Source organism: Capra hircus, chromosome 7 (genome assembly GCF_001704415.2).
Source record: "Capra hircus breed San Clemente chromosome 7, ASM170441v1, whole genome shotgun sequence".
NCBI lineage: Eukaryota > Metazoa > Chordata > Mammalia > Artiodactyla > Bovidae > Capra > Capra hircus.
The window spans coordinates 92286527-92418178 of NC_030814.1; the positions used below are offsets into that span (position 1 = coordinate 92286527).

The window sequence follows — 131652 nt, forward strand, 5'->3', positions numbered from 1 at the left end:
GCTGGATGGTACTGGCCAATGCTGACCATTCTGGAATGAATCTTCTATCCCTCTGGTAGGACTGGAGCCCACAGGGTGGACAAGACTGCTTAGAGAGAGCCTGGGAGAGTTGTCTCCTTGGGATTCACTCAGCCTTTCCCCATAAGTCCAAAGCAAACCCCACCATGGACAAACTGGCTGACAAGCACCCTGGGACCTCACAAAGGATGTTTTTGCCCACATTTTCTGTCTGGTTTTCATCCATCCATCCATCAACTCACCCATTCCCATGATCTATCCACTCACTCATCCACTCACCCACCCATTCATCTATATTGTGAGGTCAGGCTTGCCCTTCAACCCAAAATTTGCTCCCTGCTTTCAAGGAAAGAACACACCATCAACATCCGGATGGTGGAGTTCATTCTCTGCCGTCTCGCACCTCGCCGGTTTCTGGTAGTGCCATCTGTATCCGCTGGGATGCCAGCCTTGCTCACACTCCCTGCACCCGCTCCTGGTGCCCACCTAGCTTGGCTCCAACCCCCTCTTCTCTTCCTGGTCATCCATCTGGAAACACTGAGACGGGGAGAGGAGAAAAGGGGCCCCATGGTACTTTGTGCCTCTACTCACCAACTCCACGACAGAGGGAACCAAGCAGACGCACAAAGCCCTACACGTGACTCTGCTTTCCCATCTGACTTTATTTCACTTTTTTTTTTTTCTATAAAACTCCTCCATAATTTCACAATTTAACAAAAAGAAAGTTTAAAATCCAGGACAGAAACAATCCTGTGACTTATTACAAACACAATTCTCCTTTATTCCTTTTATCCAGGAGTTGGTCTCAGGTTGATGAGTGTCCTAGTTTCTAGTGAGACACATTCTTTGTAAAAAAAAAAAAAAACAAACAAACAAAAACAAAAAACCCTTGTGGGTAAGAAAGGTATTCGATACCTTTTGCTTTCAGGCGTCGGTTTACATTTTGTTCAGGAGAGAGCAAAACACGGGGATTTGCACTGGGGGCAAGAGGGTTAACACTAAACACGCAGCCATCACAAAGTGCCGGCCCTTCCTATGGAAGTGTTCCCCAGAGCCCTGGTGGGCCCAGCTGCCAGGCAGCCGGGGCTGGGGTGGGGGAGCAGCTGGGAATGCCGTGGCCGGGGCCCTGGCTGCCTGGCACGTCCATCAGGTGGTTGCAGGGCCAGCACTGAGCCCAGAGTAGGTCCAGAGGACAGCACAGGGGCCTTCTGGCCAGAGGAGGTAACAGAAATGGGTTGGTGCTTCTGAAGGCCCTGGAAATCAGAGGCAGGGCCAGCTTCTGCTGCTGCTGCTGCTAAGGGTAGACCCACGAGCCCAGCCTTCCTCTAGCTGCCTCCGGCGCAGAGCCCAGCTCCTGAGCAGAGAGCTGCCCGAGTCACCGAGTCAGGAGCTCCTCGAGAAGGAAAAAGACTAGCGCCCTTGGACTGAGGCTCCCACCCGTGACCCCAGCGGCCTCTGTGCAGAGGGCCCGGCAGCTGCTGCCCTCAGGCCAGTCCCTTCTGGCCAATGTCTTAGTTTCCAGAGGAGAGGTGCCCCACTTCGGAGTATTGTTGGCCTGCCTGGGGAAACGGGTGGCGGCACGGAGCCTGCCACACAGGCCTGCCCTTTTCCTGATACCTCGAGGCAGTGGGGCTGGGAGAGATTCAGAGCAGATGGCGAGGAGTCACGGCGTTTTCCTCAGAAAGTTCTTGGGCCTCCCCAGGTCCTGGGGTCTCACCAGCAAGGCTGGCTTTTGGGGAAGCCTTGGAGGCGGGGCTCCTGAGGGAGTGTTGGGGGTCTGCCTGACAGACCAAACTGGAGCACTGACAACACTTGGGGGCCACAGGGAAGGGGGGCTTGGTGCACCCGACGTGAGTACTCACAAACTGGGAAGAGAAGGGGCCATCCAACGGTGGTGGGAGAGGAGGTGAGCCCAGCTCTGGTCCAGGCCTCCTCTCCTGGAGCCAGTGGGGGCCAGAGGAGCCTGGAGTCAAGGTCTGGGAGAGCAGAGGCTGCACAAACAGGCCCCCAGGCCCAGGAGTTTCCCCACAAGGACGTTCCGGCTGAGGGTGGGGAGGAGGAGCTGGCTTGGCCCTTGGAGAGTTTCAGGCGTGCGAGGCGTTGGGTCTCTGGCCCTGGACTGGTATGACTCGCAGGGGTGGGAGGGCCTGCTGCCCACCAGGGCCCAGGCATGAGGGGTTGGCTCTGAGTCCTGACGCTCCGCAAAATACTCCACAAACTATCCCGTCTTATTTGGCAAAAGCTCTTTTTTTTTTTTTTCAAAGTTTGAAGACTCGGTCAACAGAAGGAAGAGGATCCTATGGAAGGAGGAAGAGGACGAGCCCCGGGCCGGGGGCTGCTTCCGGAGATGGCGGCGCGTAGTGTTCACCAGCCGGGGAAGGGAGAGGCATCCTCCCTACCCCTGGAGGGGCCGGCTGGCATCCGGCTCGGCCTCCAGCCCGACGACAACACGACCAGTGGAGACATCTTAACCTACAAGTCCCGCCTTACACACCCCCCACCCCCCCAACGTGCACTGCTGCCACGGAAACACACATCTGGAACCCGCTCTGGTACCTACAGTGCAGACATATATATATAATAGGGAGAGAACTATACAGCACGAGTCCCAGCACAGTGAGAGCCGACACGGAGCCGTGCCAGCTCACGGAGGGTGAGTGGGGCCCGTCCAGGCGCAGCGGGGGCCCTCTGAGGTCCTGGAGCACAGCGTGCGTTCTGAACCGTTTGGAGAGGCTGGAGGCAGGGCCCCCGCTGCTCAGAGGGCCCGGGCAGTGAAGCTGTGCCACATGCCCCTCCGTGGAGCCAGGCCCCCAACACAGGACACGCTTCCTCCCCTTCAGGAGTGAGGCCTGGTGCCGCCTCCAATACAAGCCGCTTTCCCAGGGAGGCCCAGGTGACAGCCCTGGGTGTCGGGGAGCAGCAGCGCCAGCCTGGCCCCCCTCTGCCCCAGGGCTCCCAATGAGGAAAGTGCAGCTGGCCATGTGGGCCAAGGACAGGGCGGTCACTAAGGCAGTGCTGCGGGCGGGTGAGTCGAGAGAAGGGGGAAGGCGGGGCCCGGACGTGGCCTCCCAGGACCCCAGGGATGCGGCCCGGCACCCGGCCCAGGGTCATGTGGCCACAGCCTCCAGGTAGCTCTGCAGCTTGCGCACGGTGGTCTCATCCAGGGAGAAGAGGTCAAAGTCGAAGGTGGTGTTGGTGACGTTGAAGTGACCGGTCTCCTCGATCAGGTTCACGATCTGAAAGGAGCGGGGGGCAGGGAGGCTTCATGGGCAGGATGCTGGGCTGGGGTAGCCTCCGCCCCCCCACCAGGCCCTCAAAGAAAAGCAGGCGGCTCCTGAGGGCTGCCTAAGGGGGTCCGCAGCCCGTGGGCCTGAAGGGCATCCCACCCAGGACTCCTCTGAGACCCATGCCTTACCTGCTGCAGCACGTTGCGCTCCCGCAGGGCCATCAGCCGCCGGTGCAGCTCCACCAGCTCATCAGTGTAGGCCTGGGGGCAGAGGGGCACTCAGGGGTGACCTGCCCCTCCCACCCTGAGCCACACCCAGGCAGCTCCAGGCTGGCGCCCTCCACCACGACAGCCCCATCTTGTCGTAACCCCATCCCACCCTGGGTGCTGTGTCATAGGTGCCCAACGACCCCAGCCCCACCTGGTTGTAGGCCCCCCAGCGCCCCAGCCCCACCTGGTCACAGGCCCCCCACCGCCCCAGGCCCACCTGGTTGTAGGCCCCCCACCGCCCCAGCCCCACCTTGTCGTAGGTGCCCCTCTTGAGAATCTTCTCTGGCTTGCCGCAGGGCTCCGGGCTCCGGCGGCCTGAGGCCTGTGGGGTGAACCCCAGTCGGTGTGAGTGCCAGCCTGTGCCCCCTTCCCCAGCCCCCACTGGGCCCACCTGTTGTCCCTCCTCTGGCCCTGGACCCGGCTGTAAGAGCAGCCCATCCCACTGGGACCTAAGAGGTGAGCTGACCTTCTACTGTGCCCCCACCCTCACCCTCAGCCTCAGAGACTTGGCAAATGCCAGGCCCAACCCTCAGCTGGCCTCCAGGAGGTTACCTTGCTGTTGGGTGGAGGTGGCTTTTTGGGTGGAGGCGGCTCCCGGCTAGGCAGGCAGGAGTCTCCGCTATTGTCGCTCTCGCTGTCACTGAAGCTCAACCTGAATGTGGAAACGACCCCATTAGGCCTCGGCCACCCAGAGGCAGTCCTGCCCAGCAGACCCCCAGTGAAGCTCTGGGACAGACTCAGCCCCTCCCTGAGGCCAGGCCAGCACCCAGCGTTCCCCCTACAGGTCCGAAGACCCCCTCACCCAGCTCTAGGCAGCCACTGCCAACTTAACAGTAAAAAAAAAAAGAAAGTCTCTGAGCTGCCATCAAAGAGCAAGGAACCCAGAGATGAGCATTTGCTCAGAATTGGCCCTGTCAGGCTCTGAGGTCCCCTGGGTCTCCGGAGTCCCTGTGTGTCTCTGAGGTCAGAACCCCAAGTGGATGGGCTCTACGTTCACTGCTGTGTGGGTGGAGGAGCCTGCAGGAGAGACATGGCCAGCGGCGGATGGTTCCACCTCAGCCTGACACCCCAGGAGAAAAGCACACAGTGCCCTTTGTGCCCAAGTGGTGACCTCAGGTGCCCATCCCCTTCTGGGGGGCTCCAGTCTACACCTCCTGGGGGGGCACCCCCTCACGGAGGAAAGGGTGTGGCTGCCTGATGCCCCCAGCCAGCCCGCACCTGACAGCCGCTTCTCTCTGCTCACACCGTCCTCAGTCTGGAAAGAAAGGCCTCGCCCATTACGCCAGCTTCCCCAGAAGCCCCTCCCCCTCAGCTCAGCAAGGGGTGCAGATGGAGCCCCTCTCCAGCCCCTCTCCTCCCACTGCTCCTGGGTGGCCACGCACAGCACCCTTGGGCAGAATCCACTGGGTACATGGTCACTCCTGCCGGCCGCCTCTCTCCTGCTAAGCCGGGCTTTGGCATAAAGGCAGGGCCAGAACGCTGGCCACAGCCACAGCGCTTAGGGGCTCCTGCCTCGTGCACCTCTAGGCCAGGCCTGCCCGTTCCCCTGGCTCTGGTCCTCTGCTCTCCTCACTACCTCCCCGGAGGCAGAGCACCAGGGTGAAGCAGACAGTCCATCTCCTCGTTGCCTGAGAGCAACTGCTGGTGAGCGTGCCCAGGAGTGGCCTGACTGCCTTGTCTCTACCAGGCAGCAGCTGGGCACCAGTGTTAGGGTCCATGGGGCCCCTCTCCTGATGGATGCAGCGCCCCAAGCAGCCCCATCCCGGTTTCCACCTGCACCCCTTCAACCCAGCAGTGAGAGGTCTTCTGACGCTCGCTCAGCCCTGGCACTGCCACCTGAGCAGGCACACGTTCACCAGCCCCTGAGCCCCCTACACCCAGTTCCAGCAGGATCCACACTTGGGATCCACACTCAGAGTCACCAGCACCACACAGGCGGGGACCACTGCCACCAGTGCCATCTTGGGCGGGTCCCCACCCCCACTCCTCTGCCCAGCTGAGCGCCATCCCCTACCGTCCTGCCCAGTGAGCCCGGGCTCCTATAGCAGCCACTCCCACAGCCCCAGCCCCCAGGATGGCGGCTCTCGTGAGCAACACCAGCACAGAACAACAAGCACCTGCTGCTCACTGCCCTGCCCGCTGGGGGAGACCCGGTGACCAGCCCACCTTAGTAAGAGCCGCAGAGGCTGGAAGGGCTCGGCCTCACGGGAAGAAAGGGCTGGGCCCAGGCTGAGCTGCTGACCCTGAGTCTGCCGACCCCCAAGGCCTGGGGCCAAGGCTGGCATGGACTGCAATCCTTGAGGTGGGCACACTCCCAGGCCGAGGGGTGTCCAGAGGAGGTGTCTTGGCTCACTCCACTTGGGTGGAAGGCCACATGGCCCTTCCTTAGGTTGGCAGGTGGCCACAGCTGCTCCCACCCGGGGTGTCTTTGGGTCCAAGGACAGTCCTCACTGTGTCCCAGCCCAGTGCCACACACTTGGGGAAGGACCCCTGCCTGGCCCAAGAGCAGAGAAACCAGGCCCCGCTGGCATACGCCTGGACCCAGGTCAGGCTGCTAGGCACCATCTTGGCCCCCTTCTCAGATGATGACGGGACTTCTCCCGGAGTGTCTGGCCCCACCTCCACTCTGTAGCACTCTCCAGCATTGGGATGAAGGAGGCCACCAGAGGCCCCATGGCGCCCCTCAACGCCCAGGCAGGGCTCCCCAGTGGGCTCTCTCTTCCTCACCCGGGTGCCCCCACGCCCACTCCTCCCCACTGGCCGGGCACCTGGAGTCCCTCCCCGCGTTTGTCTTGCCGGCGGCTTCCTCGCCTGATGAAGAGTCATCCTCATCAGATTCCTCAGACTGCAGGTCCTCCACCATGGAGCGCAGGGGTCCTAGGGAGAGCCACGAGGCGAAAAGGGAGGAAGAGGGGAAGGGAGGGAAGGTGAGAGAAGGGGGTTTTGGGCCCCACCTGTGCCCAAGAGCCGCCTCCACCCCCAGGCCCACACAGTTTCTTGATGCCAGGACCCCTAGATGCACCCACACAAACCCACCTTGGAGGTTCCTCTGGCCAGGTGGGGACTGCCGTCCATCTCCAAGCACTGCCCCTATGGCCACCTCCTCCTTAAGGGACCCCTGCCTCCCCCTACCCCTACCTTCCTGGCCTTGCTCACAGGCCTCCAGCCCCTGGCCTGAGACAGGCATGTGGGGCTCCTCCATTGCCAAGGGAAGGACAGACCCCTCTGCTCCGGACGCTGGGATCAGAGCTCTGCCTGGAGGCAGCACAAACCAGCCCCAGCCAAGGAGGGCAAGATGGCCCGAGGTGTGGACCACACAATACCACCCCTGCCCACCCACTGTGCCCCTACTCAAGCCTGCCCAGCCCCCTGGCAGCCCCCGCAGCGGCTGGCAGCCCACTCAAAGGCTCCCAGCCCACCGTCCTCCCCTTTCTCCAGAGACACTCAGTTTCAGTCCCCTACAGACGGCATCTTGGTTTGTATTCCTGTTACCAAGGCGACAGAGGGACACAAAGCCCTCAATTACCTTGGTCACATGACCCCGCGTGGCAGGTTCCCCCTCCCTTCTTCATAGATAAGAACCCTTGGAGAGAGTGTGGGCTTGGAGCACCCCAGCCCCCAGCCCCCTCGGGACTGTGTCTTTATGTCAGCCCCCCACCCCAATACGCTTACCTCCCCCAGCACTCCCCCACCCTCAGAAAGGGCTCTAGGCCGTGGAGGAAATCAGTGTGATCCACCAGAAGTGCTTCCGGTGTGAGGGTGGGCAGGGGTTGGCTGGGCCACCTCCCCACAAGCACCCCAGGAGGCCTGCAGGGACCAGGCTGCCAAGGGGGCCTGGGCTGGAGCCCTTGGCTGGCTGGGGCAGCAGAGGCAAGGACCCTGAATCTGGTAGGACTGGAGAGGAGAGGCCTGGTAAGGGCAGGGCTCAGGTCAGAACAGAGCCCTTCACCACAGACCCAAAGCCCAGTTCAAAGCCCTGCTGTGCAGATGGACAAAGCTGAGGGCCCCGGAGAGGGACAGTCAGCGGGCGGGTGACCCAGGCCAGTTTGGGAGGCCCCGTGTGACACACTGCATCCTAAAAGGAAGCCCTGGGGGCAAGTTGAGCGCAGGCTGGAGCCACCCTACCCGAAGGTTCCTCCAGTTCCAGAGGCAGCTTTCAGACTGGGTGTGCATGAGCAAGGCCCAGCGAGTCAACAGCTTTGGGAAATTCCTTGTGAACCTCTTGCCTCCATAACAGGTCCAGTGCTCTGCTGGCCCCTGGGGAGGTCAGGGAACCTGTCACCCCCACTGACTCCTTGCCCAGCACGCACCTTGGCTGTGGTTCTGAGACGGCTCAAAATCCGAATCTGAACTGGAGTCAGAGCTGGAGCTGGAATTGGATGGACTCGACTGGGCGGACTTCACCACATGGCAGGGCAGGGTGGGGCAGACAGGAAGAGAGAGAGGACAATAGTCAGCTTTCAGACTGAGGAGAAGAGAAGGAATGGATGGCCAAGCCCTTGGGTGGCAGAGACAGCCAGGCAGAATGCTCTGATGTGCACTCAACAGGTTGCCAAGGTGCCAGCACCCTCCAGACGTGGCCCCACCTGCCTCCTCTTCAGCTGCAGGACACAGCTGTCTCCATTCAAAACACAACCAAAGGCTTTTTTTATCTCCCGGAAGGACATTAAGTCTCCAGCCCTTGCCTGGTCTTCCTGTCTGCCTGGGCAGGAGGTCAGGGCCGAGGCAGGGGCTGGGCAGCTTGTGTGGCTGCTCACTTGTGGGCCCTACCCACTCCGGTGGGAGCACAGCTGGAAGGCTGAATAGGAAAGGGGGGTAACTCCTCATCTCACAGCCCTGAGGCTGAGTAGTGACAAAAAGCTGTCTCCTTGCCAACTGAGTGCCCTTGAGGTGACAATGACCTACCATGTGAGTAGTGACATGGTGGACACGGTGAACTTGGGCGGCCCCACTGCACCCAGAGCCAGTCACAGCCTCTCCTCCACCTCCTGCAGCGGGCCACTCAGACTCAGCCACCAGGGGGCAGTAAAAGCCCACACGGGGACTACAGGCCCTGGAGACCAGGCAGTGAGACACCTGGGGCTGCGGCATCTCCCACTCCAGAGGCCCGCATGGGGAAGGGACCTCTGAGCATGAGCCAGGACGGGGCAGGGTCTGCTCTGGGCCCTCAGGAGAGAGAAACCGACAGGCTATAGGGCAGCAGAGTACAAGTTGGGCCTGGGGTGGGGCCAGTCTGGGCTCTGCTGGGCAGAAGGGCAGAGTCCACTGCTCAGAAAGTCCGCCGGCATGGAGTGCCCACATGCCATTGGGAGCTGTCTGGGGGAGCTGAGCAGCCTGGCACCTGGGAGGGGCTGGGAGGCAGGCAGAGGTGCCAGCAGCGTCTCCTTAATCCTGGCTGAACCCTGGGAGACAAGACCCCCAGAGGGGAGTCCCAGCTCCAGGAGACCCAGGAAGGCACAGGCTTCTCCTCTCAGCAGACCCAGAGGAGTCGCTGCCCAGGGACGGACACTTACCGACTTAAGAGTGAAGGGTCCCCTCCCCTGGGGTCTGCCCCAGCTAGCCTCCCAGAGCCATCGCCAACATTCCCCCCGGGAACCTTCACGCTAGTTCCTGGTGACCCTCTCCGGGAAACCAGCCTGGATGGCCAGTGTCTGCTGCGGGGAGGCACCACAGGCCAGCGTGAGCTCCAGCCCCAACCACGGACCTAAAGCCACACAGGCCTCCTGTACACAGACTCCTGAGTTCTTATTCTGGCTCAGGATCCCCATATTTGAGCCTGGCTTTTCACCAACTGATCAAGGCCCCACCTTTAAGCCTCAGCTTCCCCATCTACCGAAGAGCTGCCCTGCTGGCCCTGCTAAGCATATGGAAGTTGAGGCAGGCTGGGGAGGGTGCAGGCTGGGGCAGGCCAGGCGGGCCCTTCAGCCACACACAGCCCTTTTCCTTCCACATGAATACAAGGGGTGGGATGCGGAAAGGGGACCCTGGAAATGGCTTCCGGCCCAAGAGCCTAATGGTTCCCAAGGGTCAGAGAGCCCTCAAGAGGCTGCTGTGAGCACTGCCAAGGCTCCGGGGCTCAGGACACATGGGGTGTCCAGAAGGAGAGCAGAGGGCCTACTGTGCTCCCCATACTCTGGGGCCTGTGACTGAAGGGACCCCATGGCCAAGGAGACCACAGAGGAGCAGCCAGAGGAGCTGGGGTCCTGGCCCAACATATAGATGAGGAGCTGTGGCCCCTCTGTAGGCCAAGGGGGAGACTTGCGTTCCATGCAGGGTCAGAGTTTTCCGGCAGTGACGCCATCAGCCTCCAGAGTGGGATGGCCTGAGATAGGCAAAGGAGGCTGGGGGGTGGGCTGGATCTGAAGATCATCTTGCCTCCTTCACCGTGGACATTTGTGTCTCCCCAGGTCCCAGGTTAGAACGTGAGTCACCATCAAGCAGCCTCTGAGACCCCTGGGATCCTGCTGGAAGCCCAGGCCTCAGCTGCAGGATCTCAAACAGCCTGGACTTGTGGTTCACAAGTCTCTCAGCACAGCAGACCTCTCTCTTCAGCCAGGAGAAAACCTCAGGCTTCCCAAGCAATGCCAGCCTCAAGGCCCAGGCAGCCAAGGCTAGAGACGCAGGTCTTCCACCCAGCCCACCTAAGCAGGTGGAAGGAACAGCCCACAGTGGCACAGGTGCTCAGGGCCACCACAGCAGGATGTCAGGGTGGACACCTGGGGCCAGGGAGCCAACCTTCAGCTTGGGGACAGGAGAAGGAAGGCCTTCAGCTCTTCCCAGCGAAAGTGCACCAGCCCTGGGAACAGAAGGCCTCAGTGGAAGCATTCGAGGTGGACAGGAAGGAAGGACACCCTGCCCAGAGCTCCAGTCTGTGCAGACGGAGGAGAAAGATGCCAGATGGGGCAACTGAAGAACCTCCAGCAGCCAGTGGGTGAACAGCCATGGGCATCAGAGACACATTCGGGGGTCTCGTGCCCTGGAGTTCACTGGCGGACAGTCTCCTGGGTGCAAGAAGCACTGGGTGTACATCATCATCAGCCCCGTGTGTGTCCTCATCAAGCAGGACGCACTGTTACCCCCGGGCCAAACTGCTACCCTCAGACACTTCCAACGAGGTGCCCCTGGAAGCCACACATGCATAACATCAGTGCTACTGACACAAACCACCTCTGCCTTCACCTCTGGGAACCACTTTCGAAGTCTCAGTGGGGCTCCGAGCAGCAATGCTGGAGGCAAAGCTTCTGCCTTTGAGAGTGAATGAGATGCCGCGAACCGTAAAAGGTCACTAAGGGGTGGGGTTGGTGATATAGCTGAGGGGCTCAATCACTCATTCATCCACCCATTCAACCATCCATCCAACCAGCCAATCATCTACCCACTCCCACACACCCACACACCCACCCACCCATCCATCCATCCAACCAACCAGCCAACCATTATCCATCCAATTATACATTCAACCATGCAACCAACCATGCATCCAACCAACCAACCATATATCCATGCAACCAACCCTCCATCCATCCAACCAACCAACCAACCAACCATCCAACCATCATCCATCCATCCATTCATTCACCCAACTATACATCCAACTATCATCCATCCAACCAAGTTCTTCTCTAACTACCAGAAGCCAAATAGCACACAGAGATGACATGGCCCACCAAGGCCAAAGAGGTCCGCCTAACCAATCAACCAGAGAAGGCAATGGCACCCCACTCCAGTACTCTTGCCCGGAAAATCCCATGGACAGAGGAGCCTGGTGGGCTGCAGTTCATGGGGTCGCTAAGAGTCGGGACGACTGAGTGACTTCACTTTTGCTTTTCACTTTCATGCACTGGAGAAGGAAATGGCAACCCACTCCAGTATTCTCGCCTGGAGAATCCCAGAGACAGAGGAGCCTAGTGGGCTGCCGTCTATGGGGTCACACAGAGTCGGACACGAGTGAAGCGTCTTAGCAGCAGCAGCAGCAACCAATCAACACCTGTCTCCCATCTCCTTTGTGACTCAAGCTGTGTCTGATGGTGACCTTCAGAGCTGTATGAAAATGCTGCCACAGGAGGAACCCAGGACTTCTGGTTCCCAGATCAGAAAGTGGGATGAAAACACACACGGATACCATACCATTAGTGACGGAAGGGGGTGCCCTGACCAACTGAGCCTGTGGCACCCTGGGAAGGAGTTGATGGTGGGACACAGTCACTCACTGGTCAGTCAGCCCCACTCATGCAGGGGTCTGCCCAAAGGAGAGCCGTGAACCCAGGCACCAGGTGCCATGCTCCACCTAGACCCTGCGTCCCCAGAGAGTCCTCACGAGCCGGTTGCATCGCCCCCAACAGAAAAGGAAACTGAGGCTTGGCGCAACACGAAGGCTTGCCCAAAGCTCCATGGAGCAGGTGGGAGCCCAGGGCCCTGCATCCCAGCCCCTTTGTCCCCTTCGAGCAGCTCAGAGCCAGCAGAGAGGACAAGAATGGGCTGGGTGACAGCAGAGGACAAGGGCAGGGCGGGTGAGGGGAGAAGGGCAGGGAAGGAGCTGCCTCACCTCAGTCTTGAAGGAGGCCTCGTCCTCCGAGTTGGACTCCTCCACTTCCGGGGGCTTTTTGATTTCCCTGGACTCGTTCTCGGCCTTGACCTTCTCCCCTTTGGCGCTGCCCTTGTCCTTGGCTGGCTTTTTGTCCGAGAAGGAGGAAGACGAGGTGCGGGGCGAGGTGCTGGGGGCGCTCCTCGACCCCTTGGAGCTGCTCTTCTTTTGCTTTTTGGCGCTGGGCTTGGGTGAGTCGGCAGTGGCCGGCCTCTTGCTGGAAGACTTGGGCGGGGGTGGTGGTGGGGGCCCGCCCTTGGGGGACATGCCCTCCAGTTTGGTCTCCTTCAGGGCCATCTTGGGCTCCTTGAACGCAGCCTTGGGTGGCGGGGCCTTCTCCTCCTTGGGTGGCCGGCCCTCACCCAGCTTCCGCGCCGCGTCCTTGGCACCCCGGGCCTGCTCGCGCTCCGGCTCCTTGGAGGTGCCGCGGCTCTCTGAGTCCTTGCGCGGCCGCTCCCGGTGCTCCTTGGTTGCCTTGTGGGCCTTGCAGGCTTTGCTGCTCTCCTTGCTGGCGTCCTGCAAGGCCGGGCAGGAGGGGGACACAGTCACGCAGCATCTCAGGGCTGCCCTGCTCCGCCTCCCCCGACTGCTACAAGGTATAATCCACCTGATTCAGGCTCAGCTAGAGAAAATCTTCCACAAAGCTTTGAAAAAGTAAGGCAGCAGGTGAGAGTTCTAAATGGAGCTGTCCCTTAAAGCTACTAGGAAGCGTCAGCAGGTCATGGGCGGCTACAGGCTAAGACTCCCCTGAGGGATTCAAGAAGCGTGCAGGTGGGTCAGATTCACACAGGCCAGCCACACTGACCACGCCCTTCAGGCGCCTTGGGGAGTCAGAGGCTGCCAGGCACGGGGCTGGGGGCACCAGCAGGTGGGCCCCTTTCCTGTCCCCACCAGAGCCAGGTGCCTCCCCAGGTGGCCCGCCTGGACAGCCTGGTCCCAATGCACACCAGCACAGGGGCTCTCTGATCTCCCCTTGATCTCTACAGTCGCATTTACTGAGTGCCTACTGGGTTCCTGGGCGCTGTGCATGAAAACTGGCTTCTAGAACCCAAGCTGCCTGGGCAGCTCTTCTAAACCACGTGTAACTCCAGGATCCCCACCTCAGAAATCCAAGAGGGTTGAGGGTGGAGCCTGAACTCTGGCGTTGATAAGCCAGGTCGGGGGGCTCCCACTGGAAACAGAGGCGGCGAGCAGCCCTGAGTTGGGCCTCTAGGAAGGTCAGGTTGGGGGGCTCCAAGCATGTGCACCTGTGCTTCCTCTGAACAGGAGCATGACCACCGACCTCACCAGGTGACGGTGCAAGACAGGCAGGGCAGTCAGAAAGCGTCCAGTCCCCCCACCCCCATGGAACCGGGAGCCCCATCTGACACCAGCTGTGCCCACGCCCTGTCCACACCGCATCAGCACCTGCTGCACAGCCAGGGTTGCAGGACAGGCACCTGGACTCGGCCCCGACCCCGCGAACAGGCGCACGGCTGGACCAAGGTTCTCAGAACCCAAGCTCACCAGAAACCAAGAGCTACCAGAGCGGAGAAGCAGCCTCACTCTAGGAGCTCACCCCACGTGCTGAGGGATATAGGTGAGCCAGGGGAAGGCCCAGCAGCTGGGCCTCTGCTTCCTGTGCTAACAGCCCCGGGAGCAGCCACAGAACCCTTTCCACAGAGAGCCCAGAGATGGCACAGCCTGGCCACCTACAATCTACTTGAGTCCCACACCAGCACTAGCGGCTCAGGGGCAGGCCCACGGGGCTATGGGGCCCCCGTGCCTCCTAGAGAGAAGTTGGTCCCTGTGCCCCTCACGTCACCATGGTAGTAGGAAGAGGTACTCATATCACAAGCCTCCCTTTAGAAGCCTGTCTGAAGGGGTACCCCTGGGGGGCTGGCTGTGGAATGGGGCCTGTCTCAGGGTTCCACTCCCAGCAAGCGGCTCCCCCAAGGAGCGAGGCAAGAAATAGAGAGCTCTGCACAACTCTGGCCTATTCCTGCAGCGTCCACATGCCTGCCTGGGCCCCCAGACCCCAGCCCCGAGACATGGAGTGGAGTCCCTCAAAGGGCAGGTCCACCAAAAGCCCCCCAGCCCCAGCCAGCAGAGCCTCCCCACCATCCAGGGTCTGCCCACCTAGCAAGGGCCTCAGAGCGTCGCCTCCTCGGCTGGAGCTCCATACAGGCTCCTGAAAGGACAAGCTCTCTGAAGTCACACACTAAGTCTGGAGAGTGACGCAGAAGTTCCTGGGGTAAAACCCACCACAGTCGTCTCCTCAAAGCCAGCAAGGACCCCAAATGGCTAAAAGGCTAGTGCTAGAGAAACAAAGGCCCACTGGACTGACTGGCCGACATTGGGCAAGGAGAAGCGGGGTGCCTGAAGCTACAGGTACCCTGCAGTGGGCCCTGTTCCTCTCCCAGGAGGCTCTAGGCTCCCCTTTGGGGGCTATAGGCAGGAACAGGACCACCAGGGACCAATCTACCTGGGGCCACAACAGCCAGACTCCCCACCAGCCCCAGGGCGCTACAAGGGCCCACGCCATGCCTCCCCACCCCAGCCTTTCGGCCAGTCAGCCCACAGGTCCGGACAGCAGACAGCCTGTCTGAGGGAAGTGCCAGGGCCTCCTTAGCTGCAGGAAGAGGATGATGACTCTGAGGGTAGGACTGAGGGTGTCTGTTGGGGAGCTATATGCAGCAACCTTCGCAGGGACCCCCTGAGCTGCAGCACCTGGGGCTGCAGGAAGACGCTGGACCAGGAGGGGTGCAGACACAGACCCCAGCCTGCAGGCCCCCCGAGCACGGCAGGTGCGACTACCGGTATAAGGGCCCCAGGGGTCTCAAAGACCTCGGCAAGAGATGCTGCCAGCAGCCCCTGCTTGGTAGGCCACTGTGGTGTCCTCAGTACCCAGAGGGCACTTCCTAGGGGACTTGCAAGTGACATGCCAGAAAGAGATGGCGATTCCTGCACTTCCCACTCTGCGCGGATCTCTGGACAACTGCAGGTGACTGAAACAGAAGCTGCCAAGATCATGAGTAAGAATTTTTTTTCCATATAAGTCCCACGAGGTTCAGGGGAGGACCACAGATGCCAGTATGGGGAAGACCCCAGACCCACACTCCATACTTGGAGATTCTGGCCTGACGTGTTCAGGGGGCTTAAGTCAGACAGATCTGAAGATTCAGAGACGTAGTGGCCTTGTGGAAAGTGCCAAGAAGACCTCGCCCAGCTGACAGGCCCTCCTCCAAGGCTGCTGATGAGCATCAGGCTGTAAGCTGGCCTGAGAGCTCGACCTGTCCCGCCTTGGGTGACCCAGGCCCCCGATACCCAAGCGTGAGTGGAGCAAGAAACCTGCCAAGATGAGAAGCGGATAAACTTTTGGGGTGGGTGGTAGTGAATGATCGGCAGCTGCCCTAAGAGCCAGGCAGAGTTCAGGCTTGGGAACACAGCTGTGCTAGGCGGCTGTGGGACAAGACGCACACTTGGGAACTTCTGCGTCCACTGCAATACCAGCCCGAGGGCTCAAGGCCATGCTGTTAGTTCAGAGAGGGAGGTGCTAGGAGGACACAGCACCCCCTGCCTGACTGGCTGAAAGAAGATGATGAAACATTTCTTTTTGGGGCAAATAGCGTGCTTGCCCACGTGGTTCCACCTGGCCCTTCCCCCAAGTAAGCTCTCTGTAGAGAGCTGCTGCCAAAGCAGAAAGCGTAGCCTAGAGCAGCTGAGGGAGGGGCGCCCAGCCCCACGGACAGGGTGTCCGAGCTGCACTAGGGAGCAGCAATGGACGCACTTGGTCCATGGCCCCCAGCACACAAGCCTCACAGGGTCTGTCCCAGTGGTCCTAGGCCCTCTGACTCAGTGGCAGGAAGAATAGGGCAGGCTCTTTGGCCTCAAGAGGAACAGAGAGAAGCCTGCGATCACTTGGCTGTCCATGAGGTCAAGAGGGCCAGCCTCCTGACCAAGGGGCAGAGCAGCCAGGCAGGCAGAGATGAGCTCCGAGAGGAGGCCAAGGAAGCGAGTCCGGGGATGGAAGGTCCAGCTCTGACACGGGGTGCCCTGAGCCGGGACTTGCCGCCGGGCCCCAGCACGCCCCCAGGACTGGGCCTGCCGCCTCACTAACCTTGGAGCCGTGGGACGGTTTGGTCTTCTTGGGGTCAGAGAAGGCAGAGAGTGGAATTGTGGGTAACATGGGGTAGTCGGGGCTGGGCCTGGACACCGTTTCTGCTCCTTCAGGAATTACCATCACCTAGTGATAAAGAAGAGACAGATGTTATCAATGGGCAAGGAGGCAGACTGGAAATCCCATCGGCAAGAGGAAGCCTGCTGTGGGAGCTTCCCTCTGGGAGGGGCCGGGTGCTGAGCACTGGAGCCAAGCGGGCTGGGCGGAGAGCGAAGAAGCTGGGTCCCAGGAAGGCTGAGTGTGGCAGGCCTGAGGGCCGGCTGGAAGACGCGGAGCGTGCAAAGGAGCACGAGGAGGAATCGAAGCCAAGCTGCCCTGCACAAGGCAGGGAAGACAAACCAGAAGCACGGCCGGGACAGGTGGAAAGCCAGCCAGACACCCAGAGCAGGCAGCGTGGTGGAGGCAGCACCCAGGTCCTGGGTGCCAACTCCCTCTCCAGTCTCAGGCGGGTGAGCTGGACAGACAGGGGGCACACGGCCGGGCTGGAGGAGGGAGGGCCGGAGTGCTGCCAGGAGGGGCTCCAGCCAGGTTCCTGTGGCCCCAGCCGAAGTGGGAGAAGGCTGCGGGCAAGTTCTCAAGATACTGACAAGAGCGAGCTGATACTACCAGCAGCCAGCACTCAGAGGGAGCCTTCCAGACAGCAATGAGCCAGAACAGAATAAAGTGCACAAGACGATGAAAAAGAAAGCATTCAGCTTGGTAGAACAGGCACCGTGATCAACTCTGAGAACCTGGGGTTCCCCAACGAACCCCAGCTTTCATCTGAGGAGGCTGAGGTCACACCCAGCCACAGCCGTAGGGACGCCGGGTTGAAAGGAGGGCGGTGGGGCCCGAGGTGGCGCTGCTCGTCGGAGCCTGTCTGACCACCGCACTCTGAAGCAGGCTCCCAGAACACGTTGGCCCCGCCAGGCGCCCAGGGATCATGCCCTCAGGGGCCCACACACACGAAGGCCACTTGGACATGACTGAGTGGGCAGCCCAGGAGGATGGTAGGGCCATGGGGGCCCTCAGTTTGTCCGCTCACAGCCCTTCTCCTCCTTTCGTTACAACATCTCCTATCCCTTCAGAGGAAGGTCCTAGGCTGACCCGGTCCCAGGACATGCGTGACTGCCTCCCGTGTCCTTGCCTTGCAGTGAAAACCTGGGAGCACGTGGCTCCCAAGGAACCCATCTCACCGCCTCCTGCTGAAGGAGCCTCTACTTCTGTGCAGCTCAACTGCTGACAGGGCCAAGGATGAGACACACCGCTGGAGGCCAGGCGACCACCCAGCCCGGCAGGAAGTGGCTCAGGTCACTGACAGGCCGACTGAGCGTCAGGCGAGGAGCGACAGGGCTCACGGGACCCCGGGGAAGGAGCTGCCCAGAGAGCAGTCCTCGTGGCTCACAGACAACTCACTCCTCCAATTCTTCCAGCGCCAATGTGGACATCCACACAGGCAGCCTCCGGGGCTACCTGCCACCAGAGGGGAAAGGTGGCCCACCTGGGACGCGGTGCCCCAACACAGAGAACAGGGACTGGGACTCAGGACTCGGGAGCCACAGTCCCCTGGAGGTCTCGGGTAGCTCCTAAGAACAGACAGCAGTGCTCTGCCATCAGCCTGGAGCCTGAAGCCCACAGCCCCAAAGGGCGAGAAATTCCTGGGCAGCCGGCTAGCTCTCCGGGCAGCACCCCCAGGGCGAGGACAGCACTGGGCGGTGCAGCGTGGCAGCCGTGGCCGCCGTCCCTGCTGGCACCTCCTCCCCCGCCTCCCGCCCTCTGGTTTTATGTGTTTGGATGCTGCTCACTGAGCCTTCATCTCCTCAGAGCAAACACCCCCCATGGGCAGCCAGGGGCTCAGTGCCGCGTCCTGGGCCCTGAGAGACCCGTGGACACTCTGTGCGGCTGCTTCCCAGAGAGCGGTGACCACGCAACCTTGGGGGGAGCACCCAGGAGCCGCTGGGGAAATACTCTGAAAGCATCTGGCAGCGACGCCAAAGTAGAGAGGCAGAGCTGGGGGAGGACTGCTGCGCCTGCCAGCTTCAGAGCCGACATCTGTGTAAGGCAACCCCCCATCCCTGCTCCGTGACTGGACTCCGTCAGCCGTCACGTGCAAGATTAGGGTCACACACTCATCTTTTAAGGACACAGCAGACCTTAATCACACATCCTGGAATGAAAAAGTGATTCTTTAATATTGTATAAAAAGTTTATAAAAAGACCCAACTGAATTAAGTGAACGGGAAAGAAGGACTGTTCCCAAGAGCCAAAGAAAGCCAAGCTAAAGGCACACACTGGGGAGGTGGGCCTGCCCTCACCACACACACACCCCCAGCCCAACTCCTCCATCCCAGGCACAGCATGTCTGGTGTGCTCAGCCCACATCCCCCGCCTGGCACAGTCCAGCCCCCAACCCCCACAAGTGGGCACCCCACGCTGCTCTCCAAGAGCCCTGACACGTGCTCCAGCCCCACCAGCATACCGGGACTGCTTGCACACAACTCCCTACAGAGAACTCCCCCTGCCACCACACTGGGATCGCTGGCACACAACTCCCTACAGAGACCTAAGTTCTGAGAGCCGACACTCTGACCAGGCCCGAGTCACAAGGACAAACCCCCAGAAGCCTGCATCAGCAGGGAACCCCCTAGATGACGCAGCCTCTGAGTGGCCTTGCCAATCCGGTTAAAAACTGGCTCCAGCTCCACGCCAGGCTGGGAGGCTGGCCTCACACCCACTCCTGCCTCCACCCACCTCTGTGGAGGAAGATGCTAATTATCCACAGAAACAAAAAGCTTCGGGATAAGTAAAGACTAGTCAGTCATTTACAACAGACAACGCCCTGGTACAGGCTAGGGATGCCTGGGTCCTCTCCAAAGCTGCCGGGTGCCGCCTGTACCACCTGCCCCTCAGGGTCTTGGGTGCCCGACTACATGGTGGGAAACCCCAGGTGCCCCCAGCACTATCAGGGGCCATGCCAGGACCACAGGGAGTGGCACACTCACCCCGCCGGCCATCAGGAGCTTGTACCGGAACTCCACAGTGGGGTTGTTGAAGGTGAGCTTCTCGCAGCGCAGGTGGTTGACGGGCGGGTTGCCCTCCAGGTTCAGGAATAGATCGTAGGTGAAGCAAACCTTCCTCGGCTCCTCCTTGAACAGAGAAAACAAGGAAGTCCGTTTGGTGGGCCAGGAGGTGGGGACAGCCTGGGGCAGGTGGACACGCTCCCTGCCTTCTCTCCCCTCAGACCCTTGTCCGCTCGTCTGTATGTGTCTGCCTATCAACCTGCTTACCCAAAATAAATTAACAGAGTGTTTGCAGAAGACCCGGCAAAGCAGGCTCCATGACAGAAGTAAAGATCTGGGTGATGGTCTCAGCTGGTTAGTGAAGCAGTCGATCCTGCCGACGGTGGCCACAGCCCCACACACACACCCCTCAACCCTCACAGTGCTCGGCCCACAGACGGGGAAGGCGCTCCGAGACGCACAGGCAGTAAGCAGTGATGCCCAGCCTGGCCAGGATCCTATAGCCTCACCCACAACCCCCTTTCCTGGAAGGGAAATTTCTCCAAAGACATAAAAGTGCCCAACAAGCACATGGGAGGCCACTTTACACCATTAGCCACCAGGGAAATACAAATCAAAACCACAGAATTCTGCTTCACCCCTACTAGGATGGCAATCATTTTAAAAAAGGAAAATAGGGACTTCCCTGGCGGTCCAGTGGTTGAGACTGTGTGCTTCCAATGCAGGGGATGCAGGTCTGATCCCTGAGTGGGGAACTAAGATCCCACAGGCCACACCAAGATTTAAAAAATAATAATACATTTTTTTAATTAAGAAAAAAAAGAAAAATAACAAGTGTTGGCAAGGAAGTGGAGAGGCCAGCATCCTAGGGAACCGCCAGCAGGAATGTAACACAGTGGTTCTTTTGGAAAAGTGGACGAGAGTCCCTCAAAATGTTAAATAGAGAGTAACTACATGACCCACCGGTCTCCTCTGGATGTTTACCCCACAGAAATGAAAACACACATTCACACAAAACCTCGTAAGGTGATGTCCACGGCAGCATCACTTGCTATTGTCACGATGTGGACACAACCCCAGGGTTCACCAGCAGGTGGCTGGATGGACATACTGGGGTCCAGCCGCACAATGGGACAGCATCTGGCCACAGAAAGGAACCAAGCACTTACACATGTCGAGACAACACCGTGCTCCAGGGGGAAGGCCACGCCGGATACGGTTCCACATGCATGAAGCGTCCAGAACAGACAAGTAAGCCCAGAGACCAGAGTGGCAGCGGGGTGGGGGGATGTGGAAGCTGCCAGCCACTAGGAAAGAGGTTTCTTTCTGGTATGATGAGACTGCTCTAGAACTAGAAAACTGTTATGGCCACATAACATGGTGAATATACTCAAAACTACCAACTTTGTGTGCTTTAAAAGGTGAATTTTCTGGCATGTGAATCACACCCTGAATGTTTAAAGTACTGTCTGCGGGAGGGAAGCAAGCAGGAGTCTGAGGAACCAGTGGAGGCTTCTCAGCAGTTGAGAGGAGGTGAGCAAGGAGAGCAGGTGAGCAAGGAGGGCAGGTGGGTGAGGGTTGAGAGAGGAGGGCAGGGCAGCCAAGCCACCACACCAGCATCCCTGGGCCCGCCTCCTTTCACCCCTTCCTGCCGCCACAGCACACCAGGACTCCAGCCACCCTGCCATCCCTGGGCTGGCAGCGTGAGGTGAGCCTGCTGACCAGGTGATGCTGGGGTGGGGAGAGGCATGGCTGGCTATGTGGGGGCAGGCTTCTCAGCAAAGGGGGCTAGAATGAGGTCCCGCAATTGCACGTGGATGACTCTGCCCCCCAGTCCAGGCCACGAAGGTAGAAGGTGCACCTGCCACATGACAGAGCTGCAGGCCCTGCCCTCTGGGAGCTGCCAGTCTGGTGAGGAGACCAGCAAACAGGCCCTCTCAAGCCAACACCAGGGGACTGAGGTGACCCCGACCTGGCCTCTCCCTTGGCAGCCCTTCTCCCCTGACCTGGCCAGCTCCCCTGCAGAAAGGTGGGTTCTTACCCCAACCACCTACACTAGACTTAGAAATCAGCCCCCTGCCCAAAGTGGACACGTGACCTAATCTGGGATGATGAGATACGGGAGGTCCACCGAGGAGGGCTTCCCCCGAGGTGAGAAATGACACGGTGAAGAGAATGTCTCAGCGTGTCTCGACATCTCTCCTCTTCCTGAACACCTGAGATGGCACACCTGAAGGCCAGCACCAGCCACGGGATGGGCATGGAGGGAAGTGAGAGCGTCGCAGACAGGCGGCCCGGCCCCACGGAGCCGCTTGCCCCTTCCTGGGTGAGGCTGTACTCCTGAGCCTTGACTTCCTCCCCAGCAACATTGGGAGGATGAGCTACAGCCACAGCGCTCACCCAGAAATGGAACCACGGTCTTCCCAGGAAAAGGCTTGCTGAGGGCACATGGAGACACGGGACCTATAGCCACAGGATCCCCCGGGTGACGTAAGGCTTCCAGGGGTGCTCCCCATCTCCACCCACTGCCAAACTTGGCTCCTGAGGCTCAGCCCAGGCCTTCCCCTTGCCTCTGCCCTCTTTGGTGACCCCTACCACACACACACGGAGTTGCAGCCTGGTGGTATAGCTACAAGGCTAGTCCAGCTGCTCCCACACACACTCTGCCCCCTCAGTCGGCCCCTCCTCATCCTGTCGCCCCCTCCCACTCAGCAGCTTCTACTGCAGCCCCCCCCCCAACTCCATCCAGCCCTGGCCATCTCCAACCCCCTCCTTTAACACCCGCCAAGGGCTGCCCTCCAACAGCCTCCAAACACTATCCTCGATCGTAGTGTTCATCACAGTCTGCAGGACGCACATCTTGTCTTCTGTCCCCAAGGGGCAGCACTGAGCAAGCACTGGTGTCTGCTGGACATGCTCACATGCTCATCAGTCCTGCAGAAATGTGTTGGGGGCCTGCCATGTGCCCACAGCACCAGCGGGGCTGAGGAGGGTCTCCTCCCTCCTCCCCCGGGACATGGACACTACTCTGCAACATGACCCTGTGCAGCATCCCCCCAGCTGGGAGCTCTTACTGTCCCCATTTCACAGGTGAAGACGCTGAACCAGGGCCAGAGGACGTGCCTGGTACCCCAGGGTTGGTCGGCAGTGTGCCAGCATGCACTCCAGGCAGGCAGTGTTCTCTGAAACCCCTGGCTCCCAGAGCGGTTCCCACACCCACACAAACCCAGCAGGGCGACGATACACTGGCCCAAGCAGCACCCAGAGGTAGTTCCCTGGGATGCCCGAAGGTGAGTGGTGAGGAGTAGAGCTAGGGGTGGCGTCTGGGCTGGGCAGAGGCCTCCCCCAGCACCCAGCGTGTGCCCTGCAGTGGACACGGGCCCCAATGCACCCTGATAACTGGAGCTCCCTAGGGACAGGACCTGGGGCCGGAGAAGCTTAGGAATTTCCAAGTGGATGGTGGACCACTTTCAGCCCAGTCACCAGGAAACCAGTCTCCTGAGAAGGCGGAGAGACAGGTAAGACCATGGCGCCTGGGAGCCGGCAGCATGTGAGGTGAGGAGAGGCCAAGCTCAAGTTGCGCCGGGAGGCAATCCCAGGAGTAACTCCCTTAGTCATTCCCCTGGGAACCCCAGGGCTGGCCCCAAGTGTTCTCAGGCCAGGCCCTGCACTCCCTTAGGTCAGTATCTCTCTCTGGCCTTAGCAAACTAAGACGTGAAGGCACTGGCCCGACTGGGGCCACCGCCCAAAGCCAGGAGCACGCGCACCTGTCCACAGCACTGTCCAGGCAAACAGCCCCCAGCCCTGGGCCAGCTGACCGGAGCTCTGGAGCGGCCCCTGTCTACCACCTCGGACCCCCAGGGCCCACTCCAAGGCCACCTCCCTGCAGCTGGCAGGGCTGACCTGGAGGACACCCCACCACCCCCCTGCCCACCGCTGCCCTAGGTCGTACAGAAGACTCGTGCAGTGCAGCCTCACCAGCCGAGGAGGACACTTGGTTCCTAAGAACCCCGAGGCTATTTCCTCTGCCCATGGTGGCCCCAGGGGCCTATTTGACATTCTCATAAGAGGCCCCAGGGTTCCCACACCGCTGAGCTTAAAGGAAAACCAGGTAAACCCAGATTTGATCAGGGCCCAGCCTACTTGCTAGGCTGTAGTCAGAAATATCCCTACGGGTCTACAGCTTTTGAAAACACTTCACAAAGGAGAGAAAGGGAGAGAGAGATGGAGAAAAAGAAGATTTAAAGAAGCATTAAACAGCAATCAACAGCAATGAACTGGCTTTATCTGAATCCTGATTTGAACAAATTACTTCAAAACATGTATGTGAGATGATTCGGACAACTTTGACATTATTGAGTATTTGACATTAAAGATTTATTGATTTACTGATTTCCAGATTTGATGATATCTGTTAGGGTTTTCTGGTTAAGAGTCTTATCTTTTCCAGACACAGACTGCAATCAGAACCTGACTGAGATTCCGCACCCGGGTGTGGAGATGAACCCCGCGCCGCCTGCAGGTGAGCCCTGCTGCCGCTGGGGGCGGTGCTGCTTCAGTACGTGTTTGTTGGTTCTCTATATTTAAACGTATACCTGTCCACGGCTTGTCCCACCCCAAGCTTCCTTGCAGCTCTGCATCTGAGAATCTACCATCTAACCACCACCTGTGTGAGCCGACTCCATACTGCTACAGGGCACAAGGGCGAAGGCAGGCCCAGGGCCACCCTTCATGCCCCACACCTCCCTCAGCCCAGGATCTTCTGTGGCAGGTGCATGTCTAACGCTCAGCCTTGTTGTTGGCACTCCTGCCAGCCCTCCCCTACCCCAGAATCCTCTGTGGTCACAGGTGCACATTTAACACTCAGCCCCGTCGTCAGCACTCTGCCAGCCCTCGCCAGAAACGGGCAGTTGGTGGGAGGCTTTACATGGCACCTTCTTTCATCCTCCAAAAGCTCTGAGAGTTCGTTGCTTTCTTCACAGCCCCTCAGGAGAGGAAACTGAGGGTTGGTGGCATTTGATCATTTGCCAAGGTCACATGGAACCAATGAAGGTGGGCATACCGCAGCCTTGGGTGTGTGCAAAGCCCCCTCTTCTGTGCTCCTCTGGGTCGGCCCACGGGTCTCCAAGCCCAGGCTGACCAGGATGGAGGCTTCCAGGCAGTGGGAGAGAACTGCTGATCACCGAGGAAAGAGAGGGAGGAAAGCAGTCCCTGAAATCCCACTGCCAGGTAGGCAAGTGTTTGGGGAGGTCCACGAAGGCAGCTTACAGGATGATGGCGGCCCGGGGCGCCGAGGCCGAGGCCAGGTCCATGACAGCTGCTGTGAGCAAAGGGCTGGCCGCGCCGGTGCACCAGAACCAGCAGGGCCGAGGGCACCAACACAGGAGGGTCCACAGCCTCCAAGGTTGAAACTGCCTCTCCCTCCTCCCTGCACCCCCACACTCACACTCACACCAAAGCTGTTTCTGGAAGGTTGGTTACAGTAGTTGATTCAAGCAAGCAGGCTGGAGAGAAGACTTCAAACCCTTGCAACCCACATCTATTACCTTTGCGGTCATAATAAGAGGAAAACTTTTCAAGTGTTAAGGAAAGCAATGCATTGTAGGCTCCAAACCATGGACTTTGGGGTCTGAGGCTGCTCAGATGTCGAAACAGCTCTGCGGCTGCCTTGCTGTGTGACACTGGACCTGCCTCTCCACCTCTCTGAGCCTCAGTGAGAGGAGGGAAAAAACTCCCAGGGTTCTGGGTGCCCAAGGGCAGGTGGGAAGAGAGGCTGTGATGCTGGCCAGCACCGTGGTGTGGTGTGGTGTGGTATGGCAGCCATCGGATTGCCCAGGAGACCAGGAGGTCACCCAACAAGTGAACGCGGGGACCACCAGGGCTGGGCGCAGGGGACACGATCACCTGCTGGAAACAAGTGCCCTCGTGCTGGAAGTTCGCTTCGGTTATCGGGAGTCCTAACAATCTAACACCAGCAGGAGTGGGAGAGGAGCCAGCAGCATGAGCACACGTGTAAAATGGTAACCTGATGAAGAAACCTGGACAAAAACAGATCAAAAAGAGGAAAGGATGAAGCATGGGGTAAGCCCAAGGGCGCTTGGAGCTCAAGAGGACCCAGTCAGGTGTCCTTGGTCTCCTCCCCACCCCCATCTAAGACGCCTCCACCCTCGGTGGTGTTACTACAAAGAGACCCAAGAGTCAGATATGCAAAGATGCGAACAACCTCTCAACCTGGAACTGAGCCAGTCTGACCCCAGGAGAGCACCCGGGCTGATACGGACAAACCCCTCACCACTGCCTGCACTTTGGGGGGTGACCAGGCAGATGACTCAGTGACACCTCTTCTCTGGCTCATTCGTTCTTTGGAGGCATTTCTCTCCCGGCTCCACACCTGCCCTCAAGGAAACACAGATGCTTCTGGGGTCCCAAACAGAGGATGCTACAGGGAAAAACTGAGCACACAGCTGGCTAGCAGCCCCCTGATCTTCCTTGGCCTCCTCACACAACATGCCCTCTGTCCTAGCTCCTCGGTGATCCACCAGCTAGGCCAGGCCTCCTGGATCAACCAGCAAGGTCCTCAATGCAGAGCACAGGCTGCCCACCTCCTGAGCCCTACATGGCCACAGAGAGCCAGGGAGTCAAGGGGCTGTGTGAGGCAGGCGGTCTCCCCACCAGCCCCTGGGGTCGAGGGCCTAATCACTCAAGACTCACTCTCATCTGCCGTCTCAGTTCAAACTGAAGGCAGGTGGGGAATGCCAGACCAGTCACCACCAGCAGCCTGGACACCCAGAGCCACATCCCCTCTGGGGGATGTGAAGGAGGACCTAGGGGCTCAGTACTGCCCACAACAGGCACTGGTCCCCCAGCACAAACCAGCAGGAATGTCAAAAACATGCCTCTGAGGGCTTCCGGCTCAGAAGCTGGCCTTGCTGTTTCATCTTACTTAAAAAACAGAAACAAAAACAAAAACCTCTTTCTGAAGAAAACCACGCAAGCTGCCTAATAAAATGTACCAAGACACCCTTTTCTGTGACTTCAGTTAACGGCACTGGAGAGAAGTCATGGAAAGTTAGTGATGGTTAGGGCTCAGTGTCCAAGAATAGCCTGTCATGGGGGCGGGCTGGAGGGCAGGGAGGATGTCTAATATTAGCAGAAAACAACTGGAATAAATGTCTTCATGTTTTAAGTCTCTGAAAATTGGGCTGTCTCCTGAAGTCAGCATGCACTTTAAACAATGTTTTCCTGCGGTCTATTTTTTGGCTGCACTGGGCCCTTACTGCTTTGTGTGGGCTCTTCTCAAGTCGCAGTGCCCGGGGGCGGCTCTCCAGTCGTGGTGCATGGGCTTACCTTGCTGCGGAGCACGGGCTATAGGTGTGTAGGCCTCAGCAGTCCTGGTGCGCGGGCTCAGCTGCTCTGAGGCATGTGGGAATCTGCTTCCCTGACCAGGGATCGAGCCCGTGTCCCCTGCACTGGGAGATGGACTCCTAACCGCTGGACTGCCAGGGAAGCCCCCAGCACACACTCTGGATGTGTTTCTCTTCCTCCCCACCAAGTATGCTGTTGCGTTGACAGTGCATCTCACAGTGAAGGGAGGCAGAGACCAGAGGAAATGGGGTCAAAGTCAGCTTTGGGGAAGATTTCACAGCCCAAACTAGCCTGGCTAAGGGTTCAACACCCACATGTGCCAAGGTCAGCGTTCATTCCCTGACAGACATCACAGGACACAGGCAGGGGCCGCGGGGCATAGGCAGGGGCCACCGGCCAATGTGAGGTGCAGGAAATGACAGAGCAGGCGTCTCTGAACTTAACCCCTTGTCCCCACCCTATCGCTGACTCTCTTCTCCACCCCCTGGTTTCACCAATCACTCAGGACTAAGGGACAACCAGCTTTAATTTGAAAAAGAAAAAAAAATAAGATCAGCTCCCCAACACCTGCTCACACCCGAGACCAAGCCCCCAGGAACCCCTCTCACGTGACCCCCAGAAACTGACTCTGCTTCCCCAGGACACAGACAGGTACTTCCAGTCTGGCAGCCGCTGAGTTCCTCCCAGGAGGCGCCTCCCAGGAGGAGCCGGGTCTGCCCTGTCACGTGACTGTGCTACCGCAGGACAACCTGGGACAGGAACATGAGAGGCACCTGGGCAAGGCCACAAGATCTCACGTCCAGAGAGGGAGATGGACCCAGAGGTCACAGGGATTAATGCCTCGGTGAGGGTCTAGAGCACACCCACCTACCACACACAGACCTCAGTGGCCATTTTTCAAGATTCATTTATTTTAAGCTGTGCTGGGGCTCCGATGCTGCTCATGGGCTTTTCTCTTGTGGTGCAAGGGCTTCGCAACGCAGTGGCTTAACATGTTGCAGCTCTCAGGCTCTACAGCGCAGGCGCGGTAGCTGTGATGCACCGCCTTAGTTGCTCCGCGGCATGCAGTATCTTCCCAGACCAGAGACCAAACCCCTGTCCCCTCAATAGCAGGCGGACTCTTTACTACTGGACCACCAGGGAAGCCCCCTTGAAAGGCCTCTTACACGGCAAGTGTGATGACTTCAACACAGCCTGGGTGATGTCTCCGAAGCTCCCCAACATGTTCACCCCTCCCTTCTGAAACTGTGTCCCCCACCTTCACCAGGAAGGGCGTCTTCCCATTGGCTCTGCCCCACTGACTCCACCACCCACAAGGCTCTCAGCGAGCCTGGCTTCCTAAGGGGAACTTTCCCGCATCCCCCCTTCTCAGCAGGTTCCTGTGAAGAGTAGACCTCGCCGCCCTCAGCCCTGCTCATCCAGCGCCTCTTGCCCTGTCGGTCCGGGAGCCCACCACACGTGGGTCTGGATCCACTTTGGTCCTTTCTGTGTCCCAGACTTGTAAATATCTGCCACATGGGTAAATCAAAGAAAATAAATCAGGGGGCAAAAAAAGAAGAGAAGCAATTTCCCCTCCTCCCAGTAAATAAACTTTTCTAAAACCTCCCAACTGCCAAGAATAAATGACCATGGCGCCCCCTGCCTCTCTGAACAGATGTTTCAGAGCAGGCTGCCAGTGGGTGGGCTGCAAAGACAAGCTCGTGCGTTTTTAGATGCCCTGTGCCAGACCCAGAGCATGACCATAAAAGAGAAAACAACGAGAAACTGGACTATTAAAACATAAAGCTTTTGTTGGGCAAGATATACTGTTCAGAGAATGAAAAGACAAACCACAGACTTGAAGAAAATACGTATAAATCACATATCGGATGAAGAATTTGTATCCAGAGTACTGTATATAAAGAACTACTCAAACTCAACAATAAGGAAAAAAACTAACCCAATTTTTTAAAGAAGGCAAAAATTCTGAACAGCTCACTTCATTTGTCCAAAGAAAATATATGAGTTTAGAATAAATACATGAAAAGATGCTCACAGTCATCAGCCATCAGGGAAATGCAAATCAGAACCTAATGAGGCACCAATTATTATACTTCATGTCCACCAGGATGACGACAATCAGAGATATGGAAGGTGTGGGCCAGGATGTGGAGAAACTGGAAACTTGGACGTGGCTCGTAGCAATGTAAAGTGGTTCGGTCCCCATGGAACACGATCTGGCAGCTACTCAAGTTATGGCTTCCCTAGTGGAGCAGACAATAAAGAATCCACCTGCCATGCAGGATACCTGGGTTGAGAGAAGGGAATTCCTGCCTACAGAATCCCATGGACAGAGGAGCCTGGAGGGCTACAGTCCGTGGGGTCGCAAAGAGTCAGACATGACTGAGCGACTTACACACACACACACAGTTAAAGACACACACACACAGTTAAACACACACACACACACACACACAGAGTTAAAAACAGGATTAACCGAAAGACCCAGCAATCCCATTCTTAGGTACATGCCCAAGAAAAATGAAAGCACACGTGCACAGGAAAACTTGCATACAAAACAGCCATCAGGTGGTGACAACCTGAATGCCATCAACTGACAAACGGCTACACAATATATGGTCCACGCTGAGTGGACTAAATTCAGCTGTGAGAAGGAACGAAGCGCCGACACGTGCCACAGCGTGGATGAACCTTGAAAACATTACAGTGAGTAAAAGAAGCCAGTCACAAAAGGCCGTAAAGTGTAGGATTCCATTGATATGGAATGTCCAGAAGAGGCAAATCCAGAGACAGAGAGTGATCGTGGCTGCCAGCGGCTGGGGGAGGAGTGAATGGCAAGTGACTGCTCATGAGGATGGGGTTTCTCTTGGGAGAGATGGAAATGTTCTGGAACTAGTGGTGATGGCTATGCAGTTCCGACTATGCTAAAAACCAATGAGGGGCTGCTCTGACAGTCCAGTGGTTAAGACTGCACTTCCACTGCAGGGGGAATGGGTCTGATCCCTTGCCAGAGAACTAAGATCCCACGCGTCACACGGCATGACCAGAAACAAACAAAAACATCAGAGAAAAAAAAGAAATGTACACATTAAATGGAAGAATTACACTGCACATAAATCAGACCTCAATAAAGCTATTAATGGCTTCCCTGGTGGCTCAGCTGGTAAAGAATCCTCCTGCAATGCAGGAGACCCAGGTTCAATCCCTGGGTTGAGAAGATCCCCTGGAGAAGGGAAGGGCTACCCACTCCAGTATTCTGGCCTGAAGAATTCCATGGAGTGAATAGATAGGCTCACAAAGACTCGGACACAATTAAGCGACTTTCACTTTACTTTTAAAAAAAGCCATAAGGAGAGAGACTACTACACTCTCGTTGGAAAGGCAAAGAGACAACTGACGTTACCAAGGGCTGAGCAGCAAGACCGCTCCTCCACTGCTGGTGAGGGTGCCAAGTGGCAACCACAAAGCCGAACACACCTGTGCTGTGTCAGCCCGCAACTGCCCTCCTGGGAATTTCCCAAAGGGGGCTCAAAATTTATGTTCACACAAAAACCTGTCTGCAAATGTTTAGGGCAACTTTGCTCTTAATCATCAAGACCTGGAAACAACCCACATGTCCCTCAACCAGCAAATGGATAAACAAATGCAGTATTATCCACACAATAAAGAGGAACGGACTATTCATTCATGTGACGCCATGGATGGATCTTAAGTGCATCTCGTTAAGTGAAAGAAACCAGACACAAAGGGCTACATATTGCATGTGTCTATTTATGTGACATTCTGGAAAAGGCAAAACGCAAGGATGGAAAACAGATGAGTGGTTTTGAGGGACCGAGGGTGGGGGGAGGAGCTGACTTCAAAGGGACAACAGGAGGGGGTCTGGGGAGGGGGGTCGGTTCTGTGCGGTGATGTCGTGGTGGATACATGACTACCATGTCAAAACCCAGAATGAACTTCACTGAAGACAAACTCAAATGATAATAATCATAACCAGATGGGTGGGGGAAGGGAACCCAAGACGGACACAGACGATGACTAATGAACCTAAGTGTACACAAGTGTGTGACACAACCACACCAACAGCACTGGAGGAAAAAAGAGATGTCACAGAGAACTCTCAACGGATACTGCGGGTGGAAGACAGAACGGCACGCAGACCCCACACTCTTAACTTCTCACAGGAATCTACTTCCAGATTCTCAAACAGCTTTCTAGACATACTAAGGTTAAACAAGCAAGCAACGACACTGCATGGAGTGAGAGCCAGGCGTCTCCCTTCAGAGAAACAAGTTAAAATAAGTTAACAGGGTGGGGCGAGGGGGATGCTAGAGTGAACTCGGGGTGCTGGACTGGAGTGGAGGCATTGGTGTGAACTGACGTTGATTGTGCAGACAGAGAGATGAGCATAGGTGGGGCAGCTAGTGCAGACATACACTTCCCAGATCTGCCAGCTGAAGGACCTAAAAGCGCTGATGCCCCAGGAGCAATGAACACATTCTGCTCCCACATCTTCGTTTTGAGATACCTCCTCCAATAATAGGGACCAAGTCCTAGTGCTTAGTCGCTCAGTCATGTCCACCTCTTTACAACCCCATGGAATGCAGCCTGCCAGGCTCCTCTGTCCATGAGATTTCCCAGACAAGAATACTGGAGTGGGTTTCCCAGATGGCTCCATGGGTTAAGAATGGACCTGCAATGTAGGAAACACAGGAGATGCAGATTCAATCACTGGGTTGGGAAGATGCCCTGGAGGAGGAAAAGGGACCAAGGCTCCTTGGAGAAAGGGCTGATTCTAGGGCTGGGGCAGGGAAAAACCAAGATGAGCCAGGAGCATCTTTGTGGTGCCAGAAAGTGAGGAAGCACCCCCAAGACATGGGAAGGTGATGAAAAGGCACAGACAGGGGTCAGCTGGAGGGAGCTTCCACCTGCAGGGGGGCAAGAGTCTGAACCACAAACCGAGTAATAACAGACCCAGATTATAACCCATCTCCCACACCCCACAAGCACTCAGGAATCCATACTGACATAAATAAATGGCTGAATAAATCAGTGCACGTACAAGGCCCAACTACCTTACATAATAATTCCAGCTGATAAATGCAGAAGGAATGAGTGAGATGGGAATCACCACGGAACCCCATTAATGGAGGCTAAAGCTAGTGAACGGGACTTGAATAAGAAACAAGGGCGGTTTCCCTGGTGGCTCAGTTGTAAAGAGTCTGCCTGCCAGTGTAGGAGACACAGTTCCATTCCTGGTCTGGGAAGACCCCACACACTGCAGGGGAACTAAGCTCATGCACCACAACTATTAAGGCCTGCGCTCCAGAGCCTGGGACCTGCAACCACGGAGTCCACGTGCCGCAACTACTGAAATCCACACGCCCTAAAGCCTGTGCTCCACAACAAGAGAAGCCACCGCAATGAGAAGCTCATGCACCACAACTAGAGAGTAGGCTCAACTCGCCGCAACTAGAGAAAAAGCCTGGGCAGCAACAAAAACCCAGCACAACCAAAAATAAATAAATATTTTTTTTTTTTAAAGAAGCAAGTAACCTACACAGTTTTAAATGCAGGAAGTACCAACGTTCATTTTCTTTGTTCTGACCCTGTGCGGTGGTCTTGTAAGATGTTAACACAAGGGGGAGCTGGGTGTGGGTACACAGGAGCTCTCTGTATGATCTCTGCAACCCTTCTGTGTTCCTAAAGTTTCTAACATTATTTCAGAATTAAAAGTTGAACACAACAGTCATGACTATGAGCCCGTCCATCCTGGTTGGGTTCTCAAAGATCTTTACGTATACTTGGAGCAACCTGAATCTGCAAATCTACCTCTTACTCTGACTGTGAATTTTATGGAACCAAAAGACTTACAAAGTCTTTCCGATAAAATCTATTATCCAAACTGAGATGTGGAGTAAGTATAATACCAAACTTCAAAGACATAGTATTTTTAAAAGGGAGGTAAAGTAGCTTGCTGATTTTAAAACACTGATTACACATGCTGAACTGGTAATAGTTTGGATATATGATACAGGGCTAAATCAGTTACAGTATTAAAATTAATGTCACTGATTCTCCACCTTTCTTAACGTGCCTACTAAAAAGCTTCTACCACACACACGGCTTCCATGTTTCACCAGACAGCCAGGACACAAGAAGAATTCACTTGTTGGAACAAGAAGGGCTTCAAGGACCTCAGGCCACTTCAGGGACAAGGAACAGATAATTGGAGGAGCACTCCAGCAAGACTGTTCCTTTTACTGGTCTTCGGACACTTTACTCGTCCTGGACACGCTGCCTCGTCCAGGCATGTTCTCCCAGGCCACAAGCAACACCCCCGATCATTTTTCAAAGGAACAACTCAGCCACAGCCACGAGCTGTGGGTCGTAGGCTACCAGCTACAAGCCCCTGGACTGTAGCCCACCAGCTACGACTTTTCTGGGTCAACATGTGACCAGAGGGCAACCGTCTGGAACCCCCTGGATGAGCTCAAGCTCCCAACACAAAGAAGTTCACATCACACATTCATCCTGTCATAGCAAATTCTGTCAGCATTTAAAAACGGGCACCTGCAACTTCTCTGGTGGTTCAGCAGCTAAGACTCCACACTCCCAATGCAGGGGACCTGGATTCCATCCCTACTCAGGGATCTAGATCCCACATGCCGCAACTAAGAAAGAACTCACACACTACAACGGAAAGATCCTGTATGCTACGATGAAGACTGATGATCTTTGTGCTGCAGCTAAGAGCCAGCACAGTGAAACAAATAAAGAAATTAAAAATAAATAAAAAATAAAAACAGCACCTATCCAGGATTCACAAAGAACTCTTACATCTCAACAACAAAAATAAAATGGGCAAAGGACGTGAATAGACACACCTTCAAAGAAGACATACAAATGATCGACAGGCACATGAAAAGATGCTTTGCATCATTAGTCACCAGGGAAATGCAAATCAAAACCACAATGACATGCCACTCGATACACACAAGGACGGAGGTAATTCTAGAAGTTATTAACAGGGAATTCCCCGGTCCAGTGGTTCAGAGAACGCCACTGCAAGGGACATGGGTTCTATCCCTGGTCAGGGAACGAATCAAAGTTATTAAATAAAAACAGGATATAAGGGTTGGTGAGGATGTAGATAAACTGGAACCCTCAAACACTGCTGGCAGGAATGTAAAATGGTTCAGCCATTGTGGAGAACACTTTGGTGGTGTTTCAAAAAGTTAAATACAGAACACCATGACCCAGCAACTCCACTCCCAGGTATAAACCTAAATAAACTGAACACTGGTTTTCAAACAAGTACCTATACACGTGTTCACAGCAATGCTATATCAGAGCAGCAGGTGATTCTCAACAGCCAGCTTGATTCAGAAATAGCCCAAACATCCTCCAACAGACGAAAGGAGACAAACTGTGGTACAGCCACAATTACTCAGCCATGTATGTACATGTGCTCACTCGTGTCCAACTCTCTGTGACCTCCGGGACTGTATTCCACCAGGCTCCTCTCCATGGGATTTCCCAGGCAAGAATACTAGAGTGGGTAACCATTTCCTCCTTCAGGGAAACTTTATGACCCAGGGATGGAACCCACATCTCCTATATTGGCAGGCAGATTCTTTACCACTGAGCCATCAGGGAAACCCATTCAGCCATGAAATGAATGAAATTTTGATGCAGGACAATGTGGGTGAACTCACAGTTATACAGCCAGACATGGAAGGTCACATGGAGAAAACTGTTTAGTTGATATGGGTGAAGTCTTGGAACCAGACGCAGACGGCCGCTGCTCAACACTGTGAATGCCATTGACTTGCGCACTTAAAAACGGTTAATTTTATGTTACGTGAATTTCACCTCAATTAAAAAAAAAAAAAAGGTGTGTGAGAGTGGGTGAACTGACACACAGGCTGTACCACCAGGTTTCTTTGACAGACAACAGCTGCCCCTCCAGAATCAATCTGGCTCATTCTTTTAGGCACCTGCTCAACAAATATTTATCAAGTACAAGTGTTGTCTCTTTGCCAAAGGCTGGTAGACACACTGAACAAAACTGGCAGGGCCACGCCCCAGAGAACTGATCTTCCAGTAGTGGAGTCAGGCACTGGACAAGTAGACCTGTGTTCATTCCGGTACTGCTGCAGGGGGAGGGCGAGCACGCCAGGAGAAAAACCAAGGTCAGATCCGAAGGCCAGAGCAGACCCCTGGATTCTCCCACCTCATAACAATGTGACCCTGGGCAGGCTCATCATTCAAGCCTTCCATTCCCCCCCCCATGAAATGGGACCATGGAACCGATCCTTCTATGGGACTATGTGAGGGCTGGAGGAGATTTCAGGGAAAATGCCTAACATAGCCATCGGCCTATTATCATCCATACTTTTCCCCAAAGTGTAAAATTATCTGAGGTGCTGCAACATTATAAGTAATTCTGCTCACCATTTATAACATCTCAGTAAGTGCAGAAGAACCATATGACAAAATTCAACATCCGTCTGTTATTAAAAAAAAAAAAAATCAACAAACTAGAAATAGAAGACATAAATGAAAAGCCCATAGTAAACATCATACTCAACAGCAAAAGACTGAAAACATTCCTGATCTTAGAGGATGCCCTTAAAGAAAGGATGCTCACTTTCACCACTTTTCTACGACACTTAGGAAGTCACAGCCAGAGCATAAGGCAAGAAGAACAGAGAAAGGGAAGGATGAAGGAAAACAAAACGAGAAGGGAGGGAGAGGACAGAGGAGGAAGGAAGGAAGAAAAATTGGAAACAAAGAAGTAAAACTATCTCTGATCACAGATGATATAATATTATATGTAAAATTCCTAGATTACACACACACCCACAAAACTGTTAGAACCAACAAACAAATCAGCCAAGTTATAAGATACAAAATCAACACACAAGAAATCAGCCACAGTTCTATATGCTAGCAATGAACAGTGTGAAAAGGAAATTAAGAAAACAATCCCACTTAAAATAGCATCAAAAAGAATAAAATACTTAGAGATTAACCAAGGAAGATTTGTACAATGAAAACTATAAAACACTGCTTAAAGAAATTAAAGACAAATGCAAAGATATCCCATGATCACGAATTCAGAAAAATTCATATTGTTAAAATGTCAATACTGCCTAAAGTGATCGAGGGAGTTAATGCAATCCCTAACAAAATCCCACAACTTTTTTGGTTTTTTTGCAGAAATAGAAAACTCTATCCCCCAAATCACATGAAATCTCAAGGGACTTCAGTGAGTCAAAACAATCTTGAAAAATACTGGGAAAACTTACACTTACTGATTTCAAAACTTACTACAGAATGGAGAACCCAGAAATAAGCCCACACATTTACAGTAAATAAATCTACCACAAAGGAGGCAAGAATATACAATGGAGAGAAATCAGTCTCTTCAATGAAGTGATGCTGGGAAAACTGGACAGCTACATGTCAAAGAATGAAATTAGAACACTCTCTAATACCACATACAAAAATAAATTCAAAATGGATTAAAGACCTAAATGTCAGACCATTAGCCATAAAAGTCCTAGAGGAAAACACAAGCAGAACACTCTTCGACATAAATTGCAGCAATGTTTTTTTGATTTGACTCCTAAAACAAAGGAAATAAGGGCAAAAATAAACAAATGGAACCTAATTAAACTTAAAAGCTTTGCACAGCAAAGGAAACCATGAACAAAATGGAAAGACAACCTACTGAATGAGAGAAAATATCTGTAAATGATATGTGTGAGGAGTTAATATCCAAAACATATAAACAACTCTCACAACTCAACATCAGAAAAACAAGTAACTCAACTATAAAATGGACAGAAGACCTGAACAGACATTTTTCCAAAGGGGACCTGCAGATAGCCAACAGGCACAAGCAAAGATGCTCAGCACATTAATCATTAGAGAAATGCAAATTAAAACCACAATGAGGGGCTTTCCTGGTGGTCCAATGGTTAAGACTCCACCTTCCAATGCAGGGACACAGGTTAGATCTCTGGTTGGGAAACTAAGATCCCACCTGCCATGGAGCACCTAGGCTCACATGTCACAAGTAGAGAAACCCTCACGCTGCAACTAGAGAAGCCTGCATACCAAAACTAGAGAAAGCCTGCGTGCCACAACAGAGACCCAGCCCAGCCAAAAACACACAGCCCAGCAATGAGATAGCACCTCACACCTGTCAGGATGGATATCATCCAAAAGAACACAAATAATGAACGCTGGTGACTAGGTGGATAAAAGGGATGCCTTGTACACTGTTGCTGGGACTGTAAATTGGCACAATCACTGTGGAAAAGAGTATGGCGGTTTCTCAAAAAACTAAAAACATAACTACCATATGACCCAGCAATTCCACTCCTGGATATATATTTAAAAAAAAAAAAAAAAAACTAATTCAAAAAGATAGATGCTGCCCAATGTTCACAGCAGCACTATTTTCAATTGCCAAGATGTGGAAGTAACCATCAACAAATGGATGGGTCAAGAAGACGTGGCATATACAGATGCATACTCAGACGCACATACTTACGCACACATACAAACAGCTACACACCAGGGCTGCTACTCAATCATTCAAATGAACAAAACTTTGCCATTTGCAACAGTACAGGTGGACTTGGGGGACATTATGCTAAGTGAAATAAGTCAGAGAGAGAAAGACAAACACTGTATGATATCACTCATATGTGGAATCTGAAAAATAAACCTGTGAACACAACAAAAAGGCAACAGACTCAGAGATACAGAGAACAAACTAGTGGCTACCAGTGGGGAGAGTAAAGAGAGGCAGGGCAAGATAGGGATGGGAGCTAAAGAGGTATACACCACTGCTACGAAGAGAGATGACACAAAACAGGGAATACAGCCAACATTTTATAATAGCTGCAAATGCAGTGTAACCTGTAAAAACTGTGAGTCATTATGCTGTACACTTGTAACTTATATAACATTGTCCTTTAGCTACACTTCAATTAAAATTTTTTTTAGAAAAATATTACAAAGCTATGGTAATTGAAACAGTGTAGCGCTGGGCATAAAGACAGATATACAGACCAATGGAATAGACCAGAAAGCCCAGAAATAAACTCTCATATATGTGGTCAAATGATTTTCAACAAGGGCATCAAGACTATTCAATAGGAAAAGGACGAGTCTTCTCAATGAATGGTGCTGGGAAAACTGGATATCCACATTCAAAAGAATGAAGTTCAGTGGGGTGGGATGGAGACTCGAGAGGGAGGGGGTATGGGTATCTTTATGGCTAATTCCCACTGGTATATGGCAGAAATGAACACAACATTGTAAAGTAATTATCCTCCCATTAAAAAAAAAAAAATGAAGTTCAACCTTTACCTAAAACCATATCCAAAAATTAACTCAAAATGGACCAAATATCTAAATGTAACAGGCAAAGCTATAGAATTCTTAGACGAAAACTCAGGGCAAAAGTTTCACAATATTGGATTTGATATGATTTCCTTCCATATGGTTCGAAAGAAATGACTATGGTTTTTCCAGTAGTCACATATGGACGTGAAAGTTGGACCATAAAGAAGGCTGAGCACTAAAGAATTGATGCTTTTGAACTGTGGTGTTAGAGAAGACTCTTGAGAGTCCCTTGGACTGCAAGGAGATCCAACCACTCAATCCTAAAGGAAATCAATCCTGAATATTCATTGGAAGGACTGATGCTGAAGCTGAAGCTCCAATACTTTGGCCACCTGATGCAAAGAACTGACTCATCAGAAAAGACCCTGATGCCGGGAAAGACTGAAGGCAGGAGGAGAAGGGGAGGACAGAGGATAAGATGGTTGTATGGCACCATCGACTCAATGGACATGAGTTTGAGCAAGCTCCAGGAGATGGTGAAGGATAGGGAAGCCTTGAGTGCTGCAGTCCATGGGGTCACAAAGAGTAGGACACAACTGAGCGACTGAACAACAAATGATACCTTGGATATGACACCAAAGGTACAGGCAAAAACAGGAAAAATAGGCAAACTGGACTTCATGAAAATTAAAACCTTTTTATGCAAAGTACACGACCAACAGAGTGAAAAGGTAATCCACAGAATGGAAAAAAATACTTACAAATCATATATACGATAATGGATTACTACCCTAGATATACAGAGAATGCCTAAAAGTCAACAACAACAAGAAAACAAACAAGGACTTCCCTGATGGTCCAGTGGTTAAGACTTCACACTCCCAATGCAGGAGGCACAAGTTCAATCCCTCGTCAGGGAACTAACATCCCACATGCCATGTGGGGCAGCCAGGAAAAAAAAACCCACTCCAATTCAAAAACAGGCAAACAGCTCAAATAGATATTTTTCCAAAGAAGATATACAGATGCCCAATAAGCAGATGGAAAGATGCTCAACATCACCAATCATCAGAGAAAGCAAGTCAGAACCACAATGAGGGAACTGCCTGGCAGTCCAGTGGCTAGGCCTCAGTGCTTTCACTGCAGAGGGTCCGCGTTTGATCCCCGGTCAGGGAACTAAGATCCTACAAGCTGCATGGCATGGTCAGTAACAAAAACCCACAATGAGATACCACCTCACACTCTTTATTAGGGATACTATCAGAAAAAGAGAGAAAGCAACAAGTGTTGACAAGGATGTGGAGAAATTGGAACCCTTGTGTACTGTTGATAAAATGTAAAATGGTGCAGCTGCTATAGAAAACAGCACGGTGGTTCCTCAAAAAATTAAAATAGATTTACTACATAATCCAGCAATTCTACTTCTGGGTGTGTACCCAAAAGAACCGAAAGCCCACAACACGGTAAATCAACTATACTTCAATTAAAAAGCTAAATTAAAACTTTAAAAAAGAATTGAAAGCAGGGTATCAAAGAAATATTTGTATACTTGTGTTCACAACAACATTATTCTCAGTAGCTAAAACATGGAAGCAACCCAAATGTCCAAGATAGAGGAGTGGATATGCAAAATGTGCTCTGTCCGTACAATGGCACATTGTTCAGGACTAAAAACCAATGAAACACGGACACACACCACAGAGCGGATGGACCATGAAGTAAGCCAAACACGAAGGACACGTGTTGCTACAATTCCACTTACATGAGGTGCCTATGATAGGCACATTCACAGTCACAGAAAGTAGAACACAGGTAACCAGGGGCTGGGGATAGAAGTTATTATTTAATTGGCAGTTTTATTCAGGATGATTAGAAAGCTCTGGAAACAGCCATAGTGGCTACAAACCATCATGCTTTTTTTTTTTTTGGATGAATTTTTTATTGTGGTAAAATATACATAAGCCTTAACATTTTAAACATTTTCAGGTGTGCAACTCGGTGGCGTGCAGTATATTCATGATGCTGTGCAACCATCATCACTATCCATTTCCAGAGAGTTCTCATCATCTCAGACAAAAACTGTGTACCCATTAAAAAATAATTCCCTGGATAAAGAAAATGGGGTACCTATCTGCAATGGAATATTACTCAGCCATAAAAAAGAATGAAATAATACCATTTGCAGCAACATGAATGGACCTAGAGAGTGGCATGCTAAATGAAGTAAGTCAGATAGAGAAAGAAATAGCATATGACATGTCTTATACGTGGAATCTAAAAAGAGACAATAAAAATGAACGTACAGAGACTCACAGACCTAGAGAAGGAACTTATGGCTGTGGGGGAGGGGAGGGATAGTGAGGGAGTTTGGAATGGACATGTACACACTGCTATATTTAAAATGGATAACCAGTACAGTCCCAAGATGGAGGGCCACCATGAAGAAGGCGGCTGCAGAAGATGTCAATGTCGCTTTTGAGGATCAACAAAAGATAAACAAATTTGCACGGAATACAAGTAGAATCACAGAGCTGAAGGAAGAAACAGAAGTAAAAAAGAAACAACTCCAGCATTTAGAAGATGCCTGTGAGGACATCATGCTTGCAGATGACGACTGCTTAATGATACCTTATCAGATTGGTGATGTTTTCATTCGTCATTCTCAAGAAGAAACACAAGAAATGTTAGAAGAAGCCAAGAAAAATTTGCAAGAAGAAACTGACGCCTTAGAATCCAGAGTGGAATCAATTCAACGGGTGTTAGCAGATTTGAATGTTCAGTTATATACAAAATTTGGGAGTAACATAAACCTTGAAGCTGATGAAAGTTAAACATTTTATAAAATTTTTTTAATTTGTTTAATAAACTTGAAAAAAAAAAAAAGATAATCAACAAGGATCTCCTATATAGCACATGGAACTCTGGTCAATGTTATATGGCAGCCTGGATGGGAGGGGAGTTTGGGGGAGAATGAATACACGTGTATGTATACCTGAGCCACTTTGCTATTCACCTGAAACTATTACAACAAACGTTAATCAGCTATTCTCCAATACAAAATTAAATAATAATAATAATTCCCCAAGTCCCTAGTAACCACTATTCTGCTTTCTGTCTCTGTGAATTCGCCTATTCTAGAAACTTAACACAAGTGGAAAAACATAGTATTTGTCCTTTTCTGTCGGGCTTACTTCACATCATGCACATTCTTAATGACACTGAATTACACTTTTAAATGGCTTCAGTGATAAATATTATGTTACAGATGGACTTCCCTGGAAGCTCAGCTTGGTAAAGAATCCGCCTGCAATGTGGGAGACACCGGTTTGATTCTTGGGTTGGGAAGATCTCCTGGAGAAGTGATAGGCTACTCACTCCAGTATTCTTGGGCTTCTCTGGTGGCTCAGATGGTAAAGAATCCACCTGCAATGCAGGAGACCTGGGTTCAATCCCTGCGTTGGGAGGATCCCCTGGAGAAGGGCAAGGCAAAGCACTCCAGTATTCTTCTCTGGAGAATCTCCATGGACAGAGGAGCCTGGCGGGGTACAGTCCCTGGGGTCACAGAGAGTCAGACACAACTGAGTGACTAAGCAGCAGCAGCATGCTACAGATAAACATTATATCACAAACAACAAACAACAAACTCAAGCCAAACTACGGCCAAATCAACAGCTTCTATCTATTTCTGCTTTACTGACTATGCCAAAGCCTTTGACTGTGTGGATCACAATAAACTGTGGAAAATTCTGCAAGAGATGGGAATACCAGACCACCTGACCTGCCTCTTGAGAAACCTGTATGCGGGTCAGGAAGCAACAGTTAGAACTGGACATGGAACAACAGACTGGTTCCAAATAGGAAAAGGAGTACGTCAAGGCTGTATATCGTCACCCTGCTTATTTAACTTATATGCAGAGTACATCATGAGAAACGCCGGGCTGGAAGAAGCACAAGCTGGAATCAAGGTTGCTGGGAGAAATATCAATAACCTCAGATATGCAGATGACACCACCCTTATGGCAGAAAGTGAAGTGAAGAGGAACTGAAAGCCTCTTGATGAAAGTGAAAGAGGAGAGTGAAAAAGTTGGCTTAAAGCTCAACATTCAGAAAAGGAAGATCATGGCATCTGGTCCCATCTCTTCATGGGAAATAGATGGGGAAACAGTGGAAACAGTGTCAGACTTTATTTTTTTGGGCTCCAAAATCACTGCAGATAGTGATTGCAGCCATGAAATTAAAAGACGTTTACTCCTTGGAAGGAAAGTTATGACCAACCTAGATAGCATATTCAAAAGCAGAGACATTACTTTGCCAACAAAGGTCCATCTAGTCAAGGCTATGGTTTTCCCAGTAGTCATGTATGGATGTGAGAGTTGGACTGTGAAGAAGGCTGAGCGCCAAAGAATTGATTCTTTTGAACTGTGGTGTTGGAGAAGACTCTTGAGAGTCCCTTGGACTGCAAGGAGCTCCAACCAGTCCATTCTGAAGGAGATCAGCCCTGGGATTTCTTTGGAAGGAATGATGCTGAAGCTGAAACTCCAGTACTTTGGGCACCTCATGCGAAGAGTTGACTCATTGGAAAAGACTCTGATGCTGGGAGGGATTGGGGGCAGGAGGAAAAGGGGACGACAGAGGATGAGATGGCTGGATGGCATCACTGACTAGATGGACATGAGTCTGAGTGAACTCCAGGAGTTGGTGATGGACAGGGAGGCCTGGCGTGCTATGATTCACGGGGTCGCAAAGAGTCAGACACGACTGAGCGACTGAACTGAACTGAAGAGATTAAGTGATTGAGAAGACATGCCATAGACCAAGAAAATATCTGTAAAATCAAAGCTTGACAAAGGAGTGATATCCAGAAACATAGAGAACTCTAAACAAACTCAATAATAAGGAAGGAGACATCCCAAATTTTAGAAAATGGTCAGACACTTTGAACAGACACCTCCTCAAAGAAGTTAAAGGCAAATAAGCATATGAAAATATGCTCAATGCCATAAGTCATAAGGGAAAAGTCCAGAACCAGATGGTTTCACTGTTAAACACTACCAAACATTCAAAGAATTAAAACCAATTATACTCAAACTCTTCCAAAAGCAGAAGAGGAAGGAATACTTCCTAACACATTCTGTGAAGCCAGTACTACCCTCACACCAAAACCAGACAAAAATACCTCAAGAAAACTACAGATCAATATTCCTTGCGACTATAAAATTGTCAAAATAACAGCACACCAAATGCAACAGCACATTGAAAAAATTATATATATAATTTAGTGGAAATTTATCCCAGGAATGATACTCAATGTAATACACTAATGTACTAAAATAAAGAGGGAAAATTCACATGCTTATCTCAACACAGGTAAGAAAAAGTGCTTAAAAAAATGTTATACCCTTTCATGAAAACACTCAGTAAACTGGGAATAAAAAGGGACTTTCTTAATCTGATAAAGGGCATTTATGAAAAATCCACTGTTAACATAATACGTAATTTAAAAAAAGACTGAATAGTTTCCCTCTAAGTCAGGAAAAAAATAAAGAAAGACCATGTTTGACATTACTATTCAACACTGTACTGAAGTCCTGGCCAGAGCAATGAGGCAAGAAAAAGAAAAAAGATGTTCAAATACTAAAAGGTATCCTGTAACACCAGAAAGCAAAGATGAACTAAGGAGCCTCCTGATGAGAGTGAAGAGGAGAATGAAAAAGCTGGCTTAAAACTCAACATTCAAAACACTAAAATCCTGGCATCCAGTCCCATCACTTCATGGCAAATATAAGGGGGAAAACTGAAAACAGTGACAGATTTTCTTTCCTTGAACTCCAAAATCACTGCAGATAGTGACTGTAGCCATGAAATTAAAAGATGCTTGCTCCTTGGAAGGAAAGCTATGACAAACCTAGACAGCACATTAAAAAGCAGAGACATCACTTTGCTGACAAAAGTTCCCATAGTCAAAGCTATGGGTTTTCCAGTAGTCATGTATGGATGTGAAAGTTGGACCATAAAGAAGGCTGAGTGCCAAAGAATTGATGTTTTCAAATGGTGGTGCTGAAGAAGACTCCTGAGAGTCCCTTGGACAGCAAGGAGATCAAACCAGTCAATCCTAAAAGAAATCAACCCGGAATATTCATTGGAAGGACTGACACTAAAGCTAAAGCTCCAATACTTTGGCCACCAGATGGGAAGAGAGACACACGGGAAAAGACCCTGATGCTGGGAAAGACTGAAGGCAAAAGTGGCCGCAGAAGATGAGATGGTTAAACAGTTACCACTGACTCAATGACATGAGTCTGAGCAAACTCAGAGATAGTGAAGGTCAGGGAAGCCTGGCATGCTGCAGTCCAGGGGGTCACAAAGAGTTGGGCAAGACTTAGTGACTGAACAGAGCCAAACTGACAGGAAAAAAGTTAAACTACCTCCGTTTGCAAATGATATCCTTTATGCAGAATATCCCAAAGAAGCCACGAAAAATTGCTAAAGATAATAAACAGATTCAGTGAAGTTGCAGAGGACCAGATCAACATACACACAAATCAGCTATGTTTCTATATACCAGCAATGAACATCCCAGAAGGAAATTAAGGGAACAATTCCATTTTATAATAGCATACAGCAGACTAAAATATCGAGGAAAAAATGTAACCAAGAAAGTAAAATACTTGTACATGAAAACTACAAAACATTTTGGAAAAGAAATTAAAGAAGACCTGTAAATGAGAAGACATCCCTTATCCTTGGACTGGAAGACTTTAATATTGTTAAGATGGCAATGTCTCCAAAGTGTTTACAGATTCAATGCGATCCCTGTCAAAATTTCAGTGGTCTCTTCTGCAAAAATGGAAAAGTCCAACGTCAGATCCATACATAATGCCAAGAGGCCCACAACAACCAAAACCATATTAAAAAACAAACAAAAACCCCAGCAAAGTTGGAAGACCCACACATTCCGATTTCAAAACTTCTTACATAACTACAGTAATCAAAACAGTATGGTACTAGTATGAAAGTGAAAGTGAAAGTCAGTCATGTCCAACTCTTTGAGGCCCCATGGACTATACAGTCCAAGGAATTCTCCAGGCCAGAATACTGGAGTGGGCAGCCTTTCCCTTCTCCAGGGGGTCTCCCCAACCCAGGGATCAGACCCAGGTCTCCTGCACTGCAGGCGGACTCTTTACCAGCTGAGCCACCAGGGAAGCCCTGGTCTGAGGACAAACATAAAGACCAATGGAACAGAACTGAGTCCAGAGAGAAAGCTAACCATATGCAACCAACTGATTTTTGACAATGATGCTACAGTCACTCCTCGGTGGGGGGGAGAACAGTCTCTTTAACAAATGGTGCTCAGACAACTGAAAGAGCATATGGAAAAGAATGAAGTTAGACCCTAACTCATCCCACACATAAAAATTAACTCAAAATGTGTCGTCCCCAGCCACACTTCGCCTTCCGATGCACTTCTCATACCAAATGAGTGTCCTTCTCTCGGTGAACCAGTGCCATCTTTCCCTCATTTCTGTACCCCTGCTATCTGAAATGGCCCCAGGCACAGTGCTAAAGTACTGCCCAGGGTTCCCAATCTCAAGAGAGCTAGCTGTGCGGTGTCTTCCAGAGGATATATGCCTGCCAGACAAGCTTAGTGCCAGCATGAATGATGCTGCTGTGAGTCCACTGTTAACAATCAACAATGAATAAGGAGCCTTCAAACAGAAGTGCCCAGAAAACAAGGCTATGTGTCCCTCTGCTGACAAAACTGTGACCAGAGGCTCACAGGAACTTAACCTCTAGGCCCCTTGCAGCAAAGGTTCAGTTTTCACTAACTCAGTGTTCCTGGTAACTTTATGTAGCTTTTTTGAGGAAGGAGAATTGACTGTATACACGTGGCGGGGGGCGGGGGGGTAGTCGGGTCCAAACAATGGAATATTATTCAGCCATAAAAAGCAATGAAGCACTGACACACAGCACAACTTGGTGAAGCCTGAGAACATGAAGCTCAGAGCAGGAAGCCATACACAAAAGGCTGCGTGTTGTGATTCCTTTTGTATGAAATGTCCACAACAGGCAAATCCACAGACACAAAGCAGATCAGAGGCTGCCAGAAGATGAGAGTGGGGATGGGGAGACAAAACATTTGACATCAGAGAGGCTGCATAACATTACAAATGCACTACATGCTGCTGAATTATACACTTTAAAATGCTTAACTGCACAGGATGTGAATTCCACCTCAGTAAAAATTTTATTTTACAACTATCGAATCATAGGAAAACATTTGGCCTTTGACCCCGTTCCTGATCTTGGAAATTGCTCAGTTGTGTCTGATTCTTTGCGACCCCATGGACTATACAGACCATGGAATTCTCCAGGCCAGAATGCCAGTGGGTAGCCTTTCCCTTCTCCAGGGGATCTTCCCCACCCAGGGATCAAACCCAGGTCTCCCACATTTCAGGCAGATTCTTTACCTGATCTTGGAATCTCCTGAGTGATGCGGTGACAGAAGCGTCCTATGCTCTAATGAGGTAGCTCCAGGTGGGCCCCTAGGTGGCTTAGGATGGGGCTGGTCCCCAGAAAGACCAAGTCTTGACGAGAAGCTCATCCCCTGTCCCAACCTCCAAGCTCCAGGGCAGGGGAGGGTGGAGAACAAGTTAGTCAGCAATGGCCAGTGACTGACTCATGCCTTGTTAACAAAGCTTCCATAAAACCCCTAAACATGGGGTTCAGAGCCCTCAGGGAGAGCAGGCGAGGGTGCAGGTGCAGGTGTGCTGGCGGGGAAGGACCTGGAAGTTCCTCCCCTACCCACACCAGGCCCCGCCTCTCTCCCAGCTGGCTGCTTCTGACCTGCATCCCACATACTAAACCCAAAACAGGAAGTAAAATGTCGATCAGAATTCTGTGAGCTGTTTCACCAAACCCCAGAGCCTGAGGGGGCTGTGGGAAACCCTGATTTACAGCTGGTCCATCAGAAGCACAGAAGGCGCCAGTCACAGGGTACACTGCGGGGCTGAGCCCTGACCTGTGGGTCTGCACTAATTTGATGGCTACTGGCAGAGACAGCTAAGCTCCTGGACACCTGGGCTGGATCTGGAGAACCAAAGCCAGAGGAGAGGTGCTGGGAAGGATGCTGCATTTGGCATTAAAAGCAAGTGAACAGAAACAGCTCAGCGATGCCCAGAAGAACTTTTAAGTCAGAAGAACCCAACCCTACCCCTCTTTTTTCCACCCGGGCTTTGGGGAAAGGAGTGGTTTATCTGTATAAGAACATCCTGCCAACAGGTCAAACAGAATGTGGCCTCAGATAAGTGCTAGGGCCAAATAGCACAGAACCCAGAATTCCACCATTCCACAGCAGGTGCCATGGCCAGGGGCAGATGCAGCCAGAACGCCTCAAGCTTACACAAGAAAATGTCCTGCGTCTGAGAGACAGCCCTTCCTGTTCTGGGTGCACATCCACCCCACTACTCGGAGAGGCCACCGGTCACCTTCCTTCATCTCTGGGGCCTAAGGCCTCAGAGACTGCCTGCTCCATTCACTCTGCGTGCCCAGGCTGACCCTCCAGTGACATCAACGATGAAGCGCTCACTCCATGCTGGGACCAGACCACGTGCCCTCCCTTCCATCTCTCCTAATCTTCCCAACAGCCTGAGAAGCAGACACGACTGAAATCTATCTCGTAGACAGAGAAACGGGTCCAGAGAAGTGGCTTGTCCACAGCTGCCCCTCATTGCTTAGCACAGCAATGATCAGCTCACCTAACTGATGACTGAACGGTGAGGAGGGCTAAACTTCGACGGCAGCTCTTGCCTGCATGGGTGGGGTGGGGCAGTGGGGCGGAGGCGGGGGCGGGGGAGAAGCGACTAGCAAGTCCTCCCTAGGTGGCCCTGCATCACACACATCCCACATCTGCAGCAGCTGCTTCTGCCGTAAACCTGCCCTTGCTTTTCCACACCTGTCTGAGCTTTACCAACCTCCAAAGGGACCCACATTTACACAACACTTGAAGAAGCAAGCAAACAGCAGAATTCACGAACAGCCATCATCCTGGGTCACGTCCGTTTTGGGTACACATACGTGAACACAAGCTCTGCTGGTCCAAGTAAGCCCCCATGATTGAGGTGAGCCCAGCCCGTGTGACTGGGTGTCTAGGCACTCCCGCACGCAGGCTGGGGATGTGACCACCCTCTAGGGCCTGGCCAAGTACTCAGTAATAAGCATCACCCAGCAGAACGTGAGGTGCACCCAATGGGACCTGTGACCTGCATCCAGTCCCTGCCCAGGTAGTCTCACAGTGCAGGGCTGACCACTACAGCCCTGAGGGCAAAGCTGCCACCGGGAGCAGAGGATTCTAGAAACGGGACACAGGGCATGGGAGAGCACACAGCAGCCATCTTGAGGACGGGCTCATAGCTCCACGCCAGCCCCAGAGCCCAGCGCTGCAGACACGGAGGTGTCCATGCACATCGCTTTCTCCAGATGCACTTGCTCTATCTCCCCAGCCACCCAGAGGGGCTCCAATCAGCATTCCATTTGCACAGCCTCCCCGTGGGGCAGGAAGGCTGGACACATACCTGCCAGGGACTCACCCCAGCCCTGGCCCTCCTCCACACTCCCCAAGCAGCAGGAGGCCTCCTGGGGTCTGGCTCCCTAGGCGACAGGGTGCCAATGCCCCCAGGGGCACAGTGCCCCTCCTGTGCCTGTGCAGACAGGTTGGGCTCTCCTCTCATCATTGGCCAGTCACCTTGACGCCCAGAAAATCAGGGTGACCTGCGGCCCCACCATCAAATCCCACACCCACTGAAATGTTCCTCGGTGCCCTCAAGCTCCACCCCTGACACCAGGGATTCTCAGAAGCGGCTTGTCAAGTGAGTGGTGGCACCCATGGGCCCCCCAGGATGTCGTCCCCCTTGAGAGATGGCAGAGCTGCCCACAGCCAGGCCAGCTGCATGCATGGAGAAGCACCCGGCCAGCAGGCATTCAGAGTCAGGTAAAGTGCCAGCTGGCCACACCTGTGAGAAGCAACAGAGGCTTGCTGCCAGGCAGACAATGGTTAAATGCTGGGTACCGGGCTTCAAGAAAAAAGCTCTGGTCTGAACTGTGTCCCCAGTTTCTAGGCTGCCTCCCACCCGCCACGTGATGGTGCTGGGAGGGGCTTGGCTCACGAGGATGGCGCCCTCAGAGGGGGATGGTGCTTCCACAGACTGCTCGTGCTTCCCCACAGAGGGCACAGCAAGGAGAGCACGTGACCTGGAGCGCGGCCCTTCCCTGACCATGCCGGTGCCCAGTCCAGGACCTCCAGCCGCCGGAACGCCAAGCAAACAACTTCTGCTGTTTCTGAGCCGCCCTGTCTGTGGTACTGTGTTATCACAGCCTGAACACTCTGAGACGATTTCTATTTTTTTCCACTGTAGGCACATAGAGAATACTACAGAGAGAACACCCTCCTGTGATCCTACCACCCAGATTACCTTTACCATCTTTCATACATATGATCCCTTTTTTCTATAAATACCATACACACAACTTGCTTTTCTCATTCAACAACTCTAAAAGCTCTCTCCCACAAGGCCGTCAACGGTTCCGGTTCAGAACATGCACGAGGGCCTCCAACCAACAGCCTATGCTGAACGTCCAGGTACCTTCCAGATCTTCCCCTCTCCTCCCACGGTGACCGTCCAAGGACTCTGGCCCCACCCCAGCAGGTGACAGCTGAGCCAGGGACCCTGCCACTTCTAGCATGACTGACGGGGCCATGGCTTGCTGCTCCCCAACTTGCCAGCTCCCCAGCTGACCACCATGGAGAGATGGCTGCGACACTCCACCCGCGGGCCTGACATGGAGTCTCCGTTACATGTGTCAGCATCCACCCTGCCGCGCAGGCACTGCTGGCCCCCTCACCTCGTGTGAGTTGTGCGGCCTCCTCACCACTCCCCAGGACCCTACCTTGTTCTTGAAGTACACCTCGATGGGCATGATGAAGCCAGCATAGCCCGACTCCTCCACCTTGTAGGGGGGCTCCTTGCACACTGAAAAGAAACAGATGATGTGCCGTCAGCTCCCGGCAGCAGGAAGCACATGCATTCTGCCTCCTCTCTGGGCTCAGTGGGCTCTGCAGGAGGCCGGCTCCCCAGGAGTGGAGATCCCAGGCCTGGTCCACATCAGAGGGGTCCCAGGGGAGAGAAGAAGCAGAACAGGAGAAAGAGCACCCCTGCCACCCTGGGGTGGGAGAGTGTGTGGGAAGGGGCCGGAGACCAGCTAAGGCAGAGTAGCCGGCACTGGCCACTGGGCGCATGGGTTCAACCGACTGAGAGCAGCAAGTGAGGCTTGGGCGAGATGCCAGGCCTGGGGAGCTCTGGTCTCCCTGGAGGGCAGATATTCTGCTGTGCCCACCTCCTGCCATCACCCACGTGAGCACGTGACTTGGGGCCCTGCTAGGGGCCAGGGACATAGACACCAGATGGAGGTGACCCAGTCTAAGATGGGGCTTGCTGCCTGGGTTCCACTGCAGCACCTAACCACAGCATCCCCAGGGACCACAGCATCCCCAGGGACGGGGGGGTGGAGGGAGAGAGAGAACCCAGGAAGAACACAGAACAGAGGTAAAACGCTCTCCCACAGTCCCACTCTCCAGGATGCACTGTCAACGTTTTGACGTGCATGCTGTCACTACGCGAGTAATGGGAAAACACCGTTCTCCTGCTTGTAGGAAAAACAGGACAGTACAGATCAACCCCTCATGTCCTCCACCCTACCTTCTCCCGTGGCGACCAAGAGGTAGGAAAAAACCCTGCCACCTGTTAACACCTTTACACACGTGTGTGGACTGTAACTCTTAAGTGGGCCACACATGGCTGGAACATAATGACAGGCCAGCATCTTGCACGTGGCCAGCACATGGGGTATGAGGGAAGTCAGGGCTGGCCTGACTTCCTGCCAGGGGCAAGGGCGCAGTCATGACCCGGCCATAGGACCCACCACAGCAGAGCCTCCTGGTGGCACCAGTGGCCAGCTCCTCAGCTGAGCACCAGCAGCGCTGTCACCTGACCTCAGGGCATGAATGTGAGTCATTACTGCCAACAAATGCTGCGTTCATTCATTATCCACGTCTGCGATGTTGGGTGCCCAGATGGTGACAGAGGCCAAGGGCATGCCTCTGGTCCCCAGGAGGGAGCAAGTCACCTTCAGTGGGACAGTCAGCCCACCCGGAAGTCAGGAGCAGCCCTGCCGAGGGGACCACAGGCAGGGAACTCTGTGGGGGTGACCTCAGCCCCAATCCCTATTCCAACAGGCCTCCTGCTCTGTGGTCACCCTCCGTGGGTGCTGACGGGGCACGCCACATGCAGCCCACACCACACCACTTTCTCATTCCCTCTGAAACCTGCACTGCCTGGCATCCCGCAGCTCAGGATCCAGGCTGTCCCGTGCTCCCTCAAGGCCACCTTAGCTTCTCCCGAGAACTTGGGAAAAGGAAAGAAAAAAAACCAAAGTCAATGTCCTCAGAGGGAAGACAAGCTCGACAAATGAAAACAAGATATTTTCAAAAATGAAAATTAGAGAGTAAGAAAGGGTTCTTAGACATTACAAATACAGTATTTACAGTGGTTGAATTCAACAGAAAGACCAGAAAATAAAGTCAACAGAATCTCCCAGAATGTAGGGATTAAAAAAAAATTTCTTTAAGAAAGGTAAGAGGTGCAAAAACAGCAGCTAATATTCATAAAGCACCTATTGTGTGCCAGGCAGTATTCCCAGAATCTTATACCATCAACTCCCAACAACACTGTGAGCCAAATGCACTTGTTCCCATTTTACAGATGAGAAAACTTAAACATAGAGAATTTACATAACAAGCATTCTAGAAAGAGAAAACAGAAATTAAACAGATGGAAAGAAATTGTCAGAGAAATAGGAGAGAACCTTCCAGAGCTAAAATGAAGGGCACCAAATGTCCAACATGATGAACAAATGAACCAAAAACGATTCAATATGATGAATAAACAAACCAAAAAAGTCCCCAGAAAGGTCATAAAAACCATCTTAAGTCCTTCTAGAGAAAAAACAAAAACACTAAAAAACACATCACCTGCAACAGAACGAGAAACCAGTAGCATCAGATTCCCCAGAAGATGACAAAACAACACGTTCAAAGCTCTGAATGATAGTCACTCTCCAACTGGAACATTATACCCAGCTCAACTACCGCTCAAGCATGGGGCCAGAACAGGCCACTCTAGATACGCAAAGACTTTATTCCCTACACACCTTTCGACAGAAATTGCTTCAGTAATTAGTCTCTTGGGAAACTTCTTGATAAATTACTCCAGTAAAACAGGAAAATGAACCAAAACACAGGGTGTTAGGTGAATCCCTGAGGAGAAAAGTAAAGTAAGTCCCAGTGTGATGGCTAATGAGGTGGTCTGGAGAGGAGCCAGTTCTAATCAGAAGAGGAAGGGGCTGGAATGAAATACCCTGAGGAAGAGGGGAGTCTCCACTAAATAAATGAAATGATGGGGGTATGGAGAAAAAGGCAAAGCACCTCTGATGAAAAAGACAAATGCAGGGATGGGGAGGAAGAAGCAAAAGGTGTTCACAAAGCCACAGGCCAAATATGAAGCCAAGTAAATGGGGCCAAATTTCTTTTTTCTTATTCTGGCTGAGCTGGGCCTTTACTGCAGCATGAGGGCTTTTCTCCAGCTGCGCACTCGGAGAGCCTCTCCAGTTGTGGCACATGGCCTCTCTAGTTGCTGCATGTGTGCTTAATTGCCCGATGGCATGTGGGATCTTAAGCTTCCCTGGTGGTTCAGCAGTAAAGAATTTGCCTGCAATGCAGGAGTCATGAGAGACACGGGTTCGATCCCTGGGTTGGGAGGATCACTGGGAGAAGGAACTGGGATCCCACTCCAGTATTCTTGCCTGGAGCATCCCCAGACAGAGGAGCCTGGCAGGCTACAGTCTATGGGGTTGCAAAGAGTCAGACAGGACTTAGCAAATCAGTAAGAACAATGTGGGATCTTAGTTCCCAAATCAAGGATCAAACCCATGTCCCCTGTATTGGCAGGTGAATTCTTAACCCCTGGACCAGCAGGGAAGTAACAAAACTGGGCCAAGTTTTAAGCAAGGATGACAAAAAAGATCCTATCTGACCTTGGCATGACCTTGAGCATTCTCCTTGGAGCAAGTGGCCCAGAGTTCAAAGAGAACCATCCCGATGGTGGAGAGCATCAATATAGTCAGTGACCCTCACAGTTTCCGACTTCTAGACTTACTCTCTAACCTGGAGCGGAACAACCTTAACCAAGTTGAATGTAGCTCCCAGAAGGGGCATAAGGGTCAAGGAAGACGGGCTGCTCCTGCCCTTCTCTTCCTAAGTAGAAAGTCAGGAGACCCTGGCCAAAGCCAACAGCTTTGGAGAATCCATCCATTCTCTTGGCAAACATTTAGAAAGCACCTACTGGATCTTTTCAGCCCCAGGGATACAGCAGCAAACTGTGGCCAAATGCAAACCCCTCGCTTGGCAGGGATGTGAGGGGGTGAAGCTTAGGAAAGAGTCTGAGCTTTCATGATAGAAAGTTAATAAATTTTTTAAGTGAAAAATCTACAAATAAGAAGTGAATTCACTTCTACCACTTTAAAGTGGTAAGGAAGGGACACAACCCAGAAGGCTGCCCCTGGGGTGGGACCACCATTGATGAGTTGGGAGGTGGAGATGCCCACCAGGTACATTCCTGGTGGGTCTGTGCGGGGTGTATATTCTGATTTAAGACACTTTTTAAGCAAATAAAGTATAACTTCAGAGGCTGGAGTCCTGTAAGGAATTCACTGGCTGCTTCACCTTATCTGTTTTTCCCTGATCACTAAACAAATGGCAAACAGACATCTACCATCTAATTCACGTGATGCAGGGTGGCTCAGTAGTAAAGCATCCACCTGCCAATGCAGAAGACATGGGTTCGCTTCCCGGGTCGGAAAGATCCCCTGGAGAAGGAAGTGGCACCCCACTCCAGTATCCTTGCCCAGGAAATCCCATGGACAGAGGAGCCTGGGGGGCTACAGCCCATGGGGTCGCAAAGAGCCGGACACGACTGAGTGTCACAACCACCACCACCACATGAGGCAGCTGCCCTCTACATAGAGGCTGCACCCACAGGCTTTGCAAACAAGGACGGTTCAGCTACTCAACTCTGACTACAAACTGCCTCTGCAAAACAGCATGCTTCACCCAAAACCCATTTTTCAGACACTGGGAGCTTGGAGGATGTGCCACTTCCATGTGACCACAAATAGGTGACCAGGCCTCTTGGGAGCTCAGTCTCCACACCAAGACATGGAAGGGGATCCTGGGCACCGCCACCCCCGCCAACACCATAGTCTCTGTGAGTGGCTGGGAATCACCACTGGGAGAGAAGGGAACTGGACGGGAGAGGGAAAGCAGGCGCCTGGCCAGGAGGAGGCAGCCCGGCTTCTGCTGCTCCATGGCACAGTCAGTGACCGCGGAATGAACGGACTGACCAAGCACCGACCAAAACCGGCAGACCCGGCCCACGCCGCGTGGACCCCTGCTTTAAAGCTCGGGCAGCTTATCAAGACCCCTGAGCCTGCTTTCTCTTCTGTAAAAGAGGGTTGTGGGGCAAACAAAAAGAACTTACGAGCAAAGCGTGCCTGATAAGTGGCATGTAGTATTATTATTATTACTACTACTATTACTACTAGGTGCTTTCCAGGTATCTGCTATTATCAGGAGCCCGATCTGCTCTGTCCAAGAGGCTCAGAGAGGAAAGAAGGAAGAGAACTGAAAAGCCAGGAAAGGAGAAATGAAGGAAAGGAAGAGCTGAAAGCCGATGGAAGAATCCAGAAGGAAGAACAATGGCCACTAACTATGCCACTAGGAATCTGGAGCTGCCGTCTCCCCCAAACCAGGAGTGTCTACTTCTGTGACACACGTCACCTCCTGGCTGGACAGTAAGACACTTGTTGGCCCTGGCCCAGGCCCCAGTGGGTCCCAGGAGGCTCCATACTCTCATCTCACCCAGTGCAGCCTCACCCGCAACCCTCTCGGCCCACTGCAGCCCCGCAGCCGCTCTCCCTGCCCCGAAGCCCTTCTGGAGCACAGGGTCCTTTGTTCCTTTCTCAGCACATCCATTCGAGGACTATTTGTGGGACCCCTGTGACATGCTAGGCTTCACGCAGGGTACCAAATGGTGACATGACAGACAGGCCCCGACCCCACAGAGCTCCCCAATTCCCCATCAAATTCTCCAGGAAGCGGCCTCTGACCCGGCACCCTGGGCAAGTTCCTGTGACTCACAGGCGCAGGACAGCCCGAGGGGGAAACAGGGAGGAGGCAGGGGCGGTACGCCTCCCTTTTCTGGTCCAGCCCCACAGGACAGGGGCTCTGGAAAGGGCATCTCTCCTCTGCCGACACGGGCCCAGTGAGCAACTTCCTGCTTACTCACGGGGTGGTCATACACCACCCTGCCCACCCTCCAACCCGGGCCACATACTCTGGGTACTCCTCAGAGCCGGAGCCTCAATAATGACAACAAGACACCCGTCACCACCTCTGCTGGGCTATCCTGACAACCAAGTTCACAGCTGAGGGGGAAGGGGGAGTGGGGGGCACCACGTGCGGGGGCAGAGCAGTGCTGGCCAAGGAGTTCAGGCCAGCTGCTCCCCAGGGAGGGGGGCACTCACCCCGCTTGGGCTTGGGGAAGCTGTCGTGCAGCCGGAAGACCACCTTCTCCACGAAGTGCTGGATCTCGCACTGCTCGGGGCCGCGGACGAACACCATCCAGTCATGCGTGAACCCCTCCGTGGTGGGCTTCTTGCGCAGCTGGGCGCGATGTCCCAGCTCTAACTTGACCTGGACAGTGCACTGCAGGGAGAGAGGCAGCAGCAGGGTCAGCGCAGAGCCCAGGGCCGTGGGGTGTGGGCTGCCCCCTCCATCCATCCTCCACCCCACCCCAGGTGGCATACAGCGCCCGAAAGTGAAGGGACTCCGGGAGGCTCCAGTCACAGGGGTGGGGAGCACGTGCTTTTTCTGCATGCTCTGTCTCCCCAGCGAGCCCACCCGGGGCCCTGCATCTCCACCCAGTCACCCCAGGACCCAGGCACCTGCGGCCCCCACTCCCCCAGGCTCTGCACAGCTCGCTGGCTCCTCTCATTGAGGTCTCAGCTTGACAGCTGCTTCCTCAGGGAAGCCTTCCCTGACCACCCAGTCTGAACGCACCCACTCCCAGCCCCACAGCTCTTCACCACGTGGCCCTCTCAGCACCCTCCACCATCAGAAACCACCTGCTAGCAGCTTGCCTGGTCTGCTCTTAGGTTGGCATCGTGTCCGGAGCAGTAACGCTCTCCAAGATCTCCCGAAAAAAGAACAGTGTGACCCATGAGGGAGGGGCTGGTGCCAGGACCGGAGGCTACCGAGATCCACTGATGCTCAAGCCCCTTGCATAAAAAGGCTTAGCACTTACACGTGACCTACGGACGTCCAACAGACTTGACGTCATCTCTGGTTACTTATAATACCTCGTACAACACAGATGCTATGCAAACAGTTGTAAATACAGGTAAGTGCTATGTCAACAGTGCCAGGGCACAGCAAATTCAAGTTTACTTTTCGGCACCTTCTGTAATTTTTTTTCCCAAGTTATTTTCGATCCACAACTGATTGAATATATGGATGCGGAACACATCAATCTGAAGAGTGGGCTGTACCTCACTCTACGAGTGAGGCAACCAAGGCTCTGAGACTGAGCTGCTGTGTGGCCATGAGAGATGGCTCTGCTGTATGGAGATTCAGGCCCGTGTGTGGGGGTCACCCAAGGGCCACTCTGCTGTCCTGGCCAACCCACGCCAGTCCTTGATTAAAGCCTTGTCATCATCCATCATCCCACAGAGTGCCTCCCAAAGAACAGAGACCCTGAGGGTCACCTGAGTCACCCACACCAACGATGGTTTGCGGTGAGAATGGGTTGGGGGGGGGGTCCAAGAAAGAAGCCACCTGGGGACAGATGCAGGTGGGCCACGGCCTCGGCAGCCAGACTCCCCTCCTCTCACACACTTTGGCCTCTCCCCACTAAGAGAGCAGCCCCCACACTTCACAAACTCTGGAGCGCCAACAGGGACCCACTGCACACACCACTCTAGCCTGGAAAACCCTCTCTGAAGTTCCTTCACACAGAGCCTGACACCTAGTATCAAAACCAAGAACATTATAAAGAAGGCGGAGGCCAAGTGGACACTTGCTTCTAAGTGCCAAGATAACCAGGGGCACGCGGGCCGCCAGATCCCACACATCCTGGAGGAGACTCCCCCGCCAGGCTCAGCAGCCCAGGCCTGGACCAGAAGCCTCTCTCTGCGTCCTCCGCCCTCTTTCTCACTACCAGACCCCAAGCATCCCCAGGGGCCCCGGCCCCTCTGGCGCCTGCCTCTTTTACCCGTTTAGACCCCGCCACCAGCATCCTTCTGCTCTTCCCCTCCTCCTCCTCCTGCTCGGTCACTGCCTGGGACACAGGGCTCACCCTTCTCGGTCTGAGTCAAGTCCAAAAGCCTCAGCACACCTCCCACCTGCGTTTCCCCAAGTCTGGGATCCTCCTGATTCACCACGTTTTCACCTGATTCAGACAGAGGATGCTGCAGAGCCGTGCACACACACACACGTGCACTCGCTCACAAGCAGCTGCTGCTAAGCTTCGGACACACCGTAGGGTCTGTGAACCAAGGATGCACGGGGAATGCACACACCCTGCTTCCCCGTTCTGTCAGGCACCAGCCATTCCCAAACGCAGGCATGCCTGCTCCTTCCCAGCTGTGAGCCCACAGCCGTGGAGCCCTCACTCACTTCTCTGCAGACTGAACTTCCACTCATCCCTGACGCCCTGGCTCAGGGCTGCTCTCTCCAGAGCCCTATCTGATCAGTCCCCACAGTGGAAACCAAATAGGCCCTGGTCTCCACAACCATCCGCAAACAGCCAGCTCGTTGGTGTGCTTCAACCCAACCCTGCTCCTGAGCACCCTAGGCTGTCTCCAATTACCCTCTACCCTGGAACCACACTACTCGAGGTATCAACCACACAGGATTAAACTAGAGAGGCTTCCTAAATCAAGGAGTTCTAAGTGGCGCATTCTGGGGGGAAGGGCCGAGGTGACAGTTAAGTATAGGGTGGTCTCCTCATGTGGACTGGTGGGAGGCTGTGAGTGCTGAGTGAGCTGTAAAAATGGCAGGAGCCCCTCCCCTGCTGGCAGGACCACAGTCCCGGGAGACTGCTCAGAAGTAGAGCAGAGAGACCCCCCCCCAGGGCTGGCCCACTGGCAGGAGGGGTGGGGATCCAGATGGAGTATTTCGATTTAACACAAGAGAAGTGACTGCCAGCTACACGCAGGTGATGGAGTCGGGGAAATGGCACTGAGTGAGAAGTACCCCGGGCAACTGTGTATGGTCTGGGCTGAAGGCAAACTAGGACAGACAGACGGACCACAAGCCTGCTGGGAGGCAACTGGAGGGAGTGGCTAGAAAAGGAGCCTGAAACAAGGGAACTGGGAGGACCTGTGGGCAGATGGAGGAAAGACAGGAGACCCTGGGCAGCTGTGAGACTGTGATGCCTGTGGAGCCTGGCCGGGCAGAGCAGTGGCGGGGGGATGGGGACACTTGAAGGGAAATACCCCACCAAAAGCTGGAGGAAAGGACTGGATGTCTGGATAAACAAGTCAAGCTCAAATCAGCCACAAGCTTCTATTCGCAGAGCACTGCTTATGGGCAACGTTCAAAATAAACAAATCCCGATGATGTTTACATGCTCCCCAATAGGCCATAATCACCCCCCACACCCTATACTGAGTGTGTAACACACTCTGCCTCACACACCCTATACACGAGTGTATAGCACACTCTGCCTTCTCTCCAACCTGTTCTAAGGCTGAGAAGTCAGGAGATGATCCCTGGACTGGGGGCAAGGTTCCAGGTGGGAAGCCAGATCATGATGACGAGACCCTGGGAACAGCTTCCGGTATTTAGAACTAAATCCCAGGTCTGCTGTTCACCTGGCCAGAGATCCACAACCCTGCTCCCACCTTGGCCACACGCCCGGCATGTCTCATCACATGGGGTTCCCACCCAGGGCACACCAGCAGGCAGCAGAGCCGGGATTGTGAAAGAAGGGAAGACCACAGCCCCACCCGAGGGGGAAGATGGGGGTGCCAAAGAGTCGCGCCCCAGGCCAAAGTAAACAGGAAGGCTCTGAAGAGTGATGGGGAACCTTTGCTGCCGGCGGGCCATGCCCAAAGCCCCCCCCCCCCGGGCCCAGGCAGCATCTCTGCCCTCAGCCTCAACGACCCCAGACCCCAGGGGCCGAGGACCGTGCTATGCACCGCTGCACCCAGGAGAGGGGGTCTCCTTCAAGTGTTGGAATCTTCTGAGAAGTAAAGATGGTGGAATCACACAGATCTGGGGACACGATATGAGGAAAAAAATCACTGAATCAGTGAGACGCTCGAGCTACACTGAAGCAGAGGCAGGCAAAGCTGAGCCCCCGCCAGCTACTCCAGCTTGGCGAGTCTCGGTGATTTATTACCTGCTCTGCCCTTCCCTCCCCACTCCACCTGGACTCACCCGCTCAGCAGAACCGAGCAACTGAAGCAGACCCTCAGCCGCTGCTCCAGGAAGGGTGTCCACTATCACCGGGTTAACAAGCCTGTGCTGCCCCAACTGACACCTCTCACCTGCCACTTGGCTGCCAGGAGGTGGCAGAGCCTCTGGGGGCGAGGGCGGGCCTCGGTCACTGCCTTGGTTCAGCATTTCATCTGGGGGCTACTTCACCATCCCCTCCTCCAACAAAAGCCCAGAACAAAGGGGCACATTCCAACCCTGCCCTGGAAGGGGTTAACTATTCTACCTCTGGGAAAACCTCCCTAAAACCTGAGCAGAACAAGGGCTCCCAGGGCCATCTGGGGACAGTTAAGCTTGGGCTGAGGGCCTCCACCAGGCGCTACCCTAGCTCCAGGCCAACTGGCAGTAGGCACTTGGAACCCCACGGCCAGAATCCTAAGTCCTGCAAAGCGGGCCAACACCTCGGCTGGCCCAGATCCCTCCAGGTGTGGAGGCCTTGCCAGCCTGGGGCCCACAGCTCCTCTTATCTCACAGCCCTTGCTCCCCCAGATCCTTCCTGAAGCCCTCAAACCCAGAACCCAGCCAGCGCCCAGCCCCAAAAGGCAGGTCTTCTACACCGAGTGTCTGTAAGATTTCCCCAGCTCTGCTAGTGGGAATTCTCTTCAGCAGACACCCTTCCCTCTGGGAATTCGCACTTTACCAAGTGGCCTAGTTATGCCTGAAGTCTGGCGGCTGCTGTGAATTCCCTCAGATGCACAATCCCCTCCCCTCCCAGGAGAAAGAATCACCGAGGGACCCCTCATTGGCCTGGGATGATTCTGCCAAGTCTGACGGGACCCAGCGGGGTCACTGGCCATGTGGTCCACATACAGCCACAAAGGGGGATGGAAGGGGGCGGGGGAATGGCCCCACGGAACCACAGCCACACAAACCCAAAGAAAATGCTCTTCACAGAACTTTCTCCCTGGCGGCCTTGCGGGGGCTCCCAGAGCAGCCACTGAATCAGAGCTGGCTCCAGCTGTCCCTCCCTGTGTCAATCCTTTCAAGCAGGGACCACCTGCCCAGAGGTGGGGACCTCTCACAAGAGCCACAGGAGGGCCTGGGCCTCTGACCCCTGGCCCACAGAGGGCTGGTGGCTGCCCCTGCACCCTCTTCTGGTTCTGACCAGCCTCAGTCCTGGGGCACAAGATTAATGACACAGTGACAAGGACTCAATGAATGTGTCTCTGGACACTAAGGATAAGCAAGCAGACCTAAGTGTGTGCTGAGTCCCTTCAGTTGTGTCTGACTCTTTGCAGTCCTATGGACCACAGCCCACCAGGACCCTCTGTCCAAAGGATTCCCCCGGAAAGAATACTGGAGTTGGCTGCCATGACTTCTCTAGGGGGATCTTCCCGGCCGACCAGGGACCACACCTGTATCTCTTACATCGCCTGTATAGGAGGCAGATTCTTTACCACTAGGGCCACCTGCACAGACCATGGGGATATAAGCACATACACCCACGATCCTCAGGGCTGTCAGGGGGCTGGGCAGCCTGACCACCAGCAGCCCAGCAGGGAGGCCTGGCACCAGAAATATTAATACTTTAAATCTGTAGGGAGCGCCCACCAACGTGTGGACAATATGCTGGCTGACCCCAGAGCTCCCCAGGGAGCAGCCTCGGGAGATTCTGAACACGCACAACCAGATGAAGGCATCTCTCCCGGAGCCAGTGGGCCTGGTGACAAAGGGAGCGGCTCCTAGCCCCTTTTATTAAACCGACAGTTGGTAAAGCTAAGTGCAAAACTTCACGTTACAAACTGTGGGGGACACGACGGGGAGTTGTTAGGCTCTGGCCCCTGCTCTCAAGCACGTTACAACACAGCTTTAAAGCCTGGCAGACCGACCTGCTGGATGACAGCTTCAGAGCCGGGTTGGCCCGAGGTTCTCTGGAAAAGGTCTGGGGAAAGAGGGAGAGATCCCCAAGCATGCCCCCAGCCTTGACTCCACTGTGGGCCTTCCTCCACCGTGAGAAACACACCTCCCTTCCAGAGCAGCAGAGCATGGTCACAGAAAGCTGTTCCCAAGTCCAGGCTTAGCAGATGAAGCGTTATCGAGCGTCAGTTCAACCTGTGGTTCAACGGGTCGGCCGCCCACTTCAGCAGCCAGGCCCGACACTTCTGCAAAGGAGGAACCCCTGGGCCTTTGGGGAACAGGACCCCCAGACACTGACACCACTTCTAGCTCCCTAGGCAGCCCCCGGCCCCGCAGCAAACTTTCCCACCTTTTCAGCATCTGCTCAGTCTGTAGCCAGGCCCATTCCTTCCCCACTGTCTTTGTAGATCATATGCCTGTCAGCCATGACCCCTAAATAAGTAAAGACCTGCCCCCCAAGATACATCGCCACGTTCCCTCTAAAAAATACAAATCCTGAGATTTCCCTGGTGGCCAGTGGTTAAGACTCTGCACTCCCACTGTAGGAGGCACAAGTCTGATCTCTGGTTGGGGAACTAAGATGGATTTCCCAGGTGATGAGGTGGTCAAGAAACCACCTGCCAAGGCAGGGGATGCAAGATACGGGTTTAATCCCTGTGTTGAGAAGATCCCCTAGAGGAGAAAATGGCTACCCACTCCAGTATTCTTGCCTGGACAACCCCAAGGACAGAGGAGCCTAGCGGGTTGCAGTCCACGGGGTCGTAAGAATCGGACAGGACTTAGCCACAGCACTCAGGCAAGGGGAGCTGAGGTCCCACCAGCTGCAGAGGCCAGAAAGAAAAACCTGCCATCAAATCCCAAAGGAAACAGACGAGGAACTAGACTAGAGGTTGGAGGGATCAGACAGGTGGGTGTATGGTCAGGGCAAAGGGAACCAGAATGACTTTTCCCTGGGAGCCCAGAGCCAAATGCAGAACTCCCTCTTTTCTCAGCTGGGCCAGAAAGTTCTAGAGAACACACCAGGAAGGCCAAGAGAACCAAAATCTCCCGAAGCAAGCAGGCCTGGGGGAAAGACCCACTGTTCCTCATCACACTGAGGCCTTCACAGGTGTGGGGTGTCCAGGGGGAGGCAGAGAAGGCCGACTCTGCTGGATTCAAAGGGTCCCCACCCACACCCCACAGCCAGATCCCGTACCAGAAGTCCTCCTGGACTGCTTACAGCTGGCTCACCCATTCAGATCGATAAGGGACACCATTCTCTCCTGCCCCCCCTGGGGCTGTGAGGAAGGGACAGGGCTCAGAGCTGGGGCCTCTCCCTCCCACATTTGCATGAGAACACAGCCCAAGACGAGAACTGGACTCTGGTGGCACGGGCCTTCCTCTGCGGCCGGTTTCACTGGCACTTGCACGCGCGAAGGTTCGGAGCAGCGCTGTCCAGTGGAAACTCCTGCCATGGAGGAAAGGTCACCTCTTCACACTGCCCAACGAGGTGGCACCTCAGGAGTGGTGGTTCCTGAATACCTAAGACGTGGCTAGTACAACAGAGGAACCGACTTTTTCACTCTGGTTCAAGTCTGAATCACAACTGCCAGCAACTGTCACACCAGACAATGGTGGGATGGTGCTCTTTGGTCCAGGGGGCTCACCTGCCCCCCGAGCAGGACTGTTGTCTCCCTGCATTGCCAGCCCAGAACACTGCCCTGTCTCACTCAGAGACAACCACAGCCTGCCAGGGCCCCCACATCACAAGGTGAATGGATGTCCATGGGCCTGAAATGTCTCCCTGGGGGCCCAGTGGGGTAAGGGGCAGAAGTCCTGCTTTGCACCTGCACAGTGTCCAGCAAGACTTTCCCAGGGTCCAGCTGCCTTAAGAGTGGACACTGAAGGCTATTTTGTTTCCTAACTCAATACAGACTGGAGGCCTCAAGCTTCGTCCCTTCAAGGAAAATGAACTCACCCTACACTGCAGAAATCCCCATTCAGCTATCATAAACTATGCCTCACCTCTTGAGAGCAAGGTACAGCACCAAGGATGAAGTGAAATTGTAGTAAGAGGGTGCCCTGAGCACAGGATTCAGTGATCCTGGGCCACTGGGCAGCCAGGATGGGCACGGGGGTATGCCTCCTGCACCCCCACCCCTGAAACCCAACTGCCACACAGCGCCTCACCAGCCAGAGCCGCCCGAGTGGCGCCGACAGTCAGGGACGCCCCAACCTGCCCTCACTAAAAGCGGGGAATTCAGCTGCCACCCCCACAGCCCCACACCGCCTTTCCTGGCCTCACGCCCCGGGAAGCCAGGGGCAGCAGACGAGGGTGAAGAGAGACCTGATCCTATGTAGGGAGCTGCAACGGTCCCAGGCTTGATGAGTTTACCGAAACTGGCTCTGGGTTTCCAAACCAAAGGGAGAGGGTCCGTGGGGGGACTAGGGGGCGGGGAGGCTGGGGAACACTCTGGGTTTGCACCAAATCTCTGGGTGGAGGCTCCAAGATGCTGGGGAAGGCAGGGAACATGGGGGTATACAGGAGCTGGGCGGAGGACAGCGGGTCAAAGTCACAGCACCAGACTAGGGGATGTTGGAAGGAAGTGAGCGACCATGAACATCAGGAAAGAGACATGGGGGTCTCTGCAGGGAGGATAGCTGTGGTTCCAGGAACCAGATCCAGCTCTGGATTGGGGGGCTGGGGGGCAATGTGGGGCAGCATCAGGGTCACAGGGGCAAAGAGGGCCCAAAGTGAGGGGAGTGAGGCATCTGGTGTGTGAAGGGCGTGGGGGCTCCAGATCAGAGCAGAAATGGTCCCTGGATCTGGTCAAAGAGGGTCTGAAGGTGAAGAGACAGCCCTTTGGGTCCCTGGAACCCAAAGGAGAGTGATCAGAGCAGAGGGGGCTGAGGAAGCCAGCCCAGGTCTGAAATGAAGGATGTTCAAGGCAGGCCGGGGTCCTGGTGGGAAAAGGCCTGGGACCTTGCTGGCGTTTGAGGAGAGGGCTGGGGCTGAGCTGGGGCTGAGGCAGGGGCAGGATCAGAGGGGAGAGAGGTTAGGGTGGGCCTGGGTTCAAAGGAGGAGGCTGCAAACCAGGAGTTCTGGAGGGACTCAACCCCCAGCAAAGGTTTAATGTGGAGAACAGACAGAGTTTGAGAGGAAGCAGGGCCAAGGGGCCAGAGCAGGCAGGAGACACCAACTGCCCTGGATTCAGAGAGGAAAGGGGGTACAGGCCGGATCAAAGGACTCTAAAGGGACCCCCGGGGATGGCTGTGGGGACTCATGATTGAGCCAGTGTCCGGAGGGATGTCCCGGGGGGGTGCTCTGGGTTGGTCTGGGGTCGCAAGGGGAGTCCCAAGGTAATCCAGGCGAGGCTGGGGTCCCGAGGAGGGTCCCAGAGGGTCTGGGTTGTAGTGGGGTCACAAGAGGTGTCCCACGGGGATCTGGGCCGGACCGGGGTTGCGAGGGCCATTCCAGAGGGCTCTGGGCAGCCAGGGACCAAGATTCACAGGGGAGTCTGAGGCGTTGTAACCCGGCGGGGTCGCGGATGGGGGAGGGGCGCCCCCGCCCCACATAAAGGCCCGGGGGAGCGGTGGGCGCGCACAAAGCGGGGCGGGCGGGCGCCGAGCGGGAGCGGAGAGGCCGGGACCGAGGAGGGCTGGGCCGGGCGGGCGGGTAAGGGAGGGAAGAAGGGAGGGAGGGAGGGGGCCCGGCGGGCGGCGCGGGCTGCGCTGGGGCGGCGCGGCCGTTCCTCACCTGATTGTCCATGGCTGGCGCCCCGCCCCGCCCCCGGGCCCCGCGTTGCTCGCCGCCGCCGCCGCCGCTCAGCGCCGCCCCGCCGCCCTCATTGTCTGTCAGGCGCCGCCGCCGCCGCTCCCGGCCGCCCGCCCGCCCGCCAGCCCCGCGGAACCGGAAACCACCGCCAGCCCGGGTCGCGCACCGACCGCGGGCCCCCGCCGCAGACTCGGGCCAGCCGCCCGGACTGACAGAGGTCTGGGCCAATCGACGATACGGACAGCCACTCGTGGGGTGGGACTTCCGGCCTGGTGGGGGCCTGCCGGGCTGCGGTCGGAGGGACGAAGCCCGCAGCCAATGGGGTGCCCGGACCGGAGGGGCGGGAGGAGGGAGGGAGGGAGGCGCGAGGCGAGCCCAGCAGAAGGGAGCGCGAGGTGTGCGCCGCACGTGGAGGGGGGCGGGGGCGGGACAAGTGCGCCGCGCCTGCGCAATGTGGTCCGCAGAGGGTGCTCCCTGGTGGCCCGAGCATCCCTGGGGCCCGAGCTGAGCTGGGCCCGAGCTGAGCTGGCGGTTGGAACGCTGGAGAGGCATCCCCAGGGACATTTTTGTTTCCTGGCCACGTGTTGCTACTGTGTGATGGAATGAGCCCTGGGCTCTGGCACTACAGATTAATTTTACAATCCTGGATCTCTCTCATGGTTCACTCCCTTCCTCCCCTGAGGGTCAGTTTGCATCAATAAAATGGGGACTATCACAGTACCTTTTGATGATAGTTCATGCTAGTCTGAATGATACAAATCTGATACCGGCTACACTAACATAACCAAGACCTCATTTTATTCCCGAAAATTATCATGCCAATCCCTCCAAAAACCGATTCTTAATCTACCCATGAATATATATCTTCACAGGTCAGGAAGCAACAGTTAGAACTGGACATGGAACAACAGACTGGTTCCAAATAGGAAAAGGAGTACGTCAAGGCTGTATATTGTCACCCTGCTTATTTAACTTATATGCAGAGTACATCATGAGAAACGCTGGGCTGGAAGAAGCACAAGCTGGAATCAAGACTGCCAGGAGAAATATCAATAACCTCAGATATGCAGAGGACACCACCCTTACCGCAGAAAGTGAAGAGGAACTAAAAAGCCTCTTGATGAAATTGTGAAAGAGGAGAGTGAAAAAGTTGGCTTAAAGCTCAACATTCAGAAAATGAAGATCATGGCATCTGGTCCCATCACTTCATGGGAAATAGATGGGGAAACAGTGGAAACAGTGGCTGACTTTATTTTGGGGGGCTCCAAAATCACTGCAGATAGTGATTGCAGCCATGAAATTAAAAGACGTTTACTCCTTGGAAGAAAAGTTATGACCAACCTAGATAGCATATTCAAAAGCAGAGACATTGCTTTGCCAACAAAGGGTCCGCCTAGTCAAGGCTATGGTTTTTCTAGTGGTCATGTATGGATGTGAGAGTTGGACTGTGAAGAAGGCTGAGCACCAAAGTATTGATGCTTTTGGACTGTGGTGTTGGAGAAGACTCTTGAGAGTCCCTTGGACTGCAAGGAGATCCAACCAGTCCATTCTAAAGGAGATCAGTCCTGGGATTTCTTTGGAAGGACTGATGCTAAAGCTGAAGCTCCAGTATTTTGGCCACCTCATGCGAAGAGTTGACTCATTGGGAAAGACTCTGATGCTGGGAGGGATTGGGGGCAGGAGGAAAAGAGGACGACAGAGGATGAGATGGCTGGATGGCATCACCGACTCAATGGACGTGAGTTTGAGTGAACTCCGGGAGTTGGTGATGGACAGGGAGGCCTGGCGTGCTGCAATTCATGGGGTCGCGAAGAGTCGGACATGACTGAGCGACTGAACTGACTGAACTGATATACCTTTACTGTGACTTGTAAACTGTGTTTAGATCAGATGTAAATGTATCGCCCCATCTTTTTCATGATCTTGTAAGCCACTTTTCTTTTGGACATTAGGACTTCTACCTGCGATTTGGGGTCCCTTGTGCAATTATTTTAAATTCCTTCTATAAGATTAAAAATCAGGGGATTTTGGTTTGTTTGGCTACCCCCCCCCCCTCCATTTCTCATTTAAGTGTCAGGCTCAGTGGTAAAAATAAAAAAAAACCCGCCTGCTAATGCAAGGAGATGTGTTCCATCTCTGGGTCGGGAAGATCCCCTGGCAGAGGAAATGGCTACCTACTCCAGTATTCTTGGCTGAGGAATCCCATGGACAGAGGAGCCTGGCAGGCTTCAGTCCACAGGGTTGCAAAAAGTCAGAGGCGACTGAGCATGCTCGCAAAGTATGTATTAGGTTGTGTGGCCGGTGCTTTGCGAGGAAGAACAGTGTCGGAAAATCAGTTACTTTGGAATGAAAGGAAGCCCAGACAAGAACTGTGAAGAGAGCCAGTGTCATACATAGTACATAGTAACACTATACTGTTAAATCTAGGGCAGGGCCACCTGGGTTTTTTGGGGGAAGGTGTAGGGGAGAGGTTGGAGGTCATATTGAGAAAATAAGCAACAATAATGCTAAACAATGATGCCAACCAATAATAATGTTATTAATAAAAGGATGACAGGAGAAAAAAAACGACACTGTTTTGAAACCCCTAATGAGCTAATCATTGCAGACGAAAGTTGACCATGGATACTAAAATGATTAACTGAAAAGTCCATGGGAAACGGGAGAGTATAACATCATGTCCACCATGTCACAGATTGCCTGCTAGATGCGAAGAGGCGGGAAAATGATGTTCCCATGGAAGCATCATATTGTTGCCAGCTGAGTTCAGTGACCACTTTTAGCAGCAGAGCAGTGGGATAAACTGATGATGAACTCCTGCTAGGGTGCAGTGAGCGATGCACAGCACCAAAAGAAAGAAGTGATTCTTGCCCCCAAATACTTAATTTGAATCATACCTTTAGTTTCCAGTTCACAAAGGAAACACCGAGGGTAGGGGATCATAGGAGGTGACACATGAGAAGAAATCAGGCAAGGGATTTCCCTGGTGGTCCAGTGGTTAAGACTCTGGGCTTTCACTGCAGGGGGGTGTGAGTTCAATCCCTGGTTGGGGGGACTAAGGTCCCCAGATGTCAGACAGGGTGCAGTGAAAAAAATAGAAAACAAAGGAAGAAGAAGAAGCAATCGAACAAATTCAGAAGATGAAACTCTCAACAGCCTGGGAGAAAAGACATGAGAACCATTCAGAGTTCAAAGAGATAGTGTCACAGCCAAACGCAATGCAAGATCCCTCCTTGAATCTTAGCTTTGAGCAAACCAGCTGTGTCACTGGGGAAATTTGAACTTGAATTGGATTATATTTCAACGTGTAATTGGTTAGGTGTGATCATGGAATTACAGTTGTGTAGAAAAATTCTTTACTTTTTAAAGCTGCACGGGGCTAAAATGCAACCAGGCTAATTGCCTTTAAAACACATTAATTTAAAAACTAGATGATGAAAATATGGCAAATGTTAAGAACTGTTCAATCTAACTGATGGGCATATGGGATTTCATCAAACTGAGCTCTATACTTTTCTGTATATGGGAAGCTTCTATAATGAAAAGTAAACATATTGGGACTTCCCTGGTGGTCTAATGGTCAAGAATCACCTGCCAATGTAGGGGACACAAGTCTGATCATTGGTTGGGGGAACTAAGATCCCATATACTGAGGAGCAACTAAGCCCTTGTGCCACAAGTACTTAAGCCTGTGCCCTAAAGCCCATGCTCGGCAACAAAAGAAACCAGTGCAACAAGAACCCCATGCACTGCAATTAGAGAGTGGCCCCCACTCACCACAACTAGAGAAAGCCCACTCGAAGCAACAATGACCCAGAGCAGGCAAAAATTAATTAATTAATTCAAAGTTAGAATAGTAAAGTAATTTTAAAATGTAAATATGTTTAATTCCCTGGTGGTCCAGTGGTTAGAATTTCATGCTCTCACTGCCAAGGGCCTGGGTCCAATCCTTGGTACAGGAATTAGATCCCACAAGTTGCACAGCACAGTCAAGTGCAGTCAAAAAAAAAAAAGCATCCATTGCCTAAAACTGAACAACTGTTTTCCTTCCTCGAGGAGGTAAGCAGAGCACTGTTCCATTTTCTCGTTAGTATGGCCATATCCTGGCCAACACCTGCTGTATACAAGCTTCAGAGGATGAATTTTAAACTCATTTAATCATCACAATATGGAGAGGTAGGTGTCGTTGCCCCCATTTTACAGGCGACAAAACTGAAGCTCAGATGAGGTTATTGCATTGTCCAATGTCCAATGTCCCATGTTCAGTATATTCCAGAGCCAGGGACCCACGGAGAGTCCAGAGCTACATATCTACCACCTGTGTCTTAGTGCCTGCTTAGTAGGTGGGCACTATCAGCAGCCTCCCCCACGAGAGCATCTCTACATGTTTCCAGAGTAAGGAAATCAAAGAAGGCTTCCTGGTAGAGAGGGAGTAGGACTGAGGCTGACTTGAATGGCATTGAAGGTGAAACCTTAATTTCTTTCAGAGGAAAGTAGACTGTTTAGATGTTGTTAGAAGTTGCTGAAGCTGAACCTCCAATACTTTGGCCACCTAATGTGAAGAGCTGAAGCATTGGAAAAGACTCTGATGCTGGGAAAGATTGAAGGCAAAAGGAGAAGGGGACAGCAGAGGATGAGATGGTTAGATAGCATCACCAACTCAATGGACATGAATTTGAGCAAACTCCAGGAGATAGTGGAGGACATAGGAACCTGGTGTGCTACAGTTCAAGTGGTCACAAAAAGTCAGACACAACTTAGCAAATTAGCAACAACAAAGTTAGAAGCTGGCATTGTGCACAAAGTTGCTCTGGTTGTCATCTGCCATATAAAAAACCACCCTAAACTGAGTGACTTGGAACAACACTAAAAATTTATTGTTGGGACCCAGTTACCTTCAGAGATTTGGGTTTCATTCATTAGAAGTAAGAAAGGGCCAGGTCACCCATCCCCCTTTTTGGAAATTCAGCTGGGGATTCTCTCGTGCAGACTGGGTTAAGAATTACTGAGCTGCAGTTAATAACACTTTTGTCGTTATTGTATCTAATTTTTGTGATTATTTTTGATCTGTTTGACAAAGGACTTCTGGAAGTGACAGATTTTTTCCTATTTACACCGGTGTGAGTGAAGGGAGTAGATTTAAAGAAAAACTTAAAGCAAATAGTAATTTGAGCAAAATGCATGATTGATAACCCAATGGCTCAGTGAGTAAATAATCCACTTGCAATGCAGGAGACACAGGAGACTCAGGTTTGATCCCTTGGTCGGAAAGATCCCCTGGAGGAGAAAAATGGCAACCGTTTCAGTATTCTTGCCTGAAAAATCCCCTGGCCAGAGGAGCCTGGCGGGCTACAGTCCATAGGGTCACAGAGATTCAGATACGACTGAGCAACTATGCATGCACGCGTGATTAACACACATTATTCAGATGTTACAAGCATCTGCAACGTGGACAAGGCTTGGCAGAAATGGTTTATCTCTGCCCTTCATGATGTGAACTCACTGAGGCTGAATGAAGAACCTCTCCAACACAACTCACTTCTCATGCCGGGAAGTTGGTGCCAGCTGTTGTTTCTACTCCATGTGGGCTCCTGCACATGGTGGCTTGGGATTCCTCACAGCATGGTGGTGGCTGGGTTCCAAGAGTGGGTATCCCCCCCCCCAAAAATAACAGTTGCATTGCCTTGGATGAACTAGCCTCAGAAGTCACATGGGGGCACTTCCACCATACTCTAAGCCCACCCACATTCAAAGCCTCCTTCATGGGACTTCCCTGGTGGCCCAGTGGCTAAGGCTCCACGCTCCCAATGCAGGGGGCCCAGGTTCAGTCCCCGGTCAGGAAACTAGATCCTACATGCTGCAACAAGAGTCTGTATGCCGCAACTAAAGATCCCACATGCTGCAACGAAGATTGAAAATCCCATGTGCCGCAAGTAAGACCTGGTGTAGCCAAGTAAATAAAAGTAAGTGTTAAAAAAAGAACAACGTAAAAAGGGACTCTTTCATAGATGAGCATAAAGGTTATGGCCATAGTCCACAGGGTTGGAAAAAGACATGACTGAAGTGACTTAGCACAGCACTCAGATAGTTGACTTACAATATTAGTTTCAGATGTATAACATAGTGATTCAATATTTTTGTAGATTATACTCCATATAAAATTATGATAAAATATTGGCTATATTCTCTGTGCTATATATTACATTCTTGTAAATTTTTTTTACATCTAGCAGCTTGTACCTCTTAATTCCCTTCACCTATTTTGGCCCTCTTCACCTTCCTTCTGGTAACCACCAATTTTTTACCTGTATCTCTGCCCTCTTCCAACATGTCTTTAAAATCAGCTGGGTAAACAACAAGCTCATATTGTATAGTAGAGAGAACTGTATTCAATATCTTGCGATAAGCCATAATGGAAAACAAATTTTAAAAGAATGTGTATATATATGTATGTTTAGCTGAATCACTTTTATATAGCAGAAATTAACACAACATTATAAATCACCTATATTTCAATTAAAATGAAAAAAAATCAGCTGGAGATTCTCTGTGCAGACTGGGTTAAGAATCACTGAGCTGCAGTTAATAACTTTTTGTTGTTACTGTATCTAGTTTTATGGTTATTTTGTATCTGTTACAAGTGACTCTTGGAAGTGACACAATGTTTCCCGTTCAAATTCATCAGTGTGAGCAAAGGGAGTAGATCTAAAGAAACAAAAAGCAGAAAGCAATTTGAGCACTTGGCAGCCTGCAAGACTGATATTATGTCATTCAGACTTGTTACAAAGAGTGAAACTGAAGCAGGAGTCCCGCGAGCAGAATGTAACGTTTTGGAAGTGGTGAGTTTAGCTCCGTCTGTAACTGAACTGTATATTAGGTCTCTATCGCCCTCTAGTGTTCCAGATCACTTGCACCCAAAGGGGGCGCTTGGTATGAATTACACTACCTTTCTTTCACCTTGTAGGGGGTTCAGCCCTCCCGGACTTTTTTTTTGGAAGCCTCTCTCTGGCCTCCAGAGACCGACTACTCCCGAATGCTTCCTGTGCCTTCCAGTTTCCTGCCAGCCACAGATGTACACACACAGCCACTCAGCACTACAGAATAAGACCAAGCTGGAGCAGAGTCCAGTGGGGATGCCGGAGACCTACCCTAGATTAATTTCAAATCAGAGCAGACGTTAAAAGTCATACTGAGGCACTTGGCCCTTATCCCACAGGCAACGGGGAGCCATGAAAGGTTTTGTGTCTGTGCGCTAGTCACTTAGTCGTGTCCAACTCTTTGAGACCCCATGAACTCTAGCCTCTGTCCATGCGATTCTCCAGGCAAGAATACTGGAGCGGGTTGCCACTTCCCTCTCCAGGGGATCTTCCTGACCCCAGGATCAAACCCAGGCCTCCTGCATTGCAGGCAGATTCTTTACCATCTGAGCTATAGAGAAGTCCCATGAATGGTTCTAGAGCAGACCAAAACTATGTGCAACAAGGCATTTCCCCAGAAAAGGGTGCTACAGTGGACATTTGTAATTTTTCCTCTCTTAGCATCATTCTCCTTTAAAATATATATATTAATTAATTTATTGGCTACACTGGGTCTTCATTGCTGAGCACTGGCTTTCTCTAGTTGCAGTAAGTGGGGACTACTCTTCATTGCTTCTCATTGTGGTGGCTTCACTTCTTGCAGAGCTCAGGCTGCAGGTGCCTGGGCTTTGATAGTTGCAGCCCATGGGCTCAGCAGTTGCAGCTCCCAGGTTCAAGAGCACAGGTTAGGCAGTGGTGGTGCACAGACTTAGTTGCTCCACGACATGTGGAGTCTTCCCAGACCAGGGATCTAACCCATGTCCCCTACACTGGCAGACGAACTCAACCATTTGACCACCAGGGAAGCCCCTCTCCTTTTTATTTCTCCCTGGCAACAGTCCTTGATCTGAGGGCTCCCCCTGGGGGCCAATATGAATGTGTGTGTTTTTAAATGGCAGCCCCTCTGGAGGATGCCAGCTCATGACAGGCACGGGCTTAATACTGGATTTCAACTCCTACTTGTTCCCTCTTCCCCGTAGATCAGAGTAATAGATCGAGGCTCCCCTCCCTCTGCAGAGGAAGCACGTGCCCAAGTCTGGCTAATCAAACAGGTGCATGCTTCTGGCTACTGGAATTGACTGGGGGGAGCGGGGACATGACCTAACACCAGCCAAGACTTTAGTAAATTTTAACTGAGGTAAAATTCACCTAACCTAAAACTAATCATAAACTATACTCAAGTGTACAATTCAAAAGCAGCTAGAGCCTTACCAATGTTGTGTAACCATCAGCTCTGTCTAGTTTTCCAAGACATATTCTTCACCCCAAAAGGAAACCCTACACCTATGAGTGCTCACGCCGCATTGCCTCCTCTCAGCCCCCGTGTGCATGTGTGCTAAGTCACTTTAGTCGTGTCCGACTCTTTGTGACCCCGTCGACTGTAGCCTGCCAGGCTCCTCTGTCCATGGCATTCTCCAGGCAAGGATACTGGCGTGGGTTGCCATGGCTTCCTCTAGGGGACCTTCCCCACCCAGGGGTTGAATCCGAGTCTCTTATGTCTTCTGAATTGGCAGGCAGGTTCTTTACCACGAGTGTCACCTTGCCCCCTCTCAGCCCCTAGCAGTCACTAATCTGATTGATTTTTTCCCTTATGGATTTACCTGTTCTAGACATTTCACATACATGAAATCATAGAATATGTGCCCATTGGTGTCTGGCTTTTCAGTGAGTGTAATATTTTCAAGCTTCATCCATAGTGTACCCTGTATCAGTGCTTCATTCGTTTTTAAGGCAGAATGATATTCCATTGTATGGATATACTGCTTTTGCTTATTCGTTGATTAACATGTTGGTTATTTCCACCTTTTGGCTCTTATCAATAGTGCTGTAATGCTATTTACAATAGCTAGAACATGGAAGTGACCTAGATGTCCATCAACAGATGAATGGATAAAGTTGTGGTACATATATACACCAGAATATTACTCAGCCATAAAAAGGAATGAATTTTAGTCAGTTCTAGTGAGGTGAATGAACCTAGAGCCTGTTATACAGAGTGAAGTAAGCCAAAAGGAGAAATGCATACTGCATATTAATGCATATACATGGAATCTAGCAAGATAGTAGGTACTGAAGAACCCATGTGCAGGGCAGAATAGAGACACAGACATAGAGAACAGACTTGTGGGCACAGTGGGGGAAGGGGAGGCGGACGAAACTGAGAGAGCAGAATGGAACACACACTTCACCATGTGCAAAATAGGCCACTGGTGGGAAGTTGCTGGATAACGCAGGGGCTAAACCGGATGCACTCTAACAACCTGGAAGGGTGAGACAGGGTTGGGGGTGGGAGGGTTCAAGAGGGATGGGACATGTGTATACTTATGGCTGGTGCAACTTGCTGTATGGCAGAAACCAGTACAACATGGTAAAGTAACTCTCTTCCAGTTAAAAATTTTAAAAAAGAATAATATATACAACTGAATTATTTGCTATACAGCAGAAATCAACAAAACATTGTAAATCAACTATACTTGAACAAAGTTAATTTTCTAAAAAGAAAAAAATGGTGCTGCAATGAACATTTTTGTACAAATATTTCTTTGAATGCCTGTTTTCAGTTCTTTGGTCTACATGCCTAGGAGTGGAATTGCTGGATCACATGGTGACTCTGTTTAACTCATTAAGGAACTGGTAAACTCTTTTCCACTGCTGTGGTACCATTTTACATTCCTACAAGCAACCCACAAGGGTTCCAATTGCTCTACGTTCTCATCAGCACTTACCTCCTGGCTTCAGAAAAAATTATGGCCAACTTAGTGGATGTGAAATGATAATCATAGTTTTGATTTGCGTTTTCCTACTAGACTAATGATGTTGAGCATCTTTTCATGTGTTCTTGGAGCTTCAGTGTATACTTCTCATCTTGGAAGGCAATAAACCTGGCGCTGCTTGCAGCCACTTCCCACCCATGAGGTGCTCCAGGATAGAGAAGCTCAGCCATGGTGACATCATTTGAAGCCTGACAGTGAAAGTGTTAGTCACTCAGTCCTGTCCCACTCTTTGTGTCCCCATCGACTGTTACCTGCCAGGCTCCTCTGTCCTTGGGATTCTCCAGGCAAGATTACTGGAGTGGGTTGCCACTCCCTTCTCCAGGTGAATCTTCCTGAACCCGAGATCAAATCTGGGTCTCCCTCATTGCAGGCAGATTCTTTACTGTCTGAGCCAACAGTAAAGCCTGCAGTTCAGTTCAGTCACTCAGTCATAAAGCCTAGATCCAGCCATACCTGCAGTCTGATCTCTGACTTCAATATGTGCTGATTATCGTTTTGTCATTCCAGCCAGCTAGAGCTGAGCATTTCGTCCTTTGCCAACATGAGTCCTCCATGATGGAGGTGGGGGCTTGCCACGGCCCCACGGTGAGTTAAATTACAAACTGGATGATTCAGTGGACCTCCTTCCTACCTACTCGCTGCCTCCATGCCCCAGGAGGAGGCTGTATGGAGTGGTCAGCAGGGGACAGATGGTGGCCATGCATTCATAGACAGAGACAAGGGGAGTGTGAAGTGGCTGCTTTTCTATGACACCTGTGGTTCCCTCTGCCCAGAATGGTCTTGCCCAGCTCCAGGCATGGCTGCTTCCCTCCTCACTGAGGGCTCAGCTGGAAAGTGCACTTCCCAACTGATCACCCATATGAAAGGGCATGGTCTTTGAGAACATCGCTGTGCTTGATCTTTTTCACCCATCCGTGACTGCAATTGCCTCTTTTGCATTTATCTAATGTGTGCCTCCTCATTAGGGCAGGCACTTTGCATGTCTTTGTTGTCTTATATGAGGACTGGTGTCAAACATGTAGCAGGAATTCAGCATACAGTTGTTGAAGAGATGAATGTGTGACCGATGGAAGGAAGGAAAGAACAGGTAGGGAAATACATGAATGGAAGGGTGATTGAATGAATTGGATGGATAAGTGAAAAGATGGCTGAATATGGATGGATGGATGAAGGATGGTTAACAGTTGAATACATGGATGGCTGGAAGAACAATGATTAATGGATGGTGAAAAGATGACTATATGGACGCATGAAGTGGATACATAGATGGATGGATGAAGGATGGTTAACAGTGGGATACAGGAATAGATGTGAGAATAATGGATGATGGAAGGATGAATAATATATGCACGGATGGATGAACAGATGGATGTGCGGATGGTTGAATGAATGGATGATACATTAATAAATAAATGGTAGATAAAAAGACAGATAATAAATAAAAGGGCAAAACAATGAATGAATGAATGATCGGATGAGTAAATTAAAGGAGAGATAGACGGATGGTTCAATGGAGAGTTCAAAAGAATGAATGGATGGATGGACGAATGGACAGATGAAGGATGAGGAGATGGGTGGATGTTTGCCAGACACCATTCTGAGAACTTTACATATGTCATCTTCTTTTATCTACACAGAAATCTAAAGAAGGCAGGAGTGCTTTACAGACAAGGTCCTTGAACTTCAGAGATAGAGGGGGGAAAAAATCACTTCCCTCAGAAAATACAAATAGGAAATAGCGGAGCAAGATTCAAATTTACATCTGCCTGACTCCAAGCCCTGAGCTCTTAACCACTGTGGAAAGCACCCTCCTCCCTCTCTCCTCTCACTTTGAGAGCCTGTACCAGCCACCACGGGCTTCCCTGGTACCAACTGCTAAAGAATCTGCCTGCAATGCAGGAGACCCCGGTTCGATTCCTGGGTTGGGAGGATCCCCTGGAGAAGGGATAGGCTACCTACTCCAGTATTCATAGGCTTCCCTAGTTTCTCAGATGGTAAAAAACCCACCTGCAATGAGGGAGACCTGAGTTTGATCCCTGGGTTGGGAAGATCCCCTGGAGGAGGGCATGGCAACCCATTCCAGTGTTCTTGCCTGGAGATTCCCATGGACAGAGGGGCCTGGCAGGCTACAGTCCATGGCGTCATGAAGAGTCAGACACGACTGAGTGACTAAGCTCAGCACACAGCACCCACGTCACCCAGTCCAGGCCTCCATGAGGCTCCAACGCTACCAGCCCCATAAGTCCGTGGGAGCACGTGTGAGCATGTGAGGATCCCTGAGGTCTCTGCATGCACATGAAGTCACTTCAGTCATGTTCAAACTCTTTGAGACCCCATGGACTGTAGCGCCCAGGCTCCTCTTGTCCATGGGATTTCCTAGGCAAGAATACTGGAGTGGGTTGCCATTTCCTCCTCCAGGGGATCTTCCTGACGCAGGGGATCGAACCTGCGACTTTTATGTCTCCTGCATTGGCAGGCAGGTTCTTTATCACTAGCACACATGCTTGAGTGTAAGGTGACCAGAAAACATGTCCATTCTCTAGGATGCCTCCCAAGTATCAGTGACACTGCACAGCCAAAGACAGGTCTGAAGAGTCTCACAGTGACCACCACTGTTTATATGATGCCCAGGGACCAAGCCCCAGCCTGAGGTCATTCCCAGTGGCTCCCACAGAAGCACAGCGCCTCAGAGATCCAGCCCCACGGGCCGTGTGAAACGGTAAACCTGGAAGAGGAAGTGAAAGAGGATGGGGGCGGGTCATGGAGGGCAGCTCCAAGGTCATCAGACTGCAGCACAGAGAGGTCATGAAGTCCATCCCCTGCCTCGGTACGGGGACACGGAGGACCAGGATGATGAGGAGAGGGAGCTGGAGCGCAGAACTGCGAGCATCTCTCGGTCTCCCAATTCAGGCTGCTGTCCTTGGTGGATGCGTAGGTGTCTGGTGATCAAGAAGCCCTGGTGGACCTCAGCAGCTCTTGTGGTCATCACCTATCTCCACGTAGGGCAGCCCCATGGGCCAAGTGTCCCGAGGCCAGTAGCGGACTTTGATGGTTTTGTTCGGCATCTCGTATGTGGAATCCACCACAGCCAGGATGACTATGCCATAGGGGAAGGTGAAGCTGATGAGTACGTGCCTGGGTGACAAGGTAGAGAGAGGGAAAAGATGCCCCAGCAGTCAGCTTGATGGCCCCAGCCCCACCTTTCCTGGATCCTGGCCATCAAAAGGCATCTCCTGACCACACATCCCCAAGACATACACACACATCCCAGTATCTGTGCCTGCCCCCGCTTCCCCCAGGCTCCTGCTCCAAGCTCTGGCATCTGAGATTTTCTGCTTCTAGGACCCAAGTGAAAGCGTTAGTTGCTAAGTCATGTCTGACTCTGCAACGCCATGGATTGTAGCCTGCTAGGCTCCTCTGTCCATGGAATTCTCCAGGCAAGAATACTGGAGTGGGTTGCCAAGCACTTCTCTAGGGAATCTTCCTGACCCAGGGAGTGAACCCAGGTCTCCCACATTGCAGGTGGATTCTTTACTGTCTGAGCCACCAGGGAAGCCCCTAGAGCCCAAGACCACAGGGTAAATGCTTACCAGATGCTGTGCAGGTAGGAGAAATTAATCCATTGCCAGAAACTGCAAAGCAGGCGGTCACTGATCCAGCTAGTAAAGGCAAGAGCCCAGATAACCGTGGAGACCTCAATCAGATGCCGGAGCTCCTTATTATTGGTCCTAGGGAGGGAAGAAGGGAGATCAGAGTCTGACTCAGCTAGCAGAGCCCCAGGGGGCTGATGGGAAATTCCTCCATTCCAGGAGAGGAGGCTCGGAGGAGGGAAGAACACGGGGCAAAGTGGGGGAGGGGCCAGACCCATGCTAACACGTGGGGACTGCTCACAGCAATGCTATTGTTCCCATTTTGTGGATGAGAAAACTGAGGCACATGAGATTAAGTATGCCTCATACCCCACCCTAAGGTTACACAGCCAGTATGTGGGGTCTGAATCAGGTTTATCAGAATACAGAAGCCTCAGCCAACAAGCCCTTCTGTGTTTGTGCTTTGGGGTATAAGTGTATGCGCACCTGTGGGCTGGTGCGTGGGAATTTATGTCCATGTGGCTCTGAGAGTAGGTGTGTATGTGTGTGGGAGGGTGTCCCATGTCATGGGACAACTCAGGACTAGACTATGTATTTCCCCAACAGCAGAACTAACCCCATGTCTCTTGGGAAAGAGCTTATGAGATATTAATGAGGCAATAACTCCTTCATGGGTAAAAGTGCAAGCCCTGCCTGCTAGCCTAAAAGGGGACAGTCTGAACACCAAAAAAAAAACCAAAACCACACACCTAAGAATTGGTAAAATTTGAGTACAGATGGTAAAGAATCTGCCTGCCAATGCAGGAGACACAGGTTCAATCCCTGGGTTGGGAAGATTGCCTGGAGAAGAAAATGGCAACCCACTTCAGTATTCTTGCCTGGAGAATTCCATGGAGAGAGGAATCTGGTGGGCTATAGCCCATGGGGTCGCAGAGAGTCGGACATGACTGAGTGATTTAGCATGCACACACACATGTAATTACACAAGATGCTGCCTCTGGTGGAGGTGGGGAGAATCTGGGTGAAGGGTACACTGGACTCAGTACTATTTTTGCAGCTTGCTCTGAGCCTGTAATTATTTCAGAATAAAAGTTAAAAATAAAGCATAGTGACTGCAATGGATTGAAACACTTCAGAGATAAATGTCCATGAGTTCATAATGCTTAAAAAAAAAAAAAAAAACTCTCATTGGTCCTTACAGAAATGGCTAAGGCACCAACTCATTGCTCTGGAAATTAATTTTCAAAAGGGAAAGAATTAACTCCCAATCCTGTCTTTCCTGTCCAAACTGTATTTCAAGGTTGATGAGCAAACATTCTTCTGTCTGGATGGATGGAGTCCAGACAATGAACACAGAAGGAATAATAGAATCTGAAAATCACCCTTTTGCACCCTCTAAGGAGATCACGGGTGGAGACAGCATGAAATGGTTGCTGGGATCATTAGGGGAAAGGCCTGTAGAAAACTTTATAACGAAGGATCTGGATGACACCATCTGAATCCACAGAGCAAACATAATGGCACTGAAAGCCGGACGACCACTCGTTACGGGGTCTTAATGGGCTGGAACAGGCAGCACCCAGTGCCACACATGAAGTGGGAAAAAAAGTTAAAGCTAAAACTAGATCTATTAATTTACAGAGAAAAAAAAAAAAAGGGAAACAGGTTGGAAGACACCACAGGAACCAGCTGGCCAAATTCAAGATTCAGGATGTACTACAGGACAAATCTTTGAGCTTCTGTTATCAAACCAGAGGCATGAAGAAAGGGGGAAGGAGGAAAGGACTGCTATAAAAGAAGGAACACCTGAGGGACTGTGTTTGCCTTCTGATTTAAACAAGACCGAGCACAAGAAGACGTCTTTGGGAAACTGAGGAAAGGTCAGTGCAAACTGGTATTATTTATAGATGCTGTTCTAAGGAAGCATCTTCCATTCGTCTCTCTAGATCCTCCGCTACCTTTTCCCAGCCAGCCCTGAGCCTCAAGGGCTGGCAGGGTATGGGGTGGGGGAGCTGAGTTATGTGGACCTGGAAATAAATATTCCGATAGTACCCTCCCTCCACCATTTGATTCCTTGCTGGGGCTCCCCATTGGTCAACCCAACTGGAAACCATTGGCCATCCCAGCTGGAAACTGTTGGCCAACCCAACTGGAAATCATTGACTTACCCAATTGGAAGCCCAAGGATAAGGGCTTGGCCCTTATCCTGGATTTGGCCCACACAACCTCCCTCTGGGATTGGCTCAGGCTGACTGTAACCAACAACTGGAGGTCACAGCTCTGGCCAAGAAGACTCTCTGCTACCTCTCTCCTTCCAGATTCTTGCAATCACTCCTTGCCATCACTCCCCATCCCAGGTCTCCTGATGAGCATGGAGTCCCGTATTAACAGAGGGGTTCTAAATGATCTCTAGTGATGTTCCCACAGTCTGCCCTCTTCTTTGTAAACAACCCTTTTATACAACTCTCCTTAAATGGCCCCATTTGGGAGTTCCTTCTCTAGCCTGCCAAGACCTAGCATGGGTTAAAAACGGTAATTTTTTATCAGAAAAGTGAAACCCTGAACAATTAATGGGTGACATTACATGAAATCTACGGGGATAGAGAATCCAGGTTGGGGACCTCCCTGGTGGTCCAGTGGTTAGGACTCTGAGCTTCCAATGCAAGGGGTGCAGGTTCCATTGTTGGTTGGGGAACTAAGATCCCACGTGCCATGTGGCCAAGAAAAAGAAAAAAGGAATGCAGGTTGGCAACATGCTGTTGGGGCTGGTTAGTGGGCACATGGAGGTTTATGATACAATGCTCTCCACTTGTATGTGTGTTTGGAGGTTTTCAGAGAAGAAGGACAAGCTCTGCCTTAGATTTCAAATCCTGGTCCTGGCCCTAGCTGGTGAATGATCCTGGGGAAGGGAACATGGTGAGGCTTTTCTCTGGGGGGTGGGTGCGGCTCCTGGAAGAGAAAGGGGTGCCACCTCTCTGGGCACCTGCAGTCACACCCACTTCTTATACTCCTGGACCACGATGTAGACAATGTGCAAGCCAATGATGTTTAGGGCATATGCGTTGATCGTGGGCCTCAGGAAGGACAGGAAGGTACTGACCAGGGTGATGATGACGATCAATGAGATGTACCGGGACCTGAAGGAAGAGAAGGTCTCAGCTGTGGCGGGGCCAGGCAGGGGGAGGGTGGTTGAGGGGTATTCCTGTGGGGTTTGGGTAGTCACATGGAAATCTCATGGCTGAGATAGATAAGAAAAGGGAAGGGGTTCCGAGAAGCCCAACTGAGCTCAGAAAAAGGTCTTAAGACTCCCAGGAGGGCTCAGTAAAAAAGGTCAGATGAGGGTCCCAAGGCCCAGGTAAATTCAGGCAAGAGTCTCAGGTGAGCCAGGTGGGATTAAGGAAGGAGCACCAGGGGTCCCAGAAACTATTAGGAGAGAGGTCCTAAAGGCTTGGGTTTCCCCAGTGGCTCAGTGGTAAAGAACCCACCTGCCAATGCAGGAGACCCAGGTTCCACCCCTGGATCAGGAATATCTCCTGGAGAAGGAAATGGCAACCCACTCCAGTACCCTTGCCTGGAGAATCCCATGGAGGGAGGAGCCTGGTGGGCTCCAGTACATAGCGTCGCAAAGAGTCGGACACGACTGAGCACGCACACGCCTAGAACCCCAAAGCAGGCTCAGAAAGCCCTGGAGAAGCTCTCAACTCTCCAGGTGGGATACAAGGAAGAATAAGCAGGTGGGTAAGGGGACAACAGAGGACGAGATGGTTGGATGGCATCACCAACTCAAAGGACGTGAGTTTGAGCAAACCCCGGGAGATGGTGAAAGTAGAGGAAGCCTGGGGGGCTGCCGTCCATGGGGTCACAAAGAGTCAGAAATGACTGAGTGACGGAACAGCAACCAGGGGAGGATTCCAGGGCTCCCAAGTATGCTCAGAAGAGGGGTGCCTGGAAGTCCGGTTAGGTCAGGCAGGGTCAGGAAAAGGTCCTGGGGGTGTTGAGGGGAGGGACTCCAAAGACGGTATGAAGGATAGGTGGGCTCTGGTAGGACTGACAGAGGGCCGGCCCCTGCCCCCACCTGTTCTGCCCTAGGAAGGCAGGGAAATAGCAGCGGGGCAACCATAAGCTGTAGCCGCTGGCCAGCAGCCACAGGATAGTGATCTCATCCAGCATCTGGCCCAGGAAGCTGAGCGTCATGTGAAAGTACATGGAGAACAGTCCTGGAGGGAGAGACAAAGGCAGGTGGTCAAGAGTGCTGTCCCTCTTGCCCCCTCCCGCACTGTCCCAATGTCCCCACCTACCTGTGATTGTGAAGAGAATGAACAGCACGTAAATGTAGCGGGAGCGTTTCTGGATATATGGGCGCATCAGAAATGTCATGAGGGGCCCAAAGATTAAGAAGGTGACATTGCTGAACTGGAGAAGGAAGGGGAAAGCATAGTGAGGGGCTGTCAAGACAGAGGAGGCCGAGCACGGTCGCCCTCAGTCATTGCCCAGCTGGTCAGCAGCCATCTTTCAGGCAGTGAACTGGCCCAGGGTCTATCCATCTTTCAGCTGACCAGTCAACCACTCATTGGTAGATCCATTTCTCCATCCATTACTCCGTGGGCTCATTAATTCATGCAATGCACGTGGTGAAGACTATCTACTAACATTTTCCTTTCAGCAACAGTGTCCCCCAAGTTTGAGCTGGGCATTCAACTACTCAACTAAAGACTACATCCCCCAGCCTTCCTTGCAGCTCACTTTGGCCTTGGGACCTGCTCTAGCCCATGGGACAGGACTGTAAATGAATCATCACTATAACTTCCAGGTCAGTTCTCAAGAAGCTGCTTGAGGCTTGCTCTCTACTTCCTATGGACTGAAATGCAAACACAGTGGTCATGAACTGGCCTTGGCCTTGTAGACAAGGAAAGACAGTGCAATACCCTAGTGACTCACTTCTAAAAAATAGTCTGAGGGGACTTCCCTGGCAGTCCAGTGGTTAAGAATCCACCTTGCAATGCAGGGGGTTTCCCTGGTAAAGGATCTGTCTGCAATACAGGAGACCTGGGTTCAATCCCTGGGTCAGGAAGATCCTCTGGAGAAGGGAATGGCTACCCACTCCAGTATTCTTGCCTGGAGAATTCCATGGACAGAGGAACCTATCAGGCTACAGGTTCCTGTCAGGCTACAGCTCCTGTCAGGCTACCTGTCAGGAGTTGTGAAAGAATCAGACAGGACTGAGCAATTAACACTTTTACTTGCAGTGCGGGGGACATGGGTTCAATTCCTGGCCAAGGAACTCAAATCCCATGTGCAATTAAGCCCCCACACCTACTGAGCCTGTACACCACAAGTAGAGAGTCCATGTGCTTCAACAAAAGATCCTGCATGCCAGAACTAAGACTGTGACTAAGACTCAACTCAGCCAAATAAAAAAGTACTAAAAAAGAAAAGAAATACAGGGAGCAGGGACTTCTCTAGTGGTCCAGTGGCTAAGACTCTGAGTTCCCAATGCAGGGGGTCTGAGTTCTATCCTTGGTCAGGAAACTAGATTCCACTTGCCACAACTAAAGATTCCCCATGCTGTAACTAAGACCTGAAGCAGCCAAATTAAAAAAAAAAAAAAATTACAGAGCACAGTGGTGGGTGTGGGGAAAATCATTCACCTGATACAAGGTCAGCATCTACTAGCCTAGGTCCTGGTCACCTGTACAGTTTCCCAAGACAGGAGCCCTCCTGATTCCAAAGCTCTCCTGGGACAATGATGGAATCAGCTCAAAGGTCACCATTTAAGAACCTAGCCTTGGCAAACTGGTTTCCCAGCCCATGGTCCCACCTATGTACTTGTTTTCCATGCCAAAGTCTCTGATGTTTATCAATGGACAAGGTCAAACACAACTCCAGGAGGGCCACCCGGTTCACAGCAGCTATCCTAGAACACAGAGATCCCCCTCCTCCCCAACTTGCCCTGTCTATATCACAAAACCCTACCCCACTGGAATAGATACTCATGCCAAAGCAGGATATCAGGCTTTCTCTTTTAGGAGGTTGAAACTTGGAACAGGCACAAAGCCTGGGAGTCACCAAGATTGAGTTGCATCATTGACCGCTCTCTACAGAGGCCCTGGGATATTGTTGTGATATTTAAGATGTGACAACCACTTTGCCACCCATGAGAAGACAAGGCTGAGGGAAAAAAAAAAGCGAATGCTTGAGGACGGTATCTGCACATTTGCTGAAGCCTGCAGACCTACTGCGGGTCCCAGCCTTCCTAAAACAACTCATCTTTCCATTTTTTAATGCATCTCACTATCTTTCCAATATTCTCTCTTTCCCCTTCTTGTTTGTTTCTTTGTCTTGGTTTTTGGTTAGTTTTTTTTTTTTCCCTAATTGAAGCACAGCTTATTTACAATGTTGTGTTAAATTCAGGTATACAGCAAAGTGCTGGGGTCCAGCCCCGGTGGATCCAGGGAATTCGAAGGGTGGACAGCATTGGCGTGGAAAGACTTGTTTATTTATTAATATAAGATTAGATTAGGAAACTATAGTGTAGTAAGAAGATTAAGTGGAGGAAGAGGGCTGAATAGCTTGGTTTACGCGGAAGGCCAATAAAATTCCAGACAAGGAATTTGCACCATCTACATTGGGCCACCGGCGCCCGCTTGAATATCTAAGGGTGCCTCGCCTTAAGCTCCCTTTCGTGCGGGTCTTAACAGCCAGGGCAAGTAAGTAGACCTGGCGAGTCTCCGCGCCCCAGGTGGAGATTCAGCCTGAAGTTAAAGTACAGAGCAGAGAGAGGGAAATGGAGAGAAGAAGAAAGAGAGAGAAAGACACGGGGGGAGCCAGAGTCCCAAGAAACCAGGCTGAGAGACTAGTTCGAGAAGCTGGTCCGAGAAACTGGCCCCTGGCCCCCATCCTTTATTGTTCAGAAGGCCTTTTATACTTTTGATAAAACACGGAGATCAATGGGTAATACAAAATTATGTAGCATTCGCAACCCAGATTCTTTCCGTATATCATATTGTATACAAAAGGTCTCAGGTGATTTACATTATCTTCTGGCCAAGAGGCTTGTTAACACTTTTTGGCTCTCTTCCTTAATGAATGTTAATTTTGTTTCCCCTGAAGTGTTTTTCTTTAATCTGCATCTCCTTAAAGCATTAAAGTTACATCTCTATAAAACAAAGGTGCAGTGGGATATAACAAAGAAGGTACTTAACTCAAAGATCTAATGTTGCTAATACCAGGTCTACTACTTGTTTTTCTATATACCAACTATATCTAAAAATAAAGGATATGAAAATTTGGCAGCAAGCATTGACTCAACAAATGAAACGTTTAATCAGTCCTATTCTAAAGATTTTGACTCCTCGGAAGCTCCTACATTCCTAGGATGTTTTAAGCTTCCTGTGCCTCCTGCGGTCAGGAGGCCTCAAACAATCACATGCGCAGCTGTACAAGTCCTGCAGGCAGGCTAGAAAGCCATCAGAGGGTTTTTGGATTGAAACACTCTTTCAAATGCAGAAGACTAAAGCCCTGAATTGACTTTTTCCAGAAAATGTCAGAAGAGTGGAAAAGCAGAGCACAAAAGCCGGCAGATTTTTGTTGGGGTACATGCTTAGGAATTTCCAGAGGGGTCCCTGAAGTCTGAGCACGCCTTGCGTATGTCAGCTTCCTTCCTCATGACCTTGTCACGGGCGGGATTCCTCACACTGGCTTCCGGCAGCAAAGTAATTCAGTTACACATATATTTGGTCTTTTTCAGATTCTTTTCTATTATAGGTAATTACAAAATTCTGGATATGATTTCCTGTGCTATACAGTAGGTCCTTATTTACCTATTTTATATATATATATAGTTTGTATCTGTTAATCCCAAGCTCCTGGTGTATCCATCCTCTTTGATAACCGTAGGTTTGTTTTCTTTGTGAGTGTTTTGTAAATAAATTCACTTGTGCTGTTTTTAGATTCCACGTGTAAGTGACATCATGATATTTGTCTCCGTATCTGACTTACCTCACTTAGTATGCTAATCTCTAGGTCCATCCATGTTGCTGCAATGGGCAAAGTTTCATTCTTTTTTTTAAATTTTATTCATTTATGGCTGTGCTGGGTCTCCAATGCTGTGCGCAATGGGGGCTAGTTGCGGTGAATAGGGGCTACTCTTCAATACAGTGCACAAGCTTCTCCTGGCATTGCTGAGCACAGGCTCTAGGTGTGTGGAGACTTCAGTAGTTGCAGCGCATGGGTTTAGCTGTGCCATGGCATGAGGGATCTTAGTTCCCTGATCAGGGGCCGAACCCACATCCCCTGCACTGGTGGGCAGACTCTTAACCACTGGACCACCAGGGAAGTCCTGTTTCATTTGGTTTTAATGCTGAGTAGTACTCTGGAGAAGGAAATGGCAACCCACTCCAGTACTCTTGCCTTGAAAATCCCATGGATGGAGGAGCTTGGTGCAGGCTACTGTCCATGGTATCGCAGAGTCGGGCACGACTGAGCGACTTCACTTTTCACTTTCGGTACTTCACTGAGTGTAGGTCCCACATCTTCTTTACACATTCATCTGCCAAAGGACATTTAGGCTGTCTCCATGTCTTGGCTATTGTAACAATGCTGCTATGAACACAGAGGTGCATGCATCTTGAATTCATGTTTTTATCTTTTCCAGATATATGCCCAGGAGCGGTAAGGTAGCTCTCTACAGGCTGAGCCCCATGAATCCATCAGCAGTGGTATATTAGCTAGGGTTCTTTCATAGCAAGCAACAGAAAATGATTCTGATGAACTTAAACTAGAAATATAAATTGTGTGTGTGTGCAGGTGTGTGGGTACTTTTTTAATTGACCAAATTATTTACTCATGTATGTGTTCATTCATTCATTTATTACAATGAGCTCAGTAATTAAAGGAACTGCAGAGGACAGGAAAACCAGAAACCAGAATATCTTTGGCCCTTTAATAGACAATCTCTCCAGGGGACAATTTTGGGTATGAATGAAAACAACTGTATTCAGTCTTTACTGTGCAAGCCCAAACTTCAAATTCTGGAGAGTGGGGATGTCCCTAGTGGTCCAGTGGTTAAGAATCCACCTTGCAGTGCAGAGGAAGCAGGTTCAGTTCCTGACTGGGAAACTAAGATTCCACATGCCACACAGCAAGTAAGCCCACGCGCCACAACCGTTGAGACCATGCATCACAACCGTAGAGTCCATGAGCTGCGTGGAAGATCCCACACACTACCACTAAGACCTGACACAGCCAAATTTTTTTAAAAAGTGGAGAGTGTAGCCTGGGCCACATCTGATCCTTGGAGGAGACTACTTTGAGTGACCATCCCACCGAGACCATAACCAGGTGGCTGATGAGGGGGAAATGGAGCCATGGATACTGAATGGGCAAAAACCCCACACAAATCTGATGTCCCCTCCATCTCCAGCCACATGCCAGCCCTTGGGGAAACCAAGTGTGCCTGAAGATGCTGAGCCATCCAGCCTCCCAAACTCTTAAGCCTCCACTTGGAACACATCTGTGACTCCCATACATCAAATCCAGATTCTTTAACTTGGCTTACACATTCCCTCCATAGCTACCTTTCCCCACCTTCAACTGTACAATCTGGGTGGAAAGAATAACTCAGCTCCTCCAAAGGAGTCTTACTTTACTTCTTACCTCCTGGAGTTTTCACAGACTCTTCCCACTGCCTGTAAGGCTCTCAGTCCCATGTAGCCCTCTTTGCCAGCCCAACTTCTCTGTATTTAGCCTGGGGATTGCTTTCTTCCTAAAGCCTTCCTAAGCCCACAAGGCAGGGTCAGGGTGGTCTTCCTTTGTGTGCCATGCAGTCCCATGTTCCTGACCCTGGTCTTGCTGTTCTAGAACTATCTGGGTCTCCTGCTACATCTAGTCTTGAGAATAGGGATTGTGGCTTCTGCCTTCTCCATTATAACCTCAGGAGCCAGAATACAGTACAAAAAAGTCTTACTGAATGACCCAGATAACCACGAGGGTGTGGAGTCAAACATCCTACAGTGTGAAGCAAGTGGGCCTTAGGAAGCATTACTATGAACGAAGCTAGTAGAGGTGATGGAACTCCAGGTGAGCTATTTTAAATCCTAAAATATGCTGCTGTTAAAGTGCTGCACTCAGTATGTCAGCAAATTTGGAAAACTCAGCAGTGGCCACAGGACTGGAAAAGGTCAATTTTCATTCCAATCCCAAAGAAGGGCAATGCCAAAGAACATTCAAACAACTGTACAACTGCACTCATTTCACATGCTAGCAAGGTTATGCCCCAAATCCTTTGAGCTAGGTTTCAGCAATACATGAACCTAGAACTTCCACATGTACAAGTTAGGTTTAGAAGAGGAGGCAGAGGAATCAGAGATCAAATTGCCAACATCTGTTGGATCATAGAGAAAGCAAGGGAATACCAAAAAAATCTACTTCTGCTTCACTGACTATGCAAAAGCCTTTGTGTGGATCACAACAAACACAAAATTCTTAAAGAGATGGAAATACCAGACTACTTAACCCTCTCCTGAGAAACCTGTATGTGGGTCAAGAAGCAACAGTCACAACCTTACATGGAACAACTGACTGGTTCAAAATTGGGAAAGGAGTATGACAAGACTGTATATACTGTCACCCTGCTTATTTCACCTCTATGCAGATCTCACCATGCAAAATGCAGGGCTGGACGAATCACGAGCTGGAATCAAGACTGATGGGAGAAGAAGCAACAGCCTCAGACATGCACATAATACCGTTCCAATGCCAAACACTGAAGAGGAAATAATAGCTTGTTTTTTATAAAATATTTATTTATTTGTTTATGGCTGTGCTGGATCTTTGTTGCTGCTTCTGGGCTCTTTCTCTAGTTGTGGCGCACGGGCTTCTCATTGCAGTGGCTTCTCGTTGCAAAGCAAGGGCTCCAAGCACGGGCTTCAGTAGCTGTGGCGTGAAGGCTTCCAGGGTTTAGAGCACAGGCTCAATAGTTGCGGCGCACTGGCTCAACTGCTCCCAGGCCTGTGGGATCTTCCCAGCTCAGGGACTGAACCTGTGTCTCCTGCACTGGCAAGGGAATTCTTCACCACTGAGCCACCAGGGAATCCCTAAACAGTTTCTTAATGAAGGTGAAAGAGGAGAGTGATCTCCTATTGACTGTCTCTCAAAACAGTTCAAATGGATTTACCTGTCACACACGGGAAAACACTTGGCAAGGACATCCCTGGTGGCCCAGTGGGGTAGACATGGGTTGAATCCCTGGTCCTTGAAGATCCCACATGCTGAGGGGCAACTAATTTGAGCAGCACCAAGTTAACTGAGCCCACGTACTTAGAGCCCATGCTCCCCAACAAGAGATGCCCACATATGCCACACCTAGAGAAGGCCTGGGCACCGCAACAAAGACCAGCTCAGTCAAAAAAAGTAGTGAATTTTAAAAAATACTTGGCAGAGGGTCCTGCATCTAGAAAGTTCTGAATAGAAGGCGCTATAACTGTTACTTTCTAATCTTTTGAGCACGTGACTTTACAGGTTGTTCTTAATCCTCACACACCCGTCAAGGCCAGGCTTTCTAGTTCCTGTTTGGCAATGTGGAACCTAAGTCTCAGAGACGTGGAGTGATTCCTCCGAGGTTGCACAGCTCTGAAGTCTGCTTTTACCCCATGCTTTGAAAGATAGAATGGGAGTTCCCTGGTGGTCCAGTGGCTAAGAGTCTGTGCTCCCAATGCTGGGGGCCCGGGTTCCACCCTTGGTCAGGGAACTCGATCCCACATACCACAGCCAAAGATATCACAAGACGCAACTAAGACCCAAACAAATAAATAATTTGTTTGCAGCCAAACAAATAAATAAAATTTTTTAAAAAAATTTAAAGAAGAACAAGAGGACTAGATGTGTGGTGATGACTAAAGGGGGGTTCCCCTGTTTCCTGGATGTGTTGTCTAATTTCTCTGAGTCCCCCTTTCATGCACTAGTGGAATTCATGCACCAGTGAAATTCATGCACCATCAATGCTGTCTAGGTTTTGATGATCCTCTCCTATTTTACTGTAAACCTAGATAGTGTATTAAAAAGCAGAGACATTACTTTGCTGACAAAGGTCCGAATAGTCAAAGCTATGGTTTTTCCAGTAGTCACGTACAGATGTGAGGGTTGGACCATAAAGAAGGCTGAGTGCTGAAGAACGGATGCTTTTGAACTGTGGTGTTGGAGAAGATCCTTTAGGACAAGTCAATCCTAAAGGAAACCAACCCTGAATATTTATTGGAAGGACTTCTACGGAAGCCAAAGCTCCAGTACTTTAGCCACCTGATGCAAAGAGCTGACTCATTGGAAAAAACCCTGATGCTGGGAAAGACTGAAGGCAGGAAGAGAAGGGGACAGCAGAGGATGAGATGGTTGGATGGCATCACTGACTCAATGGACATGTGTTTGAGCAAGCTCCAGGAGATGATGAAGGACAGAGGAGCCTGGTGTGCTGCAGTCCATGGGGTCACAAAATTTGAACACAATGAGTGACTGGACAAGAACAACAGCAATGCTACCATGAAGGCTGTTGGCAAGGGATGAGGGGTGCATGAGGCCAGGCATTGAAAAGCTACCTTGCTGGGGACATGGTTTCAGCTCAAGAAACAGTAAAGGCTGCTGCTGCTCTTGTTATTGTTGAAGGAGATATTAATAGCAGGCTTATTATGCTCCAAGCCCAGCTGCCTGCAGAATGAAGGTAGGGGTTCTGAACGTCCTTGAGTGTGTAGAATGAGGACACAGTGATGGGCGGTGCCTGTGACTAACAAGCTCCAAGTGGCTCTGGAGTCTCTGATAGAATCAGAGCCCAAGTTTCCCAATCACTGGCCCCACCCAGACTCCAAGAGTTGGGCGAGGCACCCGCCTGAGATTATGGCCAGTCCCGAGCTCTCACGCACGTGAGCTGGACTGCTTGGGTCCAGGCCCCAGAAAGTGACTTCACCTCAGTTCAGTCATTCATTCACTCATTCATTCGCTCAAGAATCATCCACCCCTTCAGCCCTTCAGCACCGTCTGTGTGCTCAAGGACGTTGTTGTTGTTGTTCAGTCACTAAGTTGGGTCTTTCTTCGACTCCATGAACTGCAGCACGCCAGGCTCCCCTGTCCTTCACTATCTCCCAGAATTTGCTCTAACTCATGTCAATTGAGTTGGTAATGCCATCCAAGCATCTCATCCTCTGTCAACCCCCTTCTCCTTTTGCCTTCACTCTTTCCCAGCATCAGGGTCTTTTCCAATGAGTTGGCTCTTCTCATCAGGTGCCCAAATTATTGCAGCTTCAGCATCAGTCCTTCCAATGAATATTCAAGGTTGATTTCCTTTAGGATTGACTGGTTTGATCCTGCAGTCCAAGGGACTCTCAAGAGTCTTCTCTAGTCTCCTGCATTAGCAGGCAGGATTTTTTTTTTTTTTTTTTTTTTCACCATCTGAGCCATCTGGGAACCCTCCCTTCAAGAATATTACCAGTGTCTGAAACAAAGTCCCTGGGACTTCCCTAGTGGTCCAGGGGTTAAAACACTACACTTCCACTGTAAGGGGCATGGGTTTGATTCCTGGGCAGAGAACTAAGATTCTGCATTCCACTTGGCATGGCCAAAAAAAGAAATAAAAAACCCTCAAAGACCCTCTGTTTACCAGGTATCCAGTCAGAGTTTGGGGGTTATTCTGTGCCTCATTTTCCTCCCCTATAAAATGTAGGCCTTGGGACTTCCCTGGTAGTCCAGTGGTTAAGAATCTGCCTATCAGTACAGGGGTTCACTCCCTGGTCCTGGAAGATCCCACATGCTGAGGAGCAACTCAACTCGTGGGCCACAGCTACTGAACCCACACAGCCTAGAGCCGGTTGCTCTGCAGTAAGAACAGCCACTGCAATGAGATGCCTGCACACTGCGATGAGAGAGTAGCCCCCACTTGTCACAACAGGACAAAGCCGGAGCAGCAACGAAGACCCTGAGCAGCCAAAAATAAACAAATAAGTATTTAAAAAAAAACCCCACAGGCCCTATCTCTGAGCACCACGGTGAGGATTAGAGAACTGAGTGCTGCCAGCCCAGGGGGTTTTGGCAGTTTTGTTCACTGCTGCCAGGCCCCCAGTGTCTAGAACAGTGCCTGGCATGCAGTAGGTGCCCAGCAAAGTTTTGTAGAGAATAGTACACGCAAAGAATATGTGTCAGGGGAATTCCCTGGTTGTCCTGTGGCTAAGACTCTGCACTCCCAATGCAGGGGGCCCAGGTATGATCCCTGGTCAGGGAAGGAAATCCCACATGTGGCAGATAAGAGTTCACAACTAACAGATCCTGGATGCTACAACTAGGACCTGACGCAGCCAAATAAATAAAGATTTCTTTAAAAAAGGAATATGTGTCAACAGTGCATACACACGCCTGGTGCTTGCGCAGTGTGCCATGGGGCAGCTATTATTCTAGAATGCTTTGCTGTTTGAATCATCAAAATCCGGCAGGGCCTCTGGTAAGTGGATGTGGCTGGATTCCTGAGGGCTGGAAGGAGGAAAGGGAGCGAGATGGGGGAAGGGAAGAAGGAGAGGGAGGAAGGAAGGAGACTGACTTGAATTAACGCCTCATCTCATCTCAGCCTTTCTCATTTACCCACCATCCTGGGCTAAAACCACAGCCCCTGGACTTCCCCGGTGGTTCAGTGGCTAAGAGTCTACACTCCCAGTGCAGGGGGCACAGGTCTGGGAGGATTCCACACGCCGCTGGGCAACTAAGTCTGAGTCCCAATCACTGAGCCCAGAGCCGCAACTACTGAAGTCCACACGATAGAATCTGCGCTCCGTAACGAGAGGAGCCGCCGCAGTGAGAAGCCTGTGCACCACAATGAAGAGCACCCCCAGCTCGTCACCACCAAAGAAAGCTCACGCGCACCAGCGAAGACCAGAGCAGCCTAATGAATACTTTTTAAAAACATGCTTCTTTCCAAGACGCGACTTCACCTACTGTGGCTTCCATGAAGACAGAAAACACCTGTTTTATCCTCAGCTGTGTCACCAATGCCTTTAAAGTTGGGCACCCAGTAGGCACTCCAGAAGAATTTGTTAAATCAATCAAATCAAGAAACATGTCTGGGGGGTGGGGTGGGCAGGAGGGATAAATTATAGTGTAAGATTAATAGATACATACTACTGAATATAAAATAAATAATGTGGTGCTACTTTTCAGCACAGGAATCCATACTCAATACCCTATAATAAACCAAAATGGGAAAGAACATGGAAAAGGATTTCCCTGGCGATCCAGTGGTTAGGACTCTGCATTCTCACTGCTGGGGCCCTGGGTTTGATCCCTAGCAGGGTAGCTAAGATGCCACAAGTAGTAAGGCATATATACTTTATATATATATATATATTCTTTGTGTGTGTGTGTATATACATACACTCCAGGCAGATTCCTTACCCACCAAGCCACCTGGGAAGTCCCAGCGCCCCACAGAAACCCCCTTGTTGCATAGGAACTCAGTCCTCTGGAGTAGGAAATGGCAACTCACTCCAGTCTTCTTGCCGGGAAAAGTCCACAGACAGAGGAACCTGGCAGGCTACAGTCCATGGGGTCCCAAAAAGTCAGATATGACTGAGCACCATGGTCAATATCTGCTGAACAGGAGGAAGGAATGAATGCGTTTTTCTTCCCTAGCAGATACCACAACCTGGCATCCTATACCCTTGACTCTCATTTAGTGCTTCCATCTCCCAGGACACCAACCCCTCCTCCCGTGCAAGCACACTCAGTCGTATCCAACTCTCTGTGACCCCATGGACTGGAGCCCACCAGGCTCCTCTGTCCAAGGGATTCTCCAGGCAAGAGTACTGGAATGGGTTGCCATTTCCTCCTCCAGGAGGTCTTCCCCACCCAGAGGCTGAACCCATACCTCCTCTGTCTCCTGCCTTGCGGGCGGGTTCTTTACCTGCTGAGCCACTGGGGAGGACCCATTCCAGCCCCGTGACGGCAGGCATTTCTGTCTGCTTTCATCACTGCTGTGTCCCTGGAGCTGGAGTATTGCCTGGTTCCAGCAGTTTCCGATGAATGAAGAGGGAAATAAAGAGGTCATTTCAATCTACCCCGGCATCAGCTCTAGGAGGCCAGCAGGGTGGGGGTCACAGAGGCCTGTTTCTCTGAAGGGGAAGAGAGATCCAGAGGGACCTACTGAGTCTGGGCCCAGGATGTAGCAAGGGCATTCTCATCAGTTTCAGCTGTGCCATTATTCTAGTCATGGCATCTGCTCTCCCTGAGAGAGCAGGAACCATGCCCTCCTCGGTTTCTGCTGGGCCTGGCATACCAGAGGTGCTCTGGAATTAATTGCAGTTGCTGTGGGAATTCCCTGGCCGTCCAGTGCTTAGGACCCGGCACTTTCACTGCCAGGCACAGGTTCAATCCCTGGTCCCTGAAACTATTAATATGATCCTGCAAGATGTGCAATGAAGCAAAAAAAAAAAGAAAAGAAAAGAAATTGCTGTTGCTGTGAATGTTGAGGAGAAGAAGGGCAGATGAGGGAGGTGTGGTTTTGAGCTCATGGGACCTGTCAGTCACAGCCAGGTGCTCAGAGAGGGGCGGGCCTTGCGCCTGGGTCACACGGTATCCAGGGAAGAGAGAGACAGGAGTTATTAGCACACTGCAGAGGCCAGCCATGCCAAGGTTGTCCAAAGAGGAGGTGAGGAAGCTGATGGAGGTGTGGGCACTGCAGCTGGCAACCTCCTGGCTCTTATCTCCCCATCAGTTCGATACCCACCCCCCACCAGACTCGCCCTACTCATTCCCACCTGCCCATGCAGCTCCCCACAGCAGGCATGCCATCCCACTGCTCTGGATCTGAGCATCTGGGAGGGAGTTTTCTAGGGAGGATGGGATGCAGAGCTTCTGAAATGTTGGCAGGATCCCAGGGAAGAAATTTCAGCAGCACAGCTGCCTCTGGAGGTTAAAGTTGGGAGCGTGGGGAGCCTTGGAACATCTCCCTACACCACTTGAAACTCTCCCAACTTAACAGCAGCCCAGCAGGAGGCCACCAAGCCAGAGCAAACAGGCACCCACTGGGGTGGCCCATGCAGCACGCACCACGCACCATGCTCATCCTATCCCAACCCTCCCACACCCCCACCACACTCTGTCCCAGCTGGACCACACTTCCAGACTCCTGGCCAGACTGTGAAATGCAATCAGGTGTCCCAGCCACTCTCACAGTGTGGAATCCCCCATGCTCCCAAGTCTGCCACGATTCCCCAGTGCCCGCACGATGGCACGTGGACTCTTCTGCCTGGCAGCCTTGTCTTGGCCTCTGGAAACCTCACCAGCCCTTTTTCTCACCTTCAGTTCCGGCCCCTCCGGCAGGCAGCCTAGGTGCTGGCTTCCAGCTACCAGTTCTCGTCTCTCACCTCAAGACCATGGGATATGCTGTTTCCTTTGCCCCACCCACCTTAGAGAACATTAACTTATTCCTTAAGCTTCGAGGTTCCCTCCCCCACCCACCAAACGGAGGTGTCAGACCCCACCCCATAGTTCCCCACCATTACTTCGGGAGCCCTCTTTCTCCCTTAGTCACGAGCTAACCATGGGGTTGGGAGGAGTCCATTCCTAATTCTGAACCACCCCCTCCACAGCCTGGGGGCCCTAAGCCTCTCTGGGACCTGGAATCACCCAACACAAGTTGGTTTACAGCATTTTTCCTGAATGCATAATGAGTCAGTCAGTGAATACAGGATAAATTTCAAACACTCCAACTCAGTATTGAAAACTTCATCTATGCATTCCCCCGGTGGCTCAGTGGGTAAGAATCCACCTGTCAATGCAGGGGACCCAGGTTAGATCCCTGGTCTGCAAAGATTCCACTTGCCGCAGAGCAACTAAGCCCCATGGGCTGCAACTGCTGAAGCCTGAGTGCCCTAGAGCCCGTGCCCAGCGAGGAGAGCAACCACGACGAGAAGCCTGCACATGCACACAGCAGTGAACGAGGAGCCTCCGCTTGCTGCAACTAGAGAAAGACCCTGAGCAGCAACGAAGACCCAGCACAGCCAAGAATAAAATTTGTTCATTAATTTTTTAAAAAACCTTCATCTTTATCTGGCCCCACATTTTGGGCACAGAGACACACTTTCCCAAACTGGTTGTCCCTCTTTTACTTCCAGGACTTAGCACATCATTTTCTTCTCTTCTGCTCCCTTTCCCAGACTCCTACCAGCCTTGGTGAGCTCCTATTCTTCCTTCAAAACCCAACTCCTAGGTGCCCTCCTCCATGAAGCCTCCAGAAACCTGAGCCAAGTCCTCCAGCATGTCCTTCTTCTGTACCCTGACTGTGTTGGGCTGGGCCCTGCATCTACCAACTCCAGGCTCACAGTTCCTTTCCAGCAGATCAGCAAGAAAGCAAAAGGTTCTTCAGAGAGCACTGTTTTCCAATTACAAGTTATGACGCCTAAATGGATTGTGATGAAATCCATGTGAATGAGTTTAAAATTTTCTTTCATGGGCTTTTCTTGGTAGTCCAGTGGTTAAGAATCCACCTTCCAATGCAGGGGACATAGGTTCAATCCCTGGTTGGGGAACTAAGATCTCACATACTAAGGGCAACTAAGACCAAGTGCTGCAATGAGTGAGCTGTGAGCCTATGGGCACAACTAAGATCTGATGCAACCAGAAATAAATAATATTAAAATTTTTTTTCTTCTACATCATCTTCCATTTACATACCTAGATCAAAAGCATGCTTTTAAATAGCTGCCTAGTATTCTGACGTATTCAGCACTACACAGATTGGTGAAAATATTATGCTTCTTTTTATTTTTTGGCTGTGCAGTTTACAGGATCTTAGTTCTCCAACCAGGCATTAAACCCAAGTCCTCTTCCCTGGTGACTCAGATGGTAAAGAATCTGCCTGCAATGCAGGAGACCTGGGTTCCATCCCTGGGTCAGGAAGGTCCTCTGGAGAAGGGAATGGCTACCCACTCCAGTATTCTTGCTTGGGAAATCCCGTGAACAGAGGAGCCTGGCAGGCTACAGTCCGTGGAGTCGCAAAGAGTCTGACACAACTGAGCAACTAACACTTTCCTTTCACTCTTCCGTGAACGCGCAGAGTCCTAACCACCAAACTACCGGGAATTTTCTATGGCTTCTTTTTCAGTCACTTATTTATTGCCATTGCAAATGTCCCAGAGGTGACATTATACACAAACTTTGCCAGCTATAGGGATTATCTCTTTGGTGAAAGTTCCTAGAGGTACAATGGCAGGGTCAGGGGTAAAGCTTATTTGTAAATTGATGTCTTTTAAAATATTTTTAAATATTTATTTATTTGGCTGAACCGGGTCTTGGCTGCAGCATTTGAACTTTTAGTTGTGCCGTGTGGGATCTAGTTCCTGGACGAGGAATCAAACCTGGGTCCCCTGCATTGGGAGCACAGAGTCTTAGTTACTGAACCACCAGAGAAGTCCCTGTAAATTGATATCTTGACACAAGTTGTCAACTTGCTCGAAGGAGGCTGCAGAATGTGAGCGTGCCCACATTCATTAAAAAAAATAAACCAACTCATTTTTAACTCCTGATTTGAGAGGCCGAAAAGAAAAATATATATTGTTTTCTATTTAGGCTTTAAAAAAGAAAAACTTCTTATATGAACAGGAAGCAGACTACAGCCCCCTGAGTCAAATCCAGCCCACTGTCTTTTGTATGGCCCATGTGCTAAGAATGATGTTTACAATTTTAAAAGGTCACAAAAAGGGAATTCTCTGGTGGTCCAGTGGTTAGGACTCAGATTCCATTGCAGGCGGCAAGGGTTCCATTCTTGGTCGGGGAACATCCCAGAAAAGGAAAAAAAAAAAGGTTTCAAAATTAAAACAAGGACAATATTGTGACACTTGAGAGTTACTTGAAATTCACATTTTGGTGTCCACGAATAAAGTTTTATTGGCATTCAGCCATGTTCTTCTGTTTACATATCATCTTGGCTGATTTCTAGCTACAAGGGCAGAATTGAGTATTTTTGAAAGAGATCTTGTGGCTCCCCAAAATCCAAAACTACTGTCTATTTGGGCTTTCCAGGCAGCTCAGATGGTAAAGAATCTGCCTGCCAATGCAGAAGACATGGGTTTGATCCCTGGGCTTGATCCCTGGGTCAGGAAGATCCCCAGGAGGAAGGCATGGCAACCCACTGTAGTGCTCTTGCCTGGAGAATCCCATGGACAGAAGAAGTCTGGCAGGCTACAGTCCATGGGGTCGCCAGAGAGTTGGACGTGACTTAGCTAAACAACACTGTCTCTCTGGTCTTCACAAAAAGAGTTTGTGGGGGCTTCCCTGCTGGCTCAGGGGTAAAGAATCCGCCTGCCAATACGGGAGACACGGGTTGGATCCCTGATCTGGGAAGACCCCACATGCTGCAGAACAGCTACGCCTGTGCACCACAACTACTGAGCCCACATGCCACAACTACGCAAGCCTGGGTGCCCTAGAGTCCGCGCTCCACCGCAAGAGAAGCCACTGCAACGAGAAGCTCGAGTACCACAACTAGAAAGTAGTCCTTGCTCATCGCAACTAAAGAAAAGCCTCCACGGCCAAAAGTAAATACATAAATTATATATATGTGTGTGTGTGTATATATATATATATAAAAGGAGTTTGTGGATCCCCAAAGTGTATGCCTTATTATCTATAGTGATGGGGTTAGGGAACTCGGAAGTGTGTTGGAGGAGAAAGTCTCTTCTATAACAACTCAGATTTGATTTCCCCATGCCCTGATCTATTTGCCAAAGCCTTTTGAGTAGAATAAAAGACATCCTAAGGAATTCCCTAGTGGTCCAGTGGTTAGAACTTGGCACTTTCACTGCCAGGGCCCGCTTTCGATCCCTGGGTCGGGGAGCTAGGATCCCACAAGCTGCACAGCCAAAAAAGAAAAAAACAAAAAAGATGTCCAAGGCAAATACTGTCTGGTGAAACTTCTGTTTCTGACTGATAAGTATCTGGAAAGGCAGGTACTGGAGGCTGATGATGTAGAAATCTGTCTGAATACGTGTCATGACCAGAATCGGTTTTTAGACCTACAGCCTCGGCAAGTTATCTACAGGCTATTCAATTTTCTGCATTTAGAGACAGGCTGAGGGCTTCCCCAGCAGCCCAGTGGTTAGGACTGTGCTTCCACTGCAAATAGGCACGGTTCAATCTCTGGGACTTCCCTGGTGGCTCAGACGGTAAAGCGTCTGTCTACAATGCGGGAGACCTGGGTTCGATCCCTGGGTCAGGAAGATCCCCTGGAGAAGGAAATGGCAATCCACTCCAGTACTATTGCTTGGAAAATCCCATGGACAGAGGAGCCTGGTAGGCTACAGTCCATGGGGTCGCAAAGAGTCGAACACGACTGAGCGACTTCACTTTCACTTTAAATCTCTGGTCCAGGATCTAAGATCCTGCAAGCCCCAAGGCACAGCGGGGGAAAAAAAAAAAAAAGACAGGTTGAAGAAAGATAGCATGGAGGGGAATTTTGCACAAGAGCACACGGATCCGGATGCAGCCCACACCTGAGCCAGCCCTCTCTCCACGCCTTCTGTGGGGTGCGTCTGGAGATGGAACTTTCTGGACTGCTGGGGAATGCAGAGAGGAGGGTTCCAGAATCCTCAGCCCTCTTCTCTGCCTCTAGGCATTGGCATATTCAGCCCCCTCCCATTTTATAAGGCCACTGAGGGCCAGGAAGGGTCAGTACCTCAAAAGCTGGGGCAACCTCAGGGACACCTCGGTTCTCAAACTCTCATGCTCCAGCTCTGGAAAGTGGTGAGGTCAAAGGTAACAGAGTCAGAGCAACTTGGGTATTGTGGCACTGAGCTTCCCCCTCTCCAAGAGAAAAACCTCTCCTGGATGTGTCAAGTTCAAATCCCACCTCTGAGTACGAGGGTGACCCTGGGCATATCCTTCAGCCTCCCTGGATGCCTGTTTCATCACCTGGAAAATGGGATTAACTAACTCCATACACTATGCATGTGTGCTAATTTGCTTCAGTCATGTCCGACTCTTTGCAATCCCATGGACTAGGGCCCATCAGGATCTTCTGTCCATGGGATTTTTCAGGCAAGAATACTGGAGTGGGTTGCCATGCCCTCCTCTTGGGGATCTTTATATGTGGTGCCTAATTCCCAGGGAAGATTAAATGGGGTTTTTCAGGCAAAATATTTAGGACGATGCCTGGCACACAGTAAGTGCTCAATAAAGGCCATTACGTGCAAGATTGCATGTTCATCATTTATTGAGCATGTACTGTGTGCAGGGCACAGAGTAAAGGATGTTTCCTCATTACCCACCATCCTGGGGGCTCCAGGGAATGTCCCCGGCAGCCCGCACAGGATAGCATAACTGCACATGTCTTTGGTCACTCACAGATTTCAACCTTCAGTTAAATGCCACTGCCATTGACACAGGATTTTTGAGCTCATTTGCTGTGCCCCCATAGCAAGAGCTGGGGAAAGGATGACCAGTCATCCTGTTATACCTGAAACTGAAGGGTCTCCTGACACAAGACTTATGGTGCTGAAGCCAAGACAGTCCCAGTAAACCGAGATGATTTAGTCACCCTGGGCTGAGAGTATAGCTGAGAATGAAGTAGACATAACCGCCTGCTCCAGGAAGTCCTCTCTGACCCATCCCTCCACCACTGGCTCAGAAGCCACCTCTCGGCTTCTCTGAAGCCGCCTTTGCACCCCCCTTTACAGCACCATCACCCTGGCTTATGAATGCCCGGAGCAGCCTCTGTATCCTCCACTCCAGGAGGGCAGAGAGGGCTCTTTTTCAGGTCACTATGGCGAGGCTCATGTCAAACAGAGACAGTCTAGTGAATGAAAGCCAGCGAGGCAAGCCTTGCCTAACAGATGAGCAAACCGAGGCCCAGAGAGACGGGCCACTGGAGCAGGATTTCCCAGCAAGGAGGTGGAGGAGCTGGGGCTTGAACCCCTGTCAGCTGAGACTCTGTCCTGCCAGCCCTCCCACCCGGCCCCTCACCGTGTTGTAGAACTCGGCCACCAGCTGTGAGTACTGGAAGTTGGGCTCACACCAGTCCACCTCGGAGCTCTGGTAGGCGAAGATGCTGGGCATCTCGACACCTCACCTGCCGCCCGCTGGCTGCGTCTGGCAGAGTGCAGCATCTGCGCCTACAGAGGGACAGGCCCAGCCAAGGCGGGGAGAGGATGGCGGGGTGCCCTGCGGCAGACAGGTCGAGAGGAGGAAAAACCTGCTGGACGGCTCCCTGGTTATACCAGGGACAGCCTGCCTGTAAGGTGGTGGCAGCTGCCCTGGGCATAAGCAGAGGGGCTGGCATCATCCAGGGAGGGCAAGGGGGAGTGAGAAAGGGGCCTCCCTTCCCTGCTCCCTAGAAGTGGGAGTTAGGGAGACTGTTCCTTGGAACAGTAATTTAAAATACTGGTGATGTTAGATCACCATCCTCACTTTACAGATGGGCAAAGTGAGGCATATGGCAAAGTCCTTTGCATAGAGCATGCAAGGTGAGGACACCAAGATGTGCACATAAGCAGGCTCCTGACTCCAAGCTTCTAACCGCTACCCAGACGCTGCCAAAGCTACACACCGCAGCCTCCCAGATCCAGGCCAAGAGCTGCACACCTGCCCCAACTGACTCCACTCAGCTCCCTTGGGGGCCTTTGGTGATATGACCTCCTTTGAGGGGCCCAGTCTTCCTGTCTGGGCTATGGGAGACTGGGCTGTATTGAAACCATTTCTCTTGGGCAGATGAGACCGCAGATACCTGGAGGGTCTGAGTTTTGGGAGGGACTGTGGAGTTCCAGGCCTGGGGTTCCCAGTCCTGACTTCCCAGGGCTGCAGAAACCTCTGGTTTGAGAGTCAGACAGACTTGAGTTTGAATTCTGAGTTCCTCCCATTCCTAAGCAGTGTGACCATGGGCAAGTGAATTCACTTCTTCAAGCCTCAGTTTTCTCACCTGTGAGATGAGAAATAATAGAACTTCCCTCTTAGGGATTCTGTGAAGATTTAATAAGCTGATACAGCATTTCCTTAGGGAGAACATTTTTTGGTGAGGTGGACCTGCATTCAGTTAGCTGTGTAGCGAGAAATCTATTTACTCTTTTCAATTCTCAATAGTTCTAGAAGAGGGGCTCAGTTGGTGCTAATATATGTTTATGCCTCAACATTTAATCCCTTTGTTTGATAAACACAAACAAAGTACTGTTTGCCTGCCTTCAGCAGGCAACAGTATCCAGCTAGACCATCTAGACATTATTTACTTATACTGTATTTATTTTAAAGTAAGTTTGTCTTCTAGCTGCTCATAGCCACTTTCCATTCATGGCAGAGTTCTTACAAAGTTTCTTTTTAAAAATAAACTGACTGAAGCCTTCTAATTCTTGTGGTGGTTACAAAAATCTATACAGGTGAAAAAGACTGCATAGACAGATATGATAGACACACAGATGTGAATAATGACAAACTTGAAATCTGAATAAGATCTATAAATCACACTGACATAAGTTACTTGGTTTTGAAATTGTATCATTATATAACATGTAACCCAGGTAAGAGAAATCGGAGAAATATGATAGAAGGATCCAGATCTGTCTGTACACTTTTTGCAACTTCTTGTGAGTGTACAATTATTCCAAAATAAAGAGTTTTTTAAGTAAGTGGTTTGGGGTTTTCATTGGTGGATGAATGGCTCAACAAAATGTGGTCTATCCAAGCAAAGGGATATTATTCAATGTTAAAAATGAAGACAATTCTGACACCTGCTACAACATGGATAACTCTGAGGATATGATGCTCAGTGAGAGAAGCCTGTCACAAAAGGACAAACACTGCCTGATCCTAGTCACAGGAGGTCCCTAGAGGACCTCAAACCATAGAGACAGGAAGTGGGGGCCAGGGGCTGAGGGGTGGGGTGGGGAGTGGGTATTTAATGAGCACGGAGTTTCAGTTTGGGAAGATCAAGTTCTGGAGATGAATGGTGGGGATGGTTGTACAACATGTGAAGCTACCTAACGCCACTGAGCCTAGGCTCAAAAATGGTTAAGACAGGGACTTTCCTCGTGGTCCAGCGGTTAAGAGTCTGCACTCCCAACACAGAGAGCACAGTTTCCATCCCTGGTTGGGGAACTAAGATCCTGCATGCTGCAACGTGTGGCTAAAAAAAATTAAGATGGTACATTCCATGTTATGTATTCAGTTCAGTTCAGTTGCTCAGCTGTGTCTGACTCTTTGAGACCCCATGAATCGCAGCACGCCAGGCCTCCCTGTCCATCACCAACTCCTGGAGTTCACTCAAACTCACGTCCATCGAGTCAGTAATGCCATCCAGCCATCTTATCCTCTGTCATCCCCTTTTCCTCCTGCCCCCAATCCCTCCCAGCATCAGAGTCTTTTCCAATGAGTCAACTCTTCGCATGAGCTGGCCAAAGTATTGTAGTTTCAGCTTTAGCATCAGTCCTTCCAAAGAACACCCAGGGCTGATCTCCTTTAGAATGGACTGGTTGGATCTCCTTGCAGTCCAAGGGACTCTCAAGAGTCTTCTCTAACACCACAGTTCAAAAGCATCAATTCTTCGGTGCTCAGCCTTCACAGTCCAACTCTCACATCCATACATGACCACTGGAAAAACCATAGCCTTGACTAGACGGACCTTTGTTGGCAAAGCAATGTCTCTGCTTTTGAATATGTTATCTAGGTTGGTCATAACTTTTCTTCCAAGGAGTAAGCGTCTTTTAATCCCAATTTTAAAGAAATTGATCTAGGTTTTTAAAGGGGTGTTATTTGACAAAATATCTTAAGTAAATAAGAGTTTAGGGAGGGGGTGGATATAGGAAACTCTTGAGGGTCATCTGTAAAATCAGAAACTTGGGAACTATTGAGTTGTGTATGTATGCTTATGGTTCAGCCCAGAGCTGGCACTGAAATAAAAGAGGCTATTATACCACCATCACCACAATCACCATCACATCACCATTATCACCTGTTTTTGCTGTTCAATCACTCAGTCGTGTCCGGCTCCCTGCGACCCCATGGACTGAAGCACACCAGGCTTCCCTGTCCTTCATGATCTCCCAGAGTTTGTTCAAATTCATGTCCATTGAGTCAGTGAGGCCATCCAACCATCTTATCCTCTGTCGTCCCCTTCTCTTGCCTTCAATCTTTCCCAGCATCAGGGTCTTTTCCAATGAGTCAGCTCTTTGCACAAGGTGGCCAAAGGATTAGAGCTTCAGCTTCAACATCAGTCATTCCAGCGATTATTCAGGGTTGATTTCCTTTAGGATTGCCTGGTTTGATCTTCTTGCTTTCCAAAGGACTTTCAAGAGGCCTCTCCAGCACCACAGTTCAAAAGCATCAATTCTTTGGCACTCAGCCTTCTTCATGGTCCAACTCTCACATCCATACATGACTACTGGAAAAAAACACAGTTTTAACCATATGGGCCTTTGTCAGCAAAGTGACATCTCTGCTTTTTAATATGCTGTTTAGGTTTGTCATAGTTTTTCATCCAAGGAGTAAGCATCTTTTAATTTCATGGCTGCAGTCACCATCCACAGTGATTTTGGAGCCCAAGAAAATAAAATCTGTCACGGTTTCCACTTTTTCCCTATCTATTTGCCATGAAGTAATGGGACTGGATACTATAATCTTAGTTTTGAATGCTGAGTTTTAAGCCAGCTGTTTCACTCCCCTCTTTCACCCTCATCAAGAGGCTCTTTAGGGACTTCCCTGGTGGTCCAGTGGTTAAGACTCCATTCTCTTAATGTAGGGGGCCTGGGTTCAATCTCTGGTCAGGGAACTATATCCCAAGTGCTGCAACTAAGGGCTTCCCTGGTAGCTCAGATGGTAAAGAATCCCACTGCAATGTGGGAGACCTGGATTCGATCCCTGGGTTGGGAAGATCCTGGGTTGGGAGAAGGGACCGGCTACCCACTCCAGTATTCTTGTCTGGACAATTCCAGGGACAGAGAAGCCTGGCAGCCTATAGTCTATGGGGTTGCAAAGAGTCAGACACAACTGAACGACTTTCACACTCACACTTCACATAAGCAAAGACCCAGCATAGCCAAATAAATTTTAAAAGGAAAAAAAAAAAAAAGAGGCTCTTTAGTTCCTCTTCACTTTCTGTCATTAGAGTGGCATCATCTACATATCGGAGGTTGTTGATATTTCTTCCAGCCTGTGAGTGATCTAGCCCAGCATTCCACACGATGTACTCTGCGTATAAGTTAAACAGGGTGACAATATGTAGCCTTGCCGTACTCCTTTCCCAATTTTGAACCAGCCAGTTGTTTCATGCAAGGTTCTAACTGTTGCTTCTTGTCCTGCATATAGGTTTCTCAGGAGATAGATAAGGTGGTCTGATAGTCCCATCTCTTTAAGAATTTTCCACACGTCACCATTAGTACCATTACCATCACCATCTCCATCATCACCATCATTGATAAGATGTCAAAGACTTCCATGGTCACACTCTGCCAGGAATGCTGCCACCTTCAAGATCCTCTGAAGGGATGGAAAAGATGTCACAGTCAGAGGTGACAAAAGTTTCCAGAGCCTGGATTCAAAGCTCGGCTTGGCTCTCTACTAGATCAGCAACAACCTCACCTGTCGTCGAGCCCAGTTGGAAGCCTCCCCGAGCCCAGTTGGAAGCAGGTAGCCTCCTGTGTCCCTCCCTAGTCAAATCTGGGCCAGGAATAGTTGTCAGGATCTGGTTCTCCTGGATCTTGCTCAAGGTTTAACAACCAGAAGCAAGGTGATGAGAGGTGCCTACACCCAGCCCAGCACAGGGTTTGGGAAATTGCTTGCACACGTGGACTGGGGCAACGGGATGGTGAAACAGCTGTGTGGGTGCTGAAGGGGTGGTGCTTGCTTGCTGCCAGATGGCAGCTGTGTGAAGTGCCGGAGCCTGGGTGGAGAGGTGACAGGTCTCCGTGGGCATGCCATAAAGTAGCACAACCGGCAGCTTGAGACAATGCACCTTTACTATCCTACGGGGCTAGAGAGGAGGAACTCAAAAGGAGTCTTATGGGGCGAAAAGCCAGCTGCTGGCAGAGCTGCCTCCTTCCGGAGGCTCCACGGGAGAGTCCAAACTCCAGATTGTCCTAGTTTCTAGGGGCCACCTGCATCCCTGGCTCATGGCCCCTTCTTCCATCTTCAAAGCACATCATCCCCTCTTTGGATGTCGTCTTACCCCCTCCATCTTACCCCCTTTTCTCTGATTTGGAATTTCTTATAAAGACTCTTGTGAAGACTGGATCCACTACGTAACACAATCTTCTCTCAATCTTAATTCAACCCTTGAATTAAGGATCTTTAATTCAATGACACCTTTGCCATGGAAGGGCTTCCTTGGTGGCTCAGAAGGTAAAGAATCTGCCTGCAATGCAGGAGACCCAGGTCCAATCCCAGGGATGGGAAGATTCCTTGGAGGAGGGCATGGCAACACACTCCAGTACTCTTGCCTAGATAATCCCATGGACAGAGGAGGCTGGCGGGCTACAATCCATGGGGTTGCGAAAGAGTCAAACAGGACTGAGTGACTAACACTTTGCCATGGAAGGTAACATATTGCCAAGTTTCAGTAACAAGGATGTGGACATTTGAAGGGAACTAATCATTTACTTGGACTTCCCAGGTGGCTCAGAGGTAAAGAATCCACCTGCACTGCAGGAGACTCAGGCTCCATCTCTGGGCTGAGAAGAACCCCCGGAGAAAGAAATGGCAACCCACTCCGGTACTCTTACCTGGGAAATCCCACAGACAGAGGACCCTACAGTCCTACAGGTGGGTGACAGGCCATGGGGTCACAAAAGAGTCAGACAGGGCTGAGCAACTACATGACAACAAGCCACCTACTCACCACAGAGGGATCTCAGAACGGGGCCTGGGGTTGAACTACACTGGGGTTGAGATGGGTGTGAGGATGGAATTGGGGGTGAGAATGGATATAGGGTGGGGAACTGGCCTCGGGATAACTATGGAGTGAGGCAGAAGGCTGAGTTGGGATTGGAGACGAGGCTAAAGGCAGGGCTGGAGATGGAAGGTACTGGGATGGACATACAGGGAAGGACAGGAAGAGTGTTGGGGGTGAGTTTGAGGACAATGTTGGGATAGGTTTGGGGATGAGGGTGGACTTGAGATCATGGTGGGGGGTCGGAATGGGGACCTCATTCATCCCTCATTCACCATCATAGGGACCTCATGAAGCTGTGGCTGGGACTCTGTCCATGACGGACATTGGCATCCCACCTCAGGTCAGCTCCTGTGGGGCTTGTAAGGGTGGGAGGTAGACGCCAGTGGGGTATCCATCAGGAAGGCTGACCATGAGCCATGACCCTTCCCCACCTCTGCTCACCCAGGCAAAGGTCTGACGTATGTTATAGAAAAAGTGGCCAAGAGAAAAAGAAATTGGCCGATAAGCTTACAGTCCAGAGTTAACTGTTAGGCCATTTTTACCTGAAACAATCATTCATATTATTTATTTTTTACAAAGATGTTGGTGCTATTGTATGTCTGTTCCTAATTTCTTCACTTAAAATGCCATTAACAGCCTGCGATATTTTGAAGCCTTCTTCACTATAATTATTTTAAGTTTTATTCCTACTTTTTAAAATTTATTTATTCGGCTGTGCTGGGTTTTACTTGTGGTGTGTGGGATCCAGCTCCCTGATCAGGGATCGAACCCAGGCCCCTGGCATTGGGAGCTCAGAGTCTCAGCCACTGGACCACCAGGGAAGCCCGTCATGTAAAATACACAGAACATAAAACTTGCCAACTTAACCATTTTCAGGTGCAGAGTTCAGTGGTATTAAGTACATTCACACTGTTGGACAACCATCCCCACCATCCATCTCCAGGGGAAGGTGGGAGGAAGGAAAAACTAGGAGGCCGGGATTAACAGATACACATTACTACATAGAAAATGAATAAACAATAAGGTCCTACTCTATAGCACAAGGAACTCTACTCAATATTTTGTAATATTTTGAATTTTTTCAGATTTTTTATATGCATATATATCTGAGTCGTTGTGCTATACATCTAAAATTAACACATTTTAAATCAACTATACTTCAGTTTTTGAAAAACAGCTTGATTGAAGTATAATTGAATATGATAAACTGCATGCATTTAAAATACATAACTGGGTATTATCTTGACATATGTACACATTTGTGAAACCAACACCATCACTTAGATAATTAGCATGCCTATCTTAGCATAAGCTTTTTTGTTGTTGTTTTCAGGTCCTTCATTTAATAATGTTTCTTATTAAAAATATGGCACATATAAGGCTTGACCAAGAGCTCACAATGAAGAAAACTGAAATCAGTGCAGTTTCTTTTTCTGATTTCCACCAATGACTTTATTTAATTAAAACTAAGTTTCAGGTGTTCATTTTCTGAACAAGGAAGTTACTTTGTTTCATATTTTAAACAATAGCTGTGCCATGTATTTTTATTGTGTGTTTTTAAAAAACTTTTTATTTTGTATTGTGGTATAGCTCATCAACAATGTTGTGACAGTTTCAGCTAAACAGCAAAGGGACTCAGCCATATGTATACATGTATCCATTCTACCCCCAGACTCCTCTCCCATCCAGGCTGCCATATAACACTGAGCAGAGTTCCCTGTGCTATACAGCAAGTCCTTGTTGGTTATTCATTTTAAATATTAGCAGTGTGTACATGTCTATCCCAAACTCCCTAACTATCCCTTCCCACCATCCTTCCCCACCACCCCTGCAACCATAAGTTCTTTCTCCAAGTCTATGAGTCTGTTTATGTTTTGTAAGTAAGTTCATTTGTATCATTTCTTTTTAGATTCCACATATAAGGGATGTCATGTGATATTTCTCCTTTTCTGTCTGACTTACTTCACTCAATATGACAGTCTCTAGGTCCATCCATGCTGCTACAAATGGCATTATTTCATTCTTTTTAATCAAGATTGCTGGGAGAAATATCAATAACCTCAGATATGCAGATGACACCACCCTTATGGCAGAAAGTGAAGAGGAACTAAAAAGCCTCTTGATGAAAGTGAAAGAGGAGAGTGAAAAAGTTGGCTTAAAGCTCAACATTCAGAAAACTAAGATCATAGCATCTGGTCCCATCACTTCATGGCAAATAGATGGGGAAACAGTTGAAACAGTGTCAGACTTCATTTGGAGGGGCTTCAAAATCACTGCAGATGGTGACTGCAGCCATGAAATTAAAAGACGCTTACTCCTTGGAAGGAAAGTTCTGACCAACCTAGATAGTATATTCAAAAGCAGAGACATTACTTTGCCAACAAAGGTCCGTCTAGTCAAGGCTATGGTTTTTCCAGTGGTCATGTATGGATGTGAGAGTTGGACTGTGAAGAAAGATGAGCACTGGAGAAGACTCTTGAGAGTCCCTTGGACTGCAAGGAGATCCAACCAGTCCATTCTAAAGGAGATCAGCCCTGGGTGTTCTTTGGAAGGACTGATGCTAAAGCTGAAACTCCAATACTTTGGCCACCTCATGTGAAGAGTTGACTCATTGGAAAAGACCCTGAGGCTGGGAGGGATTGAGGGCAGGAGGAGAAGGGGACGACAGAGAGTGAGATGGTTGGATGGCATCACTGACTCAATGGACGTGAGTCTGGGTGAACTCCGGGAGTTGGTGATGGACAGGGAGGCCTGGCGTGCTGCGATTCATGGGGTCGCAAAGAGTCGGACACGACTGAGTGACTGAACTGAACTGAACTGAACTGAATGGCTGAGTAATATTCCACTGTGAGTACCACATCTTTATGTATTCATCTATAAATGGGCATTTAGGTTGCTCCATGTCCTGGCTATTGTCAACAGTGCTGCGATGAATATCGCAGTGCCTGTATCTTTCAAATTATGGTTTTCTCCAGATATATGACCAGGAGTGGGATTGCGGCAGCTCTGTTTTTGGAAGAGGATCATACTGTTCTCCATAGTGGCTGCACCTATTCACATTCCCACCAACAGTGTAGGAAGTTGCCCTTTTCTCTATACCCTCTCTGGCACTTACTGTTTGTGAACTTTATGATGATAGCCATTCTGGTTGGTGTGAGGTGATATTGTAGTTTTGACTTGAGTTTCTCTAATAACTAATGGAAATCGGTGCATTTTAAATTGCTAAGACAGAGTTCAACAGTACAGATTTTTAAAAGAAAAGCCACTTCCTATTAAAAATTTAAAAATAGAAGAAAATATGAGGAATCTTCCACCCAGATATACTCTCAGCATTATTAGCATTTTGACCTTTAACTTCCCTTTCTTGAGGTATGTGTGTGTGTGTCTGTGTATACGTGCATATACACCAGTATAAGCTTTTAGAGCTGCTTTCTTTTCTTTTCTTTCTTTCTCTATTTTCGGCTGTGCTGGGCCTTCGCCGCCACATGGGCTTTCTCTAGCTGTGGCAAGTGGGGGCTACACTCTAGTTGTGGTGCACAGGCTTCTCATTGTGGTGGTTTCTCTTGCTGGGCTCAGTACTTGTGGCACATGGACTTAGCTGTCCCATGGCTTGTGGAATCTTCCCAGACCAGGGATGGAACCCCTGCAGTGGCAGGTGGATTCTTTTTTTTTTTTTTTTAATTATGAAAGTACAATAACACATTTACAGGAGGCTTGGAAAATACAGAACAAGATTACATATAGTTCCACTATATCTTACAATTTTTTTTAAGTAGGTAAATTAAGACTTCTGGTTGGAGTTCCAATATCACACCCTCAAAAATGAATAGAATGAATATATAGAGAAGTAGAAGGATATAGTAACGGCAGGTAGATTCTTAACTACAGGACCACCAGGGAAGTCCTAGAGTTGCTTTCTACTTGCTTACCTTTCTGGCTTTCTATTTAGGGGTGCAATGTACAACTGCCTCCTGAAATAAAGGTATGGAATCATGTTTTTGAAAAGTGAGTTTAATTTAAAGATGATGCTTAAGTAAATCATGGTTACAGGTACAGAAGGGCAAAAATTTTAAATCTGAAAATATCCAAGGCTCTGAAAGACATGACTGGGCAACTGGTGAACTTTAAAATTGTTGCTCACTCTGTCATGTCCGAATCTTTGCAACCCCATGGACTGTAGCCCTCCAGGCTTCCCTGTCATTCACTGTCTCCTGGCATTTGCTCTAACTCACGTCCATTGAGTCAGTGATGCCATCCAACCATCTCATCCTCTGTCACCCTCTTCTCCTCCTGCCCTCAATCTTTCCCAGATTTCCCAGGTCTTTGAATATGGACTGATTATTAGACAATAATATTAAATAGATAGAAATTTTCGGAATTTGATAAATGAATCACGGTTACCTAAGAGAGCATCCTGGGCTTCCTAGGTGAAACTAGTGGTAAAGAACCCGCATGCCAACGCAGGAGACCTAAGAGACGCGGGTTCAGTCCCTGGGTCAGGAAGGGAAGAAGGTACAGCAACCCACTCTTGTACTCTTGCCTGAGAATTCCCATGGACAAAGGAGCCTGACAGGCTGCAGTCCATGAGGTCACACAGAGTCGGACACTAGCAGGCGATATGACAAAATATTAGTGATTGGTAAATTTCGGTAAAAGATACATGGCAGCTCATGGCATTGTTTCAACATGAAAAGCATTTTAAGTTGACAAATTAGGGCATTCCTTGGTAGTCCAGTGGTTCAGACTCCACTCTTCCACTGCTGAAGGCCGGGGTTCAATCCCTGGTTGGAGAACTAAGATCCCACAAGCCTCAGGGCAACTGAGCCATTGTACCAGAACTAGAGAGTCCATACACCACAACGAAAGAGTTGAAATGTCAATGAAGACCCCAGGGACCATAACCAAGACCTGTCAAAAGAAACTGACCATCAGATCTGGCCATTTGAAAGTCACTGGTGACCTTACCCATTTGTGTCTCAGTGGAGTTGTGGGGGGAAAGTCTGGTTAGAGTGGGTTCAAGAGACACTAAAAAGGGAAGGAGTGAAAATATTGCTGCCTGCCGAAGCAACACGGATGGAACTAGAGATGACCAAAGACAAACAGACTACAATATCATTTATATGTGGAATCTAAAAAAAAAGATAACAAGTTAACTTATTTAAAAAACAAAAATAGACTTACCGACATAGAAAAAAACTATGGGAAAGCAGGGGTGAGGTGGGTGGTTGGGAGAGGGACACGTTAGGAGGTTGGGATCAACAGATCAACTCTGGTATATCCACACAACGGAATATTATTCAGCCTTGAAAGGAACGAATGAATCAATGAATATACACAATGACACCAGTCACTCTCGAAAACACTATGTTAATAAAGAAGCCAGTCACAAAAGACTGCTTATTATATGGTTCCATCTACATGAAATTCTAATAAAGGGGAATCTAATCTTCAGTGACAGAAAATCAGATAAATGGTCATTTGTAGATGAGGATGGGATGGGGTTACTGCAAAGGGACCCAGGGCAATCTTTCTTGGGTGAGGGAAAGGTTCTCCGTGTCGACTGGGGAAGTGGAGACACTGTGGGTTTGTCAAGACTCATCAAACTGTACACTTAGAGTGTGCTCAGTTGTATCTGATTCTCTGCGACTCCATGGACTGTAGCTGGCCAGGCTCCTCCATCCATGGGATTTTTTCCCAGGCAAGATACTGGACCATGTTGCCATTTCCTATTCCAGGGGATCTTTCCAGCCCAGGGATCTAACCCATGTCTCTTGCATCTCCTGCATTGACAGGCAGATTCTTTACCACTAAGCCACCCGGGGCCTCCTAATAGCTCAGCAGTAAAGAATCCCCCTGAGAGGCAGGAGACCCAGGAGACGCTGGTTCGAGCCCTGGGTGGCGAAAATCCCCTGGAGGAGGAAATGGCAACATGCTCCAGTGTTCCTGCCTGGGAAAAAAATCCCATGGACAGAGGAGCCTGGTGGGCTACAGTTCATGGGGTCTCAAAGAGTCAGAGACGACTGAGCCCAAAGCATTAAAATGGATACATTTTATGAACTGGACATTACACATCAATAGAGTTGATATTAAACCAAGCTGAACAAGGAAGAAAGAAGATTAAAAACAAATAGGGGTGTACACTGTTGTGGTCTTTGGGTGATGGAGTCCTGGGTTCATAGCAGAAATGGGTCAGGTGGGACTTCCCTGGTGGTCCAATGGCTAAGACCCTGCATTCCCACACTCCCAATGCAGGCGGTCTGAGTTTGATCCCTGGTCAGGGAACTAGATCCCACATGCCACAACTAAGAGTTCACATCCACAACTAACAGATCCTGCATACCACAACTAAGACCCAGCATAGCCAAATAAATAAAATTTTTTTAATGGGTCAGGGTATAGTGGGCTTAGCTGATGGTTCCACTGGTAGTTTGAGGCATTCGTGCTGTGAATTTCCAGGACAGCTTACCAGGAACACATGGAGAAGACAGTCTCCTCTCTCTCTACCTAAAAACAGTGTTTTGCTTTCACTGTATGTTTTTAAATTCAGTTTGCATCTATTTCTGGTATGTCATTCCATTTTTCCATGTATGGCAGTCATTTAAAGTTTCTATTTTAAAACTAAATGTATATTTGAATGCCTTAAACGAGGGGATTTACAGTAAAATTATTCATGATTGGATAGCTGGCACACACTTGAATGACGAAAGTTTAGAAAACCTCATGGTTTCCCACCACTTTTTGTTGTGTTCTTTTCATGAATATTGAAGTTTATAGGCTTGGTCTACCAGATGGATTGCATGTCTTGAGGGTTTGTATGTGTGTGTATGTGTGTGCGTGCGTGTGTGTGTGTGTAGGCAGTGAAGTAATAGACAGACTTTTCTGAAGTGTCAATACCTAATTACTTGCCTCCAGAAGATTCTCTCCATTTGTCAGGTGAGGAGAATGCACTTACGAAACTTTCAGATCCTCATCCAAGGTCTTAGGAAATAAGTAGTGGGGTAGAGGCTGAACCCAGGACTCCCTCCCCTACTCTACCACCCCTTAACTGTTAGTAATTATCACTGAACAATGATGGGAGACTTCGCTGGTGGTCCAGTGTTTAGACTCCACACTGCCAATGCAGGGTGCACGAGTTCAATCCCTGGTTGGGGAACTAAGATCCCACATGTCACAGGCCAAAAATAATAATAATAACTGACTACTTTCCAGTTTAAAAATTGAAGCCATCTAGAAAAACTGAATTCGAAAAGATACATGTGCCTCAATGTTCACAGCAGCACCATATACAATAGCCAAAACATGGAAGCAACTTAAGTGCCCATCACGAATGGATAAAGAAGGTGTGGTGTATATATATATGTTGGACTAGTACTTGGCCATAAAAAATAATGAAATAATCCCATGTGCAGCAACATGGATGGATTACATCTAATTCCCATGGATGGAATTAGAGATTATTATACTAAGTGACAGAGAAGGCGATGGCACCCCACTCCAGTACTCTTGCCTGGAAAATCCCATGGACAGAGGAGCCTGGTGGGCTGCAGTCCATGGGCTCACTAAGAGTCGGACATGCCTGAGCGACTTCACTTTTACTCTTCACTTTCATGCATTGGAGAAGGAAATGGCAACCCACTCCAGTGTTCTTGCCTGGAGAATCCCAGGGACGGGGGAGCCCGGTGGGCTGCCACCTATGGGGTCGCGCAGAGTCGGACACGACTGAAGCGACTTAGCAGCAGCATTCTAAGTGAAGTAAGCCAAACAGATAAAGACAAGTACCATATAATATCACTTACATGTGGAATCTTAAAAAAAAAAAAAGATAGAAATGAACTTATTTACAAAACAGAAATAGACTCATAGAAATAGAGCACAGGCATATGGGGTCTTAGTTTCCCAACCAGGGATCAAACCCATGCCCTCTGCAGTAGAAGCTCAAAGTCCTAACTACTGGAATTTTCATATACTCCAATAACTTTTAAAATTACACCATGGGGGGCTTCCCTGGTGGTCCAGTGGTTAAGAATCTGCCTGCGGTTAAGAATCTGCCTGCCAATGCTGGAGACACACCAGTTCAATCCCTGGTCTGGGAAGATCCCACATGCTGCAGAGCAACCAAGCCTGTGCACCACAACTGCTGAACCCCGCACTCTAGAACCTGTGCTGTGCAACAAGAGAAGCCACCTCAATGAGAAGCCTGCCTATCCCAACGAGAAAGTAGCCCCCACTCGATGCAACTAGAGAAAGGCCACATGCGGCACCAAAGACCTAGCACAGCCAAAAATAAATAAATGAAATATTTAAAAAAAATTACACCATGGGACTCTTTCCACATCAATAAAAGTGAATACACAGAGACTTCTCTGGTGGTTCAGTGGTTAAGACTCAGCTCCCACTGCAGGGGGCCCAGATTCGACTCCTGGTTGGAGAACTAGGACCCCACCTGCTATGCGGCGAGGCCGAACAGGGGGTAGAAAAGAGTGAGTGCACAATATCTTTGCCATCGCTGACAGCCCATTTCAATGCCCGTCCCCCACTCAGCTGCAGGAGACCTGGGATCAGTCCCTGGGCCGGGAAGATCCCCTGGAGAAGGGATGACAACCCACTCCAGTATTCTTGCCTGGAGAAGTCCATGGGCAGAGGAGCCTGGTGGGCTGCAGTTCATGAGGTTGCAAAGAGTCAGACATGACTGAGTGACTAACATTCCCCTCTACCCCACCCCACCCCCACAATCCCCCTACGCCGGCTCAATGGCTCCCCAAAGCATCTGATGCTTCTGAAACTGATGGCTGATCTCAACAGCCTGTCCACCTGCCACGTTTGTTCTTCTACTGGACCATTCTCTTCCTTGGGCCTGTGACTGCCCCCATCCTAGTCCTGGCTCCCTCCTCTCACTTCAACCCATTGTTCCTGGGACAGGGTGGGGAGGGGAGAGCTGACCCTCTCCCATGCTGCCTGAGTGCCAGAATTACAGAACCATCCGCTGCCTGGAAGTCTCCACTCTGGTATCCACAGGTTGCCCTAGCTCCCCAGATCCCAACCCAATGGTTCTGAGCAGGGGCCATTGTGCAATGTCTAGAGACCTTCTTGGTGGACATAACTGGGAGAACGCTACTGACACCTAGTCAATGGAGGCTAGGTGTGCAGGATGAACCCCCACAACAAAGAACTTCAGGCTGGCAGTTCCCAACATTTTTGGCACCAGGGACCGGTTTCATGGAAGACAATTTTTCCATGGACGGGGTTGGGGGTGTGGGGTGGGGGGAGGGCGGGGGGGATGATTTCAGAATGACTCAAGTGCATTATATTTATTGTGCACTTTAATCTAATGCTTCCGCTGATCTGACAGGAGGCACCAGTCTGTGCCCTGGAGGTTGAGGACCCCTGTGCTGTGTGCTCAGTCACTCAGTCATGTCCCACTCTTTGTGACCCTATGGACTGTAGCCCATCAGGCTTCTCCTCCAGGGGATCTTCCTGACCTGGGGATCAAACTTCTGTCTCTTACATCTCCTGCATTGGCAGGCAGATTCTTTACCACTGCGCCACCTGGAAGTCCCCATAGTACATTTGCTCTTAGCCAAAAAGCTAATTCAACCCCAAATGTCAGAAGTGTCAAAGTTGAGAGACTCTGCCTTAATCTTACCCCAAACCAACATCCCCATCTCAGTAAAAATCACCTCCATGCCCCCAGTGACTCCAGCCAGGCAGGTTTGAAGCTTCCCTCCCCCTCCCTCACCAAATTCAATCCACTTCTGAATTAATTAGGTAATACTAGATGCTGCAACAAACAACCCAAAATGTTTAATGACTCAGATATGATGGACGCTTGTTTGTTCATTTTTTAATTTCTTTTTTGGGGGGGTATGATTTTTAAATGTATTTTTAATTGGAGGAAGGATAATTGCCTTACAATTTTTTGTTGATTTATTCAGGAAATTTGTTGCTTAGCCATCTAAAATCCAAAATGTAAGAAGAAAGAAAAAAATCCAAAATGTGTGTTCCTGGGACTTCTCCAGTGGTCCCGTGGCTAAGACTCCAAGCTCCCAAAGCAGGAAGCCCGGGTTCAATCCCTGCTTGGAGAACTAGCTCCTGCATATTGCAACTAAAAGTTCACATGTCACAACTAAAGATCCTGTGTGCAACCTAATAAATAACTTTTTTAAAGTGTGCTCCTGATTGGCAGGTGGCCCCCTCCCAGGCTCCTCCTAGGGTCCCACCTTGTTTATCAGGACACTGCATTCAGCTTCAAGAGCTGATGAAGTCGAAAGAGAGGGGCGAAGTCATGCCTGCTTCCCAAACTCCTGGACTTGTAAGGGTCACACAGCATCTCCTTGCAGGGTCCCTTGGTGAATGAACACATCACATGGCTGCTGGGCTGCAAGGGATGATGAGAAATGTAGCCCCAGGATGCAAGGGTGTGGCGACCACTCTCCAAGATGACCTCCAGTGATGCCCACCTCCTGGTAGTCACCCCCAGCATAGTCCCTAGTCCCACACTGAATCGTGGTTAGCCTGTGTGACCACTAGAAGTAACCATGTGTGAGTTTCAAAGCTGAGCTACATAACACTTCAGAGCTTCCACCGTGCTCTCTTGGATCACTTATTCTAGGGGGAAGCTGGCCGCCATGTTGTGCTGCTGCTGCTGCTAAGTCGCTTCAGTCATGTTCGACTCCGTGCGACCCCATAGATGGCAGCCCACCAGGCTCCCCTGTCCCTGGGATTCTCCAGGCAAGAACACTGGAGTGGGTTGCCATTTCCTTCTCCAATGTATGAAAGTGAAAAGTGAAAGTGAAGTCGCTCAGTCGTGTCTGACTCCTAGCGATCCCATGGACTGCAGCCCACCAGGCTCCTCTGTCCATGGGATTTGCCAGGCAAGAGTACTGGAGTGGGTTGCCATTGCCATGTTGTGAGGACACTCAATTAATCAAAAGGTCTATTTGGGAAAGAACTGAAGCCTCCCAACAGTAGTCAACTATCCAACCTGTCTGGCATCCAACTTCCTAGCTATGTGAGTGAGCCATCTTGGATATGAATTCTTCAATTAGTTGAGCATTTGTGTTTTATTCTTCTTCTTCTTTGGCCTCTTTAGCCTCACCCCGTGGCTTGTGGGATTTTCATTTCCCAACCAGGGATAGAACCTGGGCCCCAGGAGTAAAAACTTGGAATCCTAACCACTGGACCACCAGGGAATTTCCCATAATGCATGTTCAACTTATGATACGTTTGTGTATGATGGGTTTATCAGATGTAACCTCATCATTAGTCAAGGAAGATCTGTTCTGTCATAAATAGCCCTGTGGCTAAATCTCACCTTGGACCATTTCCTAAAATTGAGTCACTAGAAGCAGATTGTGAGAATTTGAAATTTGGTGTCAACTTCAATTCCAGTAGGAATACCCTCGGTGAGCCTCTACCTGGGGGTATCCATTTACCCACAGCCTATTCATCCCTCAAGGCTTCTTTTCCTTCCTTCCTTTTTTTTTTTTTAAATTTTCAATCTCTATCAATTCAACAGGCCTGTTTTGCATTCATCTAAGAAAAGGAAACAGTGATCAGAGTTTTTCTTGGATCCTGGACTCAAAACTGGTGCTCACATGCTCAGTCGTGTCTGACTCTTTGTGACCCCATGGACTGTAGCCCACCAGGCTCCTCTGTCCATGACATTTCCCGGGCCAGAATATTGGAGTGAATTGCCATTTCCTCTTCCAGGGGATCTTCCCAACCTAGGGATTGAACCCGTGTCTCTTACATCTCCTGCACTGGCAGGAGGATTCTTTACCTTTTGGAATCTTTTCTTTCCCAGCGCCACCTGGGAAGCCAAAAACCGGTAGGATGTACTGATTTGCAGCCAAGTGTTCAAACTGATTCTTCCTCCCCTGATTCATTCATTCATTGGGAATATTCAGAGCAAAGTCTAGAAAAACAAGAGACTTGTAAATATCTGAGTGCCTATAATGTGCCAGGTACTGTTCAAAAGTTGCTTTTTTTTTTTTTTTTTCATGTCAGGTCACTGCCCACTTTAATTTAGATTGGTGACTTTCAACCAGAAGCAGGTCTATCCTGGGCAGGGGGCACTTCAGCACCTGGCAACTTTGGAGACAGTTTGGGTTGTTATGATGGAGAGGGGATTACTAGTATCTAGTGGGTGGGGGCCAGGGACGCTGTGCCACACCCTACAGTGCCCAGGACGGCACCCCCTCCCCAACAAAGAATCATCCAACCCAGAATGTTAACAGTCCTGAGGTTGGAAAACCCCAGTTTAAATGAAGTGGAATAGAAGATGATAGAATATATCAAAAGGGGTTGCTCAAAACACAAGTATCATTTCACAAGGCTTCTCTAAGGAGGTAATGGTTTTTAGGTTTTGGGTTTTTTTAATATTTATTTATTTGGCTGTTCCAGGGCTTGGTTGTGGCATATGGGATCTTTAGTTGCTGCATGAAAACTTAGTTGCAGGATGTGGGATCTAGGTCCCTGACCAGGGATTAAACCCGGGCCCTCTTCTTTGGGAGCAGAGTCTTAGCCACTGGATTACCAGGGAAGTCCTAAGGAGGTGGTGTTTGAACAGAGATTTTTGTGTTGAGCAAGATTCAGGCAGAGGACTCAAGCAGAGGCCAAGTGGCTGGAAGGCACTTGGCATGTCTGGGGAGCAGAAAGCAGGCCAGCGTGGCCCCTGAAGCCAAGTGGAGAAGAAAGGGTGGAAGGAGAGGAGGGTAGAGGTCAGCTGGGGTGATGGGAAGCCAAGGGGAGGATTTTAGGTAAGGGAGGGATATGGTTTAGCTTCTAGGGAGTATCTTGATAGTCTAGTGCTTAGGATTTGCCCAGATTCAATCCCTGGTCAGGGAACTAAGATCCCACAAGCCATGAGGTCCAGTGGCTGCCCTCTCCCACCAAAAAAAGAGCCTTTACAAGGATCACTCAGGCTGCTGAATGAAATAACTGCAAGGAGTCCAGAGCAGGGGAGAAGCTGCAACACTGACCAGGGTGTTATTGAGGGTGGTGACAGGGATGCAGGAGGTGAAAAATAGTTGAACCGTGCCTAGACAGAGCAGGCGTAACACAGGCAGTGAGGGCAGAAGGGTGGGGCAGTGCTCGAGCGGGGCACTGCGGGCCTAGGGGCCACTGATGGGACAGCCCTTCTCCCCAGAGGCAGGGTGGGAGCCCCAGCCTCAGGGAAGCCGGCTGGGCAGGGTCACCCACCTGACTCACAGCAGAGACTGGATGGGCCAGTGCTGCTCCCCCACTCCTTCAGTCCCTGCGGTAGGAGCACCACTCCCAGCAACAGGATGCCTGCAGCGAGTGATTCAAAGTCGTGCAGTTGTGTCCGACTCTTTGCGACCCCATGGACTATGCAGCCCAAGGAACCCTCCAGACCAGAATGCTGGAATGGGTAGCCATTCCCTTCTCCAGGGGATCTTCCCAACCCAGGGACCAAACCCAGGTTTCCCGCATTCCAGGTGGATTCTTTACCAGCTGAGCCACCAGGGAAGCCCAGGTGCCTCCAAGCTCTCCTCTATACTCTTCCGTTTCCACATTCTTTCCTCTTTCCTGCCCCTGATTCCATAAGGTGAAAAGTGTCTGTGTCCTTCTCTATTTCCTCATCAGACCAGGCACAAAGCTACACTTATCTAGGACACCTGGCTTCGAGTTTAGAGTCCAGCAATTAGGAATGGTCTGCATGTGAACTCCTACATATGCATCAAAAGCCATGCCAAATGGACCCTCATTTGGGAGGGCTTCTTGGATGCCTGTGGTTGCAGATCTAACACAAGTAATACACATCAATTACCATATGTAAAATTAGATAGCCAGTGGAAATGTGCTGTATGACACAAGGAGCTCAAATCTGGTGCTCTGTGACAAACTAGAGGGGTGGGAAGGGGTGGGAGGAAGGTTCAAGAGGGAGGGGACATATGTATACCTATGGCTGATTCATGTTGCTATATGGCAGAAACCAACACAATATTGTAAAGCAACTACTCTCCAATTAAAAATAAATAAAATCAAATATATATATATAATAATATATATAATATATAAATAGTAAATATGCATATATATATATATATAGAGAGAGAGAGAAATCTCTCCCACCAAATACACATCAATAGCTAATACAAATCGAGTACTTGCTACATTCCAGGTCCAATTCTGAGGACCTGACAATGATCTCAGGATGTAGTTTATTACTATTATGTCCATTCTATAGGGAGGAAATTAAGGCTCAGGGACACACAAACTAGTTGAGTAATGGGTGTGGTGACCCAGGGACTAAAGAGATGATAAAACCAAGGAGGGTCTTGGAATGCAGGAATGGAAAAACCAGACCCTCATCATCCTTCTCTCCCCCATGTTGTAACTATTAACAGATTTCAGGCTCTCCTGTCTCCCCTCCTACCCCACACAGGGAGAAGGTATTTGCCTTACTCTTCCCCCACCCAGTATACGTGTGTCATCCAATCAGCAAATGACCCGCAAGACTCCTATCCCACTCCTTGTACCCCAGGTATAAAAGTGGACTAAGCACCCCCTATTCAACGCTGGTTCTCCCTTGAGCTGGCCCACTGTTCTAACAGTGTCTCCCACTCTAATAAACTTTATTCTCTTCTCATTCTGCTTCATGTCTGAAAATTCCTTTCCAACCCACGCATGGACCATGACAGTGGGGCCAAGATTTAAACACAGAGAATGCCACTCTGCTGCCTCAGCAGCAGGAATCCTTCCCTGTAAAACTGGTTTGATCATCACCATCTTCCAAACAAGAAACTTCAGGCTCAGAGGAGTTAAGCAATGCACCTGAAGATCACACAGCATGTCAGTGGCTAAACCAGGCTTGGCATACGGGTAAGCTGCCTTCAAAGCCTTCAGCTCTTCTTCTTTTTTTTTTTTTAAGTTTTGAAATATGTTAATTTACCCCTAAAAGTTACATTAAATGAAGAATTTTTGTTTTTATCTTTTATTGAAGTATAGTTGAATTCAAAGCCCTAAGCCGTTAAGCTACCTCCTTTACCACTTCATCTCTGGGTTCAAAGCGTACTTAATGAGCACCTACTGTGCGCCAGGCAACGGTTCTAGGCTCTGGAGACAAAAGAAGGAACAACCTCCAGGTGACATTTGAACTGAAAGATGAAAGAGTCCACCCTGAGACGATCTAGAGGCAAAAAGAGGTTCCAAACGTTACCAGGAGCCTTCCTTCACCCCCGCCCCCCCCCCCCCCGCCACACACACCTTTGTCCATTGTCCTCTCTTTGCCAGGAATGCCTCTCCCTACCTAACAAACTCCTATACATCCTTCAAAGCCCAGCTCCAACACCTGCTCCTCCTAGGAAGCCCTTCCAGACCGACCTCTCGGTTGGAAATCCGCAACTTCCACCCTTGGGCTTGCACATCTTGGGGCCTTCCCACTACCCCATACATAACCATAGACGGATGGGAAGGTCTCGGGCGTCGGCCCCACCAGGCTGGATGATCGTTAAAGCCCAGGCCCAGTGGGCGCACAGAGCTGATTTTTTAAAATTAGCAATGAAGAGCAGAAAACTATGAAGATTCTTCAGGAAGAAGACTCAAATAGGTATCTTGGAAGCTCTCGGGTTCCACTCTGACACCACTTCTCTGGCTCCGCCCCTCCATCGCCCCGCCCCGAAACGTGCCCCATGCTCCCCGGAAGTGGGCGGTCTCGTGAGGCAGCGCCGTGGGCGCAAAGCACGCTGAGAGTTGTAGTTCCGGCATTGTACGGAAGCCGAGAGGGACGTGCGGCGCGATGTGGGCCAAAATACCGCTTAGGGGGGGCCGGGTGGCGGTCGGCTTGTGCCCAGCGCTGGGGCCTCGCCTCGCCGCCCGCTTTCCCCCGCAGCGAACGCCGGAGAATCGCCTGGCCCCGCAGCGGAGCCTGCACGCGACGGCGGCCCGGGCTCTTCCGCTCATTCCCATCGTGGTGGAACAGACGGTACAGTGGCCGGGTGGGGACACGGCCCGGGGGTGCAACGGCTTGGGGCACGGAGGGCGTCTGACCCTCACCCGCGTCTCTTCCCCAGGGTCGCGGCGAGCGCGCCTATGACATCTACTCGCGGCTGCTTCGGGAGCGTATTGTGTGCGTCATGGGCCCTGTGAGTGCCTCGCGCCGCGATCCTCCCCTTCGTCTGCCCAGATCTCCGCAAACCTCCTTGATCCTCTGACTTCTCCCCCTTGACTTTCCTCCCTAGGCTGACGCTCTTGTCCCAGTCTGACACTCCCTGCTTCTTGGGCACATAAGCCCCCTGATGCTCCCTCCTGCCCTGTAGTCCCCCTTCTACTCCTTTAAATCTTCTGCGTCTCCCTCCCTAATTTCTGACTCCCTCCTCACCAATGATCCTCCTCCCCATTCTGGGCTCCTGTCCCTCTCCCCAACCTCCTCACCCCTTTCCTTCCTGTTGCCTGAGTCCCCCCTTTCTGTGTCCCCAACCCCCTGGTTCCGGATCACCCCCACCACATCCACTCCTGGTCCTGAACACTTCCTGATCTGTCTTACTTGGGCCCTGACCACCATTCTGGTGCCCTGACTCAACCCCAGCCACCCCATAACTGCTGCCCTTAGCTTTCACCCCCATCTGGGGACACCCCTGCCCTCCTCACTTGCAGATCGATGACAGTGTCGCCAGCCTGGTCATCGCGCAGCTGCTGTTCCTGCAGTCGGAAAGCAACAAGAAGCCCATCCACATGTATATCAACAGCCCCGGTGAGCAGGGCCTTCCCCAGGTACCAGGGGCACTTCTGGGGACACACCAGGTGACTCCAGGGACTGAGACCCCTAACCAGGGAGGTTCTGTCTCTGGAGCAAGAAAGGGGGCAGGGCTTCCTTCGGAATCTCCAGAGGGTCTGGAAACCTCCAAAAGCTGCCTCTTCCCTTGCTTTTTTAAAGAGGCACCTGAACCTGCCTCTGATCCCATAGGTAATGTTTTACCAATCTAACTCGGTTGTCAAAATTTTTTAAACTGGTAGATTCCACTCTATCCCCCAAAAAAGGTAGAATAGCCAACAGCCAATTTGTTTTATTTTGGTCGAGTTGTTCCTCCTGTGGGAAAGCCCTAACCACTGGACACATGGGGAATTCCCTGAATAGCCAATCTTAATTGATCGTTTACTGTGCCAGGCACTTTTATAAAAGCACTTTATAAGCATTTAACTCATTTTCTTCATGCAGCCTCACATGATGGGTAGTGTTTAGTTATCTCCAACCTACAAGGAGGTACCATGTCTTCAAGAGGTTGGATAACCTCTTGGTTGGATAACCAAGGTCACATGTGATGACCTGCCCAGCCAGGGGTCATACCCAGGCAGACTGGCTCCAGGGTCTCCAACTGTAGTTATTACATTCTCCCAATGCTTGAGAATGTGGCCAATCTCATCCTTCACTGGGTCCACATGCAAATGTGGCAACTGTCAGCTCACTTTGGAGCCAGCCCTTGTTTGTTGCCCCCACCTGCCCTGTGTCACCTTCCTACCCCTGGAGTATTTCTGTTTGAGACCCCAGCCCTCTCCAGGGCCTTAGGGGAAAGGATGGTGGGAGGTAGCTGGCACAGCCCCTAACTCTGTGCCCCATCCGCAGGTGGCGTGGTGACCTCGGGCCTGGCCATCTACGACACGATGCAATACATCCTGAACCCCATTTGCACGTGGTGTGTGGGCCAGGCAGCCAGCATGGGCTCCCTGCTTCTGGCTGCTGGCACCCCAGGCATGCGCCACTCACTCCCCAACTCCCGCATCATGATCCACCAGCCCTCTGGGGGTGCCCGGGTGAGTGTGCCCTGAGAGCTGCTTTGGGGGTGGGGATGGGGGTCTAGACAGGTGAACCAGCCAGACAGGCAGGAGTCACATGACAGGGTGGGTTTAAAATGTAGGTTTTGTTGGTATGCAGATATGGTGAGGCCAACTGATCAGGAGAGGGTTGCCATTAAAAAGACAGTTTGTGACTCACAGATCCCAAGAGGAGGGAGTGTGCCAGGCCTTGGGGACCACACAGATAGGCACCAGGGTTGGTCAAGAGGAGAATGTGGGTAGGAGCCTTCTTCAAGGTTTCTGCTGGGAAGAACATGTGAGGTTAGGATGGGCTAGCGTGAATAGTGTCAGTGGGCTCTAGGGTGTAGGGATTGTCCCTAGTTGTCTGGTACCCTGGGGTGATGGGGCAGGAGGATGGTGACCCAGGGTGTGAGAGCTCTGCAGAGGAGGTGGCGGGGGTGTGGGCTTGGACTGGCGGCTTTGCATGTGAAAAGTATGTTCTGGGCAGCTTTCTGATGTCTCTAGGAAATTAGCTCCCTCCCTCCTGGTCAGGGAGGCACCAGCTGCCAGAAATAAGAACATAGAGTTAATTCAGAGAGACTTCCTGGAGGTGGTGAGGATGAAACAGGCTACAGAGGCATTCACAGAGGCCTGTCCCACCCACCTGAATGCTGGCAGCCAGAAGCCCAGGGTGGTCTCCCGAGTCCCTCTCCCTGCAAGTGGCAGACCCTGATCCCAACCTTCCCCGTCTTGGGATGGCCCCCCAGGGCCAAGCCACAGACATCGCCATCCAGGCGGAGGAGATCATGAAGCTCAAGAAGCAGCTCTACAGCATCTATGCCAAGCACACCAAACAGAGCCTGCAGGTGATCGGTGAGCGCCCCCTACAGGGCCCTCAGCTGCTCTTTTATTGGAACCAACACAGGCATACCGGTCAGGCCTCTGGACCTGGTGCAGCTGACACCAGGCTGGATCGTCCTGTGGTGGGGGCCCTCCAGGGCCCTGCAGGATGTGTGGCACATCCCCGGGCGCTGCCCACCAGCTGCCAGCAGCACCTCCAAGGGTGACGGCCAGAACAGTCTCCAGCCATCGCCCAGTGTCCCCTGGGGATCAGAATCCCCACCCTACCCCACCCCCAGTTGAGAACCCCTGTTCTGAGCACTTTTCTTAGAGACCCAGGGACTTCCCTGGTGGTCTAGTGGTTAAGACTCCACACTTCCACTGTAGGGGATGCAGGTCTGATCTCTGGTCAGAGAATTAAGATCCCACATGCCGCACAGTATGGCCAAGAAAAAATAATGATAATAATTTAAAAATTAAAAGACTCAAAAACTTGACTGAAAGAGGTCCAAAGGTTTTGAACAGGGTCTCCCACAAAGAAGATCCCAAATGGCCAAGAAACAGAAGCCAAGGTTCTCATCACCTTTAGTGACGATGTTTAATAATGATGTGTCAACAGTGGGACTTCCCTGGTGGTCCAGTGCTTAGGACTCTGCGTTTCCACTGCAAGGGGCACAGGTTCCACCCCTGGTTAGGGAACCAAGATCCCACATGCTGCATGTGGTGTGGCCAATAAAAAAGAAAAAATGATAATGCCATCATCAGTTATTCGGGAAAGGCAGATCAAAGCCCTGATGAGACACCATTTCAGTCCACTGTGGTGTGTGTGCTCAGTTGGATCCAATTCTTTGAGACTCCACGGACTATAGCCCTCCAGGCTCCTCTGTCCATGGGATTCTTCAGGCAAGAATACTGGAGTGGGTTGCCATTTCCTACTCCATTTCAATCCACTGGAGCAGCTCAAATAGAAAATACTGATACCATCGAGTGCTGAGGGGAGCGTGGAGCCACTGGAACGGTTATCCACTGCAGGCAACAGTGATAACTACAACCTCTTGGGGAAGCTGTTAGGGCTCTGAGGGTGAACACCCAGAAAGACACCTGGTTCCTCTGCTCAGCGTATAACCAAGGGAATCAAGTGCTTCTGTCCGAAGATGCAGACGGGAATGTAGTCCTGTTCCTACAGTCCTAAATGGAGAAAGACCCAAGTGCCTGACAGCAGAATGAGTGGCCAGCGGTGGTATATTTACGAGGCGGGACGCCACACAGCCACAAGGACTGGGCCACAGCCTAGATAAATCTCCAAAACAGTGCTGAGTGGGAAAAGGAGTAAACACTCTGGTTATATGTTTATTTACTTTTTTAATTAATTAACTTTAATTTTTTTTTTTTTTACCACATTGCTCAGCATGCAAAATCCCCAACCAAGGGTCCAAGCCATGTCCCTGGCAGTGGAAGTATGGAGTCCTTTTTTTTTTTTTTTTTTAATTTGGCTGCACCAGGTCTTAGCTACAGCACCTAAGACCTAGTTCCCTGACAAGGGATGGAACCCAGGACCCCTGCATTGATAGTGTGAAGTCTTAACCACTTGACTGCCAGGGAAGTCCCTGTGACTGTGTATTTAAAGAGCAAAAAACTGGCATAACCTCTATGCCATTAGGCCACTGTTAGGGGGCAGGGGGGCGGCACTTAGCAACTGGATGTGTCCCCAGCAGGGTTTGGAGGGTCTGATCTGAGTGCTGGCCGCATGGGTGGGTTCAGTCTGAAAATCACCACACTGCCCTCTCCCACAATCTGTGCCCTTTCCTAGATGTGTATTTATACATCAACAAGCTAAAAAAAGAAAGAAACAGGTATTTTACTGGTAGGGAAACTCAAGGCACAGGGATGGGGAGGCCAGGGTCACACAGGGTGGACTTGGGCTGATTGAGGACTGGAACGTGGCCCTTGGGTGTCCATTCTTCACCACCCGCATCCTGCCTGTACGCCCCCTGCAGAGTCGGCCATGGAGAGGGACCGCTACATGAGCCCCATGGAGGCCCAGGAGTTCGGCATCTTGGACAAGGTTCTGGTCCACCCCCCACAGGATGGGGAGGATGAGCCGGAGCTGGTACAGAAGGAGCCAGGGGAGCCAACAGCGGTAGAACCCGCCCCAGCCAGCACCTGAGAACTGGCCTCCCTCTCGCCCTCCCAGGGAGAGCAGAGGCGCCCGGCCTGCGAGCCCCTCCACACTGACCCTGGAGGGGCCCCTTGAGGAACTGTGGATTTGGGGGTGCCCCTGTGGGTGGGTAGCCCAGCTGAGACACTGTGATTTTAAATTAAACCTTTGTAGCCTTTGCTCCCGGCTCTGGCGCCTTCCCTCTGGCGTCTACCCTGGCTCACGTGTGCCTTCACCTTGACCTTCATCTTGAGCAGAGCTAAGAGCCTACATGACACTCCAGAGGCCACAGCTTATTGTGAAGAAGACACAGAAGTCCCCATCCTGAAGAAACTTACATTCTTGGGAAAGTAGACCGTTGTTTTTGTTTTGTTTTTTTAAATCAGGGCAAGAGGTATGCGGTGTTGGGTGTGTGTGACAGGAGTTAGATGAGGTGGCCTGCAGAGGCCTTGCTGAGAAGGCGACATTAGAGCAAAGACCTGAAGGAGGTGAGGGTGGGGGGAGCCAGATTGCTGTCTTGGGACACAGCAGTCCTGGCAGAAGGCATGGCAAGTGCAAAGGTCTTGTGGCAGGACTATGCCTGGCACATGAGGCGAACCATGAGGGAGCTGGGGTGGCTGGAGGGAGGGAGTGAGTGAGGGGAAAAGTAGAGATAAGAGCAGGAAGAGGAGGAGTATAGATCATAAAAGGTCTGGTAGGGCTTTCCAGATGGCTCAGTGGTAAAGAATCCACCTGCCAAGATTCAGTCCCTGGGTTGGGAAGATCCCCTGGAAGAGGAAATGGCAATGCACTCCAGTATTCTTGCCTGGACAATCCCATGGACAGAGGAGCCTGGCGGGCTACAGTCTATGGGGTCGCAAAGAGTCAGACACGACAGTGATTAAACAGCAGCAGGTCTGAGATAGGAGGGAGATGCCCCATGGAGGGTTTCAAGAAAAGGAACAGGGGACTTCCCTGGTGGTCCAGTAGCTAAGACTGCACTCCCAGTGCAGGGGGTCTGGGTTCGATCCCTAGTCAGGGAACTAAGATCCCATGTAGTGCAACTAAGTCCGAGGGCTGGAACTCCTGAGCCTGCACCATGACAAAGACCCAGCACAGCCAAAAAAGAAAAAGGAACCACAGAGTGGTGGGTGGAGGGTGGCAAGCACAGAAACCTGGAGTGAGGAGACTTGGAACCACCAAGAAGGAGGGTGACCTGGCCCTAGCCACATGGTGACAGACGTCGGTTTCCAGCCAGGTTTTAAAGGCAGGGCTTACAGGTAGGATGTGAGATTTGAGAGAGAACGAAATCTCCCAAAACTCCTAGGTGTTGGCCCAAAGCAGCCAGAAAGATGTTTCCAGGAGAGCTGGGGGGAGGAGCAGGGATCAGGATCAAGAGTTGATTTCAGATGTCTGGTCTATCATGCCTCTCCCCTTCCACCCCCACCCCCACCCAGGGTTGGGAATAAAAATGTAGGGGACTTCAGTGTGTCCATGAGTTAGCAGTCAGGCTGAGAACTGGCTATGGCACTTGGCCCTGCAGAAATCACTAGTGGCCTCCAATAAGACCACTTTTAGTACCAGGGGGCCAACAGCCAGGTTGGAGTGGACCCGGAGAGAAGGGGCTGGAAAATACTGGGAGCTGGACAAGTCTTTCGAGGAATTTTGCTGTCAGAGCAAAGAATAATTTTTTTTTTTAAATATAAAGGACTTTTTAATTTGGCTTCATTCATCAATTACATTTGGTTGAACTTTTTCATTCTGCACAATTTAAAATATATACAGAAGTGGAGAAGACCCTTGTGGTCCATTGGTTAAGAATGGCCTGCCAATGCAAGGGACACAGGTTTAAAAGTAAGTCAGAGTAAGTAAGCCTGTGCGCCACAACTACTGAAGCCCACCCACATGCCCTAGAACCCGTGCTCCACAAGAGACACCACCACAATGAGAAGCCTGTGCACCAAAACTAGAGAGCCCACATGCCCTAGAACCCTGCTCTCCACAGCTAGAGAAAAGCCCACACAGCAATGAAGACCCAGTGCTGCCAAAAAAAAAAAAAACACCTGCAGTAATTTTGTTTAAAATAGGAGAAAAAAGTAGAGAAACTAGAATAATGAGGTCTCATGTACCCACCACACCAATCATAGCTGATTATGACTCGTCCCTCCCCTGCCTCTACAGAGCCTCTACCGTGGCTTTGTAGTACTTTGAAGCAAATCCCAGCTTTTCATTTCATCTGTAATATTTCAGTATGTATTTCTAAAAGGATAAGTAATTTTATTTCTCAAAAATACTAAGAATAACCACATGACCCTGTAATTCCACTCCTTTTGGTATATATCCAAAAAAAAAAAAAAGACACTATTTAGAAAAGATAACATGCATGCCAATGTTCATAGCATTATTTACAACTGCCAAGATAAAGAAGCAATCTAAGTGTCCAACAACAGATGAATGGATAAAGAAGATACAGCACATATACACAATGGAATATTAGCCATAAAATAGAATGAAATAATGCCATTTGCAGCAACATGTATGGACTTGGAGGGTTATTATGCTAAGTGAGTTAAATCAGACAGACATTCTCTATCCTATCACTATTATGTAGAATCTAAAAAATAAACTAGTCAATAAAACAAACAAAAAAAACAGACTCACAGACACAGAACAAACCAGTGGTTACCAGTGGGGAGAGGGAAGGAGGAAGGGCAATATAGCTGTAGGGGATTTTCTTAAAAAAGGTATTATGAGAGTCTATGAAATCATGCATGTGAAACTTTTAAAAACTGTAAAGTGCTACAGAATTTAAAGAACTTTCAAAAAAGGTTAATAAAGGACAAGGAATCTTTAAAAAAGACAACCACATCATTTTCAACCAGAAAAAAATTATGCTTACTGTGGTCGAACATTCAACCGCGTCCAAATTTCCCTGGTGATCACTTTTTTTTTTTAATTTTTCCAATCAGGATCCAAATAAGGTGCAGGCATTGCTACTGGTTGATAAATCTGTAAGTGTCTTGTTATTGCGCTTTTCCCCTTTAATCTCTTAATGTTTCTCTCCCTCTTTTCTTTTCTTTTCTTGAACTTAACTTGTTGGAGAAACAGGGTCGTGTGTCTTATGACTTTCCCTCTGAATTTTGAGGATGCGATTCTGTCCTTGGTACTTCTGAATCTAGACAAGTCTGATCCATTCAGGTTCCGCTTTTCCGGCAATGACCTTGGAGTGAGGGTGCCTTCTAGCGGGAGACATTTTAAAACCAGTTGTCCCTGTTTCCATGCCATTGGAGCAGATGATAGTCCTTGTCTAGAATTTTCAGCCCAATA

The 131652-nt window shown here is 50.6% G+C and overlaps 3 protein-coding genes and 1 pseudogene across 4 annotated transcripts; 2 read left to right on the top strand and 2 right to left on the bottom strand.

Annotated features, from left to right (window-relative positions):
• On the bottom strand, positions 679-65394 carry MLLT1 (MLLT1, super elongation complex subunit). The gene is made up of 12 exons (XM_018050925.1): positions 65246-65394; positions 55680-55860; positions 49932-50014; positions 19239-19382; positions 16198-16323; positions 12060-12614; positions 7825-7912; positions 6283-6391; positions 4067-4166; positions 3765-3836; positions 3434-3505; positions 679-3254 (listed from the first exon to the last, which is right to left on the bottom strand). The coding sequence occupies exons 1-12, from the start codon at positions 65255-65257 to the stop codon at positions 3126-3128; spliced, it is 1671 nt and encodes a 556-aa protein (XP_017906414.1). The 5' UTR covers positions 65258-65394; the 3' UTR covers positions 679-3125.
• On the top strand, positions 40367-40819 carry LOC102186679 (annotated as a pseudogene).
• ACER1 (alkaline ceramidase 1) lies at positions 77702-101837 on the bottom strand. 2 transcript variants are annotated; one of them, XM_005682499.3, is made up of 6 exons: positions 101687-101837; positions 83002-83116; positions 82779-82920; positions 81703-81840; positions 78704-78841; positions 77702-78248 (listed from the first exon to the last, which is right to left on the bottom strand). In XM_005682499.3, the coding sequence occupies exons 1-6, from the start codon at positions 101777-101779 to the stop codon at positions 78080-78082; spliced, it is 795 nt and encodes a 264-aa protein (XP_005682556.1). In that variant the 5' UTR covers positions 101780-101837; the 3' UTR covers positions 77702-78079. The 2 variants fall into 2 exon arrangements, with proteins under 2 accessions (XP_005682556.1, XP_005682557.1); XM_005682500.3 differs by lacking the exon at positions 81703-81840.
• Positions 123270-128527, top strand: CLPP (caseinolytic mitochondrial matrix peptidase proteolytic subunit). The gene is made up of 6 exons (XM_018050927.1): positions 123270-123540; positions 123629-123700; positions 124212-124308; positions 125179-125366; positions 126116-126221; positions 128186-128527. Exons 1-6 carry the CDS (start codon positions 123355-123357, stop codon positions 128353-128355), a joined length of 819 nt encoding a protein of 272 aa, XP_017906416.1. The 5' UTR covers positions 123270-123354; the 3' UTR covers positions 128356-128527.

Bases quoted from the DNA above. Each gene is read 5' to 3' on its own strand.
- MLLT1 (XM_018050925.1), bottom strand. The intron at 7,913-12,059 runs GTGAGGCAGCTC...CATGTGGTGAAG, and splicing joins AGGCCTCCTTCAAGACTGAG to TCCGCCCAGTCGAGTCCATC. The intron at 6,392-7,824 runs GTGCGTGCTGGG...GGCTCTCCCTAG, and splicing joins GTCTCAGAACCACAGCCAAG to GACCCCTGCGCTCCATGGTG.
- ACER1 (XM_005682499.3), bottom strand. From the start codon at position 101,779: ATGCCCAGCATCTTCGCCTACCAGAGCTCCGAGGTGGACTGGTGTGAG. The intron at 81,841-82,778 runs GTGGGGGCAGGG...CTCTTCCTTCAG, and splicing joins GCCTTCCTAGGGCAGAACAG to GTCCCGGTACATCTCATTGA. The intron at 78,842-81,702 runs GTGGGTGTGACT...TTCCCTCCCTAG, and splicing joins GTGGTCCAGGAGTATAAGAA to GACCAATAATAAGGAGCTCC.
- CLPP (XM_018050927.1), top strand. From the start codon at position 123,355: ATGTGGGCCAAAATACCGCTTAGGGGGGGCCGGGTGGCGGTCGGCTTG. The intron at 124,309-125,178 runs GTGAGCAGGGCC...CCCCATCCGCAG, and splicing joins CATGTATATCAACAGCCCCG to GTGGCGTGGTGACCTCGGGC. The intron at 126,222-128,185 runs GTGAGCGCCCCC...CGCCCCCTGCAG, and splicing joins ACAGAGCCTGCAGGTGATCG to AGTCGGCCATGGAGAGGGAC.